The following is a 144,179-nucleotide window of genomic DNA, read 5'->3' as shown; positions in this document are numbered from 1 at the left end:
CACCACAGCCTTTCCCTCATCCACTGTAGAGGAATGAAGGCAGTGGGCTGATTAACATTGATAACATGCAGCTGTGGCCTTGCTGCAGAGCCAGTGGATTGATTGACATGGGCAATGTGCAGGTGTAGCTCATTCCCACTAAGTGATTAAATAGCCCTGAGGATTGGGGTGGGTGTCAGATGGGGGAGGAGTAGTGTGGTTTGACTTCTGGGGGAAGGAGCTACAGCACAGACAGTAGAATCTGACTAATGGTAAAGCCTGGTTGCAGTCTACTAGTTTGATTGTGCTGCAACAATCTACTAGGTGGGTCATCTTGCTATAAAAGGGGATCAGGTTTGTGAAGCAGGACCTGCCTTTCACAAACCCATGCTGGCTGGGCCTGATCCCTTCGTTGTGTTCTGCACATGCTATGTGGTGGCAGTTAAAATGATCTGCTCCATAACCTTCCATGGCACTGAGGTCAGGCTGATAGGCCTGTAGTTCCCCAGATCCCCCTTCCTGCCCTTCTGGTAGATGGACATCACATTGGCTAACCTCCAGAGTCTTCTGGGACATCTCCAGTTAGCCAGGACTGTTGAGAAATGGTGGAGACTGGCTTGGCTTGGCGAGCTCTTCTGCCAGCTCCCTCAGTACCCTTGGGTGGGTCCCATGTAGCCCTTGCCCCGTAGACTTGTGCATGCCTAAGTGGAGCAGCAGGTCACTAATTCTTTCTTCCTCGGCTGTGGAGACTTCATTCTGTTCTTCCTCATCCCTCTCTTCCAGCTCTGGAGGATGAGTACCCAGAGGGAAGCTGGTCTTGTTATTAAAAAAGACTGAGGCAAAAAGCATTAAGTACCTCATCCTTTGTGGTGATATTGTGTCCTGGTTTCAGCTGGGATAGAGTTAATATTCTTCTTAGTAGCTGGTGCAGTGCTGTGTATTGGATTTGGTGTGATACAAATGTTGTCAGAGCAGTGATGTTTTCAGTTGTTGCTGGGTAATGTTCATATTAAGTCAAGGACCTTTCAGTGTTTCAGGCCCTGCCAGCAAGAGGGATGGAGAGGCATGGAAAACTGTGAGGGGACATAGCCAGGACAGCTGACCTGAACCAACCAAAGAGGTATTCCATGTCATATGACATCATGCTGAATATATAAACTGGGAGAAGAAGGTGGAAAGTGGGGTCATCTGGCATTATGGCGTTTGTCTTCCTAAGTAACTGTTACGTGTGATGGAGCCCTGCTTTCCTGGGGATGGCCAAACACCTGCCTGCCTGTGGGAAGTGGTGAATGAATTCCTTGCTTTGCTTATGTGCGTGGCTTTTGCTTTACCTATTAAATTGTTCTTACCTCAACCCTTGAGTTTTACATTCAATTCCAATTCTCCTTCCCATCCCTCTGGGTGAAGCGGAGTGAGCAAGCAGCTGTGTGGTTGCCAGCTGGGGTTAAACCACAACAGTCCTTTGTGGTGCCCAAAGTGAGGCACAAAGTGCTTGAAAATAACACATTACAATCATATCTGTTGTAGTTTGAATTTATAGCTGTTATTGCTGTTTAGCTATTAAGTGGCAGGTTTCTGTGCTTACCATGGGACTTGCTTGCCTTACTGTATATTAGAGTCTAGTTTCCTGTTATATTCAATAATGGATGAAGATTCTTCTTGGCCCTTCTTTTTTTTTTTAATGTATTTTTTTTAAAACATTTTTTCTTAAAACATATTTTTGTTATAAAATGTTTTATTAAAACATTGTTTGTTTTTATGGCAGTCGACAGCCTGAGTTCCACCTGGGCTTCTATCTTTCTAATTTTCTGCCTGCCTAACCTCGTGATGTCTGTATAGACCTCCAGAGCTGCCTGCACCCTCTTCCAAAGGTGGTGAACTGTCCTTTTTTCCCTGAATTCTAGCCAAAGCTCTCTGTTCAGCCAGGCCAGTTTTCTTCCCCACTGGCTCAACTTTTGGCACATGGAGGCAGCCTGCTCCAGCACCTTTAAGACTACCTTCTTGAAGAATGTCCAGCCTTCCTGGACCCCTTGGCTCTTCAGAACTTTCTCCCATGCGACCCCATCAACCAGGCTCTGAAATAAGCCAGTCAGCCTTCCAGAAATCCACCGTAGTTCTGCTAACCCCCCTCCTTACTTCTCAGAGAATTAAAGCTTCTGTCATCTCATGATTGCTATTCCCAGGATCACTCCCAACCACCACATCATGCTCCAGTCCTTTTTTTGTACAAAGCAAGTCCAGTGGGGCACCTCTGCTTGTTGACTTACTGACCAGCTATGCCAGGAATTTATCTTCCACACACTCCAGGAACCTCCTAGACTCTTTCCTCTGTGTTGTATTTCCAGTGGACATCTGGTAGTTGAAGTGCCCCATCAGAATGAGAGCTAGAGATCTTGAGACTTCTCCCAGTTCCTTGTAGAATGTTTCACCTGTCTCTTCATTCTGGCTGGGTGGTCTATAACAGACTCCCACTGGGATATTTCTTTTATTTGCCCTCCCTCTGATTCTTACCCATAAACACTCAACCCTACAGTCACAATCATTCATCTTTAGTCAGCTGAAACACTCCCTGACATACAGAGCTACCCCATTGCCTCTCTTTCCTTGTCTATCCCTTCTGAAGAGTTTGTAGCCATCCATTGCAGCACTTTAGTAATCCAAGTTATCCCACCACTTTTTCCTGATGGTGATTATGTCATAGTCTTCCTACTGCACAATGGCTTCCAGCTCCTCCCGTTTGCTGCCCATGCTTTGAGCACTGGCATAGATGCACTTCAGCTGTACTATCAATCTCTCCTCCAACCCTGGCATACCGCTCCTAGGGTCATTTCTAAGGAGCTTGGTTTTATTCCCTTCTGCCTTCATACCTAGTTTAAAGCTCTCTCAGTGAGCCCTGATAATTCCTGATGTAAGATCCTTTTCCCTCTTTGAGACAGGTGATTCCCATCTGTTACCAGCAGGCTTGGTGCAATGTAAACTGACCCATGATCAAAACCGAAATTTAGCTATTGAAATTTAAACAAAGTTTAGGCCAGAACCAGGTATTGATCTGTGTGATCTTCTGATTACACACCCCATCATTCCCTGCAACTTTCAGGATAAAAGAACACATTACTTGTGCTCCTGATCCCTCAAAGAGTTGCCCCAAGGCCCTGAGGTCTCTCTTGATTGCCCTCAGACTCCTGGTCATTTGAACAAGTCTAAACCTAATGATCAGCCTAAATATGAGAAAAGGTTTATGTTTGTTTTCTCTGTTGGCTACATCTAGTGTTTGTAAGATTTTTGTTCTCAAATGTTAATTTACATCAACAGAATAATTCATAATTGTTGTTGTGAGTTATTTGATAATATGTATCATTGTATTTGAATTTTGATACAGCCCCACAGTGCTGGATGAAACTAAATATCTTGCATCTGTGATTCCCAATTTATGCAAATTGTGATAGACTGTTAAAATTAGCTGTCTCTAGGCTACTTTATATGACTACATGCGATGTTTCTTGTGTGTGTTTGCAGAACTGAATGACAATGCATCTTTCTTTGTCCTTTCTGACACACACTACCAGAAAATGCTCTCTCATATAAAACACTGACACACACAATTGAATACCTGCAGTTAAGTTTTCCTTTTCTAGATGCTAACAGCTGAAGTGCTAATATGAGATAAAAGCTATCTGGGGGGCGGGGGGGGGGGGGGGGGGGAAGAGCCTATTTATGTATTGACCTGTTTACACTATCTTTTATATTTAAAATCTAAAAATATCTTTTCTAATAACTTCTTAGAGTTGGTAGTATAGCCATAAGAAAAAATTACTTTTGGAGTAAATAATCTGCTGTCGCTGCTGTAGTTTGGTTATGTATGTATATACCTTTCAACTGTTTATTACTCTTTATTTTATGATCTTATCCTATCTAGTTTAGGAGGAACTGTAATTTGTTGCAGATGGGAATACGCCCTCTTATTCTGTCTCTTCTGTCATATCCAGCATTTCCAAATCTGAGTATTAATTACCTTTTCTTCCCCACAGAGGAAGTTCTCAAGGAATATTTATAAACATATTGTGATGACTAGCAAAATACTAATTTCTAGATTTTGAGGTTTTGTCAGTCTCATCTAAGTGGGAAATTTGGTCTGAAATGAGTTATTCTCTTTACTAAACTCCTATATATTTTGCTTCCTTCTGCTGCAGATTTTGATGAACTTTTAAAACTTCCTCTTTTATTGATAAAGCCTTCGATGAGTGAGTTTATTATGAAGTTCAGAAACCATCAAACAGAAAATAATTAAAAGGTCTTTTTCGTTATGTTTAGATCCAAAAATAATTTCTGTTTGTTTTGCTACTAAAACCATCATAGAATGCAGCATGGAATACTGTAAGTTTCTTTTTACAAGTCTGCAAGGTTTTCACACAATCGCACAAGACTGCCAGGACAACTCTATTTATTAGCATTGTTATCACAGTTGCATAGAGAAGAAAATATATTTATATAGAAAAGAAATACAGAAAAGAAAATATATTAAATACAATGTCTAAGCAATAGGCATCTAGATGGTTACAGGATAGAATTAGATTTTATGAATGAGAAATCATAGCATTCCCACTGATTTATGAGGGCTAGGATACTACCCAGTGTTTGGAAACAGTAAGGATCCTATATTACATAAAATGAGGGAAACAAAGTTGTATTGTCTTCAGGCTTAGAAAGACAAAGAAGATGCAGCGTACATTGAAAGGAAAAAAAAGCTATTATTTTTTGTTGATATTTCATTAAATTTTCTTCTTTTTCATTTTGTCCATTTTAATTTCTTTTGTGTGGGCTGATAGTTTCCATTCTTTCTTCTCTACTACTTAACCTACTGTCAGGTATTTATTCTGCATATGCGCACTATAACTACACATCTCCCTTTGTATTTTTGTGATCCTTCAGAGACACTTTGAGGCAAAAAGATTGATGAATATGAGAATGACAAGCATAATATTAGTATCCAGCAAAGGTAATAAACATTCTTTTTTCCTCTCTCTTCCTCTTTCTATTCTAAAATTCAGTAGAAACCATTTGGCTTAATATTCTCTCCAACAAAAGCTTTACATTTAAATTTAAAATAGGTCTTTGTTTAAAACCTGAACAGAACTCTAGACAGTGTATACATTGTCTGTGGCAAGCTGTGGGTAGCAGGAGAGCTGCAGGGCAGCCTCTGTGAGGGGCGGCCAGAGCTGCCTCTGGCCAGGCACAACTGGTTCCAGCCAGCTCCAACTCACCCACCACAGGGGACAGTTGAGCCCAGCACCCAAGATGCCAGCTCCTCAGGGAAAACATGCTCAAGAAAGGGCAAAAAAATGTCAGATGAAGGAAGGGGTGATGGACAAAAAGAATGATAAAAAAGCAGAGACAACACCAAGGTGACAGAAGTAGAGGAGAAGGTGCTTCAAGTACCAGAGCAGAGACTCCCCTTGCAAGCATGTGCAGAAGACCCAAAGTCAAATCTGTTTTGCCCATGACTGTGATTGATAAGTGATGTCCCTGTCTTTATGTCAACTCATGAGTATTTCAATCTCATTTTCTCCCCTTGTCCTGGTGAGGAGGGGGAATAAGAGAGTGGCTGTTTGAAGATCTGGCAGTCAGCCAGGGTAAACCCTCCACACAAACACATAGGATATGTAGCATGTAATACATGACATAAAACATGTACATAAAGTAGAATATAGGATATAGAACATAACTCATCATACATAATATCATATGCCCAGAATTCTGATATTTGTTTTAAATTTAGGAAAAGAAAAATTTCCATATGGCAGCTTCATGAAAAAAGGAAAGGCTGCTTTGACACAAGGCAGCGCATTCTGATGGTTAATGAAGGAGAACATGTACTATGACTGAAATAGTGGAAGAATAAAATTACCTGCAAAGACAAATTTTGTCACAGCTTTGAGGGCACTGCTAGGACACAGGTCTCTGCTCAGTCACCCTGAGACCTCCCCTGACCCTGCCCACATACCAGGAGCCCATGTCAGCCCCCAAGGCTGTTAGCCCCTGCCCCAGTGATGCTGCAGCACAGATGGTCTTCAGCTCGCCACAGCCCTGCCCTGCCCAGCCATGGCCTATGCTGAGCTAGGCCTACCTGGGTGCCCAAGTCCCAGCCTGACCTCGGCCTGTCCCCAAGGAGGTGCCTGGGCCTGGGGTTGCTCCCATGCCCCTGGTTGCCCCTCCTGGCCTGGACAGTGGGACAGGCCCTGGCTGTGGGCTCTGCCCTGCCAGGCCCCAGGGCAGCTCCTGCTGCTTCCAGTCCCTGGTCCCAGGGAGCCACCAGCCCTGGCTTCATCCTGACAGTTTTCCATGGATGAGGAGAAAGTCCCAAAGCAGTTAGAAAGTTTGTGATACTGAAATAATTTTTGCATTTATAAATAGGTAAATTATATTCCATTGTGTAAAAAGATGTAGTGAAGGAACTAGATAGGAAGGTGTGTTTCTTATAGTTGCGATTATTTGCTACAGACAGAAGTATTTAAGGACATAAGGCCAGCTAGTGTGTTACTTGTATTTAAGTAGGGATCACAGCAGGGTCTGTGAAACTACATATCAGCAGATCTAGCCCCAGCTGTGAGAAGATGGGTTAAATATTAGTGTATATAATATTTTAAAGGGGACTCAACCTAAACCAAGGAAGAACTTGCACCTACTGAGGGGACCTCTTTGAGTGCTTCACTTAACTCATGCAAAAAAGTACCATAACTGTACCAGGCTCTGGCTGAGGTGGAATTCATTTTCTTCATTACAGAACAAATGGTGCTGCGTATTGTATTTGACTGAAACAGTGTTTGATAACACATAAGCATTTTAGGTATTGCTTACACAGCATCAAGGCTTTTTCTGCTATGCCCCCCTACACCCTGCAGAAAGTAAGCAAGATTTTGGGAGGGATCACAGCTGGAACTGATAAAAAAATACCAAAAAGTTATTCTATGTCATATGACATTGTGCTAATCAATAAGAGCTCAGGGAAAGGAGGAGGAAGGGAGCATATTCATGGTTATGCTGTTTGTCTTCCCAAGTAACTGTTACGTATACTAAGGTCGTGCTTTCTTGGAACAGGTTGAATATTGGCCTGCTGATGACAAACACTTAATAAATTCCTTATTTTGCTTTATTTGCATACATATCTTTGCCTCACCTATTTAATTGTCTTTATTTCCATGAGTTTTCACACTTTTGCTGTCTGGTTCTTTCCTTCATCCCATGGGAGAGTCAGGAGTGGTGACTGGATGGGAGTTTAGTTGCCAGGTAGGGTCAACCCACCACAGGTACATAGTTGCAGAAATATTTGTTTTTATATTGTACCACACTGAATATAAAGCTACAAACTTTGCACGAGTAACAGGTGAGTATAGAGAGATTTGTGGAGAAATAAAGAATCTGATGGTATCACTAGCAAGAAATGAGGTTTTCAAGTAAAAAGTGATGTCTTTCTGTTTACTAGATTTTATAAAAACAGACTTCTACGGTTTTCTACATCTTGGCAGAGCCTTGAGATATTTTCGTAATGATCCATACCCTCATTTTTCTTATGAACTGGATGATTCATGTTTTCAAGACAGTTTGCTCACTGGTGTTTAACTCCTGTTAGCTTAAGATCTACATACATGTATTTTTTTTTAAGGGATGAAAATGAATGCATTTGCCTTCTTTCTTTTCTTAATGCTAGGAGCAAATAATTATTTCTTTCCATGCCTTTGCAATGCAGAATCTGTAATGGGAAGGTGGTGAGACCTACAATGCTCACTGGCTTGAACATGTTTGACTTCTGGGAGCTGGTTCTGCTTACTTGACTTGAAACGAGCTTCTTTCATCCTACATTATTAGTTTAGGTCTGACTACTGACTGCTGTTCATCCTTGTAGTGAGGGTATACCACCTTAATCAGGCCAACCTGATCATCATGGAAAGGATGATTACCTAGGAAAAAGTACGTAGGCTGCAAAGTTAAAACCTGTGAATACATATATAGAGAGAGTACATGAATAATATTTTCTGTGCTATTGCAGATGTTAAAATGACATAACCATTTAAAACTTGGACTAACAAGAAAGGAAAATTGATTTATTATGACAGAAATTATGTTCATAGGTTGATTTCTTAGCCTTCTAAGCCTAGCCTGAATGTTTGTCCAGGCTCTTTTTGGCTCTATCCACTGTAAACACTGAGCGCACTACTGATCCCATTTCTCTGGATTCCGTTTGCACACATTGTCACTTTATAGCAAGATCTGCATGCCTACCATATGCCTCGCTATTCACACAGATCTTCACAGAAAAGGAGTGGTGTATACAGGTGGGAAAGGGAGTGTAGTAATCAGGAATTAAGAATGAAAGTCATGATTCTACCTGGATATAAAGCACGGTTCAGGTTAATTCTGACTGATCAAGCATTCAACTCCTTGCTGACTGAAAGTATAGCTTCATCAGTGCTATACTGGCAGTGTCTGTCTGAAAATATCTTCCTAAGTTCATAACAGATAAAGATAGGTATGCCACAGAAAATGTTTCAAACAGTATTGCTATATAAACAACTTCCAAAACATCCAGTTTATTAACTTATTAACACCTATTAAAACAGGTTTTAGTTTCGGTTGGGGGATATGTGAGAAAAAGAGACAAGAAAGGGTGGTAATGGTGTTCTTGCCATTTATAAACTTATATAAATGATTTGGAACTGTTTCACTTAATTTATATGTATTTGTTGGCAGATACTATTTCTAATCAGTGTCTTAACACCCTTCGAAAATACCTTTTGCTGACTGGGCCAAAGAGTAGTTTAAAGAAGTTGCTTGGGAATCAGTGGATAAGTTTTTATTTACATGCAGTAATGTGGCTATTTGTTGTGTTTATATAACCAGTGCTAGGATACATATTTCAAAAAAAATATCCAATGACTTCTGCTTGCACAACCCTAATACAGAACCTGAGCAGCATTAATGTGTTGGAGTATACCCATCAAAAAGCCAGATAGATTGTCTTACAAAAACATTTGTAATTTGATTCGATTTACTGTACGACAGGTAAGTTACAGTTTATTACAGTTATTATTACAGTTACAGGTAAATTAACTCTCATAGTTGGGTCTGATTCAAAGAAAAGAGGAAAACAAAAATTCACACATTTTCCTCTCAAAGGGTTAAAGAAAAGAAGAAAGATATAATTCATAGTATCAGTTGCTGGTCTTTTAAAAAAGTAAGATGTTTTCACTCTCTAGAATGACAACCTTGAAAACAAATGCTAACATATTTTTGTTTTATGAGGTATTTTGGAAATAGGTTTTATTTGCTGCTCCTGGTAGTCCTTGAGAACTGGATGCTAAAGCAAGGAAGATGAGAAAACAGCCTATCTACATACTGTTCTCCAGTAACCTTTTACTTTTCCCTCAGATTCACCCAACAAACTCTTACGAAGACATGAATAAGTGTCCTTATATGTTTTTGACCACTATACATTTATTAATTTAGAATGTTAGTTCACAAGCTGCAGGTAAAAAATTTTGAAGGCTAAGTAAGTATCTTGGATCATGTTGAACAGTAGCTAAGCAAGAAGTTGTTCAGCACTTGGTTTCTACAAGAAATTAAAAATTAGTGTTCATTGCCCCCTAAAATTCAAACTTCTATTATATGGTCAGTATACTTGGCTGCACTGCAATATAGATGGTGTATTATGGTACAAACAAGACTGAAAAAAGTTATATAATTTTGTTTTGTTTTCTCAAGATCCCCATTTTGATACTTTAGAGATAAATATTATAGATCTTATATATATATAGATATATATAGAGATATATATAGAGATATATATTATAAGATCTTTGAATGAGATTCAGTGAATGAAATTTTATTCACTGCCTTTACCAGCTAAATATTGGTATGACGTGTACAGCATAGGAGGAAGTTCTCAGGGAAATGGTGTTCCTAATATTTATGAACATATTTCTTTCTTTGTGTCTCTCTTTTTTAACTTGCTTGGTAACAGACTTGATGCTCTGATGACAGATGATAAAGACGTTGAAGAGCAATAACGGAAGGAGTACCTATTTTTCATCTCTGAACTCTGCTCCGGAAGAACACAGATATATTGTATTAGATAGGTCCAGAGTTTTGAAACTTGGATGTCTCCAGAGCAGCTCTCTTCTACTAACTGCATATAAGGCTCATAAAGGGTACCTTACCAACATTGAGAACCGGGTTAATTATAGGAAAATACACTGCATATTTTTTATTTAAAATATTCAACAGTTTCATTATGGAAACTCTAAAATAGTTTATAAGTTGCATTCTATAGCAGCGAACAGTAATTAGTATGTTTTGTACATCTTGTCCAGGCTCATTCCATTTTATTTCTCATTGTATCTCACAGAGAAGTAAGTCAGAGACAACACATATTGAGGTGGCAAAACCACTAAACAAATTAGGTATCTGGAAAAAGGAACATGCCTAACTACCCTTTAGCACAAAGCTGTGCCTCGAAGGAATGTCCACACCTTTAGAAAGATTTTCTGTTAGCTTCAATGAGAGTAAGTCAGAAGGCAAAGGCCTGCCTCAGCAGGTGCTTGGCACCTTGCAGGATGAAGTTGTGCTGAATATTTTATCAATGATAAAAAGGACCTGTCTTTCATATGGCATGAAATTTATTACCTGTTTCTAACAATCCCTCAGTTCATCCACCTGACCATACCATTTCCACAGTTATTGCTGTGGACCGTGATTGCTTCTTTCTATGATCATCAGACATCTTACCATAAATCACAGTATGCCAATTAAATGTCCTTTTCTGAGTTGCTTTGTGGTATTGGATAGTGTCATACATTGTTTTCAATCAATCAGTAAATACATCTTATAGTATTTTGTTTAAAGTATAGAAATTATTTTGACTCATTATACAAGGAATGGGAAATTGACATGATAAAATAAAGACAAGGGCTGTTGATGCCATAAAAGATTACATATAACTGGTGTTTGTATCTGCTTTTTACTGAAACCAGGGTTCAATATGATAAGTTCAAAGTGTGCTACTGGAAATAGCAAAAAGCACCCCACGCGCTGTCAGAAATATTGATTGTTAGAGCCTACTGAATCCTGCCTCAAGCTTTGTCTGCTTGAATGCCCTGCTCAGTTTGTTAAGCTCTCCTAGTAAACTACTATTCTTTAAAGAAAAGTGACCTTCGAGCTACATTACACCTTTAAAATTTTGTGCAGAACTCTCATTGACTTGCAAGGGAGTTCAGCATGTAGTTGAACGTAGCTCACAAATGTGTCAGGAGACAGTTAGCTGGGGCTTCATAGTGAAGCTTCCATAAATCAGATAACTACTATGGAATTTATTTAGAGAAGCAGGGCTGGATGACAAGCAAAACATCAGTTATATAGGTTTTTTAATGAAAAATAGCAATATCTAAAAAACTAGTACTCAAAGAATAAGAATATATTGTACTTATTATAAGATGCAGTTATCCACTTTTACTTTGTTGGCTTTCATTCTGACCAATACAAATGGAATTGTCACAGAAACTCACAGTTCTAGTGTAACTGAGAAGTAATGAGGCTGAGTTTCTTTGCTGCAAAATCAAGATTGCTAACTTTGTTTATCTTAATGTAGTATGACGGAAAACAAGGCATGATGTCCAAAATGTCACCTTGTGGACCCTAAAAATATATCTCCCTAGATGTATGCTTTGCATTTTATTTGCATTATTTATAAATTTTTAATATCTTTTTGCCTTACAGTGACAAGAATTCTTTTAAACATTAAATTCTTACATATAGGTATAATTCTTACATATATTGCCTTGTGGTTTCAAATTCACATCAGAGCTTACCATGTAGCACCAATTATTGTTACAGTTTGGTCTTGTATTTCCTTATGAATCAAAAAAGACTTGTAGAAAGTGGGGGGGGGGGGGGGGGGGGCGGAAATAGAATTATTTTCCTTTTTAATCAGCAAACAAGGTCACTACAGCATTTTTTAAAAAAATAATAGATTCTACATATCAGAATACCTGATATACAATTCTTTACCTCAGACTTTTAAGTCTGATGATACTTTCTTTTCACATCTGCAATGGTAAATTAACTTAGTAGAATGACCTCATGTATACAGTTAGGAACATACCAAACATACCTGGATGGCGATAACCTTGAGCCCAGGCAAGTATTAATGCAGGAATAGCTGAGGGGCAGAAAATTCTGCCTGATAAGATGTTTGCAGACCTTTTCAGGGCATAAAGCATATATTGTCAGTACCATCTTATGAAAACACCATTCTGGTAAGCAGCAGCATAGTCCACACACTTGAGGCAGTTTAAAAAGTTTAACTTCAAACTTTTTTATTTCATGCACTGAACAGGAAAAGTATACTCAAAAGACAGTCATTCTTTCAAACTTTACAGGCAAAAAACCCTCACAGTAATCAATAATTACTCTAAAACAGCTGTGTTTAGTAGCTGATCTGAGTGTTTCCTGGGTCTGGTTCCACCTGCCTGGCACTCTACCACTATCTTTCACAGGGTCCTACTTCCTGTGCAAAGGTAGTTAGTCTACACAGATGTAAAAAACTGTAACATCATTCAGATATGGCCTTAGTGCACTTAGGATGTAGAAGTCTTTTAGTTAAAAAAAAAAAAAAAAAAAAAAAAAAAAAAAAGATAAAAGAAAGAAAGAATAACCTAGGTCATGGATCATTTAAAATTACTATTGAAAGGTCTATTGCGCCAACATTTCATTCTAATTACACTTCATAGTAACATTTTATGAAAGCTATGTAACATCTCTTTCTTATTTTTGGTACTTTGACAGACTGTCAAATGAAGACCATGGGCATTTCTTGTTGGTGCACATTTGTAACAGTACCAAGAGTATACCAATAGAATCAAGACTTCCTTCATTCCATCTTCTAGTACAGATGATCCTCAGTCATAACAGCTTGACAGCCTTAGCATTCTTCCTCTTCAAATTGGTTGTGCAGATTGTTTTCTGTCTGGTGCACAAAACGAATGAAGGGATACTTATAAAAAGAAAGTACTTCTAGTGAGGTTATATTTTATTAACAATGCTCACATTTATTTCCTTTTTTTGAAAATGTATGTTTAAGTTTGTGGTGAGTTAAGCTTAGTATGCAGCTAGGACCTCACACTCTTTCACTTCCCTTTTCACCCCCAGGGGGATGCTGGAAGACAAAAAGAATAATAAGAGTGACAAAACTCATGGTTCAAGACAAAAATAGTTAATAATTGAAGGAGAATTGGAAGAAGAAAGAAACAAAGCAAAACAAGTCAAAACATATTAAGTGATGCAAAGCGATCACTCACCACCTTCTATAGTTAAACCAACGCCTAGCCAATGCTTGAGCAAGAAGCAGCTAATCTGCTATGCCCCTGCTCCTCTCTGTTTTATTGATGAGCGTGACATTATATGGCATGGAATATCTCTTTGATTAGTTTAGGTGATCTGCCTGGTTGCATCCCCTCCCAAATTCTTGCACACCCCCAATCTGTTCACTGGGGACTCAGAGCAAGAAACTAAGAACTTGATGTGCAAGCATTGTCCAGACATAGCTAAAATATTAGTGTGTCACCAGCATTGTTTTGGTCACAAATCTAAGCCAGCACCATGTGAGATGCTATGAAGAAAATTCACTCCATCCCAGCCCAAACCAGTACAAAGTTAAATGTGTGAAAATGCTTTCAGACACAAAGGTTATAGTAGCCTATTTATTGTTTGAGAGCTTAGAACCTAACACTCATCTTGAGTTTGTTAGTTTTTTCCTAGCATTTTTCAATTTTCATTTATTTTAGGCAGGCCTGTTTGCATTGCTTTTTAAAGTTATTAAAAAATTGATAACTATGGAAAAATAAAATGAAAACTATTTATTCATTTCCAAGGAAGTGGTAATGAATAAATAATTTCTCTTCCTGATGAAAGTATGTGGCTGATTTCCTCTTAAGAAGTTCTAGTATTTCCATGGTTTGGAGCAAGAGAACCACATTGCAAGGGGGCAATTGTTCCTTTTGCATCAGCTAGGTACTGGCCACTCTTGAAACCTACAACTCTTACTTGCTAATAGGAACTCTAGTTCTTGTAACTTACCTGCTAAAGATTTCATTTTCACTAAGCACCGTCAGACTTCTCACAAATCAAACTATGTCTATGCTCTCTATCAGAGTGGTAGAGCACTAAGAGATCCTTGATGTCACCAGTCACTAATGTAACCAGTGACTGGTATTTTATCAGGCAAAAATTGTGCTCAGACCATTATAACAATATTTTTTTTTAAATGATATGTTGTAAAATCTGTTGCTAGGTGCTGAAAGTTACAGGATGACCTCAAGGTTTTCTTCTTGTATATTCTTAATTATGGGTCTCCGTGTAGAATAGGGGGTAAGTTGGAAGTTATAACTGGGACTCAGAGAAAGTTGGGAAAGGGAAATGAAGGCTGGAAGATTTGAAGTTAGGTAAAAAGGAAGTTGGGCAAGAATGGGTTTATGATGTAGATTTGAAGTTAGATAAAATGGAAGTTGGGCAAGAATGGGTTTATGATGTAGGGGAATGCAAGAGTGGGAAAGGAAAGGAGGGAGGGTAGCATGGTTAGAAAGCTCCATCAGAACAAAAGTGGTTAATCAACAGCAAGCAGAGGAAAGGTATAATCTTCATAATAAACAATTTTACACAATATGTATAATGGAAGCCAAGATTCCAAAGCCATATAAAAGAAAGCTCGATAGCATCATGTAGGTGTCAATAAAATTATATTTCTGCTTTTCTATTTTCTTGCTGTTGCTCAAATCTTGGAAAGTGCACATGCAAAATCTCAGTAAAAGACTTTTTCCCCTCAAGCCCTAAACTTTTAGAATATGCAGGATAAAATTTCAATTTCATTGTTGGTTTAGGGTTTTGGGTTTTTGGGGGTTTTTTTGTTTGTTGTTTTTTGGTTTTGGTTTTTTTTTTTTTCTTTTTACCAAAGCCTGTTCTAAGGATCATGAGTGACATATGGCTGGAATAGAACACTGAGTCCAGTTTTCTGGAATCGAAGACAAGACACTTATTCTCTTTTACACACATGTAGAAAGCTTCAATATGAAAGTAGTTTTGGGGATATTTTTGATTCTTCATTTCAAAGGACTACTTGAGAACAGCTTAAAAACATTCTTATCACTAGTACAGTGGTAGAGGGGCACTGAGCAAGCTCTTTCAGTCAGTCTTTGTTACACAGGTTTTCCACTGTCCTAGCTATTATCTTAGTCCTAGTCTTGACACTTACAGCATAGAATTATTTCTTTTGAGCATGATTGACATGTTCCAGACATTGTCTCACCAAGGCTGTGAAAATGGCACAGACACTCCGTGAATTCCTTACCTTACATATCTTGAAATATCTTGTTTAATGCATTCTTCATTCTATATCATGTCTTTTTCTGAGTAGAGGAAATACTGGTATCACTTCTTAAGAAGGAAGATAGTTCTAAGTTAAAAAGGTGAGTTAGTAAGAAGATCTGGCTTCTGAGATGCCTTTTCCCAAAATATTTCAATCCTAGTGAATCAGCAGTTCCTAACAGAAGAAAATATTATACCACCATGTATTGATTTGCTTCTGCTCTTCAGCCTCTATGTGATAAAAGAACAAGTTATTTAGCCAAAAGTTCTCACAATAACTGTTCGCATTCCTCCTTTTTGGTTTCCCAACCAGACACCCTACACAGTGATTAATAGATTCCTAGTGCATTCACAAAATCAGATAAATTCAATGCAAACTGTGATTTAATATAGAAAATCCTTTAATATGTTACCATATTTGGACAAGTCTGGCCGAAAAAGAAATAGATGCCTAACAAACTAAATACCCAAATAATATCTTTTTGCCTTATATCACTTAAAGCTTACTTCTGTAAAATGGGGATAATATTCCACTTGAATTGCAGTTTATGAAAATACATGCAGCACTCAAAATATAAGGATGAATGTTCCAAGAGAAGCAGAATAAAGTGACTAATTCTGTGTATGAACTAGCTTCTCTCTCTTAGGTACCAAATTTCCCTGAGGTTCTAGAAACCCCGTGAAATAGTTCTCCTTAAGTTCCTTATATCATCAGTCGAAGGAACCTGACTGCCCAGAAGAGTTAAGAGAGGCACAAACTACTACCAGTTTTTGATCTTCTGTCTCATTTTTCAGTTGTTCTGCTGGGTCCTTTTTATGTATTATAGACTTTTTTGTGGTATGTAGTATCACAGTATACAAAAATCATATATCAAATCAGTGGGACTGTTTTCCATTTTACTAAACTTTTTTTTTTTTTTTTTTTTTCAGAGGCACAGCTGGGGTTTGAATGATTGAAATCGTTAAGGATTTTAAAATAATGCATTGCTCTGTACAAAAATTTAATTTACCAAACCTATCTTACTTATTTTCCAATGTAGTCCTTCATATAAAGAACATCTCCTTAACGGAATGGTAAAACCGAGTTGTGTTATAATTCATAAATATTATTTTCTTTTCATGCCTAATTAAACAGAAAGTATCACTGGAATATTGTTAAAAGCTATTTCTTGCTACTTACATCTTTTCTCTTCTTCAGTTGTCATAGAAAATATTTTCATTATTTTTATTTTTTCAAGAAAATGACTTAATATATCTTTTGGAACAAGTACTGATTATTATAATTGTTTTCTTTCTTGTATCTGTATTACTACATAAAACTTTTTCAGCTTGGAGATTGGCATCTCTCCTAGCTTTTTAACTGTTCCTCTTTCCTTTTTCTTTCATTTTTATTTTTTCTCTGATACTTTAGTCTGTTGAGTATCAGCGTTATTGTTTGACGTTTGTATAAATAGTTTGTAGGCTCATTAAAATATGAGTTTTCAAGGGTCTGTGGAGATGCTTTCCAGCCCTTGGGTTATGACCCCTTCTCTCTCATCCATGTGGCCATGAATGATATTGTTAAGGGAAACCTGCTGAGGATCAGCAGTAAGCATAGATCTCAGAGGGTTAGTGTGAAAGGCAGGGGGGTGCAGGTAATGGTCTCTTTGGCCTCAGTGTTGAAATGGAAAGGCTTGGGAAAAATTGGATGCATCCTGTGAGCCAGTACCTGGCTACCCAGCCATTGCTGATGTCAGGAGCGTGGCTTAATGTCACGACCTGAAAGGAGTCGTTTAGGATGATCTCTCTCTTCTTGGGACCCACAACCAAGTTCATGACACCTTCAAACTGAATTAAGGTGAAATGATACCAGTCAACTAGTTTTCTGATTTATTAATACAAAATAAAAGACATGGTTAGATGCAATAGCTCAATGGCGATAACTAGATAAGCGAGTCCCGTGCTACATGTTGTTACTTAGATCTGGTCACTAATCAATAAAGAGAGGAGAGAGAGAGAGATATCACTACCCTTGGATCCAGTGCCCTCCTATTGGTCTTCTTCAGTCTCCCACTTGAGCTTTCATTGATTTCTGTTTCATGCTCTCAAGAGGACGCCTCGTTTAAATGCAAAGTGAGGGTGGGTGTAGTCTGTGCCTGCACAAGTTCAATGTGTGAGTGGTGGTCGCAGGGGGTCCTCATTGGTGGTCATGAGGGGTTTTGGCAACCCCTGCTGTGCACACGACCAGTTGCCTTGTGTTACCACAGAAGTCTTTTTTTCCAGGAAGCAGTAGCTAGATCTCACCTTTTCAAGATCTTAAGCCATTCCATCCTATACCACCTTGAGGTTACTGAGTTAGGAAAACTGCAGCACACTTTGCAGCTGCAGCTCATTTCATTTCCTCTCCAAGTTGAGCAGAACAGATTTTTTTTTTTTTTTTTTTTTTTAACTCCACTTGAATTTGTGCACTAAGCAAAGTTTAAAGCAATTATCAATATATTGGTTCCTTACACTTAACAATCACAAGACCCTTGCTGAGTAGGGAGAACAGCTAAAGAGAGACAGAATCTAGCTGACAAGCAGGGCAAAAGTCCAGTTAATGAGTCAGTAACTTAGGAGAGTTTTATAACAGGTTTGTGAAAAGATGTGACTAGGTGAATAAATATTGAAGAGAAGTTAACGTACCAAAGGCAGCTGAGGAAATACCCAGGATACAGTATGATAGAGGTGGCTGCCACATTTCTAAGAAATCAGTGTGAATGGGCACCATCCTTCAAGCCTGTATGAAAATGTACACAGTATGGAAAACAAACAGGAGCAAGTAGAGGTCTGTATGTGTTCAGAGCTTTCATCTCATTGGGATCACAGAGGAATGGTAGGGTAGACTGCTAGCAACTGTGCTAAGATGGATGTATTCAAGCTTTGTAGAAAGTACAGGCAAATATAAGGTGTTGTTACACTCCATACAAAGGTACGTCAATGCACTTTCCCTTTCCAAAGGGTGTTAACACAGTTGGAAAGTTAGAGATCAGGATCAGAGGAGAGACCACCAAGAACAATTTTGCTCTAGGTGCCTGCTAAAGACTGAGCAAGAAAACAAAGTGGAAGTCTCCTTAAAGCAACTGAAAGCATCATGGTCAGTGGTTGTGTTCTGCTATCCTCGCTGCTCACAAATAAACATAAGAACTGATTGGAATGGAAAGGCTAAGGGCAAATTTGGCTGCAGTGAGCATGAGATGTTGAAGTTTAAAATCTTGAGACAAATGAGTGAGATCAATAGGAGTATTCAGCGTGGGACTTCAGGAGAGCAGCTTTCATTTTTTTTGAAGCATCTGTTTGTTAGGATCCTATGGAAAACTTCCTTGAAGGGCAAAGGAGCCCAACAGACTTGGTTGATCTTCAAGGACAGCTGTTTCAGTGCACAAGGATGGTTCATCCTAATGTGCAAAAAGTTGAGTAGGTGTCAAAAAGTCCAGTATGGCTGCACAGGGAACTCCTGGCTGAGTTCAGACACAAGAAGGAAATACACAGAAGGCAGAAGCAGAGAAAAGCTACCTAGGAGGAATATAGTAGCATTGCCTGAGCTTGCAGGAATGGAGTTAGGAAAGTCAAACGTCAACTGGAGCTGAAAGCACTGAAGGGTGTGAAAGGGCTTCTGTAAATACATTGCCAGGAAAAGGAAGGACAGGGAAAACATGGTCCTGCTGCTCAGTGGGGCTAGAGAGTTAGTGACAAAAGGCAAATAAAAGGTTAAGGTACTCTATTTTTCTTCAATACTTACTGGTAAGTTTTGCTTTCTGGTCACAGAGTCTAAAGACAGAGTCTGTGGACCAAAGCTTTACCTGCAGTAGAGGAAGATCGATTAAATGATCATTAAAGCAAATCTAACATACAAGTCCATGATATGGTGGTGTCTGCATGGCCCACCCATGGCAAATAACCTGGATAACAACTGTTGATAAGAATGTGAGTGTAAATAGTACGCCTACAGATCAAATACAGGAAGATATCTGGAAGGTGTTTGCCCCAAACCAGTCATGTTAAAGAAGAATATGACTATCAGCTGGATTCAACAGTAACAGCCTGGAGAAAAGGAGGCGAAAGCAGGGAATCAGACTTGTAAAATGACATGAAATAGTATCAGCACATTTTGTAGGAGATTAAAACACAGGAATTTAAACTCTCTTTGCCACAGAATTTTTTACTGTAGTAGCAATTTCTTAATGCCAAAATTAGATTCTGATCAAACCACTTGGGAAAGTTTTTTTATATATTGCCTTCCTGAAAAAAGTATTGATGTTTCACTATTTGTGAAACATTATATGTCTTTTCATAGAAGTTCTTTCAAATCTAGAAATTCAAACAAATTTGTTTTGCTCAACCTATTAAGTGTTCTGACTAATGCAAAGCATTTTACAATTACTTTTAAGACATTTACAGTGAGAGGCATCCTGGACACAGTGTCACAAGTCTGAGTAAAAACTACTGTTATCAGGTAATAGCTTGCTGTCACTTCAGTGGAGGGAGGGAGAATTCAATGCTGATGCTTTCCAAATCTTACACCACTAAGAAGGATGCCATCTGGCTTTGGGGGTTTAAGGATAGAATCACCTGTTCACTTTCAACTACTGTGGATAGATAAAACCCCGTAAGTAATCTTCATAGACAGTAACACAGAACAGCTATCAGGTGGTAATGACTTTCAGTTGCAACTAACATGGAATTAATTTAAACCAGAAACCTATCAGTAAAGTCATGTACATTGCCAGTCAGGGAGCTCATTAAACTAGACTAAGGTCATACAAGAAGACAGTGGCAGATTCAAGCACAGAGGCTTCTCTAACAATTAATGGCATTGATTAGCGTTAAAGAAGGGACCAGAACATCAGCACTTACCTTGATTTCAAATGAGGAAAAAAATCAAAATTTTACATCTCAGTACCCTTATAAGTGATGAAGTTAGGAACAATATATTCTCATTTTCTTAAGGAGACATGAAAATTACTTCTTTAGGAAACAAGACAACATATGCAAATATTTTGTTGGCATAATCACAAAAATAACAGAAATAAGTGTACAGGTAACCTCCATCACTCTCTATAATTTCTTCTATCTGGAGACATGAATAAAAGTACTTTAAAGGAGTGAATTATAGGATATTATGTTAGATGTTAGGTGTGTAAAATATGGAGGCCAACTTCAGCTGATGTAACCCTGTAACCCTCCTACTGATGTTATATCCACATTCACAAAAGGGAAGTTCAAAGCTCCAGGGTTGTCATTTTGAGCTCCTGTTAGAGAAGTAACAAATGTTAAAAAGTTAAGGAAGCAAATCCAAATACATCTGAAATTAGTATATTACACTACTCAGAAACAATAATGGAAGAAAGGACAAGAGACTCATGTGGGTAACTAATAAAGTAATGAGAGATATCAGTGGGGGGAAAAACAACATCACATAAACATAAATATATAGACATAAAACAAAATATAAAGAGCACAAGAAAGATTATGAAGTAAAGCCAAATGGTTTTTAAAAGCTAAGAGCAACATGAGAGAATTGGTCAGGAAAAGGATCAAATAATAAAAGATTTTTCATATATAAAGTTTTCAACAGGGAAATACAGTCAGCATGCAAATCGTAGGAATCCAAATCATGATGCCTGGAGAGCCCTCAGAATCTTTCACAATATAGATGCTCTTCCTCCCAAAGGAGTCCATTCTGTCACAGAGAACTCTTCTATACTTTTGATTTGACTTCCATTTCCCATGGTGTTAAATACCTCTCAGAGTTCTTATTTGTCATTTTGGTCTTCATATAACAATATCTTCAATGCACAAGAAAGTTCATAAACAGGAACAAGTCATATCTCCACTTAAATGAAAATAAAATAAAATATATATCCAGTGTCTTGAGCAACCTTCCATAATAGATTTACAATGAAGATGACAGTACAGTTTTAAGATACTAGAGGCAAAGGATTGATACTGTAAATGTGATAATATATATAATATTGAAAACACAAGTATGAAATATTCCTCCTGTGGTTGCAATCCAGAGCTACAATGACAACCAGGAGTTGTGACAGCAATCAAAACATAGACATGCTAATATTACTGGATGAAATATTATGATATTTTGTATTTATGTGCATCTAGATTTAAGGCACATAATTTTAAATTTCCTTTATTATTTGAAATCTTAAAATTAAAGCACCAAAATAATCTCTTTCCCTATCTGTCTTCAGCTTCCTCACCCTGAAAAATTGCAGGAGAATAAATGAATAAAGTAGTATATTTCTTTGGACCAAGAAGCTCAGTTTACATTTCACAGTATCCTTTATGTACACTATCAGGATTTAAGTCTAAGTCTTACCTCCTACATTGATTACATATTTTTAATAATATTGAACCCCTGCCCAATCCAAAAGTGGTAATAAAAATGATAGACTATGTAAGAGAAAGAAAAGCAGAACTAAATCACATAGAAATATTTATACTAACACTTACTATCTGGATGTTATTAACTTTACAAGTATTTCTTGACCTTATGCATTAGTGAGGAAGACAGAGAGATGAAGAAAGGAAGGCCTTTTAGAAAATGTGAAGATGATTGTAGGTGATTATAGGTGACAGGAATGGACAAATAAGCAGTCAAGTATGTCTTTGCTAGCATAGCAATGCTGGAGTAGGGTAATATAAAAGTTATAAAGATCCTTTATATTAGGAACACAATATTTAAACTTGAACTTCTTAGAGACTACTGTTTCAGAATGAGATCATTAACATAATTACTTTGCTGCAGCATATGCATGTATGCATATGCACAAGTGTGTTTGTCCTGGTTAACAATTTCCCTTGACATGGCACAAAGACAATGCAATAGGCATAGAGGTCACAAGGATTCCTTGAAGAATTTAGATTTTATAGCCATTGGTTCAGTTTTGCAAGCACTTATCAGTGTAGAATACTGCAATATATATGACTGGTTGAATTGGATTTCACAACTAAAAAAACCCTCAAATCTACTAACAACATTGGGAACATAGGAATCAGGATTAAGGGGAAAATATATTTTATACCTCTACAACTAACTGGGAATTCTAGTTGTTTAAAAATTCTGAGTATTAATCTTACATCTATCAACCAATTACTCCACTGTGACCTATTGTGAAGCTTATTAAATCCATTAGTGTACTGTCAAGACCTTTTATAATTTCTGTTATTCTGTGGTGTGTAAGATATCTGTAAAAAGTGTGATAGTGTATTTGACAACAACAGAAACTTGGGTTATTATGCTTTTCATTGCACAATCAATTTCTAAGGTAATTTTCTTAATTTTTTTTATTATTTTCTTTTTTTTCCTTTCACCTTTTGTTAGAGAAAAAATTCACAGTAGAATGGAGTTTAGGATTAGAAGAGACACTTGTACTTTGAAGATCCTAAATCTTTAGATGCTTTTATATAGAATCTAAAATGTTAAATAGGCGGTCCAGAGTTAAAGGAATCCAAAAATGCTAAGGTAAGCAATTATTAGAAAAGAATTAGAGTTTGAAATGCATATCTTGCCACAAAGTTATTATTGGGTAGAATGGGAAGCATTTTGTTGGGAAGTTTTGAAACAATGTAATTTTATAAGGGCAGAGCATGACATAATAGACATATATGAAATATCAAATATCATCATGAAACAGAACAAGGTCTTAAAATAAAAAGATTAGTCAGGATGAATTTGGTAAAATGCTCTGGGTCATGCTCTGTGTTGAGAAAGGAGTGTACTCTGAATAATTAGAAAAGATAAGGTGGGCACCTGAAGGAGATAAGGAGACCATCAAGTCGGGAAACTGCTGAACAAAGTAAACCTGAAAGGTCTATTCCACCTAGATCCCACCTGTTGTGAATGGAATGATTGGGTGTCAAAGTCAAATGAGTATGTATGTAAAGATGTTGTGTAACCTCTCATGAAAACTGTATAAAATACCTAACTTTTCACTGAAAACTTTGGAGCTAGTTTGTCTGGTGCGAATCACCTAGTTCCCCAACGTTGCACAAAATAAAGACCTTTGCTGCTTAAAGACAAAATTGGTCTCTGAGCAGTTACTCTGTGCCGTTTTGGCATCAATTGGCCTTGCAGGCACCTTTTCACAGAGGTGGAAAACCTGTTTAAATGATCGTTAAGACTACAACCAGTTTATGTCTGTTTACATTTGAGTTCATGTGTCTGTCTGCACTATTATACTGTTCCTTAGAAAATAACTCAAATTAGATATGCAGGAGATTTTTCTCATATTTTTCAGTCCTTTTCCTTGCCTTTTGAGAAAAAGTCCTTTTTTTTGTTATGTTTCTAACTTGTTAGAGTATGATATATAGCATATGGTACATATGGTACATATTTCACCTTGTCCTGTTCGGATTTCTTTTTTTTTTTCTTTTTTCTTGCCTCGCCCCCCACCCCCCACCCCCACCCCCCCCCCACCCCCCACCCCCCCTTCTTTTTTTCTTGGCACATATTATATTGAAGGGGAACTGAAACTTCTTTATAATGAAGCTTGGAAAACAAATTCCACTTGTTCTGGTGCTTGTGATATTCCTGACTCATACTATTTTTGCTATTTATACTAATCCTTCCTCCTCTTCCTCCCTCTTCTCATTCCGCACTCTTCTCCTTCTCTCCCCTCCTCTCTCTTTCCTGGTGATGCATTGCTTGTGGACCTGTAAGAACATCTGAGACAAGTCTTGTTTACTTTAAAATTATATAAGATACAATGTGTAAAGTGAAGCTGGCATTCTTGGAGCATGAATCATTCTCTGTAAGGGGTCTCATATACCAACATGACATATGTGTTTAAAAACACCTTTGTGTGAGTGTGATCTAATCTTTCTCAGAAATATAGCACTTATATCTCTGTCACCCTGGTGGGTGATATAAAACAGATTCAATGATAGTTAAAAGTGACTCATGAGTTGATTTTTATTTCTTTTTAAGCAGTTTCAGTATTTAGTACTGAGCACCTCTAAAATACTACTAGAAAGCATTATTGTAGAGAGGTTCCTTGTAAATATTGTTCCCCATTTCTAAATAACTACAGCATGATTTCTTACAATTCATTAACTTGACTTTTCCCATGTTGTTTTGATCCACAAAGAGTAACATAAAATTGACATTCCAGAAAAACAAATTACTGTAACAAACAAACTGGTTCAACAGATAGCCACAATTAACAAATATCTACCCCTTTACTGGATTAATTACTCTTTCTAAAAGTGAGCAACCCATGTCCTCCTATGGCCTCAGCACAATTAAGCAATTTATTTGAGGATCCTTACAAGGTGTGAAACACTAAGCATAACAATAAAGTCCTTTCAAACACACATTGCAGATTTGCATGAATCAGGATTTGCTAGCCTCTTCTATATGTTGAGTTGCATTAGGGAAGGCACTTGCCATTTTATTTATTTAGGAATAATCACAATTTATATCACTGAAAGATCAAATTTAATGTTGACAGGTATACATGTATATGTGCATGGATACATTTTTATATGTATATGTAAAAATCTGTATAGAAGTCTAAAGAATGAACATTGGATCTGAAAACTTTTCCTTGTGTCTGGGGAGGAAAAAAAAAAATTACTAAGGCTAAAATCCTAAACTCATTTGCTCCAGTGATTTCTCCAGCAAGGGCAAGATAGAATTATTTGATTTTGGTTACAGAGTATGATCTTTGACGTGGGACAATATATGGCAATCAAGTTTACTCCTTTGGAGAATAGGCAAGAAAGGTGTTCCCAAAAAGAAAATGCAAGCATGGAAGTCTGATATTTTATTTTTTCCTAAAAATGTATTTTTGGCAAAAACTTTTTTGCTGGGTGGCAGTCTTTGGATAAAAGTCAAATTCCTGCTGAAACCACAGCAATAAAACGTCACCAAACTAGACGCTGCATGCAATTACTGCTGTAAAGAATTCTGCCCAGTATATTTTGACTGTGAAAAAATCATAATTTTAAAAATATACAGGCATATACTATTTGACATAAAATATCAATGAAATTTCTTAGACAACACACACTGAGAGTGCACAGCAAGCTAAAGTCTGAAATGTTGACAGAAAATATTTCTTTTGAATAAAACTGATCTAGTTCTTCCCTGAAAATAAAGAAGTATAGCATTCATTATTCTAGGAGATTAAATGATGGACTAAAAAACCCCCAAACTTAAAAGACAACCACAAGTAAAGGACACTGAAAAAGCTAGTGAAAATGAAAAAGCCAATCCATTCTAATTTCTTTTAAACTCAACAGTTCTGAAGAGCAAAGGAAAATGAAAGGAAATCTCTTTTTGCTTGTTTAATGTTTTACACATGAAATGGCTTTCTACAGTTAATTCAGAGAAATAAAACATTTGGAGTAAAAAGAAAGAATCTTGGCACTCTTTACATGTCTCATGTCATATTTTAGAGATATAGTTTTCTAATAGAAAATCTACTATGTTTAACAACATAAATATATGTTATATAAAATAAAAGGTATCATAAGTTAAATTTTATTCGGTAAAACTTCCACTAGTATTCCTGTGATCATACAACTCTCTCCATAGTCATTTAATTCACTACTGGTATTAGTAGCATTATGCATGACAGTAAGATTAATGTGATCTGACCTCTGTAATATGGTAGACTAAGAAAAACTTAATTCAGAAGGAATACTGGAAGATGTGACTATTAATATCACTCATTATTTTCCTACTAGTCTTCATATAGGCTGTAGGAAAATAAATGACATTTTATTTACAGTAGCAAAATCTGCAGATATATAAGCAACATCTCTGCTCCCTTTCCTGCTTCTGCAGCAAATTTAGCCATATAGTCTCCACCAGTCCCTCATTATTTCTCATTTTTGAAGGAAAAAAAATGCATATTACACCCTAATACAGTCCTTAGCAGAGATGACTGACTCAGGACTTTGAGCAAGACTCAGGTGTTGTTCATAAATTGGATATGGGGATGCTGTTTGTTTGGATTAGGAATTAAATAATTTATAACAAATAATTTGAGAGATGCTACAACCAATTACAATATTGTTGGATGTGTTTTTCTAAAGTAATTAACAAATCATATTCAGGTTCTGTAGCTACTTTGGAAATGCCTGATTAAAATTTTTCAGTATTTGGATTTTTAATTCAGTTGGTTGTTTATTATTAGATTGGCAACATAGTATTTCTGAGTCCTCATAGAATGCTGCAAATTACATGGAAACAAAAGTGGAGGAAGGCAGCAATGGTGCACTGAAGAGCTAAAGATTGTTAAGAAAAACTTTGCAGAAAGGCCCAGGTGGAAAGTATTATGCTTTTCTATTGCTACCTTCTCCTTATTAAAACCTCCCTTTAAATTTCAATACTCCAGTGATACACACAAAACTAGATTTTTATATTTATGAAATAGAAAACCTGAGAGCTTTAGTGCATATTGTCTTTTCTGCATCTACTGTTTATTTTGCAAGGTCTTTGAAAAGGTGTTCTGTCTTTTACAGGATAATGCATGTTATCAATCATAATCAGAAACAGAAACAATGCATTTGATATGCACAGTACGATATTCAAAAAATCCTTCCAATTATAATCACACTATATAAAGTGAAAGTGAAAGGTACCAGGGGACTTCAGTTTGCTCAAGTACTTTAGCTCCTAGTTTTCAACTGTTCTGCTTGCCAGTGTAGTTAATGGCTGAGAATTAGTGACAAATTTCCATGGAGGAGATAGGTACGTATCTAAAATAGAATTTCACAATCCCTCTGGCTGCCTCAGTCAAAGAGCAGAAAATGAAAAGGAGCAGATAAGGCATATGTTCCACCCCTTTTTGTTCCCAAGCATCTAAATCTAGGCCAGCTGAAGATTTCTGCCTCCACGCAGCTACGAGACATCTCAGCTATAAGTCAGATAAAAGGAGAATGCAAGCCTAGCTTTTTAATGTCCCAGATAGGCTTTAATTGAAGAGGTTTTGACAAATGCATAAAAATGTAATCAAATATGCAGCCTTGTCCTCAGCTGACTTTGTATGAGATTCAATTAAGGTATAGTCTTAGAAGACATGCTATAGACAGCATACCAGTACTGAGTACTACCTGCTAGGAGTAACTAGAACAAGGGCTTTTAATAGTGTAGGGAATAGATAGGGCTGGATCCATCTCCATCATAACTTTAGATAGAAGGAGGGGAAATCACTGATGTATAGTTTTAATTCATGTAATAATTTTAAGAAAGGCCACTGAACCACATGGCTGTACTGGTTGGACTAGAATGACCTAATTAAATCTGCAAATGGATATTCAGCACTATCAGAAACTTATGGCTAAAAAACTAAAGAAACTACAGGAGACAAGCTATAAAATAGCTGTATGTAAAAGCAGTTCTGACAATTTTGGTGCCATGTATATCTAAGCCTTTCTACACATTCCACTTTGAATTATCATTTTTAGTTAGGAAAGTATATAATGTTCTAGAATAATAGTATATAGCACATGTAATTATTCTGTGATTTTTTTTTTTTTTTTTCTTCAAACATTGGAATAAGCTGTCCAGGGAAGTGATTGAGTCACCATCCCTGGAGGTATTTAAAAAATGGGTAGATGTGGTGCTGAAGGACATGGTTTAGTGGTGGACATGGCAGTGCTAGGTTCATGGTTGGATGTAATGATCTCAAAGGCCTTTTTGAATCAAAACGATTCTATGTTTCTAGTCTTTGGATATTTCTTCTTTATACACAGTATATACTGGCTATCTGTTGTTTTATGGAAAACAGAAGTTACACAGATGAAGCACCATGATCTGTTTCCCTTCATTTAGATTATTATATTTCTTGCAATTGTTGTGTTTGGTATTGTCTATTACAATTCAGGATCATAGATGCTTATCTGTAGGCACTTCATCTGAATGCAATAATCATTTCACTGGTAGAACAGAAAGCAATCATTCAAGGAAGCTTTTCAAATAGTTCGCATCATCTATTTGCAAGCTCTCATGTGTGTTTCACTCATATGCTTCTGAAAATGAATAGGAATATATTTTTCATTCTAAATGAGATCTGAATTTTTAACAAACACTATCCTATATATATATGTGTGTATATATATATATATAAATATATATATATATATAAAATATGAGTGCATCGGTATCATAGGCTATCACTTTGGCATTAACATCTTCCTTGCTTGCGACTGTTATATCTTTTTTTTTCCACTACATCAGTCACAATTATCATTTTTAGCTAGATTTTTATTATCTTCATTGTACTCTACATTTATTAGTTCCTTTTGATACATAAATTCCATTTTACTATAAGACTTGACAGCTCTGTCATTAGGATATGCTACATACTGTCTCTTAAGACAACTGAAAGAAGCATAATTTTGCTCTGAAACTGTTGGTAAATCTTTCCGTTTCCAAATTTATTCTGATTTACCTGTAAACGTAGCTGATCAGAAACCCAGATGTGTCTCCCTCATTCATCTGGCCAAAGTATACTTCAGAGCTTCTGTTGAAGTCCACTGAAAGATATGTTCTAATTAGAAGAGTTCATACATGTAAAGAACAAAGCTGAACATAAATTTATGTTCAGAATTAGAACTAATATGTCCGTCTAGTATTGGAGGTTGGTAAAGAGAGTATAAACTATGGTATTTTTTCATCTTTTTCTGTTGTTTCATTTTAAAGAACATTAGATTTCTGGAGATGGTATTTGTCAGCAAGCATCTTCTGTTTTTACTTTAGTTTGATTGTGAGGTATATCTTATTCCACCCACTTTCTCAAGGACAATATGATGAAAGCAGGCCCTAGCAGAATGTGATTTGTAGAATTGTTTCCAGAGTCGAATTCTGGCCCTACCAAAGTGACTGTAAGTTTAAAAGGTATCCACAGCAGTTATTAATGATGTATTAATTAAGTTATATACAATGAGATAATGTTATTTGCTATGTTCAGCATAGTATAAGGAATGTTAAGTAGCATAATTTCTGAGAATGTTTTGGGAAGTCAATTTAAAGAAAAAAAAGGTATCTGAAGTTGGGAATCTGTTTTATTCTTTACTTCATTAGAAGATTGATTGCAATTTTTCAGATTTGTACTTAGCTTGTCACTGTCTTTCATGTACTATGATCTGGAAATATTTCTCTCATCCTCACTGGCTTCCTATATATTTAATGATTTATTACTGAATGTCCTTTTTGATTCTTAAGTTTCTCCCTGGATGTATTCAGTTTGCCAATGGTGGGCAGAGTATGAAAACTCATCAATAAAACTTATTTCTTCTCTTTGTTCTTTTCATGCCATCATGTGTTTTGAGAAATGTCAAAACCTGTTTTTCACGTCTTTTCCCAATGTATTTGAGCAAGAAGACTGAGAATAGCAGACTTTTCTATCTAGCTTAATTCTCCTGCCAGTGAATATTAGACAAAATGTTTCTTATGTGGCATGCTATAGTTTTCTGAAAAGGTTCTTTTATCACCTCTCAACAGATAAATGAATGCTTTAAAAATCAAGCACAACTTAAAAATTAAACATCTCTATGTAATGCACTGGTTGCTATATTATATAGTTCACTGAATCATAACCACAACGGACCATAATACAACAGATCATGTTAAACTGCTTGGAATTGCCTGTACCTTTGTATGCTGAAGAAAAAGGTTCTCAGATTCCCTTTGTGGTCTTCCAACAATCCTTTTCATCATCTGTTGATATTTGATGAAGTGCTTTGAATTCTGAATGAGCAGATGTTAGCTCTACAGAAGTTATGTTATCCTCCTTGGTGGCTGAGCACAAAAGTTCTAAGGAAAGGGATTGTTTAATAAATAATTCATAGCAAGAAGCTTTCCTAGGCAGATGAGAGGCAGATCCTGTTTAAAGTGATTTTGTCTCAGAGGTTGATCTGTTTAACTCCAACATTATTTTATCTCAAACTTGTATTAGTTCTGCTTCAATTAGCATTTTAGTCCCCAGTGGGGCACTGCTGATTAATTAGTCATTGTTCAGTAACTTCATCTTCTGGCCCTGACTCCAGCCATTCAGTCTAGTGTGTATTGATCAGCCTCTAGTTCTGTGGCATGTTCTTTTTAAGGTTGCTTAAAGAGTGATTGGTCTGAGTGAACCAGATATTGACCTTGGCCTCAATTCAGTAACATATTTAAGCAGACATTTACATCTAAAAAGCAGAATAATACAATAAATTCAAATAAACTATTTCTTCCTGCTTAAGGTTAGGCAGATATTTAAATACTATGCTGCAGTCAGAGCTTTGGCTGGTTGTCTTATTGGTGAAGTATCCTAGGAGGTTAGAAATGTAGGAATGCTGAATATGGACAATTTTTTTAATCCGTCTTATCTACCTCAAACACTGAGTCATATTTGTACACAAGCATGTAAAAAAAAAATAATTTTTGCCACTCGTAGGAGATGGTTCTTCCCAGAAATCTGACATCTCATAGTTTGTGAAGGCATCAAAATGAAATTCTTTCAGAACAACTTGTATATTCTCTGCATTCATGAAAGAGTATTTTTAGAAATGTTTGGTAGTGGTGTAACAGGTTTGGTGCATTAACTTGGCATTCTATGAAAATTCTCTGATCACTTTTCAATATCTTCCACAAATAGTCCGAAGGTTTCTTCTAACGTAAGGTAGGTATATATAGCACTGCCAGTAAAATGTTTTTTTCTTTGTGAGACTGCATAAGGAATATGTAGTTAGTATCAGTAACTTCCACTGACTTATATAAAGAGCTCACTGTAACTGGAACATTCTATGAAAATTTAGGATGCTACAGAAAAGTGAATTTATAATTTCATAAATGGTCATTCTTAAGGTTTGACAGTTTCTGCTTTTTATATGCTGAACCAATACAATAAACTAACTTTAACTGCATTTTTGTTCAAATTATATAACAGTTTTAGTTTTATAGCTAAAGGGGATTATAAGAGTTAAGAAAGAGCCCAGAATCCAAAGATAACAGAAGTTTAGAAAATATTGAAGTATTGCTTTGACTATGCTTGTGATCTTTATTTTTAATAAAAGCTAGTTTAAAACATTTTCATTTACTTCCTTGATATTGTAACTTAGATTTTAAACCTTAGTCATTATTCGAGATAGAGAAGAAACAAAGTTTTGATACCTTTTGATTTAGGGTTCATGTAATTTTGCATCATGAACTACCTAGGGCACATCCAATCCAACTATGGAAATGTGATTGAGGCATCTCAGTTAGGCATCAGAGTGGGTGACTCTTTATATAAATAATACATTTCTAAAACAAAATGAAGAGGTGCTCTGAGAGAATGGCAGAATTTCATGGGAACATGATTCCTCTATATATGTAGCTTTCTCCGTCCAGTATCTTTCATTGTTAGAAATATCTGGTTTATACACTTTCATGTAAATGGATACTACAAAGTATCCATAGTTTTGGAGAAAGAAATTATTACCAAAGCCCAGAAAACTAAACTGAGGAAACGTATGTGCTGAGAAAGCAGTGTGTGAAACTTCCTGTAGGATTTATAAACTCAGGAGAGCTGCTAATTCTGTAGGAATGGATAGTCTCAGGAGACCAAGAGGTTGCTGACCACACAACAGGTGCACTGATGGCAAGTTGTGTATCTCAGGCTGCATCCAAGAGGTCAGGGACTGCTGAATGCAGATGAAGCATTAGGGTTATAAATACAAATGATGAAACAGACCTCTGACAGACTTTATAAACTTCTCTACAGAAGACACTGATGTACACCCTGACTCTTTCTTCTTAAGTCTGGTGTTGGAAGTGGACTCCAAACTGAAACCTGGACAGATAACTATGTGTAAATGTTCATGTGAATGAAGTTTGTATGAGCAAATAAGTGCATGTGTTCTGTGTAGTGTATGCATTTTGTTAATAATCATGTTATTATATATATATTATATATATACATTATATATTTTGTATTTTATTTATATTATAGATATATATATTAAAAAAGCTTGTTTCTAATGATAATAACAACTTAGTGTATAAAAGCTTTCCTAAGAAATATTGATTATGGTCTCTGCTATCTGACTTAGAAAAATGAAAAATGTACAGAATGGAAGTTTTCTCAGCTTCAACATCTTATTTAAATATCTAGATTTAGGTAGAATGAATTTAGGCCTTGCTACCTAGGAAACAACATATTGGAGGAAATGTTGCCTTCATTCAGTACTGCAGTACTAGGAAAATTTAACCAGCTACAGAAGAAAGTGAAGAGAATTCTGCAGTAGATAGGTAGAGGACAATCTGTCATCCATATTTTTCTGATCTTTATAGCCCCTATTAATTTTAGAAATTACCTTGCACCTTGAAGTGTTAGTGGAACCAAAAAAAATCTGTGTAAGATTTTCTTAACTGTGATAGTTTTTAACACTGAGCATCTGTGCTACCCATCTAAAAGTCCAACATAACTTGAATATTCTCTAGCAAAATGTGCTGTTTATAAGAGAAGTCAAGTGAAACAATGTTTTTCAAAGAAATTTTGTTTTGTGTTTATCAAAAATAGGTTTTTCGTAATAAAGACCATTTGGGAATCAAACCTAAAAAGAATAATTTAAGTGCTAAGTTTGTTTGGTTTTGGTTGGGTTTTTTTGTTTTGTTTTTTCTTTTTGCCTCTGAAGCAGAAAATCTAGTAGGAATAATAGAAAATAAGAAAGTCATTCTCAATTTTAATATCCTGTGAAAAATTTCCTAAATACTTGAGTTACTCCTTGGGGTTTTTTAATCGCCTTCTCTAATTTATTATGTCTTGAATTACAGAATGGGAATGCAAACCTTGTTCATAGAATTATAGAATCATTTAGGTTGAAAAAAACCTTTAAGTTCATCTAGTCCAACAGTTAATTCAGGACTTTCAAGTCCACCACTAAACTATGTCTAAACACCACATCCATGTGTTTTTTTCAGTACCTCCAGGGATGGTGACTCCAATTTGAACCTTCTCTCATGCAGCTTGAGGCTATTTCCTCTTGTCCTGTCACTTGTTATCTGGGAGAAGAGACTTACACCTGCCTGCCTACAGCCTCGTTTCAGGTAGTTGGAGAGAGCAATAAGGTCCCCCCCGAGCCTCCTTTTCTCCAGACTAAACAGACCCATTTCCCTCAGCTGCTCCTCATAACACTTGTAACACTTGTGCTCCAGACCCTTCACCAGCTTTGCCACCCTTCACTGGACATGCTCCAGCAGCTCTATGTCCCTACTGAACACAGTATTTGCATTGTGGCCTCACCAGTGCCGAGTATAGGGGGCTGATCACTTCCCTTGTCCTTTGGCCAGTTTCTCCAGGAGGATGCTGGGGTAGATGGTGTCAAATGCTTTCCTAAGGTCCAGGTAGACAACCACCACAGCCTTTCCCTCATCCGCTAGGTGGGTCATCTTGGACATCAGGTTAGTTAAGGAGGACTTGCCTTTCATAAACCCATGCTGGCTGGGCCTGATCCCTTTGTTGTGTTCTGCACATGCCATGTGGTGGCAGTTAAAATGATCTGCTCCATAACCTTCCATGGCACTGAGGTCAGGCTGATAGGCCTGTAGTTCCCCAGATCCCCCTTCCTGCCCTTCTGGTAGATGGACATCACATTGGCTAACCTCCAGAGTCTTCTGGGACATCTCCAGTTAGCCAGGACTGTTGAGAAATGGTGGAGACTGGCTTGGCTTGGCGAGCTCTTCTGCCAGCTCCCTCAGTACCCTTGGGTGGGTCCCATGTAGCCCTTGCCCCGTAGACTTGTGCATGCCTAAGTGGAGCAGCAGGTCACTAATCCTTTCTTCCTCGGCTGTGGAGACCTAATTCTGTTCCTCCTCATCCCTCTCTTCCAGCTCTGGAGGATGAGTACCCAGAGGGAAGCTGGTCTTGTTATTAAAAAAGACTGAGGTAAAGAAAACATTAAGTACCTCATCCTTTTCCTCATCCTTTGTGCTGATGTTCCTTGTTACATCCAATAAAGGATGGAGATTCTCCTTAGACTTCCTTTTGTTTCTAATGTATTTCTCTTTAAGACATTTTTTGTTATCTTTTATGGCAGTGGACACCCTGAGTTGTAGCTAGGTCTTCTAATTTCTAATTTTCTCCCTGCATAACCTTGTGACATCCATATAATCCTCCTGAGTTATCTGCCCCTTCTTTCAAAGGTGCTAAATTTTCTTTCTTTTCCCCCTGAATTCCAGCCAAACTCTGTGTTCAGCCAGGACAGTTGTTTTCACTGCCAACTCATCTTTTGGCATATGGAAATGCCCTGCTCCTGTCCCTTTAAGACTTCCTTCTTGGAGAATTTCCAGCTTTCCTGGGCCTCTTGATCCTTTAGGACTGCCTCCCAAGAGTCTTTGTCAACCAAACTCCTAAAGATGCCAAAGTCCAGTTCAATCTATCTAAATTTGGGTGAGTCCTTTGAGTCAGTGACTTCGTGTGGGGATGGTTTTCAAAGGCCAATCCTGTCCTTTTGCATCCTGAACATTCTCCATTCTAGTTTATCCATCTTACCTTTTGTTTACATATTCTATATAGATTTTTTTCTGCTTAAAATACAAAAAAAAATTTCCTCCTTCCACATCTTATGTGACATCCATAAAGAAAAAAAGTTATTAAAATCCAAGAATTTTCTGAAATTTTGAACTTCATTAAAAACGATTTACTGGAAAGGAGCCGTAGTGATAGTTACGAGACCCTGTAAACAGATGGCATGATATTTTGCATCCAATTGGATTATTTTAAATAATTTAAACACCCCATACATGAAGATTATAGGATAATCATCTAAATAATTTTCTTGTACAAATATTTGCTTTGATTCTTGCATTGTTAATATGGAATAAATTATATCAGGGACACCCACACCCACGGGATACTGACAAAAGAAAAAATCAGTTTGGGGCATGATAGAATATTTGGCTTCACAGTTTAAGTTACACTATCTGTAATGTAATATGTATATATATTATAATGTAATACTGCACTACATAGAATAGTTTTCTCTAATCCAGATAATGCAAATGTCATAGGTCTTTTTCATGTCACTTTTTGTTTTTTTTCTGTTAAGTAATCATAGTTGAACTTTTGCCCAGCAATGAAGTGCATCTTTACGATTGCTTTAAGGAAATCAAGAAACAGTATGATAAATACAAATCATGTTGATTTAAATCAGTGACATTCAACCTTGAACTGCTGTGAGTCACTCTGGCATAAAGCAGAGCTGCCAGGAGCCACAATATATGTTTTAATAGCCTACTATACAAAACACATGTAAAAATTTATTATAAAATAAAGGTTAAAACATTCATCCATGGAATTACATATAATTTGTTGTAGTAACAGGATCATTTATGATAGGTTCAAAGTGGTTTCTTACATTGTAAATCAGAATTGAAATTCTACAGTACTGTTTGATAGGGTGGTTAGTTGTATGGCTGGACAGGCAATTGACTGAATGCAGTATTTTTTTCCTTGTGATCAGTGAGAGCTGAAAATATACTTTCAGTTGCAGAAGTGACTGCCGATAGAAATACTAAAATGGGGATTTGAACACTTCCTTATATTGAGAAGTAGGTTTCTGCAAGCCTGATGTTTAGATTCTTCAATGCTATAAATTGTATTTTGGTTGGAATCATCATCTGAGAAAGTTAGGACATAGTCTCACAGGACTTAGCATTGTGGACACTGCAAAGTTTTTGAATAATTGTTATGGAGAGCAACAACAAGCCCCAGAAAATCTGGGTCTTAATCCACATGAGTTCTTGAGACCATATTTACTTAGAATCTCCCCAGAAAGGTGCCAAGGAAGCCACTTTTCTGACCACTTTTGCTTAAACTCTGATAAATAAAAGCTAGGGTAAGCCTATTAGATTTAAAGAAATATTACAGAAGAGGTATCAAAGTTTCCTCTTCTGTTGTAAAGCATACATATAAGTTCATGTAACCTCCCTGCAGCTGCCATCGTCCTGCTAAATATCAGGCATAGCTTTTCTGACTTTAATTTCTTTCTCGTTCACCAGAAAGCTAATGCCATCACAACTATTTGTCAATACATACTGATGCTGGAACAAACACCAAAATGTAAGAATGATAGCAAGGTAGAAAAGGTACCCCTATCATGAATTAATAACAGTGCAAATGACAAACCACAAAATTACTTCTAGCCATGCTCTCCCTCTGCTCTGAATCTTACATAGATAGGTAGATTCACTACTTCTGCTCCTTTCCCGCTGGTACATCTGGTCTTCACCATAAGATGAGATCCAATAAAGGAGATCCACTACAGTGAACTGAATGCCAAGAAGTTCTTTGATTTCTAGAGGTTAACCTCTTCTCTGTGTTTATGAAATTTCCTTTAGAATGTTTACTGTCAGTTGCAATTTCTGTATTGTTTTGTGCCTGAGAAAGGTGTGGTTTTTTTTCTTGAATCATGGGTGTTCTTGGAGAAAACATAAAGAACTGAATAAAGAAAAAGACTGTAACAACTGCAACTGAAGTTCAAGATACTTCACTTTCAGATTTTCTCATTTTTAGTACTTATTTTTAAGATAGAGTGATCCATGCTTATTTTCTTGCTCTTAACAGAATATAGTTTATATAAACTATGTTTCATATTTTAAGAGAATTTTAACACTTTTTATATTAGCCTGATAACAAGTTATGAAATAATGCAGGTTTTGCACTTCCAATTATTTCTTATATATTTGATGAATTTTCTTTTCTTAAACAATGCATTTTACAGTGTCATTAGCATCTTAGGAAATGCACATTACAGTGAATATAGTGAAGTAGCCTCTGGAAGTAATATTTTTATGTTCTCACATGACAGAACCAGTTTGTTAATTATTTTTGAAGTTTGCTATTAAACCAATAATCTTTATCTGAACCCACAAACAACTTTGTAAAATAGCTAATCATCAAGAAGCCTGATAGAATCAAATGTTATCATCTTTGCTCCAATAAACATTAGCTGTGTGTTGCTTTGTCATTTGGGTTTTAAACTACAGACTTGATTATTACTTCCTTTGTAGACTGCTGTCTCTATGCAGATTTGGATAGGTGAAATCAGCAATTGTGAAGGACTCAGATGCACAAAAAATTGTAGCTATAGAAAGTGAACTGGGATTAGAGGAAGTCACTCAAGTGCAAAAGAGTATTTTGAACTCCTGCTTCTTTTTATTATTTTTTGTTTCTAATTATGAAGGCACTTAGAGTAGGATCCATCACACAATGCAAATTTATCTTCAGTAAGACATTTGAGGTACTTTCCTTAAGTTTCTTTTATAGTCAAATAAAAAAACCCTAGGTGATACTAGGCTGCTAATTACATGAACTGTATTAGATGTCTGCCTGAGGGTACAATGAATAGCGCTTGAAAACAGTTTATTTCTTTCTACTGAATATAAAAGGACTCTACACACAGTTCTGACTAATTCAGCTGTATAAATCTCCACAGTAGACTTCTGAAGTCAGGTGAGATAAAAAAAGAAACCACTTTTTTGGTGGTTTCTTTTTTTTTTTTTTACATTAAAGGTGGCTAAAAGTCCATTTCTGGAAACAAGAGTGTCTCAGTTAAGACCAAGCTGAAAAGCTTGCTTAGTTCTTGTGCATAGCAAGACCTGTTTCACATTTACACTTCATACTCCAGAAATAGATATTTCTGGACTTCATTTTTGCCATATTTTATGATAATGGTTTTAAGTTCAGATGCTACACACATTGCATCTGTCACATTTCTGCAAGACATAAATTTAGACCAAAAGGAAGTGATTTTTCCTTCTTTTTCCCGGCTAGGGATATAGTTCTGATGAGATTCATTGCCTGGGAATAGAACCCATTTCCTTTGTCTTGAGGAAGTTCAAAATTGCATCATTATAGACACCATCTTAATCACTGCATTATAGTGGATGATGAATGATGAACGTAATGAAAATTCCAGCTGCTCTGCAAAGAACTGAGATTTACTAGATAACAGAGAAAACAATGTATGATTTTATGTATAAACTTTATAGTTAAGGTAATTATTTGTGAGAGTGGGCTGATTTTTTTTTTCATTTTATTCCTGAAGTTTATGATGTAAAATTCAACTGCAAGTGTAATTCTTTTATCATTATTTTTATTAGTAGTAGTATTTTCCCTTCCTTTTTAGCCCTATTAAACTGTCATTATCTCAACCCATGAATTTTACTTTCCCCCATCCCCCCCAGTTCTCTCCCGCATCCCAGTGAGGTGTGGGGAATGAATAAGCAGCTATGTGGTGTTTAGAAACACCACATGCCGGGGTAAACCATGACACTGTGCCCCACAGTACTTTACAGCATGTAGGCTGCCCTTGTTTTGACAGAGACTGAAGGATTTGCATCAATGTCAAAAAGAGGCAGTGAATCAGTTCTCTTTCATGTACTTGTATACCTTGACTGCTGGAGGAAAGACAGCGTCTCATTTAGCCTTTTAAGAAAATAAAGTTATTGATGCTTGGTTTTCAATATGTATGATCATACCCCAGCTTTAGGGGATGATTCAAGACCACGAATCCCTAGAGATATCCCTTTCAGATATTTTGACTAAAGGCAGCTGATCCCCAGAAATCCACCCTTGCTCTCAGTGCGCTAGTTATAGCAAACAGTCATGAATATATTTATTTTGGTTCACAGACATTTCCAAGCAAGCCCCAGCCCAAGTTTTCCCTAAACTTGTGAAATTTTCCACTCTGCATACTGGGTGAAGTTGAGCAAAACGTTTTTTGGCTTCAATACTGGGAATTAATATAATGTTAAACTAATATTGGAAGGAAAGTCAAATGGTTGTAAGATCCTAGTGAAATAAATCTGCTAGGTCTACACTGACTACATTTAGTTTTGCATAAAACTGCATGAGGTGGCAGTGTTTCAGAACCTCGCTATCATATAGATGGATATAGATACAATAGACAAGCATAGATATTATCAGTATTAACATATCTTATTCATGAAGGTTAAAGCAATGCTTTACTGAGGGGTGCACAGCTCCTGATACAAGAGGAAAAGGCTCAAGCAAAGAGAAATTAAACCTGAGGCAACCTCATTCCTCTCACAGACTTTACAAATCATGACAGTACACTTTAATGAAATCGGACAGGTACTGAGTTTCTTTGTGTTCAGATAAGAGTGTCTGAACTTTTAGTACATCTGTAATTTATAGTTGTACTTATTTCATTTCTGACAGATGTAATATTCCTGAGGTCATAGAAACTTCTCTGTCATTGCTAGTATGCTCTGTGTAGAAAAAGTAAAACCCATTGACACCCCAACTACTTAACATTGCACTGTGGTATACATGTGACTTCAAATACCATTTTCTGAATTGAGCGGATGTTGGCACAGTGATTTAGTTTCACAGTCTAAGTTAGGTGAGCTAAAGGCATTTTCTAACACTGTTCTTTTTAACAAGTTTCTTTAAAATCAGAATCTCTTAAAGACAAATAAATACTTTACATAGGTGGTGAGGAGGAGAGAATTACTCTTGTAGAACATAAACATAAGACAAGATCTCTAATAAATAATTTTCTTTTTTGCTGAACTGTTCAAAGAAGTAGAGCTCAAGGACATTACAAATAAGCATCTGCATTAAATCCAGTAAGATTCTTTCTTTAAATAAGAAAGAACTGGTGTGCATCATGTATCTGTATCAGCAGATAAGTGAGATGGTAAACATTTTATATAAGGTAAAAAAGAATCAACATTTTAAATGAACTAGACTACTAATTTAAAAAAAATAATAGTACTTTCGGTAAACATTTTATATAAGGTAAAAAAGAATCAACATTTTAAATGAACTAGACTATTAATTTAAAAAAAATAATAGTACTTTCGGTAAACATTTTATATAAGGTAAAAAAGAATCAACATTTTAAATGAACTAGACTATTAATTTAAAAAAATAATAGTACTTTCATCTGCGTACCATCAAGTTAGCAGAAAATTCCTCCTGTCTTTTCAGTAACACCAGTCAGTGGAACTGCATATTGGTTTAAAAGAATGTATTACTCTCAAATCAAATTGAATGTACAGTATATTGTCAAAAACAGGCCAAAATACCTGTTATTGAATCCTCAGGTATTATTATGTAGATGAAGAAATGCAAAAAACCAAAAGCAAACCCAAACCCAAAACAATTTGTTTAGATGAGATGTATCTATCAATTTAAATATGCTGAAGAAATATACCAGAGATGCAGTTCAGCTGCACTGGTGGACAACACACAAGAAAGTTGACTTTGAACAAAGGTGTTTGTGTTGAAGACCTCAATGTTTGTGAAATAAACTTGGCTACTTCAACACTAATATGTCCTGCTTTGTTTCTATACTGCTGTTGATGTGAATTCCTCCTACATGTTTTGTAGATGACATCTATAGCATTTTAAGCACCAGGAAGCATGAGACACCAAGGTTAGACCTCAACTAAACTGTTGTCTAACTACTTTGAACCAAATGAATGCATGAGTTATTGTACCTAGAGGTACCATTTATGGCATAGCAGATATGTCAAGGTACCATTTGTGGCAAAGCAGATAGTTTTTTGGGTTTTTCCCCCTATCAAGTTCAGTCAAATTTCATTACATAGTATCCAATGGTAACCTACCCACAGGTTCTGGTCTGTCCGTGTTCTCTAATGGATGTTGTGATTTATCCATTTCTAATTCCATGTACACCTAAATGAGAATGACCCATGGAGTCATTGTAATTAAAACTTTCATTGCCCACTTGTCTGATTCATGCATCTTTACTAGTCCATTGATAAGACAAGGTAGATATAGGTGTGAATACAGGTTTTATAATTTAAATTTCATTGATAGAAAACTTGCAAAAAACCCTCTTTAATGAATTCATGCTATTTCCATCCCTAGGAAACAACCTGTTTTACTCAAAATTAGAGATTATAAGCATTGATCATTTTGTTGTCCCTTTAAATATATTTACCTTCCTTCGTTGTTTGTTTTTCTTTCTTTTTTTTTTTCTTTCACAGAATACCTTAATCAGTCCTTTCATCCAGAGAGATAAAAAGCTCACTCCATTTTAATTATCAGCCTCCTTATTCCAAGAATTTTCAAAGGGATAAGATGTGTATTCTAAAGACTGAAGTAAAATAAGTACCACCTGGTCCATCAGTACTTCTACGTTTAGCAACAAGCAGCAGATCATAAGCCCTATCAAAATCTCTTTTAGAAAAATTACTGTATCTTTACCTGAGTAAACAACATTCAGAGAATACATACAGAAAGTAAAATATTTTCAACCAGAAGCTCAGCTAGAGAGAAAAGAAAGACTTCTCACAGTTACTGAGGTAGTAGTTTTTATAAAACCTGAAATATTATTTGTATTCTTGTCAGGCATAATATTTATTTGTAATGTAAAACTATTGTACATATCTCCAGCTGACAGAAGAAAAAAAAAATCAGTAAAGAACTATAGGGAAGTAAATTATAGGAAAATTTTAATTCAATATCTACAAAGAGTGAAAGTTCTGTTTTACTGAGAAGAAACTCATATATTGGTGTTTTTCAAAATAGCAGAATAGATCTCTTGGGTCAGATGTTAAAAAGCCAAAACCACTGGTTAAGACTAGCATTTAAAAATAATAGAGCATGTACAGAGTGTCAAATATGCCACTATGGGTTACACATAGAGTGAAGCTGCTAGCACTGGGGGGATTGCACCAGATGACCTCCAGAAAGTCACTTGCAACTTCAGCTTTTATGCGATTCTGTATCAGCTGAGACATTTGACTTTTACAGACACGGGACCCTTTCTCAGTATCAAAGACTCTTAGGAAGAGACAGAATACACCTGACCAAGTCAGGCATAAACATTTTTGCTGACAGGCTAGGCAACCTGGTGGGAAGAGCTTTAAACAAAGAAAGACTACATCAGTGAACAAGGAAAGAGCTACAGGTGTCATCTATTTGGATTTCTGTAAGGCCTTTGACACAGTTCCCAACAACATCCTTCTTTTTAAATTGGAGAGATACGGATTTGATGGGTGGACTGTTTGGTGGATGAGGAATGGGCTGGATGGTCACATCCAGAGAGTAGTGGTCAACAGCTCAACATCCAGATGGAAATCAGGTTGGATAGGGCTCTGAGCAAGCTGATCTAGTTGAAGATGTCCCTGCTCACTGCAGAGGGGTTGGATTAGATGCTCTTTAAAGGTCCCTTCCAACCCAAATGTTTCTATGATTCTATGATCTTATGATTCTAAGAAAGACAGGGGAAGGAGATAATGGTCCACTATTGAGGAAGTGGTAGGCCAGGTTGGTAAACAAAGGGTGCAAGTCGATGTGGACGAGAGAGACCTTATGATCACCAAAGAAGGATTTCATGGGCTCCACCCAAAGTCTACACATAAAAATAATGAAATGCCAAGAGAACAGTATGATGGAGAAATGCTTTCTTACTTTGTCTGGAAAATCACCACAAGCAGATGCCTATTGCCTACGCAGTAATGCATACATCTTGCAGGATAAAGTGCAGGTAGTAAAGGCAGGCATGAAGTTGCAGGGCTCTTATATTGGGATTACAGGGGCATGGTCACAGCTCATGTCTGAAGTGCTATAATGGAAAGATACAGGCTGTTTACGAAGGACAGACTAGGGTGGCAAGAATAAGGTATGGATTTTTATGAGTGAGCAGAAGGGTTGCATGCAGCTCTGTCTTAGGATGGGTGATGAGCCAGTCAAGAATTTATGGGTCAGGATTAGAAGGCAGACCAATACAGACAATGTTGTGTTGGATGTCTCCTACAGACCACCCAATTAGGAAGAAGTAGCAGATAAGGCCCTCTTCAGAGAACTGGAAAAAGCATCACACTTGCAGGCTCAGGTCCTCATAGGAGACTTGAATCACGCTGATCTCCACTGGAAAGGCAACATAGCAGGACATGGGAAATCCATTAAGTTTGTGGAGTGCATTGTTGTGAACTTTCTAACATGGGTGATTGAAGAAATGACAAGGGGAGGTGCTCTGCTGGACCTGAGAAAAACAAGAAAGACCTCTTTGGGGATGTGAAGACCAGGGCAGCCTTTGCTGTAGTGATCATTAAAGGGAAGAGTTCAGGATTCTGAAAGGATGGAACATGGCCAGGTGCACATCACAGCCCTGGACTTCAGAATAGTAGAATTTGGCCTGTTCAAGTTCTGCTTCAAAGTATTCCATGAAATACGATCCTGGAGAAAAGAGAGGTGCAAGATACCTGGTTGATCTTCAGAGATTACCCTACAGAAGCAGAGTAACTGTCTGTTATGACATGCAGGATATTAAGCAAAGATGACGGAAGGCCTGTACAGGTAAACAAGGAGCTCCTGTAAAAACTCAGACATAAAAAAGAGACACACAAGAAGTGGAAGCAGGAACAGGTGACCAAGGAGGAATATAGAGACACTGTCCAAGCACCTGGGTATAGAGTTAGGAAAGTCAAAACCTCCTGGAGATGAACATGGTGAAGAACATGAGGATCAGTAAGAAGGGCTTCTGTACAAGTGTGGAAGGAAGACTAGGGAAAGTGTGGGATGGTTGCTAAAGGAGATAGGGGAACAGAGTAACAAAGAACACAGAAGTGGCTGAGGTACTCAATGCCTTCACCTCAGTCTTTACTGATAAGATATTCCCAGATAAATCCCAGATCTCTGAGACTTGTGGGAAATTTTGGAGCAAGGAAGACTGACCCCAGATGGAGAAGGAACAAGTTGGAAAACTTTTAAACTGACTGGACATAAGTCCATGGAACCCAGTGTGATGTATCCATGAGTACTGAGGAAGATGGCCAATGTCATTACAAGGCCGTTCTCAATTACCTTTGACAGACCAGCAATTGTGAAAAGTTCCTGACATCTGGAAGAAAGTAAATGCCAATCCCCCTGTCAAGAAGAGAAGGAGGATACAGAAAACTGCAGGCTACTCAATCTCACCACAGTCCCTGAGGAAATCCTCCTAGAAACCATTTCCAAACATATGAAGGACAAGAAGGTGATTTGGAGTGGTCAGCATGCTTTTATAAAGGGGAAATTACACTTAACCAACCTAATAGTCTGTGATGAGGTGACTGGTTTGTTGAATGAGGGGAGAGCTGTGCATGCTGTTTATCTTGACTTTAGCAAGGCTTTTCAACTGCCTCCTATAGCATCCTCACAGACAAAATGAAATGCAAATTAGAAACTGAACAGTTATGTGGACTGAAAACTGACTGAGTTGCTGGACTTAAAAGATTGTGATCAGTGTCACAAACTCCAGTGGTAGGCCAGTCTGTAACAGCGTACTATTATTTAATCTCTTCTTGAATGTCCTGGACTTTGGGACAGAGTGCACCCTCTGCAATTTTTGCAGAGGATACATAATCAGGAGGAGTGGTTGATACACCAGAGGGTTGTGTTGCTGTTCAGAGGGACCTCTACAGACTGCAGAAATGGCCATCAGGAATCTCGTGGTAATCTCAACAAGTGCCAAATTCTGCCCCTGGGGAAGAATAAGCCGGCACACTAGTACACAGTTAGGGGGGACAAATAGCTTCAAAGAAGTTCTGTAGAGAAGTACCTTGGTATCCTGGTGGATAGCAAGTTGGCCATCAACCAGCAAAGGCAGATAACAACATCCTGGGCTGCAAGGAAGACCATAGCCAGCAGGTTGAGGGGAGTGATAAATTCCTCTCTACTCAGCACTGTTGAGGCCCTGTACAAGAAAAACATGGACACACTGGGACAAGCCCAGCAAGGAGACATAAAGATTATGAGGGACTAGAGCATCAGACATACACAGAGACTGAGGCACTTGTGCTTGTTTAGCTTGTAGAAAGTTTGAAGGCATTATTTATACAATTTTATCAACATGTATAAAACACCTGATAGGGGAAGTAAGGTGTTCTGAGCCAGATTCTTCTCAGTGGTGTTAAAGGAAAGAATAGGAAGCAATGGAGAGAAACTGAAATACAAGAAATTCCATTTAAACTTAAGACATTTTTACTGTGAGTGTTGTTCAACATAGGAACAGCTTGCCCAGAGGTGCTGCTGAGACTCCATTCTTGCACTCAGTCAAAATCTGGCTGGGCACAGTCCTGAACAACCTACTCTATCTGATCCAGCTTTGAGCAGGGGATTAGACTGGATCTCCACCATTCTGTGATTTCATTATGTCCTTAAGGAATAGTACCTTATAGGGAAAAAAAATTCCAACTATGAGGGCTGTCTGGAAATCTGCTTTTGTGTGAAATTGAAAGTAATCAAAATCCTGAGGGTCCTACTTGCTTTCAAAATAAGGGTAGGGTCAAATGAGTTAAAGGGCTAGAGCCAGTGGGCAAATTCCTTATAACGATGGTCATGGTAAACAAGAATTAGGTCTCTTCTATCCTGCTTCAAACATCAACACAAAAAAAATAGTATGTGGAGCACCATGAAACTGGTATTGTGCTGGGGAAGATTTACCAAGAGTATCCAAGCATCTGGTTTCATTGCGGTAGTCCTATTAATACTATTGTAGCCTAACTTTTTAATCTACCAAAGCTCATTAAAGAATGTTAATGAATCCTTAAATTCTGCATAATTTTTAGCCTTTCATAGATAATACAAGTGACTTTACCAATACTCTCAGCTTATCTAATGGAAAATCAGACTCTGTTTTTCTTGTACTGGAAATGACACTAATTTATACACATTAGTTAAGTATTAAAGAAGAATGTGACATACAGTTTGTTCTTTGAGTGCTACAGTAGCACATTCTTTGCAGTAATAACTTATTTGATATTAAGTTGGAGTGCTTTCAATATTATTGAAAATGTTCTCATTACATGAGTGGTATGAAAAGCGCTGTTTTATAACAGACTGCAAAAGTACACAAACATTTTCATTCTACTTTCTGATAATAAGACCTGTTGAAGTGGTGCCCTGTAGCTTGATTCTTGATGCAAGGTATTCATAGGTGTGGTCCATTATTGCCAGTGAAGATGAGAAAGCTTTAAAGATTCAACCTGATTCACTTCCCACAAATGAAGTATCTCATTGAAGTCGTGTGTGGAACTACATAGATGGGAATGCAAGAACTAAACTGGTGACCCTGTAGTATAACTACTTTCAAAAAATCTGTTAAAGTTATGCTACAACTGAAAAGATTTTGCTAAAAACATACCTTCTAGATAGGCTTACAGACTAAATATTTTTAAAATTTTTATCTGATTGGAGATGAAAAAGAACAAAAACTTGCATAGGAGAAAGACCTGGGTTACTGAATATTCAGATCTTTACAGTCTTGGGATTTTGTACTCTGAAATTCCTTGTATTTTGGGTGTCTTCTCTTTCACTCCATCCATGGCCTTCACTTCTCTTCAGTGTTCTTCACTTCAGTGTTCACTTCACTTCACTTCACAGTCCCTTCACTTCAGTGTTTCTCACAGTAATATCACAAGATAATTTTATTGTGAGAATGTTCTTCAGTTGTTTCCCCATTTTCTACTTCAATTTAAAACTTGTTGCATATAGAAATGAAGCAAACAAAAAAATCTTCCTTTGCAACTAAGATTTTGTATTATCCAATAAAACAAATGGTGGCAAATATTCCTTTACACTTCTTTTTAATCAAAAGCTTGCTCAACACAGGACTCTAAAAGAGGTTACTTGCACCCAGGATTTCCAGATGTTCTAGAAAGAACACTGGGTGTCAAACAGAAGTTCAGAAACAGTTCAAAGTTTCATTCTTGCAGTTGTGAATTACTAGTTCTGCTTAATCATGTTGTTTATGGTTTGTGTTTTTTTTTCTTTTTCAATAATGTCTAAGATTTAATTAAGAATACGCCATATTCTAGGCAGCATTTACATTCAAATATTCTCATCTGAAATGAAAAAAATTGTTCTATTCCCTTCTTGTCATGCAAAAAGCAAGTAGTGAAATAACATTTTAATATTAAAACCATTTTTGGACTATATTTCTTTTTTCTCAGTATGCTTGACTGGAAGTAGTGACCCAACATGGATAAGTAACAAATCAAACCCTCAATAATTATACTTTCAACCCTTCCAAGCCCCCCAATACACACAGGGACACAGGTGTACACATACACTTCTTAAATCAAAAAAATATTCTGCATAACAAAAGGTATGGTTGTCTTTTCCTGGATTTTTTTTGCATTCCTACCCAAGACACTTTTTAGGTTATTTTAGACATTGCTTTAGCATGAATTAGTATGTACAACCACAGAAATATTTTGCTTAAGCATTAATCAAAATAGGACTCTTGCAAACCCTGGTCAAGAGGGAGAATCTTCTAACCAAGTTGAGAGAGTCATAGGAGATAAATGGTCCTGGAAAATACTAGGAAAAAAGTAAAATAAAGGAAGAAATGTAGGCTTATTTATTGGTAAGTATGGTAATGTAAATGGTAAAGATGGAGTGTAAACACTTAAGTGAAGAGGCTAACGCAAAATAATATGCTTTTATTTTGCCGAGTCTGTAAAAGAAAAGCAATGCCTTACCTGTTAGATCTTGAATGTGTTAATGCCATCTTCATACACAATAAAATTATCATTGTCAGGGGCTGTGGTCATTCCTTGTGATGGAATCTTCAAACAGCAAATTTACTGGACCACAGGCAATCTGTGGTACAGCACTTACAGAAGCAACTGTAGAACCCCAGGAAAGCAACAGTCATTAACAGAATACAGAAGAGAAGTACAGGCAGTATGAGTGACAAATAAGTACTACAGCTGCTCTTCTTAAAATAAACCAAAACAATTATGAAAAGATCCTGGTGTCCTAACCTTACAGTAAAACTATTGCTTCTTGTATATGGAAGTTGCTGTTGAGTTAAACAGAGATACACTTTTAACATGCATGCAGAATTATAGAGAGGCTGTCTTTTCTCCACAAAATATTTATATTTTTACCCCTGAGGAGAAAGGCAATGTTTACTTGGTCAGAAGCAGAATTAGTAAAAAAGTGGCTTTCTTATAATAAACAAAACTCAAAAACATCACCAAAATTCTCCTAAGCTTCTTAGAACTGTTTCTTTATTGGTCCATACTGTATATAGTTCACATCTGAATAAAGAGAGTGAACAGTGAGTGTAATAAGCCACCAAAATTAGACTTTTCATATTCTTTTGCCAAAAGAAACAAGCTTAGATGCAAAGTACATTTTTCAGTGTTCTAGCTCTGATACTAATGAATTATAAATGGGTGAATCTAGAGCCCAACTCAACCTTTCAGTAATTGTAGTCTTCTTTTTTCACTAAGGAAATAACCTAGGAAAAAAAAAAAAGAACCTTCTTTTTGTTCCTTTTTTTTTTTTCTTTTTTTTCCCTTTTATGATCATCTTTGCTTTCTGATAATGCTTTGATTAGTGTACCAGCTGATTCAGGCTATAGTTCAATTTTTCACCACTGTTTGCAGCAGAAACTATTCAAGCATCTGCCCTGCTCCCTTTTCAGCCATTTATTCATATGTTCCTCTTGCAGTTCAATGCTTCTTCAGTTGAACCTGTGTAATTTACTAGAGACTCATATGGGATTATGACTTTAATCCAGATCAGTGAAATGATAACTTAAAAACCCAGCTGTCCACATACTTTTTTTTTTTTTTTCCCCTTCTTCTTTTTTTCTTGTTAAGTAGAAACTCTGTTCTAAGCATACTTTCTTCAGGGACAAAGCTATCCTAGGAGATACACTTCCCCAGTAATTTAATCTCACGCTTCACCACTGTGGATCACCCTACCGGCTTGGAAGATGTGTTGTAATGAAAGCTTTTGTTGTAGATTTCACTTTGATTTTACTGAGGCTGCTGGTTTATATTGCATTATTATAAATCAATTATATCTATATAAATAATATGCAGTATGAGAACATGTGTTGAAGAATACAACAAGGAAAACACATAGTTTTTAAGCTTCTTTTGCCATCAGATAAAATTCATATCAAAACAAACCTGTAGGTGGCTAGCTTAGTAACACAAATATAGTGTGTAAGTATAGAACTTTAGTGAGTGAATGCAGTTTTCTTGTAATACATTCCCAGTCTGGCCACATTTGTCACTGATTTTTTTGTACCTTCCTCTAATTGTTGGTCTGATTAAGTTATGACGAACATCACATGATGATGTGCTGAATTATCTTAACTACAAATTCTATGTCATTGATAAAGATATTATGTTGAAATCCCCAGTTAAAAATCTTCATGGACTGAGTAATTACATAGAAAGCTGACCAAGTGTTGCCTGAGAACAGCTTGGTTTATGTACTTATGTTTTCACTAAGGTTTTAGAGCAGAGTTTCCATTGTAACAACCTGAACACAAGACTTGGAGGATGATTCTATTTCTCTTAGAAATTCTAACAGATACAACTGGAATAAAACATCAAGTCCTTAACTGGGATCTTACTCCTGCAAAACTGACATGTGCCAACAGGGCAATTCACGTAAACAGTTGCACAAGGGGAAAACATAATGAGATTACTTACATGAATACAAATATGTTCAATATTTTTAAAGTTTTAGAATGATTTAAAAATTTCATTGAAAAATTATTCTTTCATTTAATTCACTTAAATAGATGTTACAAAGGGACTGATATAATTTTGTTATTTCATTAGTTGAAAAATATAGCTATAACAATTTCAATACATTATTTCGTTGATAACTATGACTATTACTCCATCAAAATTTGCAGGAAAATAAGTTACAGTGCTCTTTCTTTTCATGTGATTAAGTTCTTCTCTCATTTGTACTTTGTTACTTTCTTCTAAAATGTCTATTATTATGCTGATCACCCTCAACATATTCATATGGCAGTGTAGAGAAATGGAATAATGAAGTCCTGTTAGCATTAGATAGATACTCAATAGATCCACAGAAAGAAGCTTTTGGAAACAAATAGCTTTTGTATCTTGTGGTTGTATTTTGCTAGCTAGTGTTTGCATGGCAAGGATTTGGTAGCAGGGGAGTTAAAGAGGTGGCTTCTGTGAGAAGCTGCTAGAACTTTCCCCCATGTCTGGTAGAGCCAATGCCAGCCAGCTCCAAAATGGACCCACTGCTGACCAAGACTGACCCCATCAATGATGGTGGCAGCACCTCCAAGATAACATATTTAAAGGGGGTGTGTGGGGTGGGAACAACTGCAGAGCAGCAGCGGTCAGAGGAGGGGAGTGAGAATATGTGAGTGCAACAGCTCTGCAGACACCAAGGTCAAGGGAGGAGGTACTCCAGGCACCAGAGCAGGGATTTCCCTGCAATCTCTGGTGAAGACCATGGTGAGGCAGGCTGTGCCCCTGCAGCCCATGGAGGTTAATAGTGGAGCAGATCTCCACCTGCAGCCCATGGAGTAACCCATGCTGGAGCAGGTAGATGCCTAAAGGAAGCTGTGACCCATGGGAAGCCCATGCTGGAGCAGGTTTGCTGGCAGGACTCATGACCTCGTGGGGGACCTTGCTGGAGCAGCCTGCTCCTGAAGGACTGCACCTCATGGAAGGGACCCACGCTTGAGCAGTGGGTGAAGAACTGCAGCCTGTGGGAAGGATCCCTGATGGATTACAGAGGATTGTCTCCTGTGGGAGGGACCCCATGCTGGAGCAGGGGAAGAATGTGAGGGGGAAGGAGTAGCAAGGACAATATGTGATAAACTGACCGTAAACTCCTTCCTCATCTTTCTGTGCTGCTGATAGGGGAGGAATTGGAAAGATCAGGAGTAAAGTTATGCCTGGGAAGAAGGGAATGGTAAAAGGAAGGTGTTTTTAGTTTTTATTTCTCATTGCCCTAGTCTGATTTGATTGGCAATAGATTAAACTTACTTCCCCAAGTCTAGTCTGTCTCACTTGTGACTGTAATTGGTGAGTGATCTCTCCCTGTCTCTATCTCTACCCATGAACTTTTTGTCATAATTTTCTTCCCTTGTCCAGCTGAGGAAAGGACTGATAGAGGAGCTTTAGTGGACACTTGGCATTGAGCCATGGTCAAACTGTTTATCAAGAGTAGATGGAAGAGCTTTTTTTTTTTTCCCTACAGCAAACACCACAATCTGACTGTGATCATGAAGTAAAGGGCTTCTTCACTCATTCTTATTACTCTGTCTAGTTTAAAGGTTGGATAATCCCAGCTAACCTTCTAAGATGCTGGACTAAATGATTAAACTACTTACTGTGATACAACAATGACTAGCCTTTCAAAAAAACTTAAATAAGCACCTCATTTCTTTCCAGAAACACACTTAATTAATTTCAAAAGCTTCAGGTAGGTTCTTACTATACATTGTAAGCAACTCTGTTAGTATTTCATTGTCCCTTGGAAAGATGATCCAGTATATATAATTCTAAATTATTATTTAAGGTTTAGAAGCCAAATTAAATTAAATCACAAATTTCATGGAAGTTATGTATTCAGAGAGTAGAATGTTGCATATTTTACCTGAAATGTTTCTACTTTTTGATGTCTAGATTTATCAAATAGAAGGAAAATGTCAATTGGACCTTCACAGAGAATGTGCAAAACTAGATGGGCAGAACTGTTTTATTTAATTTAATAACTAATTTTTACTGTTGTGCAAAGTACCAAATGACTTCAGCCTTACAAGATGACACTGAGAATATTTCTGACAATATAAAAAACTTTGTTAGCTATTTAATAGTAAATATTTCTAAAGAATCCAAAGCAAAAAAGAAAACCAAGTATCAGTCCAATTAAACTTTCAGTATACTGACTGTATATTCAGTCTAAAGAAATTTTAATAAGAAGGTAAGAAAGCATGAATGTTAGAAGAAACTAAATCACATGCAAATAATGGAGACCTATATGACAGATATAAAGTAGCAGTAATGGTCTTTTTCAGGCTGACTTCTCCCCCTTGAACACAGCATCTTGTCTACCTATCATTACCTTATTGTAACTTAAAAAAACCTAGGGAAATGCATGTTGAGCTTAATACATCTGTAATTTAAAATGTTTAACAAGAATCTCCCAATGAAACAAAGAAAGCTCAAATTTCTGGTAGCTGGAATGCATTAGAATTTTTTAATTGTGGAGTTGGATCACTTTGTATGTATTTATTTATTTTTATTGGAAGATTTTGTTTTTATAATTCAAGCAGTAAGTAAGATGTCTAGCCACTCATTTAATTAGAGCCTGAGATAACGTGAATATTACTTCACTCAAAATGGATTTTTTTAACGTATCAATCAGAATTTAAGAATAAGATTATAAGGATTTCTTGTAGCAATTTTATATGGCAAATGTCACCCAGTCAACAAACATTAGAAGATTAATTAAATAAATAAAAAGATAAAGATTAAAGCTGCTTTAGGCAAACCTAAAAAGTCCCTGCAGTCCAAGGCAGTAGGACACATTTTGAAACAAATCTATTAGCAATTAATCTATTAAAAATCTTTCCATTTGATATTTAAAGACTGTGAAACGGCTTAGGTATTTGAGAGTTAGACAATTATATTGTCTACTTTCTTTACTCACCATTACCCTACACCAATACTTCACTCTTTGTGGCTAGACAGAGTATGAAGGGCTGTCTGCTTGGTCATTGCTACTGGATGAGGAACTTTTCTCCATCCTTGCTACTGGATAGAACTTTTTTTCTAGAGGTTTTTTAGTGGAATTCGTACTAGTCAGCTATATCAAATCTAGAATATGAAGAGCTGATTATTCCTAAATAGCTGCCTTGCATGCAGCTTTGTACCTTTTCCTCTTTTGCGATTTGTCAAAATCAGTTTGAATTCTATCTCTCTCCCATGTACTTGGAGCTTGTACTCATTTTGTCCTTCCTGGAAATTTAATATTCCTTCTCATTCAAGTCATTAGTGCAATTATTGAGTCAAGTCTGTAAAAGAAATATTTCCTTTCATTTTGACAGCTCATGTCCACATGTGAGGCAAGATTCTTAGCTCCTAGACAGTGTAGCTTGAATTTGTTGTGTTAAGCGATCCTAAGGAGAAAGGACAAGAATCCTGAAGTCTCAACTAAGGGTCTTAGCAGGATAGTAACTGTTTCATAAACTACTGACTTCCTTTCTGAACAGAGACCTTGCTTTCATAAGATGATGGCGTGTTCCTGTGCTTTAAATACCCTAAAATGTCACAGTTAAAATACTTTCTGTGGAAACAGATGTTTTAACAGCACAAAATGAAGAAGAATTCAAACCTAATATTTTACCTTCTAGGGGGGTGTGTGTGTGTTTATATATATGCATATAATTCCTACACCAAAGAAAGGGCTTCTTTCCCAGGTACATTTTAAAAGAAAGTGGTGGCAATTTTTTGACATTTCAGTCATGTCAATGTGGCTTTGGGAAATGTCCACTGGATTGGTGATGTCAGCACTGTTAGCTTATTTGGCTATAGTACCGGAGAATGGTCCTGTTCCATTATCATTTCTATAGAGACAAAAGCAAAGAATCCCATCAGTTCAAACAGCCAATAGTCTAGTGGCACAGGCACTCATGCAGCATTAGCAAGCAAGCTCCTAACAGAATGTTTATGTCCTTCGGCATAGACATTCATAACCTGGCACTGAGCTCCTCTGGCCTGGACGCTCACTGCTGTGATACACTATTTCACAGTAGATGTGAAGTAGGTAAGAAAGAAGTGTGATGGCATTAGCAAAGTGTCACTATTCAGCAATAGCACCATATAGAGCCATAATTACATTACCTCTGAGATCAATTGAGCAAATCTACTCAATGAATGTGTCTTCATTTTCACTCAAGTTGACATAATTAGGAATTTCTTCATTAAGTAGTTTAGTCATAAATGGCTCTGGAAAAAAAGAAGAAACAAACATTTGGGTTTGATTCTCCTGCTTTTTTAAGGTGTTTTGTTTCTATTGTGAGCACAGACTGAAGAAGTCTTCCAAGACATTTTTTCAAAATCAGAGTAATTTTGCTAAGGAAAAGTATTTGTGAGGAGGTGGATTTTTCTTTGTATGAGGAGAACTTCACCGGTATATTCATGATGCGCGCTGCTGAAAACTTTGTTTAGAAAGCATGTAGCATATTAAAGGAAATGTGTTGACTGGGCAGATGCAAAAATACTTAAGGAAAAAGATATCCCACCATAACAAGCAAACAGAGAGAGGAGTCATAGGCTGATGGTGGATGAGAGGGTTACAGATTCTGTGTTATATGATCAAATAACTCTTCAAAAACTAAATATCAGATTTGATATTTGTTTTTACTTCTTTATGCTTATTATTTCTCAAAGTAATATCCATTCCCCATTGATTTAATTAAATTTGACCTATATTTTATAGATCGAGAAATTCAAATGAAGACCAAACATATGTGTTAAAATGGTTTTCCTAAGTTCCTCATACAGTACTGAAGGGATATTTAAATGCAGAAAGAAGCTGTACTGCTAATGGTATTTTTAGGTTACAGTTGGAAAGTTCAAAGCAGAATCATCTTTAAAATAAATCTAAACAAATTCAAAGAATATGACTTATTCACATGAGTTTTGGAGGAAAATATTTTCTGAAGAAAACATCCATCCTAAAATCACTGATTACCTTGCAAATACATGATAAAAACAGTGTCCTTGTAAAGGAGATTTTTCTTGGTTTTTTGTATGGATACTGAGAAACAGAACATCTGAAGAATGTGTTAGAAGTTATACATAGGCTATTACCACATAGCACAAAATGATTTAAATGCATTTGTAAAGTGAAACAGTTGGTGCTGAGGACAAGAATCTACATTATCCAAATTTCTGAAGTTCCTTTGGACCAGTTCTAGCTTGGTTCTGTGCACTGAATACTCATCAGTAGTCAGAGTTCACAAGCTACACTCATGGCGAGTTTCATCCAGTTTATTTTTATGTGAAAGAAAAGTGGTTCATTCTAAAAGCACTCTAGGATGTGTGGAGCTGGAGGTGTAAGGAAGTAGGGATGACTGGAAGTTGTTCTTTTTCAAAAGCACGCTAGGACTTGATCTAAAATGCTAATTTAGAAGCATCCACGTAGATTGTAGAGGGCAAGTGAGAGCTTAAACTAGAATGTAACTCCCAGCAACTGGTTGTTAAAAGTTCTGATTAAATATGTTAGTGCTTATTCATGGAACTTTCTTGCTGTCTTAGTTTCAGTGTTCATATTTTGAAGATTTGTATTTTGCTTCCTATCAACTCCCATTTCAGTGATTTGTATGGAATATCTGCAGTTACTTTCTGGGGTATCCTGCCACACTCCCCTAGATGTCATACAACTGTCCAGATCAGTTGCATGTGGGACTGTGTTGCAATTTCCTTTCAACCACAGACCTAAGTTTTTGCACTTTGGAAGCTGCTGTATAGAAAATTGATTATATGTGAGCAAACCAGGTATGGAATTGTGTGTCAGGGCCCTGAGTGCATTGCTCCAGTTTGGAGGGTTTGGCTGTGGGGGTCAGCTCATAGCCCAAGTCGTGGAGGTTGGGGAGCAGCACTGTCAAACTATTACTGTGGTTGTTCTGTGTATGGAAGTATTGAGCTTGCTGTCAAATTTAGATGTGTACACCAACAGCAACAACATATCCAAAAGGCTTAGGAAACCATATAGTATATCTTTTTCAGCACCTTCCTTTGGGAAGTAAGTTTTCCTTTATTGTTTTTTATTTGCTTGTTTTCTCTGGGGGTTTTGTTTGTTGTTGTTTCTGGGAGTATTTCTTGATGATCCTATAGATTTCTTTATTGTTTAAAATATATTCAGATTTCATAATTTAATTTTTCTTTATTTTTATGATTTTTAGGAAAAGCTTTAACTTAAAGGTTTTCTTTAATTCTCCATAATTTTTTCTTCAGAAGATTAAATTCAAAAAATCAACGTCCCGCCTACCTTGTCTTAGAGACTGTAAATTTATTAATTAGCTGTTGCAATAAACAGTTCTAGAATTAAGTCTTCAAAATAAAAAGAGTAATAGTATTTTGCCTTTAAATAATTACTATCATGTTATTAATAATGATACAGCATTTTACATCTTCAAAGAATTCTGCAAGTTATTGCTAATTAAACCTCACAAGACTTCTGTGAATTCATTCTGCATTATTATTATACAAGTTTTCTAGCTAAACCCCTAAGGACTGGAATCATAATAGGGTTTTAGGCACCAAGAATCTCTTCAGACACCAAAACTAGTCAATATTGCTGTACACAAAAGTCTGACCCAGCCTTGCACGTGAGGTCTCTAGCTACTTAAATTTGTGCTGGCTCACACGTTTCCAGATGCCAGCTCAGCTTTGGCCGCAAAGGTGGAGGAAATAGCTGTCTGCTCTGCCTGAAGGTACCAAGCTGAACTGTTCGTGTTATCTTCTCCTTATCCTGTGAAGTTTAATAATTGATCTTAATTACTAACAGATTCAATTTTAGCTATTGTTCTAGGCTGTAACTTAAAGAACAGAGGAACAAATAAGTGTTATATTCATACAAGTTTAATCAGCCGGAGCAATGAATTCTTCATAAATTTTTAGGAATGTACATGGAAACAACTGCCTAAATCCTGAAGAATCAAATCTCTGGTGTTTTGCTGAAAGGAGCTAGTTTCACTCTTTTATCTGCTAGACAAACACATTTCTGTGTCACAATTAAGGAATAAATGAAAAGCAAGAACATCACTCTCTTTCAATGCCCTAACTACTGAAGGAGATGATATTTTAACAATCAACACAGTTCTCCATTGAATACTTATTTACTTCAAGAGTTCCTTGGCTTCTACAATTATGCATTATTAGGACTTCTGAAAACTTGGTGTGCAACAAATGAGCCCTGCAAAAACTAAGGTCCTCTCTGAGTCTAGTTAAAACGTTGAAAGGTGATTACTAAATAAAATTAATTTACTTTGTGTACACCCTATTGGGACATATCTGTGTGGTTCTGCATTACATTCTCAGGAGATAAATTTCAAGTTAAATATATTCGAGCATGAAGATTCATATCAGAATTCATCAACATGAGGAGTGTCCCAGTGACTTCAACAGAAAGAGATGTCAGAAGGTAAGATTTCAAAATGCATTAGCTCATTTAGATATTGTGCTTGTTAGAAAATTTAGACTTTAAGCCAAATGTCTTGAGATCCCTTTCAGCCTTCTTGATCTTTTGATCCCCCACAAGCGTTGCAGCATTTCAGTACTTAAAGGGGGCATATAAGAAAGATGGGGACAGACTTTTTAGCAGGACCCATAGCAATAGGACAAGGGGGAATAGTTTCAAACTAAAGAGAGTAGATTCAGACTAGATATAAGGAAGAATTTATTTACAGCAAGAGTGGTGAAACACTGGAACAGGTTGCCCAGAGAGGTGGTAGATGTCCCATTCCTGGTAACATTCAAGGTCAGGTTGGATGGGGCTCTGCACAAGCTGATCTAGTTGAAGATGTCCCTTCTTACTGCAGAGGGGTTGGACTAGATGTTCTTTAAAGGTCCCTTCCAACCCCAACTATTCTATGATTCTGTGGTCTAAGATATTAAAGAATACTGGCATATCCTCTCCTAGGATGAATGCTTTAACAGCTGAAATTGCTTTCCCATTTAATTTACATTAATTTAGGTTTATTTTTTCTAAACAAAATAAAAGATTCTTGGTGAAACAATGAAGTAATTCTGTCCATGTAGCATGTATTTTTACACTTTCTTGAGTAAGTATTTTTACCTTTAAGAAATAGTGTACAATGAACAAAATATCTCCTTCTCATACAGCAGTATTTCTTGTGAAACTGAGTCTATAAGTTATGTCCACTATGGCACATCCTAGAGAAATTCAAATTCCTAGGAATGATAAACTGAAGTGCTTGTAGAATGTATATGTCAATAAGTAGCTAATTGTCCTGGTTTCACTGGATATAGAATTTTCTTCTTAGTAGCTGGTGCAGTGCTGTGTTTTGGATTTGGTGAGAGAACAATGTAGATAATATAGAGATGTTTTTAGTTGTTTCTAAGTAATGTTTATATTAAGTCAAGGACTTTTCAGTTTTCTTGGGCCCTATCAGTGGGAAGGCTGGAGGTGCACAAAAAATTGTGAAAGCCTGGACAGCTGACCCAAACTAGCCAAAGGGATATTCCATACCATGGCATGTCATGCTCTGTATATAAATCTGGAGGAAGAAGAAGGAAGCGGGGTACATTTGGAGTTACAGTGTTTGTCTTCCCAAGTCACTGTTATGCATAATGGAGACCTGATTTCCTGGAGATGGCTGAACACCTGCCTGCTGATGGGAAATAGTGAATGAATTCCTTGTTTTGCTTTGCTTGCGTGCACGGCTTTTGCTTTCCCTATTAATCTGTCTTCATCTCAGCCCAGGAGTTTTCTCACTTTTACTCTTCTGATTCTCTCCCCCAACCCACTGTCGGGGGAGTGAGTGAGCGGCTGTGAAGTACTTAGTTGCCAGCTGGGGTTAAACCACAACACTAACAGATAACCCATGATTTTGCAGAAGCTTGAATGCTCTCTACAGTTAAAAGTAATGACAATTGAGCAATAGAGATTTTCTCCAAAAAGCTATGTTTTAATTAGTATGAAGTAGGACTTAGGTGTAAGGTAGATGTCTGAATCTAACACTCCCTTTTCACTATACATAACCACACTATATATAGGCTTAAGTGTAGTCCTATGTTTCTTTTAACAAAATTTAAAAAGTTTCACAATCTCATTGCTTTGTATGTGCCTCGAAAATTCTCTGAAGTATCAGGATACTACTTAAAGCAAATGGAAGAATGGCAATCATTGTTTTTAACACAATAGCTGAAAGAGAAAAACAGCACTTGTCATTCATTAGTCTGTTTACTCAAAGGGTTAGACATTCTCCTGCAAAAACAATGGATTAATTACCTTTTCTTTCTGAGAAGCTAGAAAACTACTTTTCTCCTCTCCCTTGCAAATAACCCAGTCAGCAGACTTTTAAAGGAAGACAGTGCAGAAATAAACCTGTATCTTTACCATCTACCTATGTAAAGAGCTAAAGGACAAGATCTGTACGTGGTCATCTTTCCCTGTGTGCACCTTAAAGGAAGAGGACAAATTCTGTTCTCTGTTCCTGCTGAAATAACTTTTAGGTCTAATGGCTTCACCTTTACAGTGCTGAATTCCATCTGGCCACACTGGGAGCTTTGAAACTTAATGCTCGCAGTGAGTTGTCTAAGATAGTCTGCTCTGGTCTTCTAACATCTATCAGGTACTAAACTTCTGGGTAAGGCATTAAAAGGTCATATTCTTCTCCACAGATTTGTGGAGAATCTGGGAGTTCAAAGTGAGTACCTTTTCCTCTCCAATAAGATGCATTATAGGTGTTTCCTATACTTATATATACTTATATATATATATATACTTATATATATATATATATATATAAAACCCCTAAATTTTCTCCACACACACCTCCAGCCTATGCTCAGTATGGTGCTCAACATAACCAGGAGAATTTGCAATGGCAATGGTTAAATTCAGTGATGGTATCCTAGCCTGGTGCATGCCAACAATCTATAACATACCTTTCCACCCCAAGAATTTACCAGAGAAGTATTGTGAGAACATTGCCACAAGAGGTTGTAGACATGAAGGTAAAGAGGGGAAAAAAATAAAATATGCATTTATTCTCCTTGTTGTCTTTCCTTAAGTATGGAAAAGATGTTTAGTCATCAAGCAACCTTCAGAAAGAATGAGAAGTTTATTTGTCTCCTGATTTCATTATGAGGACCTTAAATTAGAAGATCCACGTTTAGTTCTAAGGACAAAATCTGTATTTCCTCATCTTATAATGAGTTCTATGGTTTACAAGACTACACATACTTGCACATAAACATGTCCAGTTTTATATTGCTAAAGTTAAACCAATACGCTCCCAATTTTATTTTTTTTTTATTTTATTTTTTGTTTAGATTTAAGGAGAAATAGTAAGAACAGCTTCAGGCCAAAATCAAAGTAAGATTCCTGAGTATAAAAATTAGTATGTCCAAACAAGCAGTTTGACCTGTTTTAAAAATAACTGGTATAAATTAATAAGTATCCAGGGCTTTACTCTCCTATATAGTCGATGTTTGCCAACATCTTTTACCCACTCATTAACTGCTTCATACAAGTCTTCTTGGACATTTCAAAATCCTGAAAGCATATTCCCTGAAAATTCTGTCTCTTAAAATCACAAACATCGTTTCTTTTAAGTAGTAATTTCATGGTCTGATGATAAACATCTGCAAGAAGGTTCAAGTGGAAGGAGCACTGATTGTGCTCTATATCCATTGGAGAAGTAATACGCTGTTAGCAGTATTCTGCTAAATAAATACTGCAGGGGGACTATACCATATAAACTCTACCATGTAAATATGCAACGACGTCTCTCCTTCAAACAAGATTGCTTTTCAACCTTTTCTGAATGTATCTTTCCAATTTATTTTGAAAATTTGACTAGGAACTAGAGAGACAATGAAATGTGAATGCATTATTAAAATCACATAACAAACTCAAGACATCCCAGTAGCCTAAATAACTTGTTTGGAGGATAAATGACTAATCTTGCCCATGTGGGTTAAAATTATTTGTAAAAAACCCTAACAGTATGATAGAATTTTTGATTTTTTTCTTTTTTAATTGGAAAATGTAATGCAAATGTTAAAGAGATTAAACTGTTGAACTTGCCCGTTTTGAAACACACTGCCAAGAGGAAGATTCTGCTCTAGGCAGAGGAATATATCTCATGGGAAGAAGGTACTGTATGCTTTGCCTCAATTTCTGAAACATGCGTTTCTAATATGCTGATGAAGGGTAAAATATGTCTCCCAGTAGAACATGACATGATTCTCATCACTTTATTTTATGCTTCCAATCTACTGCTTCATAGACTTTTCAGAATGGAGCCATCTTGAAAATTATGCTTTCACTCACCTGTAATTTTAATAAACTAGCTGGGTGAAGAGATTCATCGAAGCATGAATAAATATGAAATATAGAAGAATCTTTGTAAGAAATAAATGATATAAGCATACACTTGTTGACTTCACAATATTATGGGAATATACCTGTAATAAATGTATTGACTATTCTATAAAAAGCACCATAATACCACAATATTGCTGTTATCATAATTAGGCAGGGCTTTTTTTTCCTAAAATGAAAATGCCCATAGCACAGTGCTGTATTTTTATCTCCTAGTTAAGAGGTCATTAATAAGGCATCTATTGTGGATTAATATTTCTATAGGGAATAACTATCAAGGATAAATGCTAAGAGCAAAACAACCTGATGTTTCTGGACCTCTGATTAGTGAACCATAATCATGTTAGTAAGCTTCACAGACTCCTGATCAAAACAAAGTGTTATGTGAAAATAGGCTCTTGAATTTAAGATATCCCTAGTGTCTGTGGTGACTCCTTTTTTAATACGACAGAAAATGCACACAGTTAAAATTGAATTGAACATAAATAATTTCATAAACCAGCAAGAGTGGAAGGCTGTCATCTTATAATAGTGTTGTGTATTAAAAATCTAAGAAAAAATAAGGCTTGGAAAATTAGTGTATCCTACATTGTGTAAAGTTAAAGGCAGCACAATAATAATGATCACTTTCATAATACCTAGCATAATGCTGAATATTAATGAATCATATTGACTGTTCAGAAGGATTTATTCATCACAAGATACTTATTAACAGCTAAATAAGATAAGGATTCCTGAGGCCAGATCTGGGAATACACTTGCAGGTGGTGATTGTCACCCTCTGCGTTCTCTGTATTTATATGTTTTCTATGAAAGCATTGGTAGAATTACAGATTGTGTTCTGGTAGCCAAGTTTTTCATATTGAAGTAATAACTTTTATTATACTAGCTAACATAGTTGAAAAAATAAAATTATTTGTCTTAGGTAAGCCCTTAGATTTATAGGTTTGAAACAGAAGTAGCAAATTTCAAAACAAAATATGAATTAAAATTAGTTGTTCCAAGTTTAACCACATGAAATGATCTATCTGATCAATGAGAAAAGAAAACTTAGTCCAAGTTCCAGGAACAAACACAGATTCATCAGTATTATCACTATTATTAACATTCTTAAGGAAACAAATTAACCCAGCTTGGGTCTTAGTTAATTTTACACAGAGAATAAACCCACTGTTTGGTTACTTCCAGAACTCAAGCTAACTTCACTGAAGATATCTCTCTGAACACTATGTTAATATGTTCTAAATCTAAATAATGCTTCTGGCACCTACCTGAGTTTTGAGTTTGCCTTAGGACCAAAATATTTTTCTGTTAAAAAGCTCCCTTTTTAGGTGGTTCCTATGAGACAAAGTTTTCATTCCAGCGCCCTGATTTATATTCAGTATTATGTTTAATGCTTGAAATGTCAAATATGGTTGGAGATAAGGTATTTGTGTTGAATAAAGAAAGTAAAGATCACACATCAACAAAGCCTTTTCCTGGGACACTGCAGCAGCAAACATTTATAAGTCATGAAGAGTTTGTTTGCTTTGACTGGTATAGAATGCTTCCACAAAATATTCCCGTCATTTCTGTGCCTAAAATGCTTTAAAGTGACTTCTCAGTGATAAGGCTTTAAGAAAAGAATAATTCATTCCATTTTATGTGCAACAAATATACAACTGTTTTATTTCTTAATCCTCTTTTCCTATGTACATTTTCCAGGGTTACTATAGAGAGAAAAAGACAAAGCCATTCCAAGACTCTCAAAGTCCATTATCAGTTTATTCTCTCTTTAGAGTGATTCTTAAAATGATATATTTCAAGTAGGTCTTTTCTGAAATGACATGTAGTAATCAATGATCTTAAAAGAATCAGGAGACCACGTGATCACTTTATGTTCAGTAAATTCCCCAAGGAGAGATTGACGATGATTCTGATTCATGAGAAATAATTACTAGACATATATAGATAATTAAAGTGCTAAGATGTTCAGTTATTCTACAATTTCTTAGCCATTGTTAAATTTATCTTGCCAGTAGCAAAGTAACCCGTTTCCTAAAAAAGAATCCTTGATCCAACTAGGAAAAAATCATACTGGAGTGTCTTCAGAATATTTGCATTAAGTGTGTTCATGAATTAAGTACTTAGATACTCTATAAAACTTAAATCTTACCCAAAAATTAATCCTTAGAGAAAGGACTAGATCACTGTACTGTTTAAATTCCTGGAAATGCAGCTATAAATTGAGACTTATGTCAGTGTGATAGCAATCAACCTATTAGCTTAAGAAAAAAAAAAAGACAAAATACAAAAACCTGATATGGCTGGTATAAAAATAAAGTGCTTGTGTTTTGAAAATAAAATAGGTGACTCTGAGTGTCTGTGAAAATAGAACTTTTTTTATTGGTGCCACAGTCTTTGTTGGTGTGAGGTAGCTGTCCCACAGAGGCCAACTGAGTAGATTAGTCCTGTCTACAACTAATCCAAGTATTGGACTTCTAAAGAAGTATTTGTTGCACATTAAAATTGCTGTGTTTACAGGCCAATTCCTGCGTGTCTGGTCATTAAAGTTGTCTTGTTTTGATGCTACCTGAATCTGTAATTCTGGTGGGATTCCAAAAGTCAAGTAACTTGGTTAAGTGGCCTCGGTATACGAATCAGCATCTTTAGAAGCAAAAGGCTGGAATTTACTGTAAAGTTAATGTTTTGCTGCTGGAAGTAGTGTACTAAGGAGAAGCAGGTTTTCAGTTTGTGAGGTCATTATTAACTTGTATTCATTCTTTACTGCAACACAGACCCACCAAAAATTATTAAGATTTCCCTCATTTTATGTAGTTGTTGAACAATAAGAGTTATAGAGTATATTGGATTAATTAATACATGTTATAAGGGTTAAATTATACCTTGCTGTTGAATGAGTGCATGGGGTTGTGAATGCAAAAGTAAGTCTTTTCTGAACAGACAGTCATTGCAACAGCCCAGTACAGGTTATGTCCAAGGAGCACAGAGAAGACAAGGACTAGTTCAGTGCTTCTTCTGGGCTGACTGTTCTTCCACCTGTCCAGTTGTGCAGCCCTGTTATTTCAGTTAAGAATCCTAAAATTCATTTTTTACAGATTAATATTGATCCGGCTTGGTCACCAAACCTGGAAGAATGTATAAATATTAATCAGCACTGTATTTATATCAACAAATATTAATTCCAGTACCTAGTAATGTATATTTTTAACTTTTGTAATGTTTTGACACACAGGCTATGTTGGCACTAGCAAATGAAAAGCTTCAGGCACTGAGATCAACCAGCAGAGTTTAACTTGTGTTTGCACAGCTAAACTCTCTCCCCATCCAAAAAAGGGTGACTGTATCCAAATTAGCTTTGGAATTATATTTGGCCTGTGATAATTCCTGAACTGTCTGGCCATTGGCTGGGAAACTGCTAAAGAGCATGGGCCAAAATGAGGTGTGGGACATGCTAACAGCTCACCAGTTTTCCATGATAGGAATCTAGTGTAACCATACCAAGAAATTAATCCTAACTCTATTTCTGATGCTGCTGTGTCAACCTGTGAAATTGGTCCCAGTATGAAGAATTAAACATTCTTAATGAGTTAATTCTATGTTAAGGAGAGGTACTTAGAATCATGAAAAAAAGAAAAGCAAATTATTCTTCTTGAAGAACAATTTTATAAAAGAGAAGGTCTGACATCAGAAACATTAACAGATCTTTGCACTGAGCGGGGTAAGACTCTGCAATGTAGTAGAAAAGCCCATGAGAATTTACCGGTTAAACTTCCTTATAGATTCAGGGGTTCTCTGTAGTATGATAATCTACCTATTTAAGACCTCTAGGGAAGCTAAGAATATCTTTTTAAACAGAAATTCTTCTGAACATCCTTTGCTGGCATTTATGCCTACTGAGAGAATGGGATTTAAATGTTGGTACCAATTTTTCATGTGAACTATATAATTAAATTAGTGAAGCAGTAGGAGCAATGACATATGCAAAGCAAGTCAGAGCATAGTAAGGTGGGTTTTGTCTTTGTATAAATTCTGAAATAAATACTCCTTACCATAAGTAACTGTGAAAAACTATATATGTGATTTATTTTTAGGTGCAAAGCCGGAGGGGAACTGTTTGCCATTAAATGATGGAGTTACCCTGCTCACAGCACAGGTGTATGAACGCTGTTTACACAGAAGTGAAGAGTGATCAGGAAAACTGGCCAAAGGCAAGGAAAAGTAGTTAAGTCAACAAAGCAAGAATGGTCATTTCAATGAATTGGAGCCATATTTGGAAATACATTCCTAATCCTCAGATTTAGAAAAGTTCACAACACAGCAGTTGCTAGGTGATCAGATTTCCTTCCAAGGTAGTTTATTATGCCACTAGTGTACTTCCATAAAGAAATTATAAGGTCATTTTCGCTATGAATCTTTTTGCCATACAAGGTGAAGGTCTTTGTACGGTTTCATGGAGCTGATGTTCATTCATCAGCACCTAACGCTGTCTGACATGCCACCTCGTGGGGCTTTAGCTGCCTCTTCAGAATGGCAAAAGTCCTGTTGTCAGCCGTATGCAGATGTCTTGAATAGCTTTACTGTTTCAGAAAATTAACTGAGCTTGAATGGCTAATGCAAATGGATGAATTACATTCACTGAGGTTGATGGGGCAAGAACTGGTCTGGTTTTTTGTATCCTACAGAAGTCACTTCCAATTTTAAACATTCTTCATGTTCTTTGCTCTGTTACCTGCAGCACTCATTTGAATAACTAGCTAGAAGGCATAACCTATCCTTCATGACTGAACATAGCTACTAAGATTTAGAACCAGCATCTATGATCCATAGACTTTTACTGGGGAATGAGTGTATCTTGTTAAATATTACACATGGTATGGCTAAGTAGATTTTATGATGATGCAAATTATTCTTTTCCTTTTCAAACACTTACTCAAATTCCTGCTTACAGGTTTTTATATCTTTCAGCACAAACAAATCATATCAATCCCCATCGGTATTTTCCCATGGGCACTTCCAGCCACCCATGACTCAATTGAAATCATTCTTCTGAGTTTTCAGGGACAATTAAATGTGCAGGACCCCATTCAGGGCAGAGCTTCAGTTCTTATTCCATCTTCCAGCTATTCTGTTCATTTTTGAGTGGTCATTTTCTTTCTGACCAACATGCTTATAAACTGTGTGCCAGAGGGAGCAGTGAGAAATGTAAGGATTCTTATTTCACACAAAAAAGACAGAGAAATGCATTTGTATAGGAGTGCCCTGGTGAACCTTATCTCCTGGCAAGCCACCATACTCAGTTACAAAGAGTACTTCATACTATGTCTGCCTGAATTAACAATGCTTTTTAGTCTACAGACTACCTATCATTATGATATAGAGGGGCATGGCCTATTGTTCATAGCAGGTATCCTGTCAATCAGGAATGATAAAATAATGTTTGAAAACTGATAATCCCTAAGAATTCTCAAGGTTTAGGAAATGTCTCTGTTCAATGATTTTAAAGCAACTTCTTTACCTAAAATTAACTGTATATACAAGAACAAGTGTGCCACACCAGAATAAAAGCTGCTGCTGCATAATAATTTTAAGCAGTTTTTTTTTCCATGTCAAATTGTTGTCAAGTCCTAATCTGAAAATGCAAAATTGCTGAATTTTGAAATTAAATTTACAGACTTCAGAGGCCTTCAAATAAATTGTAAAAAAAGTTGCCTGTAATTGGGAGAGTGGGAAAAAAAGCCATCACTGAACACAAGCCCTGGGAAATGTCTTCTTAAAGTAGTAACTTTCAAATGAGGAAAATAAATTAAATTTTTAAAATAATGAATCAATTTTTTGATGGATATAACAGAATTGTCCAAAGAGAGCATGATTAGTTGGAAAACAAAGTATGAAAAGTTGTAACTTTAAACAAAACTTTTAAAATAGAATCAATTTTATCATTTTATTAAAAAAAAGTAATACCCTACAACTCCATTTTTACTGTTGCCATATCACTAAATGCTTTCCTTTATTCTTTGTCATAAGTAGAATGCAATCAAGTAACATTCATCAAGACACAATCCTTTTCCGTTTCATCTACACTTGTCCATTTGCTAACAGCAATACTGCTGCTTTTGGATGATGCTTAAGATCACCTAAAATAGGGAGTTATCATGCACAATTTATAAATGCATTGTGCCATACTGAATAATCATTTATTCATGATTCTGAGGCTGCATTCATACAAGGAAAAGTTTTATACTTCTACTTTGAAGAGTGAAAATATTGATAAATGCAACACTATTTTCTATAATGAACTCTGAAAATATCAAGGAAATAATTCCCAAACAAACTCTCACATCTATCAAAATTCCAGTAGCATGACAATCAGAAAAATAATCTGACTTATGTTTTGCTGTTGAATGTTTGGTTAAGAAGGGTGTTACTTCTAGAGTATTCTTCCTGTCTTCAGCAAATTAAGTTCTAATATATTCCTTCAGGATCTATAAAAAAATTTAAAAATGTTCCATAGCAATCTTTTGAAAACATTACCTTCCATATAACTTCAGTACATATTAAGAAGTTGTATTGACAACTAATACTTAAAATAGTCAATGCACTTCTAGCTTCTCATATGCTCTTCACTGAATATTATCAGCAAATTTTTAATAATTTATATGGGCAGTGCCTTGTTAAGTATTCTGTCAACTTTATTTATTGTCTGAGTGATTAGAAAGTTGACCAGTGGTGGTAACTATTACAAATTTATGGGGAAAATCCCAATTTTTTTCTTACACTGAAACATTAATGGAAGCTCTATCTCCTGATTTGATTTACTGCCCTTCAGGGACTATCACATCACCTTTTTTTTTTTTTATTCCCCATTTCTTGTCTTCCTCTGTTAATGTATCAACTCAACCTTAGGCTAACACATATTATATGTTAGCTATATATAATATAGTTTAGCTATTTTCCCAGCATTTTCCACTGCACATTCCTTGTCAAGGTTTGGAGACAGTCATATCCAGGAAGCTTATATGTTTAATACAGACTGTGTCTTTGGGGACCACCTTCAGTAAATTTTTGTGAACACTGCTAACTTTGTATTAAATTTAAAGAAAATACAACGCAGCCTCAGAATGAGATACATTTGGTATTAAAGATGGCTTTAGCTACTTGCTGATCATGTTAGGAAAAGAAGTGAACTGATTTTGAGACATAGCTACAGATGGGCAAATACTGCCTGCCTGTAAAATTAAGAAAATATTTTGTGATCCAGAGCTCACCTTCCTTTACTTTCCTTCCAAGCTACTTGTCTATGAGAAGAGAGACAAAACTTTTCGCTCTGGGAAGGAGAAACCATGCATGAAAATAGACAAACTTTTTACTAATTGCCCAGTACTTAGAAATATTAGACTAGCTTTTCCATTGAATTTAGATTCTTTACTCCAGCATTTATTAAATATCCACAGTTGTCTTGTGTACTAATTTTTGTAGCAGAATGTTCCTTATTTTACACTTGTGCAAAGGCCCCTGGTGGACTGACTTTGTTGAAAACCATTTTTAACATGTAATGCAAGCAACACGTCAGCTATAGCTGACTAAGAATTATTTTTATCTGTCTATTTTTAGCTAGCTCTTTTTCCTTGATATTGTTAGAAATTCATTATATGCATCAGTAAAATAATCTGGAGCTCATCACATCAAACAGACTAGACTTTCTTTTGCTTTTATATTTTATTCTCTGACCGTAAGATCTTTTTACGTTGTACAGTAGTACTTTCCTTGCTTTTCCTGCTAGCAACAGGAATTGCTTTTTTTTTTTTTTTTTCTTTTCCAGTTGCTTTTTTCTATTTTGTACATTAAGACGCTTTCAACCATATTGGCTGTATTTAGTCTGCCATTCTCTATTTCTGAGCACTCCTGCCTATAGCATCCTAATTATAGTGTCTTTTAGAATTCCCCAGCTGGGGCATTAGTTCAGTACTAACTCACATAGAAGAGTGTCTCCCACTGAGCCAGCAGCACTAAAAAACTTGCTGTAATCCTAAAGTGTTCCTTGGAGGTCTCCAACTCTACTATTAATTCAGCCTGAATCTGCTTAGCTTGTTACATCTGACAGGATTACAATCCATGGTGGTGGTGGCTTGATGGCCTGAATTAATAGAAAACTGTAAGAGATTTAACAGTGTGTTTTTTAAGAGAATAGCCTTCTAGTGGATGAATGAAAGAATGGTCAGTCTAGCATGGATAAAGAAAACCAACAAACATATTACAAATAAACTATGTAAAATAAATTGGTTACAGTAATATTTTCTTTTTATTTTTGAAGTTGTAGAATATATATTATTTATATATTATATTTTTTAAGTTGAAGAATAAAATAATAAAATTAAAATATTGTAGAATATTAGAAATATCTGTTAAAACATATTTAATGTGTAAATATAAATGTAATTAAACTTTATAAGAATAATGATTTATTATTTTCTTGTGCAGTACATACCTAATGTATAGATTTCAGATTACAAGTAATGAAAGAAACATCTTGCAAAATAGAGAATTCATATTAACTTTATAACCTCTGAAGTAATGTACATTCTTCTAAAATGTCTTGATGTTTACTAATGCACCTAAATCAATTAGTTGTTCTCAAGAATAGTAAAAACCACCACATATTTGATCTGAAAAATCTTGATAATCTAGCTCTAATTTTAAGCAGGCTACAAGATATTTCCCATGTCATTTTACTCAGCTGAGTATTTAAAACACTGTAAGAGCGTGGGTAGCCTTAAGGATTTCTGTACTCTGAAAAACTGTTGGTACAAGGCTGCAGAAATCCTTAACAGTCTTTGAGAAAACCTTAAGGATCATTGAGCATAGTAACATATGAAACAAAAGGAAAAATGGTAGCGGCAGTAGTAGTCTTGGCTGTGGTAGATCTTGCTGGATCAAGATCTTGACTTCTTGACACCCTATGAACTGTGCTAATTCTGTTTGGGAATGTTTATAATGAATTACTGATTGCAGTAACAGCAGAGGGCCACAGTTCTGGAGAAGAACTCCTTCTCTGTTAAGTGTGATAGAAACAGATCTTACCAGTACTTTGCAGAACTCATTCCCTGAACTCAGTCTTCTTGGGTAGTTGGCATTTATGATAACTTTTCTCAAGTATATGACAAAACACTTAGGCTATCTTTGGAGCTCCAGTTATCATTTAGAATATAACATATGAGTTCTTGTACCTTACAAAACCTTGAAATCCAGTAATTCTTCTTATCTGTAGTTGTAAAATTATAATGATTACTTCTTATTACAGCAGTTTTTATCAGAAAATCTCAAGGTGTATAACAGAGGAAGCCAGTATTACTTTTTTAAATGATTGTTGTTCAAAAAGTATTCCTGAATTTATGGGCAAATGAAAGCTGCCTTTATGTCCACTTTTTCTCTCACAGTAGGGGTAATAGTCACTGGTTTGCAATATTGACACATTGGCTATAGGTTCTGTAGAGTCCTTTTATATTGTTTTTTCTTTTTTATTACTTCGAATATCCATCAAGAAACTCCAGATAATGCCACTCAATTGATGAAGAGATTCTTTTACTAGCTGCTCTGACTGCAACTGCTTTCTAGCCATAGCATACCATAAACCTTAATTTACCTGATATTAGAGCAGTCTCACACTCCTCCTTGATTTCATTGTAATGAATAAAGGTACCATACCACCAGGGTCTTTGAGCCATCATTTCTGATGTAAAAGAGAATATGTGATTACCCCACTCCTTCATTTCTATTTTCTGCTTAGGTAATGTGTTAAAGATTTAAGTACCAAAGATGCCACGTGGAACATGACAAACACTATAAAGTGAGCTTTCTTCCATATAAAGCTACAATGTATTAATTTTTTTTAATTGTTTATCCTCTGATTTTTTTTGGTCTCATGGCACATTTTACTTCTGTAAAAGCAAAAATAATTGCTATGCATGTCTAACAAAATACACTGCTTAAAAGGTTTTACTGCACATTTCCTCAAGCTTTCTACTACATATTTTTCTGTAGGTATACATTTTTTTTAATGCTGCTTTGTGGTTTGCCCTTCTTCCTACTTCTGCATTTTAAAATATGTGTGGTGGTGTCATAGCGTAAACAAAGCTGTAGTGTTAAAGGAAGATAAGAGTAATGAGGTTGGTTTTGAAGTCTTGTACATTTATGTATGCTTTGTTCTCTTTTAAAAAGATTGTTATTGCTTTGATAATATTCTAGAAGGTTGCCTGAAAAAAAAAAAAAAAAGGATTTAGAAGTTTTTTCTGAACGTCGTTCAGCTGCATCACTGTTTTGTTGAAGGGAGGACTGAGGAAAAATACATGTTTTAGAAGAACATGTACAGTTAAAGTTTGGTCAAAATGTGCACAATAGGGTATTTTTCAAGAACCTCTGAGTTAGGAAGTTATATGCTTGTATAGAAATTATAATATAAAATTATGATGAACACAGTTTATAGGAAGAAAAGGATTAGATCTCTCGCATATAAAAATATGTACATTAAAACCAGCTTCCAATTTATCCCGTGAATGATAAGTTTCCATTACTAACCAAATGACCAGCCCACATATTCTTCCTGATAGTCCTCATCAAGAAGGTCAGATGTCTTTTGTGGTGTGATACTGATCTCCTCTTTCTCTAACATAAATCTTTGGAGTTTGCATCCCTTAGTCAAGGAAAGTAATTTCTCCCTGGTGCTATATGTCTCAGTAATTTTCTGGACAATGTGCTTCTGTATTGTATACATTAGAATCAAATGTGCTAGAGAATAAGCTGGTTTTTTATTTACATTAAGCTAAAGTGAAGCAGCAAAGGATGGAAGTAAGACTTGCTCTTCTCAGCCTGAACATTCAAAGTGAAATTTCCATGTTATCCTTAATCTGACATCCATTTCTGAGGGCGGTTTTAAGGTCGTTTGCATGTTAATTTACTTATTGTGGGTGTTGCTAAGGATTTACATTTCTACGCTACTGGCTACAGCAGCAAATAGCTACAGGCTATTTGGAACTACACTGCAAATAGTTGATGGGGCCATTGTTTGAAAAATCTAGCCATTTGAGCAAAAGCCAAAGAAACAAACAGAAATAATCTCATAAAAATAACAGAAGCACATAACAACACACTCATTACCATAGTATACATTTAGAATCTAGCAGCACAGGAATCAGTAGTCTCACAGGCCTCCTCTTCTGTGTGTCCACATGAGACCTTAATAGGTCCTAATAGCTCCAGTCTGACATAATAGCTCCAAAGTCATTATTAATCTCCTTTTTATTTTGTTTTGTTTTGGTTTTTTTATGTTATCATCTTCACCGTTAATACTACACAGGTCACACAGGGAAGGTTGCTAGTAACTGCTGGGTACCAGCACACAGTAGAAGTTATAGCCTGAAATTAGCAGTTCACATAAGGCATAGCAGCATTAGAGGTTCCAGAATAGGACTATAACCATGCAGCAAACAACCTGGGAAGCTGTTCCTTTGCCCAACAAATAGTGCTGACTTAAGCATCTATGCTTTCTGTTGTTTGCGAAAGTAACTCAAAGTATCAGGATGCCACTACTTAAAACTCACAGCCTTGAACAACTCTTTCATGTTAAGCTATGTTACCAAAAGTTAGTGGAATTAGTTGCAAATTTTAAAATGCTGCGATGGAGAGATGGGACGCAGCTTGATGCAAGCAAATTGTATAGCAACACGGGTATATATACTTTCAGAAATCACGCGTTTTAAACAGATTGGTTCTTTTGAGCTAAGCATTGCATACTAGGCAATCCCTGATTGGTGGTTAACTACCAGCAATCAACAGCAAGGTGTTACCTTTCCTTGGTGCCATCCTTGGCACCATCCGTCCCCCACTCCCCTATGCCCTGTCAACATGACTCATCATGTTAATTGTTGTCTAGACAAGCTGGAGCACATTCCCCTCAGCCAACTGATTGCCATGCATGGTCCTAGTTTCCAGCCTGCTCCTGCATTAAAACATTATTCTCATAAGAGGATTTTTTCCTCCTCTTTTTATAGACTTGCACAATGGGTGTAGAACTGAGAGAAAGCAAAAAGCTTAGGAGCAAAACTTATTTTCTGCTTATAAATTTCCAAAGGTCTTCTGCGTATCAAGAAATGTTCTTTGGAAACCCCCATTCTCTTTGGAGTTTAGTGTGCCATTTTCTAATCATAGAAACACATAGAGGCACAGTCCCAGTAGATGGATTTTAGTGGAAAAAAATACGTGCTAGAAAAATCAATAAACACATTTTCTTCTTAGTTCACTTTCCTTTGGAATTAAGTTTTACTGAGCAACTAGGTTTTTGTCTCTTTTAAGAAGGAGTTCATTTAGTATTAATAGATAATTCTTCATAAAAAATGTTTTCTGTGAACATGAGTCAATTATTAGTGAAAGCTGGATTCTAGCAGTATATTTTAAATATGCATAATGGATTTAATTGCACATGATTTTCCTATTTTTATTTTATTTTTCGCACAATATGCTGTTGTAGGATTTTAAAATTATTGTTAGATATTTCATTCAGCCTTAGATTTTTTTCTTTCTTTCCTCTTTATGGAAGAATTGTTCTTAAATCTTGAGAATGTTAATATTTGTACAGGAATTAAGCTATTTTGTGGTGTCTGACGAAGTGCAAAACAACTGTAAAATGAAGCACCAAGTAAAAGATAGAAACATGCATTAGCAGCATGTCTATGTGTGACAGGATGTAAAGAATGCTGCCATGTTGATACATACAGTGTGACAGTATCTGACAGCTGTGGTATGGTTAGGCTGAAACTTATGGATGTCCAAAGGGACAAACTGTCAGTCACAGCAAACAGGTGTCAAAGGAAGAGAGAGCACTGGACAAGCCATGAAGACAAGATGGTTTCTCTGTGGCATGTGTACATCAAAGCAAACACAAGCATGGTTTCCATGGAGTGGTGTGAGGATATAAGAAATATTACCATGGGATAAAACTATGCATGTGTTTAGGACTGATGAATGTTACAGTTGCATACCAGTTGGATAGCAAAATTTGTGGAAAGCCAAAAAAAAAAAGATGGATAAAAAATTTAGTGGGTACTGACTGGCATGTACCATAAAGCGTGCTGTAGACTGTGTGGCTCTCCATCTGCCATTAGATTAATCCTACACACTGTGGCTTCCATGTTTTTTTGCTGTGTGTTTTTTTTTTGTTTGGTTTTTGTTTTTGTTTTGTTTTTGCAAATGACCTTTCCAATTTTTATATTTTATTAACTTCTACACTGCAGAACTTGGGCAACATATTTTTATTAAAAACATTGAACATGTGTTCATGCTTTGTTAGTTATAACAGTTGCTGCATAATTTCAGTGACACTCACCATCAGTAAACACCCGTGACTTTTCAAAGAAGTATCCTTTCATCTTTGATCATTCTAAGGTGGTTTATGGTACGTACCAGAATGTTACCTCTGCAGTGCAGATTCTCAAGCTGTACTAGTACCTAAGTATGGCTGGATACATAACATTGCAAACTTGTTATGTTACAGTTCACTCTATATGTAATTCAAAGCAGGTGAAATACCCTGAGCTATTGCAACAGTCATCATTACATAAGCTCTTCATTAGTTTAACCATCAAAACCAAATCCTAGCCCCTGATTTCACCCTGATTGTTGGTGTTCAAAACCTTAGAAAGTAACACTAAAGTTTTTAAAAATGTGGACATCCTACAATGGTTATCTCTGCAGATAATCATGTCCTACAGAAAGTCTCTGCCACCTTCCACATGATACTGAGGAGATTCAAACAAAACCATTAAATGCCATGGACACTTACCTGCAGAAATTAGATTAAACTTTGTATTTACATTTCGCACTGTCAAAGTCCAACACTCTGACAAGACTCTTTTAGATATTTCACACAGGGGTGTTTTGATGTTTTAATATAAAATTTATTTGAAGATATTTGGTGTTGCCTGGCATTTTCATTTAGCAAAGTAATACAGCTGAAATTACAACACAAGCACAATATGGCAATTGCAATATATGGTTGGGTCACAGTACCAACATGATTCCTGTATTATTATTATTATTATTGTTGTTGTTGTTGTTATTATTATTACTACTACAACATAAGCTTATTGTCATGATGCTGAGAGACCCCAGTCACTGGGAAGGAGCACATGGGCTGAAGCCAGCTCAAGCCTGCTGTTGTCTTCAAGTTTCATTCCATTGGTTGTTTGGGTTTTGTACTCTGTGTTGGGCTGAGCCACATATTAACTTCACCCATGCTGGTCTGGCTCACCAGGAGGACTTTCAAACATTTTTTAATTAACTCGGGGAAGGCCATTTACACAGCCAGCTGATCTACTCAACCAATACGGCCCTTCATCTAAAACAGAGATCACCCTCTGGTCAGTTTTAACCACATTATCAATAAGGCTTTTCTGTATTACCCAGATAAATTAGATTATAAGTTTATTAAAACTCTAACTGGACTAACAATAATTTTCTAGCTTTGTATATATGGGGTTTTGCCTTTTTGGCCAGAACAAGATTTTGGGTGTAACAGATTCCTGTAGACTGTTATCCTTTGAGATATAGGTCATTATTGTGTTAACAGGTAGGACATTACATTTAGTGTAATAGCAATCATAGAAGTTGGCATCCCACAAACTGAATAATTTCATACTAAAAATTAAATGAAGCAAAGCATTCTGAATATTAAATTTTCACAGTCTTTCCAACTAAGTTGTATGCCTGAGAAAGTAAATCATGTACTTTCTTCTAAATGTAATCTTATCTTAAACATGTCCAGAGGAGTAGTTCTGAAAGTAATTTCTTTGTCATCTTGTGAAGTGGTGCATTATTAACCATTGATCAGATAAAGTATATGTCAGTCTTGATTATTTTGCATCAAGACAAGGATCTGAGCTCCATGTTTAGTAAGTTATCTCTGCATATTCATAGTTTATCTTTCCTTAATACATGCATCAATGACAGAAATGAGTTAGAAAATGACAGAAAGTAGAAAAATAATGATTAAGGCTGTTTGACCTCAAAGGATACTCTAAGGGTGTATCTTCTAAATCAGAAACTTATGCATCTGTAGGCAATTATAAAATAGATTACCTTACATGCTAAGAGTGGGCAAGTATGTTTATATGATAGGGATAAGCACCCAGCTTTAACCAAGGAGCAATATTAATATCTCTAAATTGGGTTAGGTGAAAGTAAAAGAAATTCCCCACACAACATGCATTTGTTTTTTTCTATTTGTAAAGAGGCTTACATAAGGTAAGCACTGATATTGATACAAATAATTTGAAAGTGTGGTGTTTATCAGCATAGTATAGCATTGTGCACAGCTTCCTCCGTCACAGCTCTCCTGAGGTCAAAGAAGCTAATACATTTATACTAGCTCCTATTATATGATTTATCAGTCATGCTTTTCTTGATTGGAAGGAGTATGTTCCTGAATTAGTTTAAGAAAAAAGTAGATGAAAAGAAATGCACTCAAGTTTTCTGCAATCAAAAGTGGACGCTAATTTATCTCTGCTTCCCTCATTTTGGAACAAATTTTGTAGAAAAGTGTAGAGATTCAGGTAGAACCTTCATACTCCATGTAACTATTCCATAGCAATCAGTGAAGGCTTTACTAGCCTCTGAAGCAATACAGTGTCAGGATTTTCTGATGGGTATCATGCATGACAGCTTTGACAAGTAGTGCCTGCTATCCTGGGCTTGATGATCCACCTATACACTGACAAACTTCAGCTTGTGGAAACTCAAATTAATGTAGGCAAGGAAGATAACAAAAAGCAACTTCTAATGAGTTTTAACATAAATATACAGAAATGTTTTGGATCCTAAAATAGCACCAAGAACTTTTCAGATACTTTTGAGAGTTGAGTCAATAAAGACTATAACATTTTTACTGTGACAGTAATATGAGTAATGAAACACAAAATCTAAAGCAATTTTACTGTGTGAATCTGATCCAAGTCAACAAAGTTAACAGAAGGATTTTACTGCTGGTTTCAATATGTTTTGGAAAACATTTGGTACATATTTCAAAGGGTCAAATTATGATGTTATTTAAGAATTGGTTCCATAAGTCCACAGAAATATTGACACTGTTTTCATTTAACTCAAATATAATTTGCCCAGTCCTGTGCAGAGGTAATTTTTTTTATTATTATTATTTTTTTTTTATTTAGAAGCAGGTTAAGACTAACTACTGAGAGTAGAAGAGTCATGTTCTAAGCAATGCACAAAAAGCACAGTAGCCAACAGAACTGTACAATAAGAATAAAATGAGTTATTTTTATCTTTTTATTATTTTGGAAAAGTCAAATGCTGTAATTGCATGTAGTCTTAAACAAAGGACATTGCTTTCTATGGCTTAAATCATGGAAAAACAGGTGGTGTAAAAGAAAGAGTTAAAGTAGTTGATATTCAGAAACAAGAACTGTGTCAGTGCTAATGAGTTGCTATGACATTTACTTAGTGCAGAAATAAGACAAAGAAGTATTTGCTTTTCTCAGTAGCCCAGCTATCAAGTAGGACATGAAGTGAGAACAGCTGTGATGCTGATAGTGAGATGCAGTCCCGATTTTTTCTTTCTTCACACTGAATAGTTGGCTCTGGCTCAACAAAATTACTTGCCTACAAGTCACTGTGAACAAGGGTAAGACAATCATGCCTCACGCTGTACTGAATGTTATGCTGTTACTGACTGCTCCAATAAAATGGTCATCCTTCTCACACTATCACAAGTTCAATTCCACATCCACAATAACACAGAATTTCACAGGCAGTGACCTCAGCAAAAGACCTAATTTTACAGATTTAGAGGTTTTGGAGAATTTTCCTGTACTATGCCGCATTCTAGTAGTTGAGTGTTTCACTGGGAATGTCTCAGACTCTGAATTCACCTATTTGGTTTTCACCCAGTGGTACAGGGTTGGCAGAAATAGGAGTATCCAGGGAAATTCCCTGAGATTTGACAAGAGCTGATATGAAAAAAGGAAGAATCAAGAAAACATTAAATGTTAGGAGACATGGGAGATATGTTTATGAATCAGAAGAATGAGAAAGTACCATAAGGAGAGAGAAGGGCTTATGTGCATTGGGACCCAAACCATTTCTCAGTGGTAGTTACAGATACAGTCCTGCAGATACTTGCTCTATCAGCTTGTGCTGTCATGAGGATGTTCAGTTTCATTAGCAAAATTGTGTATTACAGTGTGGAGGATAAAGAGGCAAAATTGTGTATTACAGTGTGGAGGATAAAGAGGCAAATCTAGCACTGTGGCATTTGATATTGCACCTTCCCTTGGGAGATAGTTCTGGAGGGCCAAGGAAGGTTGGAGATTATTGAAGAAAATAGTCTTAAAGGTGTAGGAGCTGGCCATTCCCATATGCCAAAAGGTAAGCCAGCAGGGGAGAAGACCAGCCTGGCTGAACAGAGAGCTTTGGCTGGAACTCAGAGAAAAAAAGGGAGTTTACCACCTTTGGAAGAAGGGGCAGGCAACTCAGGAGGACTATACAGATGTCACGAGGTTGTGCAGGGAAAAGATTAAAGAGGTGAAAGCCCAGCTGGAACTCAGACTGGCCACTGCCATAAAAGATAAATAAAATACTTTTTAAAACTGCATTAGAAACAAAAGGAGGACCAAGGAGAATCTTCATCCATTATTGGATGTGGCTGGGAACATTACCACAAAGGACACAGAAAAGGCTCAGGTACTTAATGCTTCCCTTGCCTCAGTCTTTAAATAGTCAGATCAGCTTGGGTACTCAGCCCCATGAGCTGGAAGAGAGGTACAGGAGCAGAATGAAGTCCCCACAGGCCAGGAGGACTACGGTGCTCCACTTTGACATGTACACTTCTGTGGGGCTGGATGGGATCCACCCAAGGGTACTGAGGGAGCTGGCAGAAGAGCTTGCCAAGCTGGTCTCCACCATTTATCAACAGTCCTGGCTAACTGGAGATGTCCCAGAAGACTCTGGAGGTTAGTTAATGTGATGCTCATCTACAAGAAGGGCAGGAAAGAGGATTTGGGAAAGTACAGACCTGTCAGCCTGACCTCAGTGCCGGGAAAGGTTATGGAGCAGATCATCTTGAGTGCCACATGGCATGTGCAAGACAACCAGGGAATCAGGTCCAGTCAACATAGGTTTATGAAAGGCAGGTCCTGCTTGACTAACCTGATCTCCTTCTACAACATGACCCACCTGGTGGATGAGGGAAAGGCTGTGGTGGTTGTCTACCTGGACTTTAGGAAAGTGTTTGATGCTGTCTCCACCAGCATCCTTCTGGAGAAACTGGCTGCTTATGGCTTGGATGTGTATACTCCATGCCGGGTAAAAATCTGGCTGGGTGGCTGAACCCAAAGAGTGGTAGTAAATGAAGTTACTTCCAGCTGGCAACCAGTCATGAGTGGTGTTCCCCAGGGCTCAGTACTGGGGCCAGTTCTGTTCAATATCTTTATCAACAATTTGGACGAGGGTACTGAGCGCACTCTCAGTAAGTTTGCAGATGACATCAAACTGGGCAGGAGTGTTGATCTGCTTGAGAGTAGGAAGGCTCTGCAGAGCGATCTGGACAGGCTGGATTAATGGGTCATTTGTATGAGATTCAATAAGAAGTGGTGCCAGGTCCTGCACCTGGGTCACAACCATGCCATGGAATGCTACAGGCTTGGAGAAAAGTGTTGGGAAAGGTGCCTGCTGGAAAAGTACCTGGAGATGCTGGCTGACGGCTGGCTGAACATGAGCCAGCAGTGTGCCCAGGTGGCCAAGAAGGCCAACAGCATCTTGGATTATATCAAGATCAAGTGTGGCCAGCAGGACAAAGGAAATAATTGTGCCCCTGTACTCAGCACTGGTGAGGCTGCACCTCGAATCCTGTGTTCAGTTTTGGGCCCCTCACTACAAGAAAGGCATTGAAGTGCTGGAGCATGTCAAGAGAAGGGCAACAATGCTGGTGAAATGTCTGGAGTAGAAGTCTTACAAGGACTGGCTGACGGAACTGGGGTTGTTTAATCTGGAGGAGGCTCAGGAGGGACCTTATTGCTCTCTACAACTACCTGAAAGGAGGTTGTAGGTAGGTGGGGATAGGTCCCCTCTCCTAGATAACAAGTGACAGGACAAGAGGAAACAGCCTCAAGTTATGCCTTGAGGGGAGGTTTATGCTTGATATTAGAAAAAAAAATCTTCACTGAGAGGGTGGTCAATCATTGGAGCAGGCTGCCCAGGGAGGTGGTGGAATCACCATCTCTGGAGGTATTTAAAAACCATGTAGATGTGGTATTTAGAGACATAGTTTAGTGGTGGACTTGGCAGTCCTGGGTTAATGGTTGGACTTGATGATCTCAGAGGTCTTTTCCAACCTAAATGATTCTGTGGTTCCCGCTCAGTACTTTTAATAAAGAAATATGCAGTGAGGAAATAATACTATTGATGTGAAAAGAAACAGTTTCGGTTAACATTCCTGAAGCTAGGCAAGGTAGTAGTAGGTTTTTTCCCATTCCATGGACCTAGAATGCAGAATTAGAAAATGGAGTTAAAAGTGGTAGTAATAGTACAAAAGTTCTCCTTAAACAGCTTCTGACCTCATTATGTTTGTAGACATCTGGAGAAAATGTATGATGTATATATTTAATCAAGAAACCAACTAACCAACCAAACAAAAATATATAAAAAATCATATAAAAATCTGCGAAAAATAATCTTGTGGTACACATAGAAGCTCAAGTAAATAAGTAATTAAATTTTCAGGATATTCAGCAAAAATAAAATGTATATGAATAAAAAATATCTTGACATAGTGGTATATTTGTAAGAGATTACATTTATTGATGTCATAAGGAAATATTTAATGGGAATAAGAATGGATTTTTGAAGTTTTTGCAGGAAATCGTCAGAGTCCAATACTCTGACCAAGTTTTTTAGATATTCTACTTGTGCAAGGTCTAGTATTTGGTATCAGTTTTACTTATCTGGAAATAGTTGATGTTACATGGTGTTTCTGATTTAGCAAAGTGTTACAAAATACATATCATATTTGCATAACTCAATACAAATTTAAGTTAAACTTAGCAAAATAAAGCATTTTCAATACACAGTTGAATCACAATACCAATGTGATCACCATTGTTGGGGCCTGTAACATTCTCACTGTCAGGATGCTGGGTGTCCCTAATTGGTGGGAAGTAAAACATGGGTTGAAGCCAGCTCAGACTTGCTGCTGTGTTTTAAATTCTTTGGACAGTTTTCTAGTTTTATACCCTATGTTGAGCTGAGCCACATATTGACTACCCCCATGCTGGTGTGGCTAACTCAGGGAGACATTCAAGCTCTTCTGGCAAACTGGGGAGAAACATTTATACCACCAGCTGATCCCTCAGCTGTTGATAGCTTTTCATCTAAAACAAAGACCACCCTCTGGTCCTCTTTGTGATGAGATAAAGTCAGCTTCTTTGCAACAGCTGTGGTCAGCCACATCCTGCATAACTCTGACTTTCACGGGCACGTTGCTGCTGCCCATGTCCTCTGAGCCTTCTTCCATTTTAGGGGTTTATTGATCAGTCACAGACATGTAACGCCAAAAGCCTCATGAAGAGAATGAACGCACTGTGTCACATAGTAATGTATCTAGTCAATGGGACCTAGAATCTGACAAATAGTTAACCCAAATATAATATTCAGCATGAAAATAATAAAGAATAGATTGCAAAATAATTATTTCAGATTTTTTTAATCTAAATTGTGAATATTATTAAACTTTAACATATTATTAGGATATTAAGAAGGCTAGAATTTTCAGCTGGAAGTGGCTGAACCTTCTTCAAGTGAGTAGAGTACAAATATCTTAAAGGGACAGGAGATTTTCTTTTCCAAAGTTTCACATTAAAGGTAGGTGATGGTTATATAGCACTTGTCATAGCCTAGTTACCCTACTAATTAGAAATTGGTTTTTTTTTTATTTTCACTGGATGGTATCAAGTAAACATCCCAGGAGATCTTTTTAAATATGAGGCTATAGCTTCAGATATAGTGAGTGAGATGCTTACCTGTCGCTATGCAATATTCATAGAGAGCACTGAAAGACCCTATAGTTAGCATGGTTCTCATGTCAGCTGGTTAAGATATTCTTTTGGGACTGGAAAGGTCTAGGTTGCTCCATGAGCTACTTATGCATGTTATCCAATGTCTATCTTATGTAAAATGTATAGTCTTTGGAACACAGAACAGAATCTGGGTCTCTTTTCTCAAGTGAGATTTTGAACCAGTAGGCTACTGAGTCATTGTTATGTTTGCTCTCTTTCTGATCCTATAAATTTTTAATTCTTTTCTACACAGTGAAACAGCTTAAAAAAGAAGAGGGAAGAGTATTCTTAACCTCAGTACAGCCTACAGCCCAGGTATTGAGTTGAGAGGCTTGGGCTGTGAGGTTGAACCTTCTCCTTACTGATTTTTGTATCGGTCAGTATGTGTAAGTGAGAACATATCTTAGGTAAGTATATGTGACTTTTTCTTTTTTTTCTTCCAGGTGTGCTCCAGAAAGGGAACAGCTGATGCATTTTGTGAGCGGTCTGTTCCTGTAGTTGTATGTACATTCACAGAATATCTAACTATGGAAACTTAATTGGAGAAATCACTGATATTTCTATTCTTATTATACTTAGCTGTTACATGTTTCATGAGTTCTTAAACTTTATCAAGATCAGGATATGTGCATATGCATAAAAACAGAATGGGAAATTACAGAGGAATGTCACTGTCAAAAATTGAGGTGTATATTGAGTTTCACATTATGACTGGGTAGCATTTTACATGACCAACAGGCTGAATTATAGCTACAGCTTACTTGAGCCCCTTATGCCTTCTACATCTTTGGTGAAAATGTTAAATTCCTGAGCGATTAGCTTAGAATTTCTCCTCTGCTTTTTTAAGAGAAAAAACTGGCATAGTTATTTTTTTCAGCCAATAGTGTTTTACTTTTTTGAATAGCCATATGGCTAATCAATAAGAGGTACTTACTAAACTGAGTGGCTAAAATCTTTTGTAACTCTGCTTTCAGAACTAAGTGCAAAACACAATATTTTATTCATAGAATGTTACCAAATTTCTTCTAATTTATATGGACATATATATATATATATCTCTGTGCAGGAGCAGGCTGGAAACTAGGACCATGCATGACAATCAGTTGGCTGAGGGGAATGTGCTCCAGCTTGTCTAGACAACAATTAACATGGTGAGTCATGTTGACAGGGCATAGGGGAGTGCGGGACAGATGGTGCCAAGGATGGCACCAAGGAAAGGTAACACCTTGCTGTTGATTGCTGGTAGTTAACCACCAATCGGGGATTGCCTAGTATGCAATGCTTAGCTCAAAAGAACCAATCTGTTTAAAACCCGCGACTTCTGAAAGTATATATAAACTCGTGTTTCTGTACAATAGGTGGACATTTGTTTGCATCAAACAGTGTCCCGTCTCTCCATTGCAGCATATCTGTCCATATAAATGAGGTGTATGACCATATACACTGTCACACAGAAATGTACAATTAAAAAGATAAAGAAGTTCCTTTAAACTAATCAGCGTATTTTACATTCATACCCACAAATAAAAGGTTGAAAACAAATACTCAGGTTCTAAAGTCATTAAGTTCCATAGAATTACCTAGGCACATTGATCTCCTACTGTTATAATTACAATTATATTCTCCATAATCTGAAATCTAATGAGGTTAGAACTAAATTTAATAGTTTTCTTTCCTCAGGAAATATTCCTGTATTTGTCTTATGACAATATTTTTATTTTGGCTTCTTAACAGGAGTTAAATTTAATTGCATGGCCAAAAAATAAAATAAAGACAGAACCCACTGAAGAGAAAGGAAAAGTGTGTCTGCTTTAGGACTCCTTCACTGCTTACTGCACAGTTTATGTGATGACACTTCTTGTTGTCATTCATTAGATCACAGAGTAGAAGAAATTGAATATCTCAGACAGAAGGCTCTCAGTCCTGCATTACTGATTACAACAGTGCAGTAGACCCAGTAGAATATTTGGTGAGTGGAACAGCTTTTACATAACACTGGTGTCTTACAAAACGTGACATTCACAATAATTTGGAAAAAATAAGGCCATTTTTTACAGGCTATTTTTTACAGGTCAGTCTGAAATCCAAGAATTGATCAGTGGACTATTTATACACTACTTATAAAAGTATGTATTAATTCAGGTTGGAAGGGACCTCAGGATGTCACCAAACCAACCTCCTGCTCAAAGCAAGGTCCAGTACAGCTTCAGGTCAGGTTGCTCAGAGCTTTGTCCAGATGGTTTTGGAAACCTCCAAGGATGGAGGTGGCATAACCTCTCTGGGAGTCCTGCTCTGCTGCTAGAAAAAAATGTTCTTTAATTATAGCCAGTCTGATACTGGATCAAACTGTAAAATTGCTAACCATTTCAGCAACAGCCAAACAAATGAATGCAGAAAAGGTAATCTTACCTGTAAGTAAGACTACAGGACAGGATCATAGAACAATTCAAGTTGGGAGAAACCTCAGAGGTCTCTAGATCACTCTCCTACTCAAAACGGAGTCAATTATGGGATCAGACAAGGTTGCCCAGGGCTTTGCTTAGCTGGGTCATTTTCTGAATTGGTAGGCATCAGCTTTTAGAAAATATTACAAAATCCTAAAGTAAAACCACAATGCTCTCTGAACTACCCCTTGTGTATTTTATCCCGAGAATTTATCCCTATGATACTGCACCCTTTACATTAAGAAGCTCATGTCATGATTAAGTTGAAAAGCCAAACTTGTTATTCAGTTAACCATCATCTTTCATCTGCTCATGTGAATATGTGCTTGCAGGTGCTGTCCTTAATATCCCTAATGTCAATTATTTATTAGTTTTAATTTATTCTTCTATTCTTCTATTTGTTAAATGGAAGTGCCAAGTATTAGATATGAAAGTAATGGTGGTATTGTGGAGAATGACCTTATAGAGGTGTACAGATTTGCAGAAGCAATAAAGCAAGTTCTTGGCACTTCTTGGCACTTGTTACTTCATGCATGTGATTACTGAAGAGATCAGACCACAGCAGTTGAGGTGATCTTTTGATGAAGAATTTGAAAATTTCCTTGGTGACTATTTTAACATATCTTGGGTATGGGTATATCTCTTAATTTATCTTTTCTTCCACAGAAAGGAACAAGCAACATCTCTGTAACACACTCTGTCCTTGGGATTTTGAAGACTGAAAGTTCTAAGGTCTTTTCAAATATTTATGTCCCGTATGGAAGCACAGAATGCTGCTACCATGCCAACCAGCCTGCTAACATCTATTTTCAACAGACAGAATGCATATCTCCCCTGCTGATTTTGCCCAAAGCCTTTTTCATTCTTTTGACTTTCTACCTGTGTAAGTTGATAATTAGAAAACAAGGTAGCAATTATCAGCTTTTTTAAAGAATAAAAGTCTTATTAAAATAAAATATTGTCTTTTTTCTCTTCTGTCTTAATATTTATAATTTCACATATTCTACTATTTTGTAATTATTCCTGTGAGATGCAGTGTACGAGCTGTTTACATGAGATGAATGGAAGCATGAAAAGTACATGCTCCATTAGACTCATAGTGTATTGCTTCTTAATTTACATCTTGCTTTGGGCAATGCAGGGGATTATTTCAGCAATTTCTGTATGGCTGCTTGAAATTCTGTAGATTTATCTCTCAAGGCTGCTTTTACTTCTGATTTGAAAAGTATTGGGTAGGCAGAAATTTCACCATGCATTTGTCAGATAAATTTCCTACTCATTTTGCTTATGGCAACATAGTGGCTTAAGGGAGGAGAAGCATAATGACCATGACCTACTGTAATGGGACAGGAAAATGTAGGGCTTGAAGACAATGAATATAATTACATTTTTTATGAATAATCATATAAAGATATTATTAAAGTATTTCTCTTAAGCAGCATACTCAAAATGAGAGTAAGAGTTAGTAAAATCAGCCTGAACAGATCTTCTTTATACTTCTCAGACTATTCCTTCTGCCTAATTTAAACACAGTAACATTGAAAATCATTAGTTAAATTAACATTAACCATATTAGGCAAATACTTTCTTGTACAAAGAATGTTTTCTCAGCATGACCCACCGATATGCACACAGAAAAAAACTTAGAAGACCAATACTGGGTTCAATTCAAGGAACTGTCTGTCCTGCAACTTTTAAAACTAATTTGGACAAGTCCTAGTATTTGTCCAAATACTATCAATACTATCAAATTTAGTATTGAATAATAATTTGAAGGTGGATTCACAGGTCATTTGAACCACATATTTTAGGTATTCTCTCACTCTGTCTACTGTGTCATCTCAGCTGCTACATGCATATGTATGTAGGAATGTGCCTATTTTCTCTCCACCTGAGGAAGCAATTGTTTCAGTGTATTACATTGCGCTGTAGGGCGAAGCTGGCTGATATGCAGCTCTTAAGCTACACGTAGCTCATAAAGAGTTTGGTGTACTCGTATATTAGCAAAAGCCCTGTGACCAGACCTGGGACCACAGCTGACCTCTTGGCTGTGCTTGACTGGGGTCAGAAGGCAAAGTATGAGAGACTGGCAAAGCCAGCATCCACAGAAGTTTCTGAATTGGGATGCCTGCCTGATCTACTTCTTAAAGAAAACAAGGGTTGGAAGAAACTCTCATATTTCTTTAAAAGCAAGTGTTTTGAGAGTTTGTCCATACTGTACGAAGCATGGGGAATGTATTTAGTGGCCTTCAGGGTTTTGGGATATGGTTTGGAGTCTTGAAAAGCTGGTCACCTTTGCTCTACATAAAATAGCTACTGATAGTTTTTTATAGCTCATATTAATCACACCATGAATATTACACAATTTATATAATTCACATTCTGATAGCAAATATTAACAGCTGAAAAGTAACAATCTTATATGACCTCAAGTTTCATCCTACTGTCAAATTATTGTTCTTAATTCAGAAATGAATGGTCTGGCATAGATATAAATGAAAGGAAAAATCACCAAAATTGTCATACTGCAAAAAAAGATAGATTTCAACAATTGAAAGTATTTAGCCTAAATAAAAGAAAAAAATAAAAAAGAAAAAATACTTGTATTATAAACCCTTGTCAAATGTGACTACTACCCCAAATTTAAATAAAAAAATATTTATTTTTCTAGGTAGAATGTGTAACATGTAATATATACATATCTGGACTCTCTACCATATAGTGATAGCCATGAACAAAGCTTGATCAGGATTCTAGAAAGGTTTAGTTTATGTAAATATGAAGATATTTTGTAGCTAGAGCTGTGAAAATATATAAAAGCAAATTTATTTTAAATAACTATTTGCCAATAACATGATTCTAATAATTCTGGAATATTTTGTGAATTTGTTTCAAATATGTTAACTAATTCCACCATAACTCACAACACTATCAGAGGGAACATAATGGGTGGTCTTCTTTTATGCAATAGATTACTGGCCAGAGTTTCTTATAGTTTAGAGAAGTTTTGAAAACTCTTCACAGCTTATTTAGTAGCAAACCAGTGTCAAACTGACTTAGGTACTCTATCCTTATTAATTTCAGTCATTCAGACTGTCTCACTCTTTCATATTTATCAGAATACCTATACAAATTAGAATTGTTGTAATGAAAACCTGAAAACAGTTTATAAAGGGCTCAGAAGTTACAACTACAGATAAGGACTGATTCAAATGCATATGCCAAATCTGAATAAAACTTTCTAACCTTACAGATGAATGCTTCAGCTACCATGCATTATGATGTAAATCTTGCCAGCCCTAGCTCTAAGCCAATATATACAAGAGAGTAAGTCAATTTTTAAAAGAAAAAAATAAAAAAAAAGGAACTAAATGCTATGATGCTTCAAAATCAATGTAGTCTGCTTCAGTGTGCCTTCATGTTACACTACCTTGAAATAACTGAGATAGCTTGGACATGACAGCATAAAAGCCACATAAGTTATGTATATTTATTTGCATGTGTAGATATAACTTGATATTGAAATTAATAATATTAATAATGAGGTCAAATTTTATGACAAAACAAAAGAAATACGAGGACATTAAGAATCATCTTGTGCTATACATTCAAACCTATACAGGATAATTGGAAAGATGCATATATACAAGTATACGTGTATTAATATCAAACATATATTACTTAAAACGTATTTTTTATTACATTGGTTTGGTATATCTTTGGCAATGGTATGCATTTGAACTGATATAGCTTGAAAGACTTACATTTAAATTTTCTAAAATTATTTGATTTCTTTGTATAAGAACATAAAAATGCAAGATGCCATTTTAAACAGCAGTGTTCTGCTTTTTCCTGTAACAGTTAAAAGTTTTAACTTACAATATGTTCAAGTCACTAAGAAAAAAACATTGTTACTGAAACTGAAAATTACTCTGTATCTTTCTAAGCAAATAAGGCTTCTTATTCCTTTTTCTTCCAGTAATACTCATCAGACAATTGTTATTGTGAGGAAGACAAACTCAGCTGTCAAGAATATGTAAGTAGGAGATAGGATTATTCTTTGAATTAACTCTTTTTTGAATACTCAACTAATTAAAGAGTATTTTTGATTTAAACTTTAATATATCAGCTATTATTTTGCTTTCAACTTTAACTTCTGTCTGAAGGTAAAGAAATTTGATATTAGTCCTGTATTTTGGCGTAGAAGTTAGCTGTCTAATTTGCTAAGTGTTAGTTAAGTCTGTCGCATGAAAATAACACTCAAAACTGCTCCTTGATTGTAATTTAAGTCTGAAAGGGCTGTTTTGTGTTTGAATGTATTTCTAATGCTACTGTAATGCTTATATTAGAACACAGAAATTCTGCAAAAATAAAATCATGATTTAAGCAGCAGTGTTTGAAATTTTATAGTAAGATCAGCAAATAAGTTTATGAAATATAATATTGAAGTTATGCTTTCCATGATTGACACACCTGCCTTTATCACAGCACTCTCCAGACTATCAAGCTGTGACAAGATCTTTAACCATCTCACACCAGCATACTCTTCATACAGTCCCTCTTCTGCCTTCTCCTCATCTCATCCAAGGCACACTCTCTCTTCTCTTGCTTTTTCCTCTCTCTGCTTCTTCCTTGGCTGCTCTCTCTTCATTGGCTCTCAAACACCAAACAGAACCAGCCACAGCTGCACCTTATCTACATCGGCCAACCCACCGCCCCTGAAGCCAGCCCACAGCTGTATATTATCAATGCTAATTAACCCAGCTTCATTCCTCTACATAACCTGATCTCATGCCTGTGCTAACTGAAGTTGTACCAACAGCACATGTGGTTTATTTAATTTCTAAAAAAGGATGACAAGCATCCTTGTAATTTTCAGAACTTCATTGTGGGTATATAGCAGGACACTGAACATCAAAAATGTGTCTTATGGAAGAAGCCCTCCTGGAGGAGAACCACACAACAGAAGCAGAAAGAAAAAGACTCTTGTGCCTTCAGCAACAGTAAAAGTCATAGAACCACAGGAATATAGAATGTTTTGGGTTGGAATGGACCTTTACAAACCCTCCGGCCCAACCCTTATGCTATTGACAGGGGGCATCTTTCACTAGATCAAGTTGCTCAAAGCCCATTTCAAGCTGACCTTGAACACTTCCAGGGATGGGGCACCCCCAGCTTCTTTGGGAAGCCTATTGCAGTGCCTCACTGCCCTCACTGTAAAAATATGTCTTCCTTATGGCCAATCTAAATATCCCCTCTTTCAGTTTTAAACTGTTGTCCCTTGTCCTGTCAAGCCCCCTTTAAGTACTGGGAGGCTGTAATATGGTCTCCCCAGAGTCTTCCTCTTATCCAGGCTGAACAACCTCAACTTTTTCAGCCTGTTTTCATAGGAGAGGTGTTCCAGCCCTCTGATAACTTTCATGGCCCTACTCTGGACCCACTCTAACAGATCCATGTCTTTCTTGTACTGAAGACCCCAGAACTCAATGTGGTGCTCCAGGTAGGGTCTTACAAGGGCAGAGTAGAGGGGGAAAATCACCTCTTTTGACCTGCTCACCACATTTCTTTTAATGTGACCCAGGATACGATTGGTTTCCTGGGCTGCGAGCACACATTGCTGGCTCATGTCTCATTTTTCATCTGCCAGTATCCCCAAGTTGTTCTCCACAGGTATATAATTTGAGGAATTTGCAGCCCAACTGTAGTTTCCAGTGTTCAAAAAGTAACGCAAATTTTCTGATCAAAGTTTATGTGCACTCCTAACTTCTTTACTGACAGTAAGTTTGTGCAGTAGCATCAGTAAAAAAGTATTTCTTTGCATTTATAGCTGGCTAGAAGATTCCAGCACATGATAAGCCGCCCTTGGTTATTCACGTTTTCCTCAATCTCTTGGCTAGGTTACAGAATCTGATATACCTTGGCAAGAAGCCTGGACAGTTCAGGAAACTCTAAGTAAATACAGAACTACAGACTATCAAAAACATATCAAAGCTGGTCTGTGCTTTCTCTACTAGTTATGGTAAATTTCTGTTCATGACACATTGTGGCTTTTATCCAAGATATCTAAAAGACCCCCAGAAGTTCCAAGTTAATGATTGACAGCTTGGTTCTTCTAACGCAATGGACATCTTTACAAGAAGCACATAACCAACATCTTTTAAAAGGCAGATTTTTCCTTAGGAACTATTCCTAGTTAACGGAATAAATTCTGAAGACAGGAGGCTATCACTGACTATTAGTTGAACACCACAGATACCATGTTTTGAGATGTTTTATGGACTACAGATTGTATTCTCCCCAGGGAAATGCTTAATTATTTGTAGCAGTAGGAAGATTTTCTATAAATCTATTGAAATTCCCTTATCTGTTATTTCAGCCCATTAATTCTTCTCACACCACTGTCTCCATTTTATAGATATGTCTTCATATTAGAAGTCTCCTGGGATAACTCTTATTTATCTTCTCTAGTCTTTTCCCTCTCACCCCCTTCCCTTCCTTACTTTTCTTGCAGATCATATACTCCTGATCATTCTTGTCCTTTGCTTGTTTCTTTCCAATTTATTCACACCCTTCTTAAGCTGTAATGTCCAAAGACAAACACTGTAACCCTCTTTCTGTGGCCCCTATTATAATTTCTCTCCCAAACAGTTTAGCTGCCCTTGTACAGGAATCCAGATTTGATAAGTCTCAGTTCTTTAATCTTGATTCAGACTGCTGAAACAGATCTGTGAGATCGTCTGCACAGAGATAAGTAAGGTCAAAATTAGACAGATAGGACTGCTGAGCTGTGATCGTTATTAGGCCAAGGATTCAAGAGAGAAAACATCGACATGAAAAGATAAAATCTTTAAAAAAATAATGCAGGAAGGGTAGCTGGAGGCTGGCTGGGTTCTAGCCAAGGTCAGTCAGGAACTGCCAGGGCTGTCACTGTTGATGGAGTTGAAGGAAGGTGACAGTTCTTCTCTCCTGATGATGGCTCCTGGGAGCTGTGACTACTGACCCTTCCCTCCTCACCAACACCTGCCTGGCTGGGGAAGGCTCTCCAGGTGCTGTACTAGAGTGTGGGCACACCAGTTCTTAACCTCATAGTTTGCTAAATAATATGTGTTTTTAACATGCATTGGCCAAACTAATTGATCAATTAATTAAATTAAATTAAAAAAAATAATTTCAAAACTGATAAAAATGGTTACCTGTATTCTGCCTGCAGTCTCTTTGTGCCCAGCTAATGCCTGAACAAACTGATCTAAAATGGCTGTAACAATGGTGTCCACAAACCGAGGTCTTACAAGTCTTGACTGGAGATGGCTAAATGTAAAACACTGCATCTTTCACACATCTGCCTCTGTCTTTGTCTACATAACACTAAATATTTTAAAAGAAAGATAAACCAAACTGTAAAACAACATTCCCAATGTAGTGCACCCACTTTATTTTAGAAAAATGGACCCTAGATAAAGGTAAAATGTCAGCATGATACATGTTAATCATCAATGAACAATTTGTAGAGGAAAAAAAAAAAATAAAAGCTTGGTATAAACATTAAAATAGAATAAACCAAAACAGAACTATTTCAAAGGAAGAGATAGATTTTGCTTTATGAGAAAGTGAACACTAAGAATGTACACAAACCATGCTTCACGGGTTTTGAAATGAATAGCTAACTCTAGATCTTTATCTTCAATTGCTGTTAACACCGGCTGCTTTTTAAGTCTCAGAATTAAGTTCTAGCCATCTTTTATTTTTCTTCCAACCATGATGTGTCAGGGAAGCTCCTAATCACTAGGGAAGCACCACCTTCCTGTAAGGGCAGTTTCTTTTACTCATATTAGCGGTGGTGGAAGATTTTTGATAAAGGGGATTTATCACAGCTGCTAGTAGCTTTTGTAACCTCACTGCCTTCAGAGCAATAGATATTTTGAGAAGAGTATCCTTGGTGGGCTTAATTGTATTTTAGTTACTTGTTACAAAATAAAAAAGAATACTTGCAAAGATACTTGTAAAGTCAGGGAAGAAATACTGTCTCAAATGTTTGTTGTTACACACATTAATTATATCATTTTTACTATATAGGAATTTCAGGTGTCTATAGGTGTTAATTGCATTTGAGACAAAAATAACACATTTCAGAGAGGTTATTTTTTTTCTAGGAATGTATATTTATTCATTTTATTTTAAAATAAATGGTTAACTTATGAAACTTCAGGCAATTTTTCCCAAAGACCAAAGGCAACATTCACAATAATTTGGGTTATTTTAGTCATTATGTCAACATTTAGGGATCTCTCACTAGTCTTCAGGGCATCAACATTCCCTCAATGCCTTGTTTCAGCTGTTACAATCACGCTGAGATGTATGTGTCTGCTTAACAAACACAGTAGATTTGTGTAAGTTTGTTTTGGGATGATCCATGAGCTGCTGCAGCATTACTTCAGACCCATTTTGAACCACTTTGTTGTTTAAGACTTCTCTGGAGAAAACAACAACTAGCAGAATACTGTTCTGATGCTTTAGTAGTAGGCAAGTTTGTCTTTACTTTTAAACAGCAATCTGCCAAAGGCATGGTTTTCCTTTTTATTTTTATGGTATCATAGTAAATAACCCGTATTCTAGATCATTGGTTTTATTATTCAAATTCAACAGCAACACTTTTCTCTGTAAAAATTAAACCCCTATCATTTATTTTCTCTCTTATCCTGTACATAGTGACATCTTACACAATTGTGATATTAGTCTTGCATGTTTTCATTCCCTTTTTAAATAACATTGTAAAAATAATCATGAAAGGATCTTTTTACTGTCAGTTTATAATAGGACAAAATTACCATCCTGAAAAACTACACAGAAGATTAAATGACACTGTCATGGAAAGCATTTTGGGGCACAAAAACTATTTGTAAGTGCCCCACAAAACATGTCACTAGTCAGTTGACTCTGAATAGTCTTACAGGGAACATAATGATTCAGAGATTGTTACTGGTACTGGATATTAAATTGATGCCAGATATTTGATGTTTAAAAGATGCATTTGCTCTAAATTTCATACTTTCAGGTATACCCTGAAATAAGTAATATTGTATGCTCTCAATTTTCTTATTTACCAGAGAGTGAGTTCACTTCGGGTATTTACTCAAGACTTACTAGAACCGTATGAACTTTTTGACCTGAACATTTTGTTTAGAACTCCTCCTAGGCCTGATTTCCAACTTTCTTACGTGTTCAAAACTCTATGAACCTGGCATCTTGCACTCCAGTGACAACTCCTCAAACCCCTGATTTCTTGAGTCCCATCCAAAGCCTTCCTCTCAGGAAAGACTAACCTTTCTAAATATCTAGTAGTCTATCAGCAACATGATTCCTTCTTCCATAGAGTATATAGATACTTCAGTGTAAGGAATAAAATAGCACATAATTTTCATCTTTCTTTTAAGCAAGGGTGACTCCTATTTAAGGCAAAAGCTCCCTAATAGAACTTTCTCCCAGAGATTAAAGTTACTGTAACAATAACTGCTGCTGTCATCCTTTTTTTTTGGTTCATAATCACAGCTACAGCTTTTATGATTACCTGCAAAAACGCTCACAGTTTATTTACCCCCAGACTCTTATCTTTGAAAACAGTCCATTGAAAATAGCCAGTGGGTGCAACAGTAGCTTTGATTAAGTCCTTTATTTGAACAGAAATGCTCATCCCAGCAGTAGGAAATTCAGGGCTATATTGTTATTTGTGTTCTGCAGTTCTGGACGCTTCCCCAGATGTGTTTTCTGATATTTTCTTTAACTCCGATAATAAACTGTGTTATTTTTCCTTTGACACTAGATAACTACTAGAACTTCTGTAAATTCAGCCCCGTATAGTATATAGAGGAAAAAATATGGAGAAAAAAAGTAGGAATTTTCCAAATACCTGTGACCTTTCCTTCTACAGATATCTGAACAGTTGAGGCAGACTGTGCTGATTGCGTAGTATCTGTCTACATACAACTTCTGAATTCTTGTTGATGTTGGTGATGCTAGGAGTCTTCACTTAGGATCCCTCTTTTAGGTGATGACTAGACCTCTGATGATATTCTGGAAAATGTCAAAGTGTATATAACTGATCTTTTACTAAGCAACTTTGTTAAGACTTAATATTTGTTCCTTAATTCTTAATATATGAAGAGTTGGGGAAAAAAAAAAAGATATAAACACTTAGTCCCAGAAGAATGATTTTGTTTCTCAGCTCTCCATGAATACACCTTTAAGTTGAAAGGCTATGAATCCAAGCATTGATAGGAAATGTACTGGTTTGCAATGAAGAGTGGAAGTAAAATGGCATGTGTTTATGTAAAGGAGGACCAGTTTAGCCATAAGATTTATTGTAGAAAGTGAAACTGGTTTGTCTGTAAGTCAACCTTGAGCAGAGATAGAAAGATTTAGGCAGCAAGCTCAGAGTGCTGGATGTGCCAGAGGAATATGACCTCAGGACAGAGCATATTTCAGGTTGATGATATAAATGATAAAGGCAAAATAACTTGGTATTTATTACTTTATGGTTGTGAGTTTGTTCTATTTCCTAAGTTAAAAGTAGCTTATTTTAAACTTATGTTAAGCCTGTATGTATTATATATTACAACCGTTATATACCTTTGAGAAGCTGAATTATAAATACAGCGTACCCTTAGAGACATGTTTCAAAGCAAGACTACACAGTGTTTCAGAGGTCTTTATGATAGAAGTATGGGCACACAGGTTTCAACGTCTCATTTCTTTGCTGTGTGTCCAGGGGCTACAATGGAGTAGCCAAGGAAAAAAACACAATTTAAAAGAAATCTAAAAGCATACAAGTCCGATGACTTGTATCCTGCACTGAGAATAAAAAGTCAGTGTAATAGCTATTTTCTTAAACCAATGACTTTCAGATGAAAAACAGTTGATTAAAAGTTGCAATCAGTACTCTGTGAATGTATTTTGTGATGGAAAGGCAATAAAATAATATCAATCCAGTGAGATCAATAATATATAAAATTTATACTATAGATTATCATGTCTTCTATTTGATCAACTAAATTTTCATTCTACAGCTTTGAGATGTGAGTATGTATTATTTTTTACTGTTTGGTACCATTTGTCTTTTGTTCTTTCACATGTATTTATCTCTCTGGAGTTGTCAAAAGCAGGAAGTGATGAAGACGTAGCTGTGCATTACACTGTGTAAGAGTGTTCAGAAGGACTAGGCTGTGAATTATATGATTTTTTACACATAGCTGGGAATCAGGTATTTTTAAGAGTTACATGGGAGGGAAAATTACGTATGCACACATGCACATAGGCATGTATATGTATGTATACACGTATATAACATTGAACAATGTGTTCAGCAGACTTCAAATGGCTGAAAGGCCTGAGGAAAGTAATTCATTTGCATTTGTTCTTACAATAGTAATAAAAAATAATAGGAGAACTAGAATATTGTCAGTTTGGAGCTACTTTGTGCTGGCTGCCTCTGACCCCCATTGGTTTGGTTTGGCAGCAGGCTATCAAGCAGATGTAGACGTCTCTTGGCTAGTTTTCTTTGGCTTAATCTTGAAGGCATGAGAAGGTACACGGTTCTGTACAAATTACTACTCTAGCCTTACAATACTCAGAGTGTCCCTTCACATGACCTGATGTCAGAGTTGACCTTGCTTTGAGGTGGTTTGACTACCAACTTCCTGACATCTCTTGTAACTCAAATTGCATGCTTCTATGATGATACATGATTGTCATCTTAAAATTTGCTTTTTGCCAATACAGTTTTGTCAAGACTTGGTGGGTTACTGAAGCTGCCACATTGTGTATACATATCAAGGATGCCGATACCCTTGAACAAATATGGTCATTTCATATTATGGTTTATGTAAAGTTTATCTTTTTTTTCCCCTTATTTTTCCAAAGGAGAATGGAATTTTGCTTGAAATGGATGTTATGATTTAGCCCATGGCTAGGACAGATTTAACATTTCAGCATACATTCCTTTGCATTATTGTAGGTGTTGGGCTTTTTACCATGACTGTCAGAATTTGTCATCACTTGAGGTATAATATAAAAATGTAGGAATCTATGTTGAGATTATTATCTTAACAAAGTCTATTGGGAAAGTTATGAAAAATGTAGTATGAAAATATCTCTTTTCCTTTGCAAGGTATTTTTTTTTTTTTCCCAGATTGTCCCTAGGATAAAATTTAGAATTAAAAAAGTGTTATTTTTAAACATTGTTTTTCACTCTGGTAAGATTTTGTCCTTAAGGTACGAGAGTAGATTTTGTTGCCATATGGCAGTAGGGGTTGCTGTGGGAATTATTCATTGCTACTGAACTGTAGGGTGATTACTTAAAGAAAATTCCAGTGAACAGCTTTAATTCATGTGCTTCTTTTTCTTTGAGATTTAATCAGACTTCTTTTTAATATGTGTGCTACCACTACAAAACCAGAAAAGCACTTTGGAGATAAAAAAAAATACATCTATTCACATAGTAGTTTAGATTGCTCCTCTGTTCACTTACCTTTTATTTGTGCAATCCGAGTTCAAAATTAAAATAATAAAGGCAGGGAATGTATCTAAATTTATCTACAGTATGGTGTTGATAAATGACAACACTACAGCTTCCACAAGCTTTGACAACTAGGAGAAATGTGATCCAGACTAGCACCCAAAAGACAGGAAGATACTGTAGGCTCAGAATTACCCTAGAGAAAAGTTCTCTTTTTAGGACAGTCTGTAATTCTACTCAGTACTTGTAGACGCAATGCTGTTTAAAACACTTCACAGTGAATACAATAGAATTTGAATTATTTTTCTTTCCAAATTTACTCCTTTTGAATAATTATCTCCCCTCAGGCATGAAGTTTCTTTTGTGTTTGACAGCCAGCTCTGTGTATGTGTGTGTGAAGCTTTAAAAAAGTTGTTTCTTTTTCCATCAAAATTTGCCAATTACTTTCAGTTAAAAAGAATGTGTAGTATTGATATACATCACGCACCTGACTCAGATATTCATGAGAAAGTGGTACATGCAAGCACATTGAGACTAAATACTCTTTGGTGTGTCTATGCTGTCAAGTTGACTCACTTAACTCCAGGACCTTTAAGCCTGCAATCATCACCTCTGCACACTTGCTCTTTTGCTCCAGTTCTGAGTGGCCAATTTGTTGCCTTCTTAAGGCAACCCAGACATACAGCAACTTCAGCAGCATGCATGCTTAGTTACTAGATGTGTACCTCTTGTACGGAGGAGTAGTATTCTCTCTCTAGCATGTATATCAAAGATGTAGTTGTCTCTTGCAACACTGAAACATAAAATGGACCTGCACTGGACAGTAGTAAGCTATATAGTCTTTCTTTGGCTATATGGCATGAAATGCCTATTCACAATCATACCTTTAGTTATCAATTTACAGATATATTGACTCTATATAATCTGCATAGGCTAATTTATTCTGACAAAATCCCAGTATGGAGCAGATTCTGCATATACTCCACGAATTGCACAAGCATATAGCTGACATCTACTTCCATGCATTTGTGGGGAAGAATGAATTTCCAAATCAGTGTCGGAAAGAATCCTGAATTTCACAATGAGCTTTATAGTTATGAATGCCTATCAGAAAGAAGAGACTTTGCTACTCAGATTAAATAACCTTTCTTTATGCATACCTTTTCTAATTCTGGAAATGTACATGAAAAAAATACCTGCACACATACACAAATATATCTGATCTGATGAGAATAAAAAGCAATAACCAGGTGGTTGAGTAAATGTTTATGAAAAATGTATGATCTCAATGCTTCAGTGCAGATTTGAACTTAATTCCTTTTCTGACAATGAGACCTTAAGGGCTTCAAACACAGTTGTCTCAAGTAAGACCCAGAAACCTACTTTATAATAATGACAAAAAGAGTTTCAGTACAAATTAAATCTTTATACTGAAAGGTTATGAAAATGCTCTAATTCACTAAGAACTAATTTAACTAACATCAAAATTTGGATGCAAATGCTTATATTTCCCTGGCACAGAAATATAAACAAACACTCATCTGTGAAACAACTCCTTTGTGCATACCAGGCTGCTTAGTTTTTACCTTAGCAGCATTTTGATCTGGTTTTGAAGACAGAGTATCTAAACTTCACTTGAATCTGAATGGAGTAAGGCAGAACTGAGATAAATGGGTAGATACAAAACATAGCATTAACCGTCACTTTCTGTACAAGATACAGTCAATAATGGGGTTGCCAGCTTTTGTACATTAAACTTATGGTGAGAAAAATCAAACAGAAAATGAAAAAGTGGATTCAATGTTTTTTTTTTCACTGTGAATGCATCCACCTCTCTTTGAATTCATATGAATTTTCCACTTTAACCACTTTTTTCTATTAGAAATATGCATGTTCCTTCATCTAAACTTCTGTTCATTGGAAGAAGAGAGCTTGAGCTTGCTTTTATACTTCAGACAGCTTTTGGGTAAGTTTATGATGTAAAAAACTCTGACTCAAAACTTTTTGTGTGTGTGATTTGCCTCTCTGGGTACTGCTACAATTTGGGGCTGCCTTGCATCCCTGTTCCAAGATGTTTGTGTAAGTTATCATGTTTCTTGATGCTGCAGATATTATTACCTCACCTTCGTTCTGTTAGGACATAATAGCTTCCTATTTCCTCAGTTATTTCAGCTGCACACATCTGGGTCGTGGATGCCTTTTATTTCATTGGGCACGAGCATAAGATTCACAGTCTGTGCAAGTCCTAAATGACAAGTATTTGTTTATACATGAAACCTGAGCTGGAGGAAGATAGAATGACAAATTTGTATACAGCGTATACTTTTTTGGTTTGTGTCTCAGGTAGTGCCTCAATATATTTTTTCTGAAATTCTGCCTTAATAATTTTTTTCCCCCATTTTTTTTCTCCCCACAAAACTCCTGTCTTTATCACCTAAAAAAAAAAAAAAAAAAAAAAAAAAAAAAGACTGTATGAATTGCATTTTTAGTTATCATAATGTAAATTTTGGACACTTTCTTTTTGGTTATTATTTCCAGTATCCTCCTAAAAATGTGCTGAAATGATGTAAATGAGTTGAAGGAAACAAACCTTGTATTCCCACATGAATTTAAAGGGCTTTGCTGAATGACATTTCTCCTTTGTGCATAACTGCTTTTAAAATTTGATCAAGCAGATTACTCTAACTTTAGAACTGACACTGATAGCATAATGAGGAAGGGGGTAAAGTTATTATGGAAGTTTACAATCAATAAATAGTAATTATTTATTGGACAGTAAATCAATGAAAGGATCTTGTGCCCATTTTCATGTTGTCACAAACACAATAGGTAACTAGACATAATTGATACAAAGCTGATTTCTAGACACACTAAGAAATTATTGATTTTATTAATATTTATATGTTTAATGCATCAGTGGCATGATTAACTCTTTCTGAGCAAGTTAAAATTTTAGTAAATTGCTTGTGTCTATTGTTATTTCAATCATAGTCTCTGCATGATAAAAACAAATGCAAACATTTTTAATGGAAATGCTATGTTTTCTACATTTTTCTCAGTTATTAGACAATTAAAGGAAAATATATTATAATATGTTATTAATAAAGGCTCAGGTAACAGTTAAACCTACGAGTTTGCTTTTGTCTGCATACTCTTTTGTGAAGAGAAGTTCCTATCAATAAAAAATGTTGACTCATTCCTTTAATCCGGTATTCAACAATTATTTTTGGAGACTTTTAATAATTAGCTAGTAACTGTGGATGTCACAATATGTTCATTTAATCACAATATGTTCATGTAAAGAGCAATGAGAAAGTCTGCTAAATGATCTTTTACAGTAGTCAGCAATGATACTGTAAATTAGCTTGCCTTTTTTTCCCTATCACTTTGAGAGACATGAAAAGTCAAACAAAATTTATTATTTTTAAAAAAATGCAGCAAGAAGACATATTTTCTCCCATTATCCTTTTTTTTTTTAATTTAGAGATTTATAGAGGGTGTTACACAGCAAGAAATGCAATTTACATAGCAATGTATGATTGAGAATCACTGTACTCTTCTGATCCTGCTGTTTTATATTGATATTGCTGTGTATATTTCACTAGACTGCCAACAGTGTAGGTTTTTAGATATTTTCTGGATTCCATCAAGTCAATACATTTTCCAGCTGTGATATGGACAGGGCGATGTGGTATGGTTCTCCTGTATTATTATGTATCACCTGGACACAGAATTTGCTCTCATTTCTGGAAGTATAAAGTATGAGGAAAATGTGATAGTACTAATTGATAACATACATTTGTCCAAAGAAATGCAATGGGCAATTTGACTTTTTTTTTTTTTTTTTTTTTTTTTACTGCTTGATACTCACTGCTGAATGGGGGGTGTGTGCGCGTGTGTGCATGTGTGTGTTGATTACATGCTTAATTCTGCAAGCCAGAATTCATATGCCTGATCCATAAAAGAAGAGAAAGTTCAGTGAGAGGGATTGCTAGACTATGCTTTGCCTTAATATGATTGAGAAAATGGAGTGCACTATTTCAAACTGGTTAGACATAATATGATTTGTATATTATGCCCATATCACTCTTGCAAATTATTTGAATGTGTTAGGCAGTAGGTCATACCTAAATTGTAATGACTCACTTTGCATTAACATCTATCTAGTTTGCTAGCTAGGAGTCATCACCATTACATTTCAAGGGCTCTCAAATAGAGTGATTAAGAGGAGAACATTTTTATGTGTAAGCAGTGATGTAGCTTTGCAATAAAAAAGTAGAATGAGAACTATCCATAACACATTTTCCACTTGCCACAAGTAAAAGCTCCAATCCGTCAACGACTCATTGCAGATATATGCTCATGACAAGGCAGAATCTTACTAACAGCAGCAGGAACTTGCCTGACTGCAGTTTCTTCAGAAATTGGTGTCGAAGGGAATATTCCCCTTCATAAAAGTGATATAACTAAATTATATTCATATTTTGTTTTCAGATCTTAGTTTATGAGAATATAATTCTACAGTGAAGTCTGACTATTGCGAGGACTGTTTCACCCTCTAATGTGTACTAAAATTACACCTTCCTTTTACATATGCCAGATGGGTAGCACAGTACTGGTGTGTGATCTTATTAGGACAGTACAAAACAAATAGAAATATTTTGTATCTTTAAAGCGGATGTGATTTTGTGCTCCTGTCCCTCCTTATTGAGTCAGACATGTGAAATCAGAATGTAGTTTCCATCTAATAACAAAGCCATTTGAGGAATTTCTTACCCTTTCGCTCCATATCTTACATTTTAAATCATAACTTGTATCTTCATGATAATTTGTATCAAAGCAATAATGATTAATTAAAAATACAACCTTGTTTGAGTTTTTTTAGAGAGAAGTGAATGGTCCTTCATTTCAGTGTTTTAATTGCAGTGTTGTTCCCCAGGAGTTGTATCCCATAACAGAGGTAGCAGTAAACAGAAACATTAGGAAAGCAAGCAGGGAGGAAGGATGGAGGGGTTTTCGTATAACCTGTATTTTAATTAGAGAAGGTATGCATGTAGTTACATTGTAAATCACTAAGACATTTTAAATCCCACTTAACCTTATTCACTGGTGTTTACAACAAAAGAAGGCACAAAGCAGTGGACTTAGACCTAGGATTTACAGGGAGGTTGTTAGCTTACATGCCAATATGAACACTCTTGCCTGCCTGCCACCCCCACCCCACCCCCCCAGCCAACCAACACAGGGGTATATTTTTAGAGAATTAAGAAAGATAAGCAGGTTTAGATTCACAGTAACTAATTTTAAACCTGAGAAAAAGAATTAATGTTTACCTTTTCTCTACATAAAGTACAAAATAAGTTAAGTAATAGCCTAAGGAAATTTTATGGATTGCCTTTGAGTTTTCAGCTGACTAATTAATACCTAATCACTCATATAGGAAAGTGAAGCAGCACGTACCAACCACAGAGAGGCCTTCTAAAAGGACAAGTCAGTTGCACACTTTATGGTCCTATTCTGTATAGTGACAAAGCTTCTGAATTTTACGGCTCAGCTCCACAGCTCCTCATGACACCACCGAAAAACTAAACAAGGGAGATTACATTTAATAAGATTTCTATTACCTTGACAGTTTCCAAAGGCTTAAGAGATATTCCTCATAAATTTCAGGAAATATATTTCTTATGGTAGTATATAGTGCAAGTTTTAAGACATTTCCAGACCCTGCCAAAAGTGAGGAATTGTTAGCGGTTTTCTTTTTTTTAGGATTATTCAGGGAATTACTTTGACAAGATAACTACATCTGTAGACTTAAAAGAAAATGTTTACAATATACAATAGTGGAGAAATACAGGGTGCTGAGGACTTTTCTGTCAATGCCTGCTTGATATAACTTTGGTGTATCGTACTTTACATAAAATGGGGAAATGAACATTTGTTGCTTCTTTAGCAGGAGTAATGAGTTACAGTATAAATATAATGCACTTGAAAAGTATTTTATACAGATAATATTTCAAGGATTCAGATATTTAGATGACCAAAAAAGAGCATATTATACTTGCAAGGCCAAGAATTTCCTGGTGATCTGATTGGTTTTCACAGTCAAGAAGTCCTAATTATTTAAATAATATTTTTTTAAAAAATATTGAATAATAAAGTTGTTGAAGTTTTAATCCAAGAAAACTCATTCATACATACCCCCCTTTCTTCTGGTGTCATACTCCCAATTCCAATGTCATACCTGGTCCCAAGGATGACAATTGCAGCCTTCCTCAAGTATAATTGTTTTGTTCTTTCCTGTTATGAACTTAAAATTTTAGATGAAACATAACAGTATAAGTTGAAAGAAATAAAAATTACAGTATACTTTTTTCAACACTATATTTATATGGTTTTGTGGCAGATAAATGTATTATTTGTGTGTCAGCTGGGGCAACAGAAGGATCGTAGTTCCCATTTACATGGAACAAGCATCTGCTTTGGTTGTATTTCTGGAGATCTGTTCTAGGTGGTGTGTGGGAGATATAAAGGAGAATGGACTAAATTATTTGAAATGACTAATTTAAAATATTTCAAAAAGAATTTTAGTTACCCTTCAAAAGTGCATTATGAATAGCATTTAATTTACTTTTATGTTTATTTCTGTCTCTTAATTTGCCAGTTGTTATAGACATCATATTTGAGAAGCTTTCTTTCTTGTAGAATTTCTCCCCCTGCTGTTTGATGACATTAAAGGGTCATAATTCTTTGTTTATGATTATCCAATCTGTTACTTGGAGTGTCTGTAAAGTAAAAAATGAAGTATTATGTGCATGACTTGTCAGTAGCAACAACTAGCAAACAGATGATAGGGCATAGGCAACAATATTGAATATCAAGGTTGAATAATTCCCAATTGTATAAAATTAGAAAAAAGTAGAAGTAAATTTAGTTGTTTTATATTATAAAAACACCATGGCACTTCCTAGGAAAAAAAAAAAAAAAAAAAAAAAAAAAAAGGAAAACATTGTTTTATTTCTTTTTTTAAAATTGCATTCAATAACATAAAAAAGAGGAACTTCAGTGAATAACAATGTAATTTTTGTCTTGGAATGAAAGGTAAGCTAAAATATTATAGACATGAAAAACCATTTCTTTACGGCCAAAGTCTTGCAGACTGTTTGGAAATACTAGCAAACTGTTGCATAGAAAGCCTGTCTACTTGTTGAATTTTCACAGAGATGTGAAGATTTGGCTTGTAAGAAAGGTGTTGCAAGATCAGGATTCGTCTTTGTCAGAATGCCTGGTGTGGGAATGGAAACAGTTAGACAAAACAATGATGAAACATCGTAGCTTATAGTCTTTTTCATGTACCCTAATTGCTCCTTCTTTAAAGGCTTGTCATCAGTTGATGCTATATTAAATGATATCATTTTTCAGTAGCAGAGTGCATAAAATCCCGTTTGACAAAACATGAGGAAAGCAAAACAAAAGGTAATAAAATACAATTACAATTATGTCAAAAAAAAATAAATACTGTTGAGTCTGTCTTATTACTGCTCACCTCTGTCAGAATGCCTAGCCATCTCAGATTCGTTTACATTCACAAAGGATTTCCTTTTGATACCAGTTCAAGTCTGTTGCTGAAGTCAACAGTGCTCATCACCATTTTCTCCTGTTAAAAGTTCCCTTAACACTAAGACCTGCTGGCAATGTCAATTTGGTCCTCAATGCTACAGCATACTGCAGCCCACCACACTGCAGGCTCTGAGAAGAGAAAGACCATTTGGTCAGTTCATGTTCATGTGATTTTTGCACAGAATTTTATATATCTACATATCTTCATGCCATGCAGCACTCATCCAGCAATTACAAACACCAGTAGACTTTTCAGTTTTAGCAGTAACTTAAATATAACACAGTTTCATTAATATTAGAAAATATCAAATCACCTATATACACAATAATTATTTCCAGCAATTAAGTTCATTTGTTCCTGAGATAATAAATTTCCTAAGAATCACTTAGAAAAGCTGAAGTGTGTTCTCTAAAATGATTTATTTAGCAAAAATATTTCTCAATGAGGTTAAACTTCCATAACAGCTGGAGAAAAGCACACAAAAATAAATACAAAACTGTAATTAGCATGGAACAATTCCAGAGTTTAAGTGACTGTGAGGTTGTTCCCTAAACAGTATCTATCACTGGATGTTGACTGTCATTGTAACTATGTAGTAGTCACTTCAATATGCTCGTGCTGATTATGAGACAATTTAGAGGAGGATGAAAGGGGCCAGTGACTCACTTCTCAAGTAGCATACATAAAATATTTCTTGTATTCTGGCAGCTAAAGTGAGCAATATTGCAAATACAGATACCTGGTGCATAAAGAAAAAATCCATGTGATTAAAAAAGTTGGCATTTTCTTCTCAGTTTTACAAGGACAGATGACTAATCTGGCAAAACAAGAGTCACTGTAGAGCATTTCTGGTGAACAGGTTGTCTCTGAAATGATTTGTCTTATGAAAATTTGATACTTTAGTCCTCCACAATTTTCTGATGTGGAATTACCCTATTGGACAGTTATAAATCTATGCTCTTTAGAGAACTGAATGGAGATTATACTGTCAATGTGAAGTTATATGGAAATTATAGTGTCAGCCATATGTACTTCATAGTTTATCTTCCAAATGTAACTGTTTGAGAAAAACTGATTTTTGTTTTTACTTTTTCTATAACGCACAAATTCTGGGTCAAAACCTCTTTTTTGTATTGATATATAAATGATTCTTCCTTTTCACATAACTTCATGCTGTTTCATACTCAAAGAAGAGAAAATACTTTAAAAACTTTCATAGCTAATTGTTCTGTTTCCAAAAAGAGTATTTAAACAGGAAGCTATGCTTTTTTCCTAATTTTTTGGTAAAATATTTTACCATTTCCAGTGATGTTAAGAATTCTGGATCTTGCAATATGGTAGTATTTGTGGCAATAATCAAAATGGGAATTAAATGCTAACAGGTAGAACTGCAGTTGCAAAATTATTAACAAATAAAAACTGACATATCAGCCAGAAGTCAAAGTGTAACGTTGACCCTTAAAATACATATCAGACCTGAGATTATCGTAATTCAGATGTGAGTTTTAAACACTGACAATGCCAACCATGATCTGACTAAAATTGTCTTTTCTTTCTTTATTATATCAACAGATTTTTCACGATTTGATGATTTTTTTTCTTTATAATCGGCTTTAAAGTTGAACACCATATTTCCAAGGAATGAATACCTAGGAAATTTACGGTTATTCTTAAAACTAGAACTGCAGTCTTAGATATTTAAACAACAGAATTTCACAAATTCTTTCTTTCAGTACTATGTGACTGTGAAAAATATAATACAAAACACTTGACAACCAAACACCAACAAAACATAAACAAAATTATTAGATAAAATATGGAATTCCACAAATAAGTATTTTCTTAGCTCAAAGAAACTGGTGACTTATAGGATAATATCAGTTATCAAATAACTGTAACTTCAGTGTGGCATTTTGAGTCTGCAGTCTGTTTATAAATTCTGGAATTACCCAAGGCTTTTATCATGGTCTGAGTTTAGTTACTAGGTAATGTTTAAAAGTATTGACAGAAAGCAACATCTGACCCTTACTCTGATAGGTTGTTGTGATGGTTTCATCTTGCCTGGCTGACAGATGTGCACAAGGTGCTCTCTCACTCCGTGTATGTAGGTAGGCAGCTAAGCGTCACACACCTGCTCCCTCCCTCCCAGTGGGACGGGTGAGAGAATCAGAACAAGGCAGAGGAATAAAATAACATGACAAAGCTCATGGGTTGAGATAGAGACAAGGAGATCACTCAACAATTACCATCATGGGCAAAATAGACTCAAATTGGGGAACACTGTTTTAATTTATTGCCAGATAAAAATAGAGTAGAATAGTGAAAAACAGAGGCAAAACTAAAAACACACTTTCCCTGCACCTCCCTTCATCCCAGGCTCAATTTCATTCATCCGTTCCTGACTCTTCTGCCTCCTTCCCCACCAACAAGCAGTGACGGGGGATGCAGAATGGGGGCTGTGGGCTGTCCATAACATTTCCTATCTGCCACTCCCTCATCCTTACACTTTTCCCCTGCTTCACCATGATCTTCACAGGTGCTGCAGGAGAATCTCTGCTCCAGCACAGCACCTGGAGCACCTCCTCCCCCTCCTTCAGTCTGCATGGCTTATTCTCTGATGCTTCCCTCACAGCTACTGCACATAATTTTTATCCTTTCTTAAATACGTTATTGCAAAGGTGTCACCAGTGTCACTGATAGGCTCAGCTTTGGGCAGCAATGGGTCCATTTTGGAGCCAGCTGAAACTGACTCCATCCAACATTGGAGCAACTCCTGATCTTTCCTCACAGAGACCACACCTGAAACCTCCCCTTGCCTTGCCACGTAAACGAAATACAGTAATTTTGACATTATTTAAAAATTTGATAACCCAGAGATTTATTTTGAGGAACTCAAAGTCTGAATTTGAATTGTTTTGATATTATAAATGACAAAGCTCTGAAATACTGAATTTCCACGGTCAAAGTGCAGGCTTTCAAAATGGAAAAGCTAACTGCTAAAAGGCAAATTGTAACTGCCTTGAGGACAAAGAAATCTGAAGGATAATTATGAGAAAATGACTGAAGGGAGCTAGTAGAAGAGTTGGAAAAACATGCATTTGTAGATCAAATATACTTGAAAGATTCCACATAGATAAGATCCTTGTGTGCTCTATAAAGAATACAGAAAATTTACATGTCTTTGCATAACAGTTCACCAACAGTAGCATGATAATTGAAGCAGAGGATTCAAATGTGTATAATACAGAATACTGTGTAATTATATTTCAAATATTTATATTGTTAGTGTATTTTTTTTTTTTTTTTTTTTACATTCAGAACTCATAATAATAGATATAAAGAAGAGAAGAGGTGGGGGCAGCAGGAAGGACAGAACCCAAAACCTGCATGCTCTGTGTCAGAGATTTACCAACAGGATCTCTCAGTGGAATATTCAATTAATATTCATTAAACATACTTTAAACCACTCACTTTTGATATTGAAGCATGTTTGTAATGACCTTCTAAATTAGTAAAGGAAACAGTCTCATTTTCTATTGAAAAAATATTGTTGACAAATGGACTTAGTACTTTTGAAGTCCAGCAGATTTTTATGCCAAAGTTCTAGTACTGTTTGTGTTAAATCTCCTGTTCTAACCGTGTTTTAGAGCAGGTGGAACTTGGCATTTGGCTCCATCCCATATGTAAATATTCATATGTGAACTGTCCACATATGAAAGAGTTTCCAAAAATTACAATGAATAACCCACAAGGGTACTTTGCTGTTATAAAATCCCTGGGGAATAATGCTATACTATTCCATTGCTTGTTTTGAATTATCTCTAACCTTCAAGAGGCAAGAATTCCCTCATGACAATAAACTTTAATCTTGTGCCTTATATTTCATAATGGAAAGGCTGCACATCAGAACATTAAGATTTTACATAACACCTTTGCATCTGGGCAACAGAGAGAACCCTATGTTCTCGATATTCCTAGGAACATATTTCATATCAGAAATTTATCCAGAAATAAGAAAAAAACCAAACCAAACCAAACCAAACCAACAAACACTCTTCCTTTAGTGTTTTATGAATTTCCTTCATAGCTGATTGACAGTTCTTTTTTCTGCTATTTAAAAAACTAGTAATGAGAATCTGAGAGGGTTGTGTGACGAGAGACTAACCAGACCACTGGTGGATTTGAGGTCATTCAAGCTATTTTCCCTAATAACACAGATATTCTGTTTCACCAGAAAGTATCTTGCATTTAAAATGCTCCCCCAAGTAGAAGGGTTTTATTAAAAGGCAGCTAGATGTGAAAGTAAAAGTAAACAATTTACATATTAAACCCACCTTTTATTTTTTTTATTTTTTTTAATTTAAATTACTTTCAAAGTATCCTTCGCAGATTAGCAGATTTAATTACCTATGACTGATGATACTGGTAAACAGTTTTGGAGACAAAGTGGAAAATGACAACTTTAATCTGTATTTTGGGATGCCTGCTACTAGTGTCAAGGTAATTATCCTGCCTTAATTCCCAGATTGCATCATGTAATTCAGTTTACATAGCTGCTGAGGCTCCTATGAGGTGGTATCATTCAAATAAAGGACCAGACTTATCCCTAATGTAATTCAGCCTGTGATGCTAGAACTCATACAAAATAAGTCAAACACTAAATCAAACTAATTCTATAACTAGTGTCCAATGGACGTAAATTTTCCCCTACACTGAAAAAAGTTTATTGTAATGTATACAACTACAATTACATTTACTACACCTATAATAAATTATTCATTAACAAAACACATCTGAACTGTATGTAGTGTAGGTCTATTGTTGTCATCTGTGAGTTATCATACATATATCATAATAAGTATGAGGTTTTGCTAATGGAACCAAACAGTGATGAGGATTATGGTTCATGTAGGTTAGAGGTGTCGCCAAGGTTAAGTCGGCCTATGACCTGTGTCAAAACTGCTTCCATAAAGAAAAAAAAGATGGATTATTGCCATAGGAGACTCTCTCCTAAGTGGAACAGAAGGCCCATTATGCAGCCTGGACCCACTTCTTAGGGACACCTGCTGCCCCCCTGGTGCCTGGGTTAAAGTTGTGAAAAGAACACTTCCTAACCTTGTATGGCCCTAAGATTATTATTGATTATTCAGGTAGGCAGAGATGAAGTTGTAACAAGAAGTCCAAGGGCAATCAAGAGGGACTTCAGGGCCTTAGGATGGCTGGTTAAAGGTTAAGGAGCACAGGTGATGTTCTCCTTTATCCTTCCAGTTGCAGGGAATGATGAGGGAAGAAGGAATAAAAGCCAGCAAATCAGTACCTGGCTCCAAGCCTGGTACCACCGGTAGAATTTTGTGGTTTTTGATCATGGGTTGGCTAGAAGACACCAGGCCTGCAGGCAAGAGAAAGGGTACACTTGCATCAGAGGGGTGAAAGGATCTTTGCACAAGAGTTAACAGGGCTCATTGAAAAAGCTTTAAACTAGATTTGAAGGGGGAAGGGGAGCTTGGTAGCTCAGTTATTGGTATCCCCTGGAAACTGCCTTGCATAGTTTTGCCTCATAAGCTCTTTTTATAGAAGGTTTTCTTGCTTCAGGTATTTTAAAGTATGTCATTTCACAAGGGTGAAACATTTTTTTCCAAGGGAAAGATTTCTAAAAAAATTCTTCTTCCTACTCCTTTCAAGCAGATAAAAATATTTTTAATATCCATTTCTATACTGATCTCTTACTTCAGTGATATTTCCATGATCTGCAATTTCATCAAATATTATTACTCCAATGTTATAGTATATAGTATTGTTGTTTATAAGTTCGTGCTTTACCTATGCTTTTCATTTTTAGCTTCATATCAATCTTAACTGAGTATTGTCAAAATACAGAATGAGCAAAATTACTTTTTATTTAGTATGATCTCTGAGGTATCTACAATAGAGGTTCTTCAGATTATTGGACAGTATGCAGAGTGGGTCTATGACAATCAGCACTACTTTAACGTTTAATCTTCCTGCTCACCTTATTTCTCTTTGGGAATTTTTTTTTCTTGTCAGCTTTTTCTTCTATGGACAGACCGTTCTTTGTGATTAGGATCGTGAGACAGCATAATCATGATTTTCTGCATTGCATCACTAGTTCTACAAGTCCTAAATTAGGTTTTAATTTTGTAATTTATTATTTCTGTTGTACCCATTTTTGTTAACCAGTGAACCAAAGACAGCTCTGTAAATATGAATAGATTCCATGTCATTAATTACTCCTGCATAATACCAGGCTTTTTTGGCAGTATGTATCATAGTCTTAACATAAGAATTTTGAATCCACCAAATTTCTCTCTGCATTCAACAGCTTTAAATAACTATCAAAGCATGTTTTCCTCAAACAAGGAAGCTAATACTCCATAACCATAATGAAAATTTCACTTAAATGCTTTATTCAGATTTTTTCAGCTATTTAAGCAAACCTTCTTTACTTATGTATATTGACTCATCCTTTAAAGCAGGTATTTTGTCTTATGTTTTCAAATTGCTTCATGTACTGTTTCATCAACATATATATATATATACATATATATATAATTTCCTAAAGATCTTTCTTTATGAACTAATTTAATGTTTTGGTATTATTTATTATTTTATGATGGCATTTTTGCTACTTCTAAATTACTTATAACATTTTAAAAGACAAATACATACACAGCAGGTTCAGCTTCCTTTCATATAAAGACATATATATATTCTGGTAATATCCAATCAACTGAGGTAAATTCCTCTGCTTTTTTAACCATGTTTTTTAGATAGAAAATGTTACAATTATTTAATTATAACCATATTATGAATACTGGTTTAAAGAGAATGAGACCACTAGCACTAGATTCTGTAGTTGAGTATCTGAGAGAAAGCTGATTAAGAATTTTGAAATATGCTTTATACAGATTCTCTGAAACAAAGTAATATAATTAATTTAAAATAATCTGTTTACTTAAATCTGTATTTCTTAAAAAAAATCTGTATTTTTTTTTCCCCTGGCCTAGAAAATCAGCTAGCATATAGCTCTATTTTCACTGGCCATAATAAATTTAAAGAATATGGAGATGGAAGAGAGCATAATGCAGTAATCTGTAGATACTTGTGAGTAGATACTGAAAGTTCAGACATGACTGAGGTGACACAGCTTTAAAACTTATGAGGTGACGTTAAGACAGAAATTGTGTTTGCTCTTAGCTCCCAAAAAAGTGAGATAAAATTTCTAATCATGTTTCCTCAGAAGACATGGCTTTGTGATAAATCCACTCTTCTACATGAGGCCTGAATACTCCTTGCCAATAATATTTTTTATAAGCTTTACCTTAAGTCTGTTGTAAAAATAATAAATCTTTTTTATAAGACGTTCTACTGTGGGAGTAGGATCTAGAACGTAGATATGTTTTTACTCTTCCATTGAAGAACATCAAATTAAAGAATTAGACATCTCCTTCAAGTATCATAAATCTTATGGATATGAGCTGAGTAAAAAGTCAACTTGAAAAGCTATATCATTTCCTTTCTCAGTCTTACTCCTGTCAAAGTAGTTATACACTTCTCTGAGGATCAGTGGATGCAAATCTCCATATGACAAATGCTGCCCAGTGTTAGGGGCTTCAGCTACTAGGATTTTATGAAAAGGGGCATCAAACTATCTCCATTGTAGTGATCAGAAATGACAGTGCCAGGACTGAATCAGTCCAAATGATTTAGGCATAGTATGAGCATAGTTAAAAGCGGGCCTTTTACTGCAACATGGTATCATTCTTCTGTTCCCTGCATTATGGCAGAATGTGGTAACACCAAGTATCTCAGATCTCTAGAAATTCACAAGAACCTATGTTTAAAAACTGAGGAATTGATGTCAAAATGGAAATTATAATTAATTAAATATTTCTTGAGAATAACGATTCTGAATAATTCCCTGAAAGTTAACTTTCTACTTACACTGAGACGTAGGTGGAATTCAGCTGGACTGAATGGAACATCGAATATTCCATTAATGTGTGCATTACATTTAAAAATAGACTTTCTAATTTGTAATTGATTACATGTTGGAGTGAAAGGTTTTGTTTGGTTTGGTTATGTTTGGGGTTTTTTAACTCACAGTTGCAATAGCACAGTGATGTCATTTATACTCAGTCTGTTTTATTTTACTACAGTTAATAAGCCTATTATTGTCTATATACCTTACAAAGATCATTCAACACCTAGTCAGTGTAAGAAGAAGGGCAACACTATGAAAACCCAATTTCAATAATTTGTTGTTATTCTTTCCTCATATTGCTTATTAAAGACTGGACTCTATTCTGCCCTGCTGCTGATCATGACATTTATTACAAATCTTGTATTGTTATTGCATATAGAATCATAGAATCATTATTCATAGAATAATTTAGGTTTGAAAAGACCTTCAGGATCATCAGGTCCAACTATTAACCCAGAACTGCCAAGTCTATCACTAAACCAAGTCCCTAAGTACCACATCTACGCATTTTTCAAACACTTCCACGTGTTAAATCCCACAAGTAAATTTTGATCACTCTTTCCTTTTTTTGTCTAGTGAAAACTCTCAGCTTGGAAGGTAGTCCTTACTCCTCAAATCCATTCAAAACACTGGGTTCCATGAGTTTCCTGCTTTGACTCAGACATAGATATTTTTAGCATTCACTCAGTCTCTCTTTTCCATCATATAAATTGTGACCATTTTCTTTTGAATATGTGGTCTGTTCACATTTTATCTACCATCTTTCATTTAGTGTGAACTAAATCTGATCAGTAAATTCTATCATACTTCATGCCCCACTTGTTTTTATACAAATTGTTCTCTCCTTTCTCCCACAATGCCTTATATGTTTGAGAAGCTAAAAACTTCCAATAAAAATTAGTAATTAAATACCAGTTTCTTCACCTTTAAATGTCTCTTCAAAACATTTTAGTGGATTCAAAAGCAGACCACTCCAAAACTAATAGGTTAGAAACAATTTGGCTGCTGATGTGCTAACACTGGAGTCTGTCACAAATCATTGTTTCTTTCTACTAACTCATCTGCTTCTGTCATTTAGTTATTGCTGTAAACTGAAAAAAGCACAAAGCACCCACCATATGTCTGTTGAATGTTTATATGGCAATAAGAAAATTAAGCTCCTGTGCACAAACACAAATAATAATCATTGTAATAATTAATAATAAATAAATAAATTAAAAAATAATTCATTTCAGTAACAGAGGATTTTGTTTCTATACTGCAGAAGATGAAACATAAAAATTTATATATTGAGTCTGAGACAGAAATGAACTGGAGCTCAAGGGCCTTAGATCCTTTTCTTTCAATATTTCTAAGTCCTGAAGTCTAAATTAGTGATTCTTGAATGGATTTTTATTTCATCTCCAATAAATTTTCTTCTGTTTTGATGTCTGCTTGCAAGTACATTTGCCAGAATGTTAGTTTGGAGTAATGTAATTTCTTAGGACAAATAATATGAAGACGTTTCTTATTACTTTTGAAATAAGGCTTCACAGGCATTGGTATTCCATTTAGGTTTGTAATCCAAAATCAATTGTGGCACAATCAACATTTCTAACAACAAAGGCTTTGTTTGGGAATGGATTTAGGCTTTAAAAAAAGAAGGAGGATTCATCAGAATTACAATTTTTTTGTGTAAACACCAATGGTGGTATTAAATCTGTTCTACTTTTAGAAGTAGGTGTTGTACTTTTAGAAAACATTTCAAAGCTTTAAAAATAATTCTCTGCTACATTTTCTAACCATAGCTCTGAGTTTCATGTATGTAGGTAGTTCTTCCCTCTCCGATAAACGGAGGCTAAGTGCTGTCCAAATCATTATTTATTCCATTGCACTGTGCAAAGATTTCCCTCCTGGTATGACTATAGGGCATTTTTGAAAATTGTGGACAGTCAGGGATGAACTGAAGACAGACTTTACAGACTTAACACGCCACAAAATCCTCTCCTTGGCTCAATCCTATATAATTTGTTACTGCAATACTTATATTTTGGGGGCAAAAGACATGCACAGGGCAAGTTACTGCTGTTGACTGTGAAGACTATTGTCAATATTTTTATTCAGGCAGGGATGATCTAGAATGAACAGCTAAAACTGAAACACAGATCCCCTGCAATGCTGGCCCTATCTCCATATACAAGTCTGTTGAATACAAACTGAGGGAATGGGAAAACGGAACGAAACGGAAAGGAAATGGAAAGGCAAGGGAAGGAAGGCAAAGGAAGGCAAGGGAAGGCAAGGGAAGGCAAGGGAAGGCAAGGCAAGGCAAGGGAAAGGAAGGGAAGGGAAGGGAAGGGAAGGGAAGGGAAGGGAAGGGAAGGGAAGGGAAGGGAAGGGAAGGGAAGGGAAGGGAAGGGAAGGGAAGGGAAGGGAAGGGAAGGGAAGGGAAGGGAAGGGAAGGGAAAGGAAGGGAAGGGAAGGGAAGGGAAGGGAAGGGAAGGGAAGGGAAGGGAAGGGAAGGGAAGGGAAGGGAAGGGAAGGGAAGGGAAGGGAAGGGAAGGGAAGGGAAGGGAAGGGAAGGGAAGGGAAGGGAAGGGAAGGGAAGGGAAGGGAAGGGAAGGGAAGGGAAGGGAAGGGAAGGGAAGGGAAGGGAAGGGAAGGGAAGGGAAGGGAAGGGAAGGGAAGGGAAGGGAAGGGAAGGGAAGGGAAGGGAAAGGAAAAAAATTGCTGTGATTTCAGTCTGAGTAACTTTCTAACATGGAATATAATAGCAATAATAATAGTAAAATTCTTACCTAATAGCTATGTCAGGCCTAAAATATTTTATGGTAAAGAATAGGTATCAAAGTAAATGTAGGAAATGCACATATTATGTCTGGTTCTAATGCGAAAAGTAAAATATCAGGGGGGAAACAAAATCTGATTTTATTTTAAAATGATAGCATTTTGTCCCCAAACTAAAATATTTAAACATGCATTTGCCGTGTTTCAGGAAAGCTGAAATTACAAGTTGACTTTTGGCACTTATCTCCTATGGCCTGGGGATTTTGCTATGTGGAAGCATACCTGTAATGAATTTCAGGTATACCATGTCCCTGTAGAAAGACAGAAGATTGTGTACATTCTTGATATTGTAGTCCATTCAGAAGACTCGATCAGTAGATGATGAAAGTACAGCTTTTCAAACCACAACTTTGATTATATGTGGTAATGGCTTTTGGTAATTTAAAATATGCTATCCCTTTATTTCAATACTTAATATTTTCAAAACCAACAATAACAACAAAGATTTTTCTAACAAGTTTTGTCTGGTAAATTAGTATGTCTAAAATATGGGGGGGGGGGGGGAATGGATGATAGCTATAAAAATGCTTATAATCCAAGGAAGGGTAGATCTAATGAAGTAACTTAGAAATATGTATACATATGTTTAGTTCCTTTTTGCTCAGTTGCCCAAATAATAAATATATAATACTTTCCTAAAATATATTTGATATATATTCTGCACTCTTACACCACGTAACAGGGAAAGTTTAAAATGGAAACATACTTTCTGAGAGAGACAGCTTTGCCTGCTTTACACTTGGTTCGTATCACGCATTCTGCTATTCAATGTGTTATGCTACCCGTCTCTTCCCAGTGCTGCAGTGGATTATGTTTCATCTGTGGAGATAAGATTTGTCAGTGGGATTCTACAAAGAGTGATCACTGATTCATGTTGTTCTTTTGGATTTAATATTCTTTGAACAAGTTTGGTAAATATACAATGGCACAATTATGTGCCAACAGTCTTACTACAAAGATACAGAAAATGGAAAACTCTCTTTCTTAGTCTACGGCACTCTGATTTTGGGATTCTGCTTTCTTCTTTCTGCCCCTTCCTCTTCCTTCTCTTATTTTCTTCATATATATGTGATTATTTCCATAGCATAAGACTTAGTTAGATACGACAATGGTAATTGCCATAATTGCCATACGTTGCAACCAGATGTGCTGACCTCTGACATGTACAAAACGGTACCATGTGTGCTGCTTTGATGCCAAAAAGCTTTGGTATATCTTGAGGACAGTAATGACCCCATTTCCTTTCCTTTCAAGTGAACCTTGATGAGATAAAGCATACATATTTTTCTACACCTTTTCTCATTGATGACTAAATATTTGGCTGCATAAACATACATGCTAGTGGTAGGAATGTAAAGAAATATAGCAAGATTCAAATACCTGAAATATTATACCAAGAAATCACAAATCTGTTTGTGATCATATGAACCAGATTACAGTTCTAGGAAAGTTTAAGGCAAGCAAAGATGTCTTTTTGCATCAGTCATGCACTTATAATGACATATAGTTAATATTGGACCAGAAACATTCCCGTCCGGTTATTTACAATATTAGGCAATTAGACTCCAAATGAAAATGAGAAATTTATTAGGAAACAAGATTACAACAAAACAAAAAAAAAGGTTTTTTTTTAAGTAATGTCAAAATGTATATCATCCATGTGATTACACTTTTTCCATAAGAGATTACTGTATTTGAAATATAGTCATGATATCTAATAGCATTAGAAATAAACTAAATGCTACAAAACAATTAAATCAAAAGAACTCAAAGGTAAAAACAAAGAAATATTCTTTATTTACATTTTAAGATGACTGAAATTAAGTTAGATACCCAACACAGTTCCACATGTGCTTGTCAAAGATTTTATTTTAAATGAAACTATGCTTACTGAGAAAAAATGTTCTGGCTTTTTCTGCCAGTTTTACATGTAGAGTCTTGGTCATTTTGCTGAATGTGCCAGGACATGGGGAACATCTTAAACTTCTGAAGAAAACCACAATTTCAATATGCAAAAATCTTATGTCATAGAATAACTCCATGAGAGAATTGTTCTGAATGTGCTCCTGCCCAGGAGAGAAACAATTGTTATATGCTACAGCAATGTCAGAAGCAAGAAGAGAAGAAAAAGGAAAGAAAGTAGAAGATGAAATTAGCCCACAGGGTTACCTGAAGCAGACAGATGCAAGAACAGCACTCACAGGACTACTTGTTTGCTCTGAGTGAATAATTTACTGACGTTGAAGACAATTGTACCTCCTAAAGTAGAACATTTTGATTTTCTTGTAAAACAGGGGCAGAGGCAAGAGAAAGTGACTTTCTAATGTTAGTATTTGAAAGTAGAGCATCCGGCAGTTGTATAGGCCATTTTGACAAGAAAGGATGTCAATATTCTGGTATATCAGTTTGCTGTTTCTTGATATAAAGACCAATTTCTAGAATTAGTTGAAGACAGGAAAAACCCCACAGTGGACTTAGTTTTAACTCCAGTTAACTCCAGCAAAAATCTAGTACATGTTTTCTGGAGTTTGAAGGCCATTAAGGATTAGGTAGCCCTCTAACATGGAAAACAATGGAAAACAGAGATGGTATGGATATTCATTGAGTTTTGGTGGATTGTGGGTTATTGGAACTATTGAGTTACTTGCTTGAGTTGGTTCTTTTTATTTCTTAACATGTAGCTAAGAAACCAGAGACGTAAAACCAGAGAAAGCTCAATGTCCAGCTCCTGAAGGGAGCTGTCTGAGTAGTTTAGCTGTTCATTTTCATTCTATTTTTTTCCTTATATTTCCTCGTATTTATTTTTTTAAATGGAGACTTTTATTTGGCCTTGAAATGTGTATGTCAAACCATTGTGTTTGCTTCAGTATGTGTAATTAAGCTCCTCCCCAGCTACCCAGGATATTGGTTAGGTGGGCCTTTCTTTTTTGTTGGAAAGAATTACCAAAACTTGATAAATCCAATTCTTTTCTATAAAGTAACCATTAAAAGTTATTTATCTCACTAATATTTGGCTTTGCTAACAAAACACCACATTCATAGCACTATTTTTCATTACATTTAATGAAGCTTTAAGATTTTGCTGCCAATAACATTTTTTATGTAACTCCGTTTCTTACTTTATCAATGAATATTTTTCAACTTGTGGCAGACATGCCTGGATCCCCTTGATTAGCTATTTTAGTAAATGAAGTCTAGAAGGAAAAGATCTCTTAGGTATATACAATTTCTGCTTATTAAATTAGTATTTTTGTTTGGTTTCCTCTGTTTTACTGTAGTACAGGTGTTTGTGAGGGTAGCTGGCATATTATTTTTAACATTAGTCACTAAAGAAAGAAAGGATAATTACAGAAATTATATTCCAGCACCTCCTCTCACCTCTTCCCAAAAGGAATGTCTGGTCTGAAAACACAGCCATAATACGTAAAGCAGTATTCGTATTTCTGCTGTCTGTGCATATTCGCTTTGTATGCTTTGAAGAAACAGTATCACACACTTCGCCTTCACTTCACAAAGTACTTAAAATGTTTCATTTTGTGTGTGCTTGTTAAGTGGAATGTCATCAAGAAGTGAGGTGCTAACTTCTAACTTGCTCTGCAATTAAAACATGAAATGCAATTCTGCAAGTCTGCTATTTCGGTTATAATGTCAAGTGGTGTTTTCTTTGGGTACTTGCTAAAGTCTGACATATGACATATAGCCCCCTCCATTTGGCACAAATCATTAGACCAGTCATGTGGTTTCATGGCAGGTAGAATTATTATTACAGCAAATCTGAACCTTGCATGCTTAGAATTGGACATGCCTGTTATGTAGCATCTCCATGTATTTTTTTATCAAAGGTTTTTTGTTTTTTTTTTTAAATAGAAATCTTTAAGAATAATTAATATTGGTTTAGGTTTCACCTTGATTGCCTGAATGTTCAAGTTAACTGTTGCTCCGTTTTTACTCTATAAGGACATTTCTAGTCAGAAGTGAGCTTTCAGCTTATCTCTTAATCAAATGATATAATTAAGATATAAAGAATCACTAACAGTCTGAAACTAAAGCAATGATTAACTTGACCTCTTCAATAGGCTCACTAAGATGGCAATCTTTCTGAGACACCTGGGATATAACAATAGACAAGAAAAGTGGGGCAAGGGGGCATTGCCGTACAAGCAGTGCGCATGTTCCCCAAGAAAGTTCAGCTGATGATCACCAACCTGATGACCACCAAGGGTCTTGAAAGATCCCCGGGACTGAAGTGCTTATGCATATGCAAATAATTTTGGGGGAGTAGTTATGTATTAAAATTCAGGAAAATATGATGAATATGTATGCTTTGTATTATGTATTGTAATAAATTGAGAAATGCTGGTCAGATAGGGGTGTATGATTTGACCAATCTCTGTCCGCCCAGCACTGCAATAAAGAACGCCTGCCTTCTAAACTTACAAAATTAAGGCTAGAGGGCCTTTTGCCATTTTTTCAGTATCACAGGGACTCCATGTTACAGTATATTGACTTTAAGGCCATGCATATTATGTATGTTTATAATACCAAATGAAAATATATTTTCACTGTATTAGTAGGTATTAAACTGGTATTCATTTTAAAAAATAATATTAAATTCTGGTCTTTCGTAAGGGTTGCAGGAAATTTTATCAAACATCATTAAAAACAGGTAATTTTTTTGTATGCACTCCCTGATCAAAAGGACAGTTTTCTATTTTTTAATTTTTGTTTGCAATACTTGTTTTTAATCCAACATTCTATACCATCTGAAGCCAGGCTTTCTCTTCTTCACAACGTTTGCTAGGTAGTCAATTGTAGTTTCATAACTGATAAACTGGTTTCGTCTTTCAGCCTTAAATTCTCTTCTGGGCTACAATTGCCCTCCTTGAGGGTTTGCCAGGCTGTATCATTGCTCCAGCCCCAATCCCTTCCCTCACTGCCCCACTCCAGCATGTCCTCTGCACTCACAGCTGCAGGCAGAATACCATTTGAAAACATCTGTATTAATGGTAGCAAATGTACTAATAAATCCTACAAAAGGCAAACATTTTGAAGTCTGAGGGATCTTTGGCCCTGACTAATCTCCTGACACCTAGTGGGGAGGATGAGAGAACCAAGGTGTACAAGAGGCACAGCTCATTTATTGCATAGGTCATAAAAATGCATAGATTTAATGATTAGTGGAGTAATGATTTATTTGGACTACTGAGGCACATTCAAACAATCAGGAAGGAAAGTCAATTATAACTATAATTATATCAGATCAGTGTTATAATATATTAAATTATAATGGGACAGGATTTAGCTTTAAAACTGTGTGGTAATAAGTGTTCAGACCCTGGGAAAGAAGCTGGGCCATTTACTCTGCTGGATTGACTTTTGATGTGAATATTCACATCAAAAAGTTGATTCTCATTTTGACTGATATATTACAAGACAGTAAGAAAATCCCATTTCTTTTCAAGATGACATGTTTGATCTCAGGTGTGATTCCGCTGCCTGAAAAATACCTGTTGTCATTTGCCGTGTGTCGTGGTTTAACAACAGGTGATGCGGGGTTAAACATACAGGTGAGGAAGTGAGCTGATCACTCCTTGACTCTCACTTGACAAATCAGCCTATGGAAGAGAATCAGGGAGTATTGGCTGGTGCAATATTGCCACCCATGCACTATTGTGGTAAAAATCAGCACCTGCTGTTCTTCAAGTTCCAGCAACCCCACAACAGAAGGGTCCTCTGAGACCTCTTGTCTCATCTCTCAGTTGCAACATCTCTCAGTTGCCTGAGAGCAACCGCTTGAGTTCCTTAGGGTAGGAACTACTTCACAACTGAAACATCAGTGTGTTATCAACATTATTCTCATATTAAATTCAAAACACAGCACTGTAGTAGCTACTAGGAAGACAAATTAACTCTTTCCCTGTCTCAACCAGGACACCCTACTTGTCAGTTTTTGACTTATCCTGATATTTACAACACGGGGGTGAAAAGAGATGTGTGTCCTTCTAGACTAGTAACTTAGAGCCAGGAAGGATACCCCAGGACATCTCAGCTATCCTTACCTGTACATCAAATTAGACAACTGGGCTGCCACAGCTTTCCTTTGCCCATGAACACTTCAATGTGGATGCTTAATGTATTTTAACATCTGTTAGTTTCAAAGATCCAGGTAAATTCCTGATACTGTTAAATTAATGAGAATTTTGCAATTGTAATGCCTGATGTAAAACATACTTTTCTGAATAGTTTATTCAGAAATGTTAGCAATTTGAGATATACTGCACAAAGTTACTATGGTACAGCAATATGAATAAAAAAGAAACAGCTCTAACTTCATATATAAAATTAGGAACTCTGTGCTAATCTTCATCACTCAGAAATGAGAACTTGAAGAATGGTAGATTATCGATGAATATGTCAACTCACTGCTTCGTAGCAATCAAAAAAGCAAAGGAAATATTGAGATAGTAACAGAAACAAATAAATCAGTAAGAGAACAAAACAAAAAACTTTGTCATTCCGCTGTAGAAATCCATAGTTTTGCCATCTCTAAATATGTTGAACACTAGGGTATTCTCCACCTTAGGAAGGACAGAGCTGAAATGCTAAAGTTTTGGGAAAGCTGACAACTATGATCAAAGGCATATAATGGAATTAGATTAAGGAATGTCTAAACAACCTAGGGATGTTTGGTCCAGAAAAGGGATGAGTGATAGGAAATCACACACACACACACACATGCGCACGCACCCACCCACCCACACCCCCCCACGGACCCCACCCCACCTCACACACAAATACCCAATCAGGAGTGCTGTGGGGAGATGATAGAGATAAGGAAGCCCTTGTAAACGTTGGCCAGCTCAGAGTTGTTGTGGAAAGAAATTCTCAATTTAACTATAAAGAGCTGCCAGTTGTCCTGAATTCTTAGCCTGTCCCAGAACGGACTTTGTTGACAGGAGTCTCCAAGGGCCTCACAGCAGAAAGTGTAGTGGTATGTTCCATCTTTAAGAGAAAGCTTTTTCTATGTGAAATAGTGAAAGACTGGGTTTTTTTTTGTGGGTAGTAGCATAGTATACTACCACTGTAAGTATCAGTGGTGTCAGGGCTCTGTAAAATGTGGCAGTGTAGGGGACAGAACAGTAAGGATTGCAGCAGTGATGTTTTACATTCTATAGTGCAGCGATCAGCCTCTTTTCCCTTGCCCTAGCACAGAGGAAATGGGTGAGGGAGAGGAGAGGTTGCACAAGAAGAGAAGTGTGGGAAGTAGATATCCTAGCAGCCAGGGTGGAGTACTGGGAGGAGGCAGGAAGCAGGAAAGGCCCAGCCCTGTTCTTTCTTCTCCTCTCCTCCTCCTGGTTACTACTGATGTAGAGCAGTGCTAGGGTGGGTGGACCTTAGCATGACCCAGCAGAGATCCTGGGTGTTTTATATCTCAGTGCCTTCCTTTGCCCTCATGTTCTTTCTTACAAGACTTGATGAAAATGGAATTAATTTCAAATTAATATGAAAGAATCAAAGGTCATACGCTTGTCAATATCTCATTGCAGATTTATATTCTACATATTTCAGGACAAAGCAAAATGCAGACACTTCTTCCCAACACCTACCTGCTTTATTCCTGATTTCTGCTCCCTTCCTCTTTTCCTCTATCTCTCATAAAAGGCAAAAGACAAATACTCAGTTGTGCTTTTTAGGGTATTGCCAGTTTTTCACTGATATAATTATTCAATGACAAGACAAGCAGAGATGTATTTCTGATTAGATTTTGGTACAGTTTCTTTCAAGAAATTATTTGCTTTGGAGTCCTTGTTAAGTAGGTGCTAGCGGAATTTTGAGTTGTTTTCAATTTACTTTTCTGTCAAAATTACTTTAGGGGTAAAAAATGTAAAAAAGTATTTTAGAATTATTACCTACTTGTTCCCAAGAAAGTATGATTTCTTTGGTAGATCGCTTCTTTCCCCTATAAGAACAGCTACTCTACAGCTTCCATTTAAGAAGTCTTGCAACTTAGACATAGAAAACACTTTAAAACAAGTCTTTTGTTCTGAGCCGGCATGAAAATGAAGGGAAATTTTCAATTTGAAAAATTTTAGTACACAATATTTTAGTATTAATGTATTGTGTATTTAAAAATGAACCACTTTTCTCTTCTGGGTTTTCTTGTATTTTTGAAGATGGTTAACATAAAAGGAAGGATTTTATCCTAAAGAAAAAGTTTCAATGTCATGGCAGTAACCATTTTTAAAAACTCTCAAGTTACTTTGCTTTTAGTTTTCCTCATACAGATGGGGAAAATAAATATGTTGCAAGTACAAACTGAGTCCTCGTAGCATGTTATGCCAATGACTTTGGAGAAGCTATTAAGATCTCAGTAGGAATGGTGCAATCATTATAATGAAGCCTTTATTATCTCTATCACCATTACTGTTGTAAAGCTTTCTTTTATACTGTACATTCTTTTAATTTTAATATTTTTGTGTTAAAGGCATCAAATAGGCAGAGAAAACATAAACACACCCACCCTCAAAAAAGACCCCTTCATCATGTGTTTTTGAAGTTGCAAATCAAACTAAGTGATATCTTATTTGTAACAAATAAATCCTTTAGACATCAAATAACTTTTGTACTTCTAATATTAGACAAAATATTTTTATACTGTTTATGACTATGTCTTACTGGCTATGTGAATCATAATTTCTGCCAGAAAGAGCTAGCAATCCAAATAAATATGACAGACAAAACATGGAAGAAAAAATACACTCAGCAAGGACATTTTGGAGTTATGTATGTACACAGATAATATAGGTGCCAGATAGAAAATAGTGCTTAGGTAATATTAAAAGAAAAAAGCAAACATACAGATTTTGTAACATAATATTGAAAATCCTTCCATGGACAAAAGGAAAGACATCATATATTTAATCAAAGATTTCTTTTTAGACCAATTAGTGTTTTAATAGTTGAACAGTTCAAGCTGTCTACTAAAATAAGAAGCCAAATTAATATTATTGTTAAAACTGTTAAACAGAAAATCCTTCAAACATGCTACTATCTACCCCTTTTATTTTGTTTAATGCATATACTACCAGTATGCTCTTGAGTCCCAAAGCAAACACATCCTTAGGAAGAAAGGAGGGGATGGTTATGGCAACCTATATCCTCAGATGTTAATTTTGGGAGTGTGATATGGACTCGGGTCTGTTATTCTTATCACAACCCACTTCCTTCTCCTGGGCTGCCAGCTGCATCTTGGCAGTGGCCTCTAGAGGGGTGTTACCCTCTGTCACCCCACAGAGCTGAAGGAAAAACAGGGGAAGAAGCAGTCACTGGGTCCCAGTGCAGGAATTAAACCAGACAAACCCAACTCAGGACAAGGAGAGGTTGAGTTTCTGCACCACCTGGTCTGCACAGAGACTTTACTGTTTAAATAGTAATAGTGGAAGTCATGCTTAGCAGGCTACAGTAAATGCATTACTGTAGTGCAATACTGCGTGCATTATGATGGAAAGATACTTTTAATCATGACAGGTATTCAAAACTTGCAAACACTAATGAAAAATTATGTTTGTAATTTTTCTAGGAGTAACAGCTAAAAATTTTAAAAGGAATATGAAGGTAAATAATATATCTTTCAGAAAAACAATTTTTGGAGACAAAGAAAGAAAAGCTGTTAAAAAACAAAGCTTTGGGCATTCAAAACAAAACTCGAGCAAGTACTACCACAATACTAAATACAAAATAACCAAATGCCTGTGAGTACACATGAACATGTGTCCTTGCAGGTGTATGCGTGAAAATTTTCAAAAAATAAAGCACAATTCTCCATTAGCAAAGAGAGATATTAGACAACCTAAAAGAATGTTTAAATCTCTGTCTTTTTAATTTGTTGTCTGCTTTTCAATGAACTCTTATTTATTACCCCAGCATTAATTTATAAGTTGTTAAATAATTACAGTGTGATTGATCAAGTAAATAGCGGATACAATTAGAAAAAGGAGTATTGCATGGTCATGAAATGTATTTTCTAAATGTATGGCTGTACAATAAGCATAATTTCATTTCTGTCCTTAAAAGTTTCCATCTTTTATACCCATCTTTCTTGCTATCTTCCTATTTTTCTTACTATGTTTAGCTCAAATCACTCAGCTGAACACAGTAATGCCCTTTTAGATTCTATGACATATCTTACTTGATTTCCAGCTTTCCCCAGAAAACCCCAGTCTCCTGTAAGACCCTGTCACCTGCCAGTCATATGTGAATGTCACACATAAGGTATCTCAAATGATAATCAACATTTACATTGATATAACTGAATAAAACACTTCATGACATGTTAGAAACTGCATATCTAACATAATGAATGTACCTTTTATATTAATAAAACACTTTTGTATTATATGGGGGCTTTTCTATGGATCTACTTCTCTAATGGAACTTCTGTTTCTCCACTGACTAGACAGAGACAAATAGTTTGCATGAGATACATAGCTTTTAGATAATTAAATTGAATGTCCTAGAATTCCATATTAGACTCTGTAAACTAGTTGAGACAGCAAGTGAATGCAAAGATGCAACACTGTGTTAAAACTAAGATGTATAACGTCCTATTTTGTCTGATGCATGTGCAAAATTTCAATGAGGAAAGATATATTAAAGTGTTAGATTTATTTTCCTACTCAGTGTCTCAGGAATGGTGGGGGTATAAACCTATCAAGCCATAGTAACAGCAAAAGCAATGGTTTTCTGAAATTTCAGGTTATGAGTGAGTAAGCTTGACTTGGGAGAACATAATATCCACTAAATAAATAGTTCATTTATTTATAATAGTTTATCTGCTAGTTTGGCAGATGGGCTTCTGCAAAGCAGAAAGAAGAAAAAAATGCCACTATTACTGTCTAAGAATAGAATTAGGAAGGGAAAGAAAAAAATCCATGCAGAAACAAGGGTGAAGTAGTACAGCTGTCTATTATACACCTACAGATTCTTTCAAAGGCACTGGTTATTCAGACACAGGAGTGAGAGAGACCTACTAGTGATTACATTTTAAATACACTGTAAGTTTATACCTTATTTACAAAAGAAGACTTTCTAAAAATATCTTTGAGGGGAAAACATTATTAAAGTGATAAATATTAAGGAACCAACAAAATAAGGGAGCTTTAAGTCTTCCTCCCTCTGTAAATGCATATATTGAGTTCCCAAAGCAGACACAATGAAAGAGAACTGTAAACCAGGCCAATCTTATTACTCCATGAAAATCATCCATTCTTTGATTTTAGTATTCAACGTAGAAATTGTAAAAAGATTTGGTAAAAAGTGGATTTCACAGAATCCAAATGTAATTTAGAGGGTTGCAGATAAAATAGATATATTACTTTGCTTCCTTCAATGACTGTTGATTTCTTATGAAATGTCTGTGGCATTTAATAAAATTTCACTCAGGTTTGTTTTTGTTTTTGTTTTTGTTTTTGTTTTTGTTTTTGTTTTTGTTTTCATCTAACAACTCTATATATTCACTGCTTATACACCAACAGCATTTTCAATATGTGTCCAGCTAAAATGAGTATTTTTTTCAATTAGTGGCTATATAGAAATATTTTCCCCAGTGTTAACTTTCAGCAACTGAATGTTTAGAACAGTATATTATTGGTTTTATTACAATGTTTCCAATTTTCTTTTCCTGTTGGCATATTGAAATATTAGATTAAAACCTAATAAGTCATTCTATCTCTTCTATTGCCACCTGAATGTAAAGCTAAACAATATATTTAGTAGTATTTTGTTTAAAAAATAGAGCATATAAACCCAAATGAGTATCTTCAGAATTGTGTATATGAAGTGTTAATGGGGAAATAATGTCTTATTTTTTTTAACTTTATATATGAAGTCGATGACCCCAAAGTACATAGGATGACGCCACCACAAAATGTAACCTGTTGATTTGCATTGAAGAAAAGGATGATCCTCTTTCCAGTCCTTTAAAGGTTGGTAAAATGGGACACATAATGGGAACAGTAGAAGATTACTTGCTTATGATATTATCTTGGTGCAGATCCAGATTTTTCTGGATACTGAGTCAGGCTCATATGATCTAGAATTAGCTCAAAAGGCGTATAGCCAAGCTACAGAATCATATAGCCTAAGCTAGCAAATCTGAGCAGCAAGCTTAGGTGTGTCACTGTACTGAGTGTCAGTAACCAGCTTTTGGTAGCTGTAGAGGGTGAGCTGCAGAGGTGGCCTCCGCGAGAAAAGGCCAGGGACCGCCCCTGTGCCAGACAGCTGGGTCCAACTGGCTCTGCAACAGGGCACACTCAGCCCACCTGCCAGGCTGGGGGTACCCCTGTGAAGCATATTTTAAGAAAGGGCAGGAGGAAATGACAGAAAGGGAGAGGTGGATGGAATGAAGACTGAGTAAGAACAGAGGGAAAGCCAAGGTCAGAGGAGGAGGAGGAGAAGGAGGTGGTCCACAGCACAGCAGCCTGTGGAGGCTCTCACACCAGAACAGATTAATAGAGAATCACATTCTTATATCCACATTCCATTAGATGCATCTAAGATGCCATCATACACATATACTAGATTTTGACTTTTAATAGCTATTTTTAGGAACATTTTTCAAAATTAGTTAGAAAAATTAATTCAGTCTCATTGATTTTAAAAGAGGTGGGAGAATTATTTTATCTTATTTTTTCAGCTGATTTTTAGTCTATTAAGGAACATTAGCTGAAAATAGAATTGCATCTGCATATCTGTTTTTTTATTATTATTTGTATTCCTCCTTTCACATAAAAATCCCTTTCAAGTATTCTCAACATTCCTCTTGTTAATCCTTAGTAAATTAATATGAAGTTAGTTACTATCCTTTATCTCCAAGCTGAATTAGCAAAATTAACATTTATAGCAACCATTAAATTTTATTATAAATAAGCATATTTTACAGATAGCAATTTCAAATCAAAGTGTCTTTGTCTTATTTAGTATTTACTAATTGTCACTTTATACAACCAATATTTGTAAAGTAAATAGTTCTACTCAATTTAACTTCATTAATTATGCACTGCATAATTATGCCTTTTTCCCTTGAAAGAAGCAACTGCAATAGAGAACAGGAGTCACAAGCCTTTCCACGTCAAGTTAAAACCCAAAAATGAAGCTACCTAATAGCAGTGATGACTTAACCATTCACAGACGGGGTTTTTTTAATCATTTCTATTAAAAAAAAAAAAAGTATTACTTAATTTCCATTTTGTTTGACCTACAGCAATTTCCTTCATGAAGACATTAACATTTTGAATCCATATTTAAAAACATTTTTCAGCAACCAATCTTATTTGAAGTTGCTGGCTTTCAGCTTTCTGCTCACAATTCTTATGCATTTAAATAATTTTTACATTAATTAAAAATATCACCATATGAAAAATTATTCTGTTAATCTATATAGATATAAATATATAACATTGTGAGTAGGTTAAAAGCTCATTATGAAGATGTTCTGATGAAAGCCTGTGATGCATGATTTAGTGATGTCTTCTTTTGAAATATATGTAAATTACAAAAATCATATAATTTAAGCAAAAACCTGGTTAATTGGTCTAGGTCTTGAGATATTTTATATTCACAGATGCACTTTGTGGTGGGAAATTCATAACATGCAAAGGAAAGACTTATCACTTTCTATAGTTTGAGGTACCATTATATGAACATGTTTGCGCTTCCCCTAGATACAAGACAGAACATGATGAAATTCTAGCATCTCAGAATAACAGGTAAGTATTCAGCAGGTGATAAATAAAATATCTTTTTCTTTCCGTTTGCCAAAATTTGTGACAAATTCCTGGGGAAAAAAAATAAAATAAATCCTTACTTGTATATGCAGAAAACTATTTCCATTTCTTCCATTGGAACAGAAATAATTTCTCACAGAGTATTACATACCTGTCTGCTATGCATGGAGAAAATACAAGGAGAGGTGACAGTTCACAAAGGGATAGCTGTCAGAATATATGTGTTCAACAGATTCGTGTCTTTTCTCTATCCAGCCAAACTATATCTCCAAAACCAGACATAAAGGACATAGAAAGGTGTGGGTGGAAGTGTTAATGGGCAAGAAAGAAAAATCCAAAGCCCCTTCAGCAGAGCTGTCTATAGGAAGCACACCCAACTAGAATAAATACATCAGTTGTTGCCTTTCGGGATAATCTCTGCCCAGAGAGCACAGGGAAAAGTACTAATTGCCCTGTTGCTGCACTGGATTTGGTTTACATGACAAGGTTTTGAGGAGCTGAGGGCTCCAAGTGTAGCCTCTGTGAGTACAAGCCAGGGGCTGCCCCATACATCCAAATATCTGAAATCTTTTGATTTGTATTCTTACTTAGTATTTACTTTGAGGAGCAATAAAATAGTTCTCCCACTCATGTCTGCTGGTGATGGTCATTAGTAAGTGATTTCCCTGTCTTTACCTTGACCAGCTAGGTTTTTAATCTCATTTTCTCACTGCCTCCTGTTGAGAAAAGGGCATGGGAGAGCAGCTGGGTAAGCATTTGGAAACAAGCCAAAGTCAACCCACGACATGCACTTTGAAGTAAAATATCTGCAGTATAGTCACAATCTTGTTTCTACCACATTAAGTTACCACATAGTCTTGTATAGCATATAGTCTACATATACCATGCACAACTATAAGGTTATCTTTGCATTTTTGCAATGTCCCCAAATCACAAATAATGAAGAACCTAAAATGGGCATAATGAGGTACAGGTCAGTTCAGAATCGTCTTAACAGAAAGAGTACTTCAAGCTAGAGCAGTTTTGTTTCTTATCACTTTCTCCAGCCAAATGGCATTCATGCTCGTACAGTTGTATTTGTACAAAGTTAGAAGGTAAGAATCAGATCTGGAATACAAAGAGAAAATTCTCATTAATTATGTTTTACTCTAAAGTTTGGAGAGGTGTGTGCTAAGTTTCTGCAAGAGAAAGCAAACTTGAAGAAAAAACTACAAAGGGAATTTCAGTAAGTTGTTTTCTTTTCTTTGTTACTAACAACCTAATGATCAAGAGTCAGAAAAAGGATAATTCATAAAATAAAATATTAGGGAGAGTCTGAATGCAGCTGCCTGACAAAGCTGACATTGCCATACCTCTATGACCTAGGTCCAACTAGTAATGAGTTGCATTCCTGGTGGGCACATGCACAGACAGAATGTATGCAACACATATATAAATATACAATTTTATATACATATAGACACAACTGGTGACGTAGATCAGCACAGGTAGACATACTCAGCACTCACACAGACACAAGCTGCACAAGGGCCCAATCGTTCTACTTGGTCTGGCTGGTCAGGATGAAGGTCTATTAGTGGTAAGTATATATAACACATATCTACAATGTGGCTTTCTCCAGCACTTTCATTCAGACACTCAGCGTGCCCAGTAGCTGTCCCTGAATGCTGGTCTCCCCAGTTGCTAGCATCTAGTCATGCAAGCCTCAGGACCATAGCACCTCTCCAGCTGCTGGTACAGATTGTCATGCACACACACAGAGAACTGGCTGATACTACACTGGTCCCCCAAAGCCAGACCCTCTCATGATCTCACCCTTAGAGACACTCCCTCCCCCCCGCCCTCCCCCCCGCCTCCCCTCCCAGGCCACATCACCTACCTGCCAGCTTGTCCAGCTGGATCATTGCTAATGCCCCCACACTCACATGCACACTTGCTCCAGGTGCTGCTCCACGGATAAATGGGTCCTTCTGACTGGGGCTCTCACTCCAGTTCCTGGCACTCAGGGCTCCATACAGACACAAGCACACACAAGATGGACACCCTCACAGAAGAAAAAAAATTAGAAATAGAGTTTAATGAGAAGACAAGGCAGGCTGTGCTGATCAGCATAGGGCACAGCCAAACAACTGTACCAAGCTCTCTCTGATGAAATTTTGTTACCGCCATGTGGTATAGTCTGTTTTAGCTTTGTAACTATATTGTTTGTTTCACTATAATTGCTACAGAGAGGTTACTAACCAACCTTAGTTGTGTAATTTCATGCCGAAAGGGAAAGAGTCATCTAAAACTTCTGGTTGCTGAGAAGACTGTGTGGTAGCTGGGAAGACCGTTGTATAATTACCTAATGAAATAAACATGGACTTTACATATAAGGGAGGTAAATCGAGGTTCAGTGTTCGGTCAGCTGTTATTATAGGGTCAACTGCTGCTTGAGACCCCTTAGAAGACTCTATAATACTGGTAAGGAGCATGCACACTGCTTAACATAGGATCACCTATTGAATGAATATGTATGATTTTTCTGAGAAATGTAATGCATACACATATGTGTAGACTATATAATTTTGCATGAATGAAACATACGGCGTGCACATTAGATGGAGCAATCCCCCATGCATCCAGCGCTGCAATAAAGGAATGCCTGCTTCTTAATGCTACATTGGTGTTAGGAGTTTTCTTATTCCTGATTTTGGTGACAATGTGACAGACCCCTGTTGGTTTTTTTTTGTCCCCTTATCCTTCTATTTTCCCATGCTTCTTCCCCCCCAAACCAAGATCCTCCCTTTCTCTGCTCTTAGTTCTCCCCTACATACCCTGTAATACATTTTGTGCAATCCCAAAATATTCTTCTCCATGCATCTGACACCCAGTTGCAGTTACCCCCACTCCGAAAGGTGTTCCAGTGTTGACTCATCATGGTGAGTGTTGCAGCTGGACACCGGGACTATGGCTTTCCTGGGATAGCCCTGGGAGGGGCCTGGAAAGACTGTCCCTTTCTCTGAGTCTTTAATTTGGGTTCTCACCTGCCTTTGGATGCCTTTCTCCTCTGAGTTTGTGGAGATGGATCTTTGACAGGCTGATGGCTCATGGGATGGGCCTGGGAGGAGCAGAGGCAGGGTATTAACTGGGCTTCCCCCCCGCCCCCCCCCCCCCCCCCCCCATTTTCTCTGTGTGCTCCTTTGTGAGTGTCCAGATGAGATTTTAGTCCCATAACCTAATAGAAAATATGAAAGTTGTACGTGACAATATAATGTAGATCTGATCTTGCTTTCATTAAAGTTAACAGAAGTTTTACCACTAGCTTTAGTGAAAGAAAATTTGTTCCTGTATGCTCTATGGCTGAGATGAAAGTTGTGTAACATATCTTTTAAAATGGAAAGAAAAATTGTTGGCGTATGCAATTATCCTTTATACCTATAATTACTTTGGCATTTCAAAGAAGAAGAAAAAAATTCAAACAAAAGTATAATAGTAAAATTGATTAATTTTCAATTTGAGGGATAATTTATTGCAAAAACTGAAAGGCTATTAAAGAAGTTCATTCAATCTCAGAATAGTGTGCTATTAGGACATTTAATTGCTGCTTATAAGAAAACTTGTAGAGGATATTATGAGAGATTTATGAGCAAAATCCCAGTTTCTTTCTGATCACCCTTGCATTACACAGAGAGAATTATTTTCTTCCAAGTAAGAAAAGGCACTAAATGATACACAGAGAAAAGAAATTGTGATGGTGTGACCTACAATCTTTTGCAGAATATTAGTGACTTCCTTTCTAACTGGCTGGTGGTTGGCTGTGTTCCATATCACAGAGTATCTTTCTGCAGGTTAAAGCATAATCCCAGAAGTTAGGAAATTGCAAAGTATGAAAAAATTTAATAGGGAACCTTGTAGGACAAGAGTGAGAAATGCATAGTCTACTTAATCATTTTGCTTGTTTATTCCTTGTACAATGCTATGCACTAGGTGGTCAGGAATTAATTTTCTAGCCATTAGTCACAGGACACAAGTAATTAGAATTGAATTGCTACAGTACTCTGCAATGTGAATAAGAATTACAGTATGAGAACACTGGAGTCTTTCTCTTGAGCTCATAGAATTGACACTGTCAATAACTGACATGGCCAGCTTTAATTCTTTAATATGTGTATCATCTAAACAACACCACAGAGCAGGTTTATGCTCTTTTATTTGATTATACTTGGGTAATTAAAAGCAAAAAGGATAAGATATTTCTAGCTTTCTAGAGTACAAAAGTACTGATTTACCTTACTTTCTGGAGCACACCTAGTACTAGACAGTTCAATACAATCCCTTCTCAGCTGGTCCCCTTTGAGGATCAAGGATTTATTAAGGTTAAATTAAAACTTAATAAACAAAAAAACAAACAAACAAAAAAATTCAAACCTTTATTAAGTTTTGCCATCTGACCCTGCGGCAAGTGCCATGGCACAACCCACAACCATATGGAATTTTTCTTCCTCAAAGCAAGCTAAGTTTTGTTAAGGACATTTCTCCTGACCTTTCATAATTTCAGACTTTGCTCAGGCATTATTTAGCAGGATCCTTCCTGCCTGAGTCAAAATCATTCCTGGTGCTGGCCTCGAAATTAAATGGTGTAGACAATTTTGTCCCAGTGCATGGACCTAGTTTCTGGTCTTGGTATGTTGTACTAATAATAACCTTGTTAATGAAACAAAGAAAGGTTTGGTGATCATTTCTGCATCAGAATGAATCACTGTTACTGAGAGACATCCTTGTATGACACACATTATTCTGTTGAATGTGCCATATCTTCTTTAATATTGGTACCATCATCTGGGATGCTGTTTCTAAACAGAACATTACACATGAGTAAATTATTGTAATTTAAACTGTTAATTTTAAAATGTATTCATTAAGGCAAAAAGACTATCATTCTTCAATGTGTTTACAGATTATTAGCCTTACACAGATCTTCATGAGCATTCCAGGTTTAGATTTTGAAAAGACATTATTCACATGCTCTTCTGAACTAAAATGCTTATCTGAACTAAGTGTTATTAATCTCTAACCATCAGAACATATAAAACTGTGCTTTTTCTGTTATTTTTCTCACTTTGTAAGGTATTTGAAATCATTAAGATGATAGTATCACCAGATTTTTCTTTATGATTATTATTTTTTATTTTTATTATTATTATTATAAAGGTCTTATCCATATCTTGGCACCAGCAAATAGCGATCGCTATATTTGTTGTCTTCACCTTTGCAATTAATTTTCAATGTACTCATTCTTTTCCTTACTTCCCATATGCTTTCTAGCCATATTCAGACACAAAAGCTGCAGGAAAAGTTATATTTCAGTTTCCTGTTCTTGCAACTGGTTTTAGATATCTGAACTCTTGTACTATATTTATATAATCGTGCTACTGATTTCAACAGCAGTTTAATCAAGAAAAAAAAAATGCAGGACAGTGGTTAAGTCCTTTGATTTCTCAGGTTTACCCATTCATGAGTTTCATTTAAATTCTGTATGAGGATATACTAGCCTAGCAGTTTTGACAGGTAATAGAAATGCAGATATTAGATTCATATTTCAGTCAACATCAGTTACTGCACTTGACTTATTTTCCTGTGTCTCAGACTGTAATCCTTCAAGTATTGCAAATGCATACAAGATAAACATTTTGTTGATCTACAGTTAGACATTGTCATACCAAAGGATCAAATGTTTACTTCCACCCCCTAATTACAAAACACTTATTTTTATTTTTATTTTTATTTTTCAAAACTTGAGAAAAATAAATCTTGCTGTGAAGTCATTTTATAACTATAATTATGGCAAATCACATAATTATGAACATAAATACCTTCAATCATTTTTTGACAGCCTGTAATTATGTAATTGCAGTCTGAACTTATGTGATTGCAATGCACAAAGCTGTGTAATTATTGCATCTTTATAGAATTCATTTATAACCCTGGTCATTGTTTTTCAAAGGAGGTATTTTATAACCATAAGATTGTTTAACATCTATGTTGTTGTATGTTTGTACCAATGCATAGAAAATAGTATAAACATTTATGAAATCACAGTTTTAACCCTTCCAAAAGTAAACCCGTGTGCATACCTGAAGTACATGCCTAAACCTGGGCAAGTTATTTTAAATATGTCTAACACTACATTTCACAGGTAGTACCACTTGAACAAATGCAGTCATTTTTGTATTTAAATCCAGACATGAATTTAAATATCCTGCAGAATTAGGGTGTCAGAATTTGTCATTGTAGTCTTCTAAAGTACCTTGTAAAGATTACAGTGACAGTATTTATAATAAAAAAGTATGAGCAATCATTCTTAGTCTAGTCCTTTGATTCCTTTTATTTCACTTCAGGATTTATAATTTTAAAACAGTGTTTTTGCAGATCACAAGAGTGAAATGAGATTTTAATGTTCCTTATGTATATCTCAATAAGTTGTTTTAGCTTCTAAGATTGGTTACTTTTTCTATTTAAATAGCATTCACTGTGCAAGAATATAACAAATTGCCATCCTCGCCCTTAAATTCTTACAGATAACTTTTACATGTGATGAATGGTTAAGTAAATTAATATCTAAATTTTCATAGCAGCTTCCAGTTGTAATATTTGAATTATTTATATCCATTTGAAATATTCTATTGGAATTAATTCAGAATAGAAAAATAAAATAAAAACAAACAAACCCAAAACCAAACCCCAACCCTTTCCCAGTTTCAAATAAATTTTGTTCTGAAAACACTGCCTTAAAATGTCTGAGTGTCTTTCTGCATCCTGGTTATAATTTGGCTAAGAAATAGGTCACTGAAAAAAAATCAGGCTCTGAGAAAAGATTTTAAAAAGGATCTGAGGTGCTAATAAATACTTATATATTGTATCTTTGTCTCTTGGAGTCAGATTTGTATAAAAGAATGTGTTACCTGTTGTGCATCTCATATCCTGCCTTCTGGTTTGATCTGCTCTGTTCTGCAGGAAGAGGTCTTCACAAAACAAGGAAGAAAACAAAATGAAAGAAGCAAAAGGAAGAAGCAAAAGAAGATAACAAAAGAAACAATTTGGAATTCTATATCTAAACTGTAAATTAAGTGATGCTGAAATAAATATACTTCTATTTCAAGTGAACATTACATGACAGTCAGCCTTCTGAACAAGAGAGGATTTTGAAGAATTAAGTGAAGAAGAGCATGCTTTTACTTTTTGGCCAACATAGTTTTTTCAACAAATGAGCTACAAAAATTGCAGGGCTTTTTGTACATATTTAGTATTAAGGCATTAGTGTTTAGCAGGCAAGCTTTGTTCATTATTTGTACATTTATTAATATGCACAAAGTTATGCAGAGTTGCTGGAGACCAAATGAAAGCTAATGCAATGTATAGATAATATGGAATGTTACGAAAAGTTGCAAAACAATTTTACAAGAAACCAGGGAATCTAGAGTTTGAGAGAAGTAGGATAAAGCTTACATTACTAAAGATCTGCTCATGCAAAATTGCAGTTATGAAAACAATCTACTGAGCAATAGTCTCTTAATTCTGAAGAGTTCTTTTAAAAGCATAAAGCAGACTTGCTATGGCCTTATGAATGTTTAAATTGTAACCATACCTAAATAATTTCAGTCATAAGTGGTTTCATTGTTTTATTCATATGAATCCATACTAAAAGAATTATGTGACTTCTTGATAACACATATTATATATTTATAAGTATAGCCTTCTGGTTTGATTCTTAGGTAACATGACATAATGCATACTAGCTACTGATAATACTGTAAGTCCCAGATCAGCTAATGTAATGATACTTAGCTGTGACATATGTAGATAGCCTTGCTAGGATCAGTGGCCAGCATATCCTCTAGACCGGGCTTGACTACTCTCCTGGATAAAATTAACCATGTACAAAACTGTTTGTTGGAATGGAGCACAGAAAAGAGAGCACTTTTTTCCACATTTTTTCTTGCCTAACATTTCTCATTCAAGCAACCTTGTCTATTAGATATAAAGTGCTAAATAAAACTTCCTGGATGCACTGTTTATTATTCTCTATGAACCTCAAAATACCCTATGTTAGGCAGATGAAAAATGAAAGACCTTGCTGACTTAAGTTACTTACAAGTTCAAAGACAAGCACAGTGAAGAAAACATACATTGAGCAACTCAGAGCACACAATGTTCCCAGTCTATACTTTCCTCTACAAATAGGAGATGACCTTAAACAACAATTGTGGTCTGTAATTGTGAGGCAAAAGCTCACAATAATAGTATAAGTGCTTTGAAAATTACCTTTAAATGTCTGTCTTCTTACAAGTCTTTTCAAAATTCTTTTCTGTCCCTGACTATTCAAGGTGTCTACTAAGCTATGTAGTTCATCACCTAACATATTTTTCTCATCTTATTTTCTACTTTCTTCTTCTAAATGTCACATTTTAAATGCATGAGCCATGACAGAAAGTACTTTATTGCTACCACATGGCTTTAATCTTAATACTGCAACAAGACTGAATGGAATTTTCATCTACATTAGGCTCACTAAACTAAATAGAAAGCTGAAGACTTAGTCCATTCCATTTTCTTCTTCATTTTCAGGTGTTACTTCCAGATGTCATGACACCAGCTTGTACTTATGAAACATTTTGTTATCTGCATGTGATTGTGTTACTATTAATAGCCATCTAAAGAATTACACTTGAACTGGGCTTCCGATTCAACATATTTTGTCTATCAAAATGTTTCCATGAAATTTAGCTATCAAAATTAAACATTTCAGTTACAAGTTGTCTGGTCCTGTAAATTCCTGCAGAATCCAAATACTGCAATTCCAGTAAAGACTGCCAGGAATAAGGCTGTTCAGTTTTGCAGGAGGCTCAGAAAGCTTTAGAATATAAATGGAATTTCTTTTATTAATCTATAGTAACAAATGAGATTGGATCTTGCTCTAAAAACAAGCAGAACAATTTATTCACATTAGGAATATATAGTAATCTTAGGTAAAGCACGTGTATTCTTTCCTTATTTAGAAAGCATACACCAGTAAAATCAACATATCTACCACAAAGAAGAGGTTCTAACAGAATGTCTGGCCATTCTATAGGACAGAAAAAACTCTAGGAGTCATGGTTGTGTTCTAGGACTGTAATACATTGAGTTGGAGTGCATAACTAATGGCAAATTCAGGAAAATGCGGTATCACAACAAATAAGACTTAATGAGATCTTGCAGTTACTAGGTAGGCCTTTTATTAAAAGCTGTTTCAAATGATTGGAAAATACAGGTTTTAGAAAAAGGTTTCCAAAGTCTGCACAGTTATAGCTTTAAAAGTGTTCAGCAAGTTCATTAATCACCCAAATTTACATTTGCCTTCTGCAGCAGAGGTTCTAGAAGCATTGCAGCCTCTCTAACTAAAGGCTCATTTGCCAGCTAATCAGCTATCGGCTGAATTATGTCTGCAATGTTTTAGACCACATAATACATAATACAAGACAAAATATTCTGAGTAATTAATAACATACTTGTTGGTTGAAGTTTTGGGTCACTGTGTTTTTAAAGTATTTAACATTCCAGTAGTTTGTAACAAAATCTGTTATATCATACTATTTGATTAATGTACTTCAGAGACTCCATCTTGACAATGGGTTGGTGATAGTAACTTGGTTTTTTCTACAGGCCAGAGATTATCAGATAATGCAAGGTCTGGAATCCAGCAGAGAAGTCCAGTCAGCAAGTTAGGAAAGCAGAAGACAGTGCTGGCAGAGCCAGAGGCAGGGCTGGAGGCAGGTACCTCATAACATGGGTGGTGATTAGATGCTTGAGCTGAAAGGGGCCCCTGGGCTGGAAGTATGAGGGGACACCAGTCCGGGCCATTAAGGCCTAGTTAAGGGCCATTAAGCACACCCTTAGTATCCTTAGGGTCCTGCTATTGTCCTCACTGCACTTGGACATGTCTTCTAGGAAGATTTATTTGCTCATTGGTCTGTTATTCCTTGGAGCCTCCTCTTTTGGTTGAAGGTGAGTGCAATATTTACCTTTTTCCAGTCCTCAGGAATTTCTCAGCATGTTCTATCCAGGACAGTAGGAAACTGGAATATAAGCCACCATTCATATCCTTCATAACCTTGGATGCTTCTCACCTGGTTCCATGGATTTAGGTAAGACCAATTTTCTTATATGTTTCCGAATTCTGTCTTTCTTAACAATGGATACTGCTTTGCTTCTCCCAATTCTGTCACTAAGGCAGGGACCTGCGAGGCCTGAGGCCAGTAAAGACTGAAATGAAGACCACATTGAATACCTCAACCTTTTTTATGTCCTTTATCGCTTGGTCCTTGGGCGTATTGAACTGTGGACCCAGTCTTCTTTTTACTGTCCATGTTCCTGTAGAAGACTTTCTTATTGCCCCTCACTTCTCTTGCCAATTTCAACTCCAGCTGTGCTTTGACTTTCCTAAGTATCTTTTTTTGTTTGTTTGTTTGTTTGTTTGTTTGTTTTGTTTCTGAGATCTGTGAGGGTCTCAAACCTCTGAAAGAATCTCTGCTCTCTGTAAGGATTATCTTCCTTAGTCAAGCCAGCATTCTGCCATGCCAGCTCAATTAACTTGTTCCATACATAAATGTACATTTTTGGGGCTTTGAAAATGCTGTCATTGAAATTTGAAAAATTTGGTTTTCTGAAGGTCCCTTTTGCACTTCAGAGCAATGGACAATGGGATCCTTCTGGGTAGTTTTTTGAAGAAGGAGAAGACTACTCTTCTGAAACTCTAAGTTATAATTCTGCTGTCTTCTGTTCTCTTATGTTCTTAAACTCCAACATCTCACTTCTGCTATGCTGAATTTCTTGACTGCCTGTTACAGAATTTTTCTTAGTTCTCTCCAAAAAACTCCTGCACTGCTTGTGTCCTACTGTGTTGCACTTCCAGCAGGGGCCAGTGGTTAAAACTTCCCATGACTACCAAGGTCTGTTGTCATGAGGATCCCCCAGTTGTTTAAAAAAAGATTTCATTCACTTCTTGACTGGGAAGTCTGTAGTACATAACTACCACAACACTCTTCCTTGTCTCTCCTCTGATCCCATGCAATAAGCTCCTAACTGGTGTATTACCCATACTCAGCAGAGGTCCTTAGATCTAAGCCATTCCTCTGCACAAAACACAACCTCTTCTTCTTGCTCCCCCTGCCTGTTCTTCCTAAAGTGCCTGTATCCACCCATCACAGCACTCCAGTCATGTGAGCTATCCTACTACATATCTGTGGCCTGAATAAAGTTGTAGCTCTGTAACTGGTTTCCAAGCTTTGTGCATTGATATATAGGCATGTGCATGAACCTCTGATGATATTGCTTTCTCACTGAGAAAGCGGCATCCTTTGTGGTGAGTTAAACTTGACTAGTCACTAGGTGCCCACCAAGATTCTTTATCACTCCCCCTCCTCACTAGGACAGAAGGATAAAATATGATGAAACCTCATGGGTTGAGATAAGTTGAGGAAATTAATTTAATGCATCACCAGTTAAACAGAGTAGGATAATAAAAAATAAGAACAAATCTAAAACTACCTTTGCCCCCACCCCTCCTTTCTTCCCAGGCTCAACTTCATTCTGGAGTTCTCTACTTCCTTCCTCTGAGTGACACAGGGGGACAGAGAATTCAACATTCCCTGTCCCCCTGCACTGCTGGAGTGGAAGAGGTAGAGAAAACTGGGAGTGAAGTTGAGCCCAGGAAAAAGGGAAGGGTGGGAGGAAGGTATTTTAAGATTTGGTTTTATTTCTTATTACCCTATTCTGATTTGATTGGCAATAATTAAATTAAATTCCCCCAGTTTAGTCTCTTTTGCCCATGATGGTAATTGGTGAGTGATCTCTCCCCCTCCTTATCTCAGCCCATGAGCCTTTTGTTGTATTTTTTTCCCACTGTCCAGCTGAGGAGGAGGAGTGATAGAGCAACTTGGTGGGCACCAGGCATCCAGTCAGTCAACCCATCACACCACCCATGGGCTACAGTCTTTCGTGCATTTCTCCAACATAGTTCCATCCCACAAGATGCAGTACTGTTCACTCACTGAGGTGATCAGTTCTGGTGCAGGAGTGTTCCACAGTGAAGCAAGGGATCACTGTGTACAGGGCAGGTGTCCTGAGCTGGGGAAACCCTGGGGGAGTGCAGAGACACTTCCTGGAGAACTGCATGAGAGCAGCTGATGAGGTATGGGCAGGGCCAGGAGTAATGGTGGCCATCCCCTGCTCCCATAAAGGGCAGCCCTAGGGATGGCTAGCAACTAGGAGCACTGTGACCAGGATGGGCAAACAGGGCACAGTGCATCAGCCAGGGCACAGCATGGTAGTTTGTGTTGCAGTTTGTGTGGGAGGGCGTGTAGGGAGGGCATCACTTTGAAGGACAGACTTTCCACTGGTTGAGTGGAGAGACTTGGAAGTCCATATAACCCAGCAACAGGGCACTTTTCTGTGATCGTCTGCACAGGTCAGGGGCACTCATCCTACCTGACCCTCAGGGAAGAACGGTGAACACTCATCTGAGAGCAAAAGCTGCAGCTCCTGCTGGGAGGCCTGTACCATCAACCCCAGGGGTGGTCATTGACTCCACTCAGATGGAGCTGCTGAAGGGAGAGGCTGCAGTGCAGACTTCAGACCGCAGGAAGCACCCAGACTTTTCTCCTGGGGCAGGGACAGGCAGCAGACCTGCCTGCAAAAGGTATGCCCAGGTGGAGGACCTCCTGCAGCAGGTGGCTGAGCCACAAGAGGTGGTAAGAAGGCTGTGTAACATCAGGGAAGTTGAGAAGGCGTTAATTAGCTCCTTAGAGCTACCTATGCCTAATGAGTGCCATTCCTCAGGGGCCAGTATTGGGACTGCTGCTATTTAACATCTTTGTCAGCAACATGGACAGTGGGATTGAGTGCACCCTTAGTAAATTTGCCAATGAGACCAAGCTGTGTGGTGCGGTCAACACACTGGAGGGAAGGGATGTCATCCAGAGGGGCCCTGTCAGGCTTGAGGGGTGAGACCATGCAAATCTCATTACTTTCAACAAGGCCATGTCCAAGGTCATGCACATGGGTTGGGGCAATCCCAAGCACAAATACAACCTGGGTAGAGAATGGATAGGGAGCAGCCCTGCAGAGAAGGACTTGGGGATGTTGGTGGATGAGAAGCTCAACATGACCCAGCAATGTGCATTTGGAGTCCAGAAATTCAACAGTATCCTTAAAGGATATGTCAACCCCCAGAATAAGAAGGACATGGACCTTTTGCAGCAAGTCGAAAGGAGGGCCACAAAGATGATCAGAGGGTTGGAGCACCTCTCCTATGAAGGCATGCTGAGAGAGTTGGAGTTCTTCAGCCTAGAGAAGAGAAGGCTCCAGGGAGACCTCATAGCAGCCTTCCAGTAGCTCAAGGGGGCCTACAAGAAAGCTGGAGAGGGACTTTTTACAAGGGTCTGTAGTGATAGGACAAGGGGGAATAGCTTTAAGTAGAAAGAGGGTAGATTTAGACTAGATATTAGAAAGAAATTCTTCACTATGAGGATGATAAGGCACTGGCACAGGTTGCCCAGAGAAGTTGTGGATGCCCCACCCCTGGAAGTGTTTGTCATATTAGATGGGGCTTTGAGCAACCTGGTCTAGTGGAAGGTGCCCCTGCCCATGGCAAGGGGCTTGGAACTAGATGATCTTGATCCCTTCCAACCCAAACCATTGTATGATTCTATGAGCTGCCCTAGCATGGGTCCTGCATGGGCGACAGGTCCAGCTAGAAAACTGTCTCCTGCATGGTCTTGTCTCCTTCAGGGCACATCCACTTGTTCCAGTGTGGGATACTCCATGGGCTACAGGTGGATACCTGCTTCACCAGTAACCTCCATGTGCTGCAGCGGGACAACCTGCATCACCATGGTCTTCACCACAGGCTGCAGGAGTATCTTTACTCTGGCACCTGGAGCAGCTGCTCCCCATCCTGCTTCGCTGACCTTGATGTCTGTGTAGTTGTTTCTTTAATATATTTTCACTCGTCTCTCCCAGGTGCTGTTGTGCAGCATCTTTACTCCTTAAATATGTTATCATAAAGGTGCTGCCAACATTTTGACTGGCTCTGCTTTAGGGAGCAGTGGTTCCATCTTGGAGCAGACTGGAACTGGCTCTGTCTGACACGGGTGCAGCTTCTCGTGCATTTTCATAAAAGCCATCCCTGCAGTCCTCCCATTACCAAAACCTTTTGCATAAACCAAATACATCCTTACTTCCCACACTCTTGTTAGCTTCTCATTGGCTTGTGGTCACACTTCCCTGATAAATCTATTTTAAAGGTTTCCTTAAGATGTCAGCAAATCTGATGGGGAAGAGGATCTTGTTCTTCTTGGTCATATGATCCCTGTCTCTTTTTCTTCAAAAGTAGACCCATTGTCAAAGTTCTGCATGTGACATCAACTGGACAGCCAGGTGCTTACCATCTATATGTGTTCATTCCTAAATGAGCTTCTCCCACTAGCAGGATTGAGGATGACATCACCTGGATGCCTATGCTCTGAGCCCTAGTCCCCCGAGCCTTACATTCAATCTTGATATATTCATGGTCTCCCTTGGCAATATTGTTGGTGCCCACGT

The 144,179-nt window shown here is 36.4% G+C and overlaps 1 long non-coding RNA gene across 1 annotated transcript; it reads right to left on the bottom strand.

Annotated features, from left to right (window-relative positions):
- Positions 1-47,927: 47,927 nt before the first annotated feature.
- On the bottom strand, positions 47,928-89,417 carry LOC129736311 (uncharacterized). Its single transcript, XR_008732684.1, has 3 exons — positions 89,296-89,417; positions 54,029-54,133; positions 47,928-48,010 (listed from the first exon to the last, which is right to left on the bottom strand). It is a non-coding gene; the product is annotated as an uncharacterized LOC129736311 (long non-coding RNA).
- Between the last annotated feature and the right edge of the window lie 54,762 nt (positions 89,418-144,179).

The sequence above is a fragment of the Falco cherrug genome, chromosome 6 (genome assembly GCF_023634085.1).
Source record: "Falco cherrug isolate bFalChe1 chromosome 6, bFalChe1.pri, whole genome shotgun sequence".
NCBI classification, from domain to species: domain Eukaryota; kingdom Metazoa; phylum Chordata; class Aves; order Falconiformes; family Falconidae; genus Falco; species Falco cherrug.
The sequence above is the reverse complement of the archived record's forward strand: the minus strand, read 5'-3'. Positions and strand labels throughout refer to the sequence as shown.